General features: G+C 46.0%; 2 protein-coding genes and 1 long non-coding RNA gene across 5 annotated transcripts; 1 reads left to right on the top strand and 2 right to left on the bottom strand.

Moving 5' to 3' along the window:
• Positions 1–45,123: 45,123 nt before the first annotated feature.
• On the top strand, positions 45,124–99,509 carry CDCP1 (CUB domain containing protein 1). Of its 3 annotated transcripts, none has more exons than XR_010024881.1 (9): positions 45,124–45,236; positions 70,497–70,706; positions 75,367–75,729; positions 76,673–77,041; positions 88,448–88,669; positions 89,722–90,102; positions 91,534–91,899; positions 93,013–93,174; positions 93,769–93,842. XR_010024881.1 is itself a non-coding variant. In XM_063114334.1 (9 exons), the coding sequence occupies exons 1-9, from the start codon at positions 45,155–45,157 to the stop codon at positions 96,708–96,710; spliced, it is 2,511 nt and encodes an 836-aa protein (XP_062970404.1). In that variant the 5' UTR covers positions 45,124–45,154; the 3' UTR covers positions 96,711–99,509. The 3 variants fall into 3 exon arrangements, 2 of the variants coding, with proteins under 2 accessions (XP_062970404.1, XP_062970403.1); XM_063114334.1 differs by lacking the exon at positions 93,013–93,174 and adding an exon at positions 96,281–99,509 and having other exon boundaries at positions 93,769–93,856; XM_063114333.1 differs by lacking the exons at positions 93,013–93,174; positions 93,769–93,842 and adding an exon at positions 93,603–93,671.
• LOC134391338 (uncharacterized) lies at positions 47,737–50,760 on the bottom strand. The gene is made up of 3 exons (XR_010024938.1): positions 50,668–50,760; positions 49,117–49,341; positions 47,737–48,197 (listed from the first exon to the last, which is right to left on the bottom strand). It is a non-coding gene; the product is annotated as an uncharacterized LOC134391338 (long non-coding RNA).
• A 31,754-nt stretch (positions 99,510–131,263) lies between the features above and the next one.
• CLEC3B (C-type lectin domain family 3 member B) lies at positions 131,264–137,205 on the bottom strand. The gene is made up of 3 exons (XM_063115053.1): positions 137,022–137,205; positions 133,684–133,782; positions 131,264–131,742 (listed from the first exon to the last, which is right to left on the bottom strand). The coding sequence occupies exons 1-3, from the start codon at positions 137,128–137,130 to the stop codon at positions 131,342–131,344; spliced, it is 609 nt and encodes a 202-aa protein (XP_062971123.1). The 5' UTR covers positions 137,131–137,205; the 3' UTR covers positions 131,264–131,341.
• Positions 137,206–143,626: the final 6,421 nt, after the last annotated feature.

The raw sequence follows: 143,626 nt of genomic DNA, 5'->3' as shown, positions 1-143,626 counted from the left end.
CAAAGCAGCCTGTGGTTGGGGGCCACCATCGAGTCATAGCCTCTCTTCTTCAGGGCCTCTGTGAGGGCAGGGACTGTCCTGGCTAGATCTGACCAGGGATCAAGTGTGCCCCGATCCTTCCTTCTAGCTGCATCTTGTCCCCATATCAGTTCGTACACAGGCTGTGACTGTACACCAGCTTCCATATACACAAAACCCAACCACTCTCATCATGCCATGATCTCCCTAGATCTTGTCAAGTTTGAGGAGTGAAACAGAAAGATCATCTCATAGGGTGGGGATCCTTGCACAGCCCATTCCTCCCTTCCTTGGGAGACTCTCTCTTCAAGCTCCCCACCCTCTCCCTACTGCTTCTCATGGGAACAGCCTGTGGACCTGGCCTCCTTCTGCATGGGGCTGGGCATGACATCTTCCCAGCAAAGGCTCCTTTTTTCTCATGCTAGTGACGGGAAAGCAAGTCTGTTAATTAGACAAAACATTGTTGAGTATGCTCATTTGAGAGGGAAGAGGGGCTAGAACCACCTGGAAAGTGGAGTTTACAACTCAGGTCACTACTCCTATTACAATCCCTCATTTTGAACTGGGTCATTAACCAAGGTCCCAGGAAAACCAGGTGAGCCCCAGCAAAAGGTCAGGGATTCCCTGGGAGCTTGCTCTCCTCTTGAAGGCCCTGACGAGCTCCTTCATGCTTCCAGCTACCTCCTGCCTTGCACAATGAGGACCACCCTTAGGAGGCCCTGTGGGCACCCAGCATTAGTGATCTTCACCAGCCAGAGCTGTTATACTCGGCAGTAACCACAGATGGGGGGTTATTTCGACGGAGGCCCACTCACTGCAGTTCACTTTCTAAATAAGGACAGGAAATTGTCTGCCCTCCAGGGGTGGGGCAATGTCTGGAAGAATGCCCACAGTTTGGGGTTAGGGTCCTTTAATTCCATTGTGTTCTGAAATGGTAACTTTTGAAGAATGCTCGTGTGTCTATGACTGAGTTTCCCAAAATTCACCTGTCAGGACCTGGCCTGGCTCTTTATCCCCCGTCCAGAATGGAGTTCCAAGATCCCGACTTTCCTTTTCCTGGAAGGTAGCGGGGACTAAAGTCAGTGAGAACCACAGTACCTGGTACCTGGGGCACTCACATCTGTGTCACGCCAGACCCTTGGGACAGCTCCCTGGGAGACAGAATTCTCCCTGTGTTACTGGGAAGACGGGAAGCCTCTGAAATGGCCAGGAACTTGCCCATGATCTTCTAGCTGCTATGAACCAGAAGTCGTTCTCTCCTTTCTGCCCACTGGAACCAACTGGGCCAGAGCTGTGTTTGGTCAGCAGTACCTCTGCCACCTTTGGTTTGGGCATAAAAATTTGTTTGTAGTGTCATCACTTTTATGCCTCACATTTTGAAGCCTAGGGTTTGGGGATTTTCTCTCTCCTGTTTTTTTTTTCCAGGCAGGTGAATCCTAGCTGGGGTCCCTCCAGAAGATGGACTGAGCCTCTTAGAACTGAACCTTGGCTTTGCCAGCCCCGCTTAGAACTGGAGCTCCACTGAAAAGAAAATTGCATGTTCAAAGGGTTGGTGACAACACTGGTTTTGGTACTTCTGTAATAAAGGGCAGGAGCGTGATGCAAACAGACCTTCCTGGCTCTGAAACAGATGGGGCCCCTCCTGCCTTGCACCCAGCTGGTTACCCCATTCTGGAGGCAGCTCTGAGCTAGCAGCCCAGGGCTGGGTGCCTGAAGACACCCCCAGACTGGACTTCCCCCCCCCCACCCCCACCAGGCTGCTGTCAACATGCACAGCCATCACAGAGTCAGGGGAAGAGAAACTAATCCCCCCCACACACACACAGGAGAGAAGACAATGGGATTCACAGCCCCACTGCCCATCCCCCAGCCCCATCCATCCATTCTGCAGATGAAGTGGCTCCAGTGACCCACCCATGTCACTTAGTTGAGGTTGAAGAACAGCAGCTTGAAGACCCTGGGAAACCAGAAGGAAGCCCGATTCTTTTGGCCTCAGGCAGATGTCCTCTAAGGCAGATCCAAAACTAGGAATTTGGTGGCCTGTCTAGGGTGGCTTATATCCTGATGGCCCCAAATCCGTCCCCTAGTGCAGGGCCTGTACCTCACAGGTTCTCAGTATGTGGTTGCTGGGAGAAAACTGGAATGAAAGAGGCCTTGAATTTTTGTGGCTGGGACTCCTGTTCTCACAAGCTTCATAGTAAGCTCCACTGTCCGTCCTTTTGTTTCCAGATTCCCCAGGCCCCAGGGGCGGCCCTCCACCCTGGGAGAAACTGAGACGTGGATGAGTCAGCACATTCCTTCCCAGCCAGCTCACCCCGCCTGCCTGGGATCAGAATCAGCCCACACCCACTCCAAACACACTGGTTATACTGCCCGACGTCCACCCAGCTCTGCCTGTAAGCTCAGCTTTGACACCTGGCTTGCTGTTCTGTGGAGACCCACATCCCCTCTGTGGCTTTAACCCTCCCGTGGAAGCACAGTAACAGATTACCCTGGCCCTTGGGAAGCATCTTCAGCTCTCCAGAGTCAGGCGAGGACTGGTTTGTACTCTGCATACTTCTGAAAGGACTGGAAGCTGCTATTTCCAATAAGAAATAAAGACCCAATTCATTATTAAAGCCTGAAATGAATGAATAGTAACAATGTAATGAAATTCATGTGTGTTCGCTTGGCAGGGGAAGGAATTTCTTGTATCCGAAGTCCTGATTTAGAAAGAGTACTGCAGTGTACACAAGAATCTTTCTCTGAGCCTCCCAGTAAACAAGGGGAAAAGTGACTTCTGCTGCTGTCATTATCAAATCAACGAAAAAGCGTACCATATCGTCTCAGGGACCCAAACTCTTGGCAATTTTTTCCTAACCCAGGGAGTCTCAAAAAAAAAAAAAAGTGCAGTGGGGAGAAAGGAAAGCAAACTTACTCCTAAACTTGGTGCCTTGACTACTAAACTCTGATTAATTACCACCTGGTGTTGGAGTGAGCAGGACTGAAGCCATGTTGGGACTTAAAGCTGCCTGGGCTGCAGGGGGAGGAGGATTTTTAAAAGGACAGTTTTTTTCTCTCCACTCTTGCTTCCCATCCCCTGACTTTCTTATCTCACTCACTAAGTAGGAAAACAAGGCCGAGAAGCTAATTAGTACTTTGCAAAGCTAACAGTTCTTTCTTTGAGACTTGTAGAGTTTTGAGAGATGATCAAGGCCAAACGACTGGAAGCTGACCTTGGGCACTAGCCAAGTACACTGGCACAAATCGAAATCTTGCAGGGTCCTGAGATAACAGCGAAGATGAGAACAGAAACCAGATGGAGGCCTGGGCGAGACCTTGTACCTGACTCACAGACACGGACCCGTCGTAGCTCACATCTCCTGCTCTCCTGCTTTTCACCTTTCACATTCCATTCCCTCAATGCTTCCTTTAAAAACCCCTCAGTAAATGTAAATCTTTGAGATGGGGTAGCCTACCATCTCCTTCAGCTGAATACATCTGCTTTTCTAACACCAACCATTTGACTCCTGAGTTTTTTTTCTTTCCTTTTCAAAGGCGTGGGCAGCCGGACCTGAGTCCGGTAACAGATTTTGGTGAGCCGAGCCAGGAGTTGAGTGCCTGGGGAGGTCTAGCCCCCCACTTCGGTGGGAGAGAGACTGGGTCCGCCTGTGGTGCCAGCTGCCTGTGGTGAGTCAACCCCGAGGCTGGGCATCTAGGGATCCCTCCCAGCAGCTGCCGGACCTTGTTTATTCCAGGGAGGGCTCTTTGAATTCCAGCAACGGCATCGACCACCGATTCCCTGCCTTTTGGTTGGTGAAGAAAAGCAATGTTAGTGAGGAGCTGACGGGCTCTTTTGTGGGAGCCAATGGGCTCTTCTGAGGAGCCGATGGGCTCTTTTGTGGGAGTCGATGGACTCTAGGGTTGGGTAAGTTGCCCAGCATGCATGCTTGAAGTCCTCTATTCACACTGTTTGTTAGGAAAAGGTACCATTAGTGTGGAATATGACTTGCTGAAACCCAGACCAACCATTCATCTGGAAGAGTGCTCCGTTTGGTACGTGGCTGTTTCGGTGTGCACATCGGAAGATGTTTGCCTGCACCGTTGGTTTATGAGCGAGCTTGGTGTTTGGAGACAGCCATATGACATAGAACCCAGCATTTTGTCTGTTTGTTTGGAAGCGCTTCATCTGTGTGTTTGACTTTTCTGTGTGTGAATGTGAAAGTGAAACCAATAACATGGGTAATTTCTGCTCTTTCCGGCTCAGAGTCCTTTGGGCTGTATTCTGGAAGACTGGCCAGGTTTTAGTTATGCAACCATGGCTAAGAAAGGAATGATGCTCTATTGCAATAATGTGGCCTATGGATGTGTCAGACTCTGGAGAAAGGTCGCCACTAAATGGATCTCTTAATCATCGTACTTCGGTACAATTGGAATTGTTTTGCCAAAGACAAGGCAAATGGGATGAAAAACCTTATGTTCAGTCTTTTATGCTTTTACACAATTAGGACTCTTCGAGAGGAGGATCAGGGTCCAAATCAATGGTAAAATAAGGTGGCTCCTCCGAACTATCTGATAAGCCACCTTGTTATCCCCCTTTGCCAGACAGTGAGAATAAAAGAGGATAATGAAATGGGAAATCAATACCTGTTAGAGGCTTTGAGTCCTATGGGACCTGCAGTGGCACCTCTTCCTGAGCCACTGTCTGAGGCACCTCAACTTCAAATGGTGGCCCCAGAGCTTCCTGATGATGAGGATCAGGAATATGATCAGGGTCCTGGAATGATCTCTCCTTCTAAGACCCAGCAAGGCACCCATTTTGGCCCAGGTACATACTCGACCATAGGGAGGCAATTTCCACTCCACCAATTCCCAGTTGGTGGACTGAATGTGCACGGCCAACCTGCAGGATTTTACTGGGCATATATGCCTTTCTGTGCCTTGGACTTGTTAAATTGGAAACATTCAAATCCTCCATATAGAGATGATCCTCAGAAAATGACTTAGCTCTTTACCAGTGGTTTTTTTTTTTTTTTTTGTGACCGGTAAGGGGATCGTTAACCCTTGGCTTGGTGTCGCCCGCACCGCACTCAGCCAGTGAGCGCACCGGCAATCCCTATGTAGGACCCAAACCCGGGGCCTCAGCGCTCCCAGAGCCGCACTCTCCGGAGTGAGCCACAGGGTCGGCCCTTTACCAGTGTTTTTAATATTCACCGACCCACGTGGACAGATGTGCAGGCCTTAATAAACACTTTATTAACAGTTGATGAATGGCAACTTGTTATAGATAAGGCAAAAGATAAGGCTCACCACCTCCATCAAGAGTATCTAATGGAACCCCAGATTCTGCAGGGGTTGTGCCCTTGGCTGAGCCTAATTGGGACCCAAAAGATGATGGAACAGGAAGACATCTTTGATGAATGTGGGGGACAGGGTGCTCCACTAAACCTTTCAGACCCACTAATTCTTTCCCCACAAGAGCCCCAGGTACAATTGACAGTGGGGAACAAATCAATTGATTTTCTACTGGAGACTGGAGCCAGTCACTCAGTCTTTAACACTACATTGGCTAAAAGTGCTGGGAAGACAGTTCCCATAATAGGGATTACAGGTAGACCCCAACAAAAGACTTTTCTTTGACCTCTGGAGTGCCATCTGGGGGACATGACATTGAGTCACAGCTTTTTGTATATGCTTCAGTGTCCCATCCATTTGATGGGAAGAAATTTACTATGCAAAGTGACTTTTTCTCCTGAGAAACAATATATGCAGATATTGAGTGTTTCCCACGCAAGCCTTGCAGTTCCAGATTCTCCTTGCTGGAATCGGACCTCCAAAATGTGAACTGTTTCCACCTGAAGTCTGTGATCAAGTGAGTAAAACAGTTTGGGCTGATAGGGTCCCTGGCTGAGCCAAAAATATAACTCTTGTATCTATAGAACTGAAGACAGGAGCAGGAGTTTTTAGAAAGAAAAAAACCAAGAAGTCTTTTCCAGTGTTGCTGGACTGTGTTACCTCAGGGATTTGGAAATTCTCTGGCAATATTTGGCGAGATGCTAGCTAGAGACTTAAGACCCCTTCAGCTTGATGAAGGAATCTTATTGCAATATGTGGATGACCTGCTTGATGCTAGCCCTACCTATGACAAATGCTTAAAGAACACCATTATCACATCTGGATTCCAAATTATAGGCTAACAGTGTGACCCTTATATGAGGCATTAAAGGGGCTAGACACTGAGCCTTTAAATCGGACTAAGGAATGTCAGCAGCCATTTGAAACCGTAAAGGAAAAATTGATGATGGCTCCTGCTTTAGGCCTTCCCAAGCCTTAAAAGCCTTTCAGCCTGTATGTATATGAAAAATAAGGATTTGGACTGGGGGTTTTAATACAGTTACTTGGAACTGTGCCACAACCTGTAGTACACTTCTTTAAACAGCTAGAAGAAACTACCACGGGATTGCCACTTTATTTAAGAGCTGTAGCTGCCACCTGCGATATGTTACAAGAAACAGAAAAAATTTACTTTGCGACAACCCGTTGCAGTGCGTGTGTCCCACCAGGTGCTGCCTGTTTTAGAACAAGAGGGAGGTTGCTGGCTTACTGATGGGCAAATGAGCAAATATCAGGCGATTCTTTTGGATAACTCTAATGTAGTCTCACAGACAATCACCCACCTGAATCCAGTCATCCTGCTGCCCACCAAAGGTATAGAGGATGCCTCATTAATGCAGGACTGCCTTGAAGTTCTGGATGCAGTCTATTTCAGTGGGCTGGATCTGTTGGACCAACTATTGCCTAACCAAAACTGGGAATTGTTCACCAATGGCAGCAGCTTCATGAAACACAGACAACATCATGCTGGATATGATATGGTGACTTTAACTGAGGTAATAGAAGCCCATGTCCCTCCCAATCGGTATCTCAGCTCAGACAGCAGAGCTGATTGCACTTACATGGGCCACAAAGTACAATATAAGGGAATCCATCCTTTTGAGGACTGAAAAATAGATTTCATTCAGATGCCTAAGACAACAGGAAACTTTAAAATATATGCTTGTTATATGATGGATACCTTTTCAGAGTGGGTTGAACCCCACCCAACAAGAACAGAGAAGGATTCAGATGTTGCCAAAATTTTATTAAAGGAAGTAATACCTAGGTTTGGCCTTCCAAACACAATTGAAAATAGATCAGCCTTTGTTTCAGAAGTCACACAGAAGGTAAGCAAGGCCTTACCAATTAAATAGATACTACACTCATCATGGAAACCTCACTCAACAGGTAAGACTGAGAATATGAACCGTACTCTGAAAAGACTATAACGAAACTTTCTCGAGAGACTCATTTAACCTGGGAGGAGGGGTTGCCAATTGCCTTGCTTAGGGTCCAGATTGCACCTAGAAGTGGAATTAAATTGAGTCCTTTCAAGATTGTACATGGGAGACCCTTCCAGGACAGGTTAGGATTACTAGACCCAGGGATAGAACATGACAATCATATCAAACAGTGTGTACAACAATTACGTCAGGTACTAAGCACTCTTCGTGAGTTTGCTCTCTCCAGGTTCCCTGTTCCACCTGATGAGACTTTGCACCCTTTCCAGCTGGAAGACAAAAACCTGGAAAGAACAGGGTCCAGAACACCAGCTAAAAGGAAAACAGCACCAGCCTTTGATGTCTTACTAACAACTCATAATGCTTTAAAGCTTGCAGGAGTCAAACCATGGATATATCATTCCAGAGTAAGACTTGCTCCTGAAGAAAAAGATAATGTACCCACATCTGCCAACTAGTGGGCTTGTGAACCAGTTAAACAAAATTTGTCTGTCTGGGTTTGAGTAACTAAGTTAGTGCCTTTTGGCCATTAAAGACCTAATGACTAAAAAGAAAATAAATTTTTCTTCTGAGTTTCTCCTGGTAAGCTTGAGAAACAGAAAACTGGGATCCAGAATGGTTATAATTGGTTAAGTCTCTGACACAGAGTTCTGCAAACGTTAAAAAAAAAAAAAAAAAAAAAAAAACCTGTTAGGAAGAAAAGCAAGGTCACTTGGAGATTTTGTTTTTTCTTATACAATTCAGCCAGTCTTAAGTAAATGTAAATATTTGGGAATTTAACCCAGAACTCATATAAAACTAAAACTGAAGGGGGAAAAAGGTAAAAAGGTTTTTTTGATAATCAGACTGCTATGAAAAATGTTTTCACAATTATCTGCCTCAGTTTTCTGGTCAAATAGAATTACATTTGTCTCTGCTAGAGATTTTTAAAGTTATGAATCCAGCCTATAACAGAATGATCTTTGATTATGAAATTTTTAGGTAAATGGGGCTAGTTTAGTATTGTTGATGAAAAAGGAATCAGTATGTAGAAGAAGAGATGTGAAGAAAGCTGTGGATACGGAGATATAGTTGTGGTTAAGAAGGCTAAAAAGAAAAGAAATACTTTTATACAAAACAGCATCTTATGTAATAAATTTTTGTCCTAGAGCAAAATGACTGGTTGTTTAGAAAAGAGGAAGTATAGGACAAAAGAAAAAAATCTAAAACATGTCATCAAAATGTCTGAGTAAGTCGTAATAATGTTATGTGAAAGGTAAATTTATGGAAAAATTTTGAGCGTAATTAAGTTGATTATAATTTAAAGGGAATTAGTTAAGTCTTTCTAAAGATTGAACTTTAAGATTAAAAAGACACTCATACCGAACTGATTTTCCCCTATGTTAGAAGAAGGTTTTCTTAAAGTATAGATCATTTTCTTAATAAAATTGCAAACATTTTGATATTTCTCTAAAGGCATCTGCAATCAGATTCATGCAAAAGACTCTAACAAGTACTCTTAAACACAAGTGTCAAATAACTTTAAGATCAATGGACAGAATAAAAGTTTTCAAAACTCTAGAAAGAAATCTGATGAGTTTATAGAACTACTAATTAAGATCAAGCAAAGCAAAAATTAAGTACACAAAGTAACTGATAAAAATGTTTTCTAACTTTCATTGTTTGTTCTTTACTTAAATGTTTTGTTTTCCAGATTTAAGGAAACTTTGTCTCTAAGCTATCTATAACTTACAGCAATTTGGTAAAATGTACTTTATAAACAAAGATGGAAATATTTGCCTTTTTTTCCTCTGATTCCTCCAAAATTTGAAAACTATTTGTGAGTATCCTTCTGATTTTTATGGCAATATGGTTATTTAAATAAATATAATAAGAATTTGCTCTCTTTATATAACAGTATACAATTGGAAAGGTTGATTATAAAATAGCATGTCTCTTCTAAATTCCTGACCCCACTTTGTGTTGCCCTAATTTGGCCTAACTGCTATTTCATCTTCCCCCTGACATGGGGCATGTCTACCTGGGAATGAGTCTTCCCAGCACTGAGGCATCCTTACAAAGAAAAGTGAAACCTTTTCAATCAGAAAATTGATCTTCAATGCTTCCATGAGGAATGTTTTGATCAAAAAGGGGGAAATGATGTCTTGTCTACACAAGCAGTTCTCTAAAGTTTCATAAACTTGAAGGAGGAGGCTCATGACTTGGATGAGACATCCTGTTTCTAAACAAAGGATTCGTGTAAGTTCTTAAAATTCTTGATGTACCAATTAATGTATAGCTTGCTAACTCTGAGTAAGCCATCTGTTGTCAATCAGCTGTTAAGACAATAGATAAACAAATGCCCTTGATCCCCTGCGCCACTCCAGCTGGGTACCAAAAGCTATGTCCTCCATCATGTCAAATAGTTCCATTCCACACTAATGTGCCCTGAAAATAGCTTGAAGCAGTCAGATGAGTCGGCAGCCCATTCCATAGAAATGGAAGGAACTATTGACAGTGGGGAATTGTTGGAGTGAGCAGGACTGAAGCCATGTTGGGACCTAAAGCTGCCTGGGCTGCATCCCATCCCCTGACTTTCTTATCTCACTCACTAAGTAGGAAAACAAGGCCGAGAAGCTAATTAGTACTTTGCAAAGCTAACAGTTCTTTCTTTGAGACTTGTAGAGTTTTGAGAAATGATCAAGGCCAAACGACTGGAAGCTGACCTTGGGCACTAGCCAAGTACACTGGCACAAATCGAAATCTTGCAGGGTCCTGAGATAACAGCGAAGATGAGAACAGAAACCAGATGGAGGCCTGGGCAAGACCTTGTACCTGACTCACAGACAGACCCCTCGTAGCTCACATCTCCTGCTCTCCTACTTTTCACCTCCCACATTCCATTCCCTCAATGCTTCCTTTAAAAACCCCTCAGTAAATGTAAATCTTTGAGATGGGGTAGCCTACCATCTCCTTCAGCTGAATACACTTTTTTCTAACACCAACCATTTGACTTCTGAGATTTTTTTCTTTCCTTTTCAGAGGGGCGGGCAGCCAGACCTGAGTCCAGTAACACTGGCAGGAGTATGGAATAAACAAGGGTGTGGACATTCATGAAAAGTTTTACAAAATATGCAGAATTATTTTCCCTGTGGCAATTTCAAAATTAACTGCGGAGGCTGCAAAAATGCAAATTGCTGATTCCATCCCCAGATCTATTGAATTGGAATCTCTGGAGGGACAGACCCAAGAATCTGTATTTTCCCTTGCATTTCCCCATAAAATTCTTGGGCACCCTAAAATTGGAGAACTGATTTAGAACTTCCTTATATGGAAACTGCATTCCAAGTTGGACCCAGGGAGAGTTGCTTCCCTTTTCCTCACTACTGTAACTTTGAGCAGCAAAAGAGGGCCCCACTCCCAGGACTACGGCAGCTCTAATGAACTAGATGTTTGTATGTCAAGCCTGCTCACATTGCTCCCCACCCCCACGCCCTGCACTGTGTTAGTCCAAGTCCTCTGAGAGGTGGATGCCAAGAAGGGATTAAACATGCAAAGATTTTATTAGAGGAAGTGCAGGTGTGAGAGAAAGTAGAGAGGGAGCAGAGGAAGTCACAAATGTGAGTTGGGTCCCAAGTAGGGTCACCAGATTTAGCAAATTAACAGCCAGGCTACCCAGGTAAATGTGAATTTCAGATAAACAACAAATAATTTTTTAGCTTAAGTATGTTTCATGCAATTTTGGGACATACTTATACTAAGAATTGCATATTCTTTATCTGAAAGTCTCATTTACCAGGTGTCCTGTATTTTATATGGCAACCCATATAAACTTGAGTGAAGGAGAAAGGATGAGTGGGAGCATTCTAGACTGCTGTGCTGTGTAAGGAAGGTTTGGCAAAGCCATGAAGAGTCCTTGAGCCAAAGGAAGGGACATTTGAAGGGCCCTGTATCCTGCAGGAATGGGCTGGCTTTGGCCTCAGTATCCCGCTGCACTCAGTCTTGATGGGGCCTTAGCACAAACAAAGGGGTGGACTTAAGAGCCTGGGGTGGGCCCTTGTGGGGTGGGCCCTTGGCCAGTTGTGCTTCCTGTTGCTGGAGGTCTGCAAGACACATGCTCACACTGCCACACCCCAATCAAAGCCTAGAGTGGCAGGAGGGTCGGCAGCAGCTGCCACTGGACACCTGGATGCTAGCCCCAGTTTGACCTCCTTGAAATGAGGTGAAGAAACCCACCTCTGCCCCAGTTTTCCCAGCTGCCTGCAGATCTGCTGGAAGATAACTGAGATGATGAGGCTGAGTCCTTCTCTGTCCTCAGATCACAGGCTGTGTGTGTACTGACTCCTGGCTGGAGTCCCTCACAGGGGCTGGATCTTCTGGTCAGGAACACTCTGCCTCAGTCCTACAGAGACACCCCCAGCATTGCTTGGTGGATGTGGCCACACTGAACCCTGTCCCACAAATGTGAAATCCCCAGGGACCAAGTCCCACAGGCCTCAGAGCATCTCCCATCCATCTCTGGGAAAGTGCAGCTGAGATGCCTGGAGAAGCAGAGAGGCAATGCGGAGGGCAGAACTGGCGGAGTGACAGGCCTCGGGATGGGTAGGTGCAGCAAGAGTGGGAAAGCCACCTCTGGTGGCAGAATGACACAAATGACCTCAATCATGGGGCCTCAATCAGTCAGGCCATCGAGGGCAGCACTCCCAAGCACACCTGCAGGGTGGGGAGCAGTTTGGTAGCACTGCGGGGTTTTCAAACATGTCCATAAATTCTTTGATACTTCTCCCTTTAAACAGTGGAGCCCACTTCTCCTTTCCTAAAGAGCAGTGTGTGTAGTGACTTGCTTCTAACGAATAAAATGTGGCAGAAGTGATGGTGTGTGATGTCCAAGACTGGGACCTAAAATGCATTGTGGCTGCCTCCTTGCTTTCTCTCTTGGATTGCTTGCTTTGAGGGAAGCCAACTGCCAATTATTATATTCAAGCAGCCCTAGGAAAAGCCCAGTGGTAAGTCACTGAGGTCTCCAGTCATCAGTGGTGGGAATGGGCTTGCTTGGTATCAGATCCTACAGCCCCAGTTGAGCCTTCAGATGAACGCAGCCCTGGCTGACAGCTTGACTGCAACCTCATGAGACTGAGCCAGACCCACTGAGCTAAGCTGTTCCTGAATTCCTGATCCACTGAAATCGTGATAAAATAAATGTTTGCTGTTCTAAACCACTACATTTTAGAGTAATTTCTTATGCAGCAATAGATAACAAACATAAGCACTGCAGTTACAAATTCATGTCCCAGCTCCACTGACCAGTTCTGCGGCCTTGAGCAAGATACCTAACCTCTCTGAGCATGATACCTAACCTCTCTGAGCATCAGTTCCCTCTGGCTTCCCCCAAACAGCAGTGGGAACACTGAGTGATCCTCACATTCCAGAGAGAGTTCCACCTCAGAGTCAGCCAGCTAGGGAGCACCATCCCTAGAGGCCAGCCAGTCCTCTGGGGGAAAGAAGCTAGACCACATTTCCAAACTCCACACATCTTCTGACTTATACCCAACAAAGACTTTCAAGCTTAAAGGTCAAGGTTTTGTCAACTTTATATTCCAGCAGGGCGATGGGTCCTGGGCCCAGCTGCCTTGGGGAAGGCTCATGGAGTACCAGTGAGGAAACTCGAGTTCATGCAGATCTTCCAACCCTTTCACCAGCTCCAGGTGTCTTTCCTCAGCTTCTCCATGCTTTGCTCCTCAGGGCTGAGCCCTGAGACTCCCAGAAGATTGCCCTGCACCCCTGGGACTTTGCTCAGGCTGTTCCCCTTGCCTGCAGAGCCCCGTCCATGCTTCATGATGGAAACATTTCCTAAGCCATGTTTTACGTGGATGGCAGCATGTATAGTGCTTAACAACTTGGGGGCAGGCTCTGAAATCCTGTGTCCTGGTCCCTATTCCAGGCTTTGCTGCCAAACAAATGTGTGAATGTGAGCAAGTTGTCCAACTTCTCCTTGATGTTCTTGTCTGTGAAATGGAGCCAGAGACACCTCAGACTGCTGTTATGAGGATTAAATAAGAAAAAGTTTATATCACGCACTTAGCAGAGGGCCTGGGACATAATGAACAATGATCAATGTCTATCTATCTATCTATCTATCTATCTATCTATCTATCTATCTATCTATCTATCTATCTATCTATCTATCTATCTCAGCTCTCATTATAACATTCTATGAACCAGGCACTGTTCTGGGATCTAGAGTCTGTGGGATATAGACAGGACACTTGAGACCAGAGTAAACTCTTAATGTTTTGTTTTCAACTGACAAGGATTAACTTGCTTGTACCTCATTTAGAGTGATAGATTGTGCTTTGCAAGAAAACCTAGTAGTGTCCGGAGTTAAGAACTCAGGTTGCCTCTAGCTGAGAACTTCTTCACAGGGAATGTTGGGTTCGAATCTCAGCTCCTCCCTTTCCAGCTGAGTGACTTTGGGGCAAATCTCCAATTTACTTCCCAAGGCTGTTAGAAAGACCAAAAGGTGCTTTGGATAGGACAAAGCAAGAACCATACAAACAGGAAGTGTTAGTGACAAACAGGGACTTCCTGGAGATGAAAAAGATGCAGAGGAATGGCTTTCTAATGGTGGAATTTCAAGCACATGCAAGGCCAGAGGAAGAGCTGCATTTGGAGGTAGGGGACCTTCCCAGTGAGCTGGAAAAGCAAGTCCTGGAGGACCCAACTTTAACAGTCTCACATAAAGCTGATTCTGGGGATGGCCAAAGCTCCATCCATCCTAAAGGCAAGGAACCCTACAGAGAAACAGTGGGAAGAGTTGTTAATAAAATAAAGCTTCCATTCAGAAAAAGCTGTGTCTGGATCTATGCCAGGCACTTAATATGGTTTACAACAGCTTATTTACACTTACATCTCTGCAAAGCAGGGTCATTATACCTGTTTTATAGATGAAGAAACTGAAGCTCAGAGGCATGGTAACCTGCCCAAGGATGCACCCAGCCCATTAATGGCAGTGCCAGGATTCCACCCCACAGTCGTTAGTTCCAAAGTCCAGGCCTGTACCGAAAGTGCATTCCCCCTCCCTGGCAGAGCTCCAGGCGGCTTTTGGAGGATATTCATTTCCCCACCACAGTCTAGAGTAGCAGGAAGAATTTCACAACAATCCAGGTGTTGAGCCCTCAGGCCACTCGTGTGCCGGTTTTCCCTCTCTCCCTTGAGCTCTGCCTCAGTTGCGCAGTATGTACTGTCTCTGAAGCATCCGTGCAGAGCTGACCATCCCAGCTCATGGTCACAAAGTTTTCAGCCCACAGGAATAATGCACAATTTTTGTGAACACCCCAACATCTGGCGCAGAGTCCAGCACAAAGTAAGTGTTCGATCAATAGCTGTTGAATAAGTGAAAAATAACAACTGTCACTTGCTGCATTTTACAAATCTTCCCCTTCTGTATTGTCTTACGGGACCTTAACAACAACCTCTGAGATAACAAATGGATCCCTGGCCGAGGTCCAACTCATAGTAGATCCACCCATGGAGCAGATTGGGGGTCTTTTCCCCAGTCCGCAAATGTGTAATGTGAATGCATACACTAGGGAGCAAAATCCTCTCACTGGTTCCTTGGACTATTGGGTGGGAGCTACCATAGTAGAAAGGGTTGAATGGAAGTCCCTGAAACCACCTTCCCTTCTGCTCATATCACACCCCTGGGGAATGGTGGAGACTAGTGCCACCCTTGAACATCCTAAAAGAAGCAAGGACGGTGGCCCCTTACAAAGCCAGGCTGTGGAGGGCGACAGTGAACTACTGCAAACTTGCCAAGTAGTAAGGTCAATTGCTGTTGCCAAATATGGTATCTTTGCTAGTGTAGACTAACAAGGCCTCATGCACATGGTGTGCAGCCTTAATCTGGCAAACACCTTTTCCTTTTTTTCCAACCTTGTCAGAAAAGAGGATCAGAAACAATTCACTTTCACTTGGGATGGACAGCAGTACACATTGTATTAACTGTCCTACCTTCTGCCATGATATAGGAACCTATCTCACCTGGATATTCCTCAGAATATCCCTGGTAGCTCACTTGCTTAGAGCATGGTGCTGATAACTCCAATGTCAATGTCAAGGGTTCAGATCCCCTTACCAGCAGCCACCAAAAATAAAAAAGGAATACCCTTGGTCTGTTGCATTGAGAAAGTCACATAATTGGAACAGAATATCAAGAAGTGACAAGCCTGTCAGAGATGTCAATAAGACACGTGCTTTCCAGGGGGTGGGAGATAACTCCTGTGAGGACTCAGCACCAAGATGCAACAAATGTTTAAGAGTCTACTGGAGTGGAAATCATCTCCAAAGTAACAAACACATTATGGCTTCCTGCACCTTCCACTAAGAAGAAAGCCCAACTCCTGGAAGGCTTCTTCAGACCTGGAGGCAGCATATTCCACACTTGGGAATCTTGCTCAGAACTATGCACTGAGTGGCATGTGTGGGGCCCTGAGCAAGAAAGCGTCCAGCAGCAGATCCAGGCTGCAATGCAAGGGGCCTGGCCACTAGGGCTTACAGACCAGCAGACCTTATGGTGTTAGACCTTATGGTGGTGAGAAAAGACGTCTGGAGTGTATAAACAAGTCTTGATAGGAGAATCAAAATGTAGATGCCTAGGGTTCTGGAACAAGGCCATGCCATCTGCAGTTGAGCATTATGCACTTTTTGAAAAACAGGTCCTGGCAAGTTGCTGGGCCCTGGTAGAGATGGAATGCCTGGCCATGGAACTTAAAAGGGCCACACAGATGAAGAAATTAAGAACACACCACCCCAAAATATGCCACGCTGGCATATAGGGACTTGAAAAGCAGCTAGTGCGAGAAGATCACGCTAACCTTCATGCTGTTTCTTAAAAGCAGGAAATAAAATTCCCATGTGAAAGATGCCCTCCCTGTACTAGAAAAAATGCAAATTTTTATCATCAAGTATGGGAAGTTGAGACCGAGAGACCTGTACAGACCTTGTTAAAATAACTCTTTTCTCCTGTTGATCTGTGTGATATGAATTTAATTCTCAGGCCCAACTGAAAGACCCAAAGATGGAAGAGGTAAAAGTCTGCCTCTCCTACATAGCCAAGGCTGCCATCATGAGCTGGGTTCTGTCACACCCACAAAGGCATACGGACAGGCCCAACAGCAAGCTATCCTAAAATGGAAGTGGTACTTCCAACATCAAGTCCAGACAGGGCCAGAGGGCACAAGTAAACTGCACAAGCAGATGGCCCAAATCCCTTGTCGTCTGCTGACTGTACTACCAGGACCCATCCCTCAGCCCACATGAATGGCCACAGGAAGAAAAAAAAAAGATGGCACTTGGTTCATAGATCTTTCAACCTGGTTTCTGGGTGAGGCCAACAATTGACCACAGCCCCATTCAGGGGCAGCCCTGAAAGACAGCAGTGAAAGAAAATCCTCCCTGTGGAAAGAGAAGTGGTCCTTAATTAGAGCATACATAGGCTCACGGGCAGTAGGGAAAGTCTGGGCTGGTTTGTTAAGGGCCCAGAAGAGAAAAATTGAAAGAAGACCAAGGGACCAGGGAGGTCTGGGAAAGAGGCACATGGATGGACCTATGGGAGTGGGCATGGAGTGTGAAAACCTGTGTATGTAAAACAGCAACATCCACCACAGAGCATCCACAGGAGACGCACTAAACAACCAAGTGGTCAGAGTGACTTTGCAGCCTCTGTCTCTGACCACAACGGGCACACGAACAGAATAGTCATGGTGGCAGGGAAGCAGGGCTGTGCAGGTGCTCGACAGCACTGGCTCCCACTCTCCAAGGTCGATCTAGCTACTGCTGCCATCAAATGTCTAACGTGACAGCCACAGAGACCCACACTGGGCCTCCGAAACTGTAACACCCCTCAAAGAGCACAACCAGCCTCTTGGTGGCTAGTCGACCCCATCCACCTTAGAAGGAGCAGCAATTCACCTTGGTTGAAATCGACCCATTCTCTGGGCATGGATTCACCTTTCCTGCCCACGGACCTCAGCCATCACTTACAGAGCATGTGGTTCTCTAATACAGGATCCCATGTAGCATTGTGACACACCAAGGGCCCCATTTCACAGCACACAAGTGTCTATGGGGTCTCTGATGACACCACATATTCACTCCCCAGCAGTGGCAAGCCTGACAGAGGGACGGAATGACTCATTGAAGGTGCAGCTGAAGCATCAGTTGGAGAGGTGCCCTGAGAGGACACGTACCACCCTCCAAGAGGCACTATGGCACCCTACACGCACAGACATTGTGTGGTGCTGTGTCCCCATTAGCAGGATACATACTCTGGAAATCAAGGACTGAGAGCCTGAGTGGCCCCACTCTCCATCACTTCCAGGAACACACTTGGATAGTTTCAGTGTCCCAACCCTACAACACTTCCACCAGTGACACAGTGAGGATTCCATTAAACTCCAAGCTAGGCTGCTGTCCAGTCACTTTGGGCTCCTTGTGCCAAGAGACCAGCAGAAAAGGAAAGGAGTCACCTTCTCAACTTGGGTCATGGACCCTGGTCTTCAGGAGGAAGTAGGGCTACTGGTACACAGGAAAGAGGGGAGAGCAGACAAAAATATGTTTGGCACCCCAGTGGTCCCCTGGGGCATCTCTTGGTTCTCCTGCTCCCAATTTTGACAAGAGATAGACATGTGCATGAATCAAGAAGGTCATGGTAAACCAGGGCTCAGACGTCTCTGGGATAAAGCTCTCAGTCATCCCAACAGCCAAACCACCTGGACCAACAGAGGTGCTCGCTCAGGGTGAGGGGATGCAAGACTGGAGGTAGAGGAGGGGCTGATGAGCATCATTCCACCTGCAAGGCAAGGTGCAGGGAGAAGGGAGCTGAATTCCACCCCTCTAACCTTCCCCTGTAAAATTCCCCAGGAAAAGAGGCCCAGAAGAATCTGGAGGATCTGCTTCCAGAAGTTATCATATGAAGCTAGCAAATCTGAACAGGGTAACCTCCAGATATATCCTCCCTCCTCCGAGGACTGGAGACTCACTCTCACACCTAATAATGGCTCACATCTGGGACCCACTTGGAGACTTGCTTCCATTGCAGGGAGACCCCTCACCTCAGATAGGTCCCTTTTCCCAATGGCAGCCTGAAGTCAAGGTCTGGTCTCTGTGGGGTGAGAAGGCTCCACACCCTCATCCTCATTCAGGTCAACTCAGAAAGACTTGGGACAACCCAGAACTCTCCATGGGACGGACTGAGGCTTTTGTCATGGCTGTACCACGTTCAGCCTCTCCCTCTGGCCAACCATGCTCTCTTTACTCCCCTAGAGGTGATGATCCCAAGATCTCCCCAGCAAATCTGTGTTGGATCTGTTTCCCAGGGACTGACCTGAGACAGGGACACTTGTCCAGCTAGCCTCCACTGAAGGCTTTGGAGTATAAATTCTCCCAAGCTCAGGAGAGCAAGAAGTAGGATTTTATTTTTTCATAACTCAACACAACTTTCACTGAAGCCCCATTCTGCTGCGGTGGTAGACACTTCCCTTGGAGTGGAGTCCAAATACGGGAGCTCACACTGGGCCAAGGCCCCTCAAGAACCCTCCAGGAAAGGGAAACCCTCATACACTGTTGGTGGGACTGTAAGTTAGTGCAGCCTTTATGGAAAAAAATATGGAGGTTCCTCAAACAACTACAGATAGAACTGCCATGCGATCCAGCAATCCCGCTGCTGGGTATATACCCAAAGGAAGGGAAATCATCATGCTGGAGGGATACCTGCACTCCCATGTTTATCACAGCTCTGTTTACAATAGCCAAGAGGTGGAACTTACCTAATGTCCATCACTGGAAGACTGGGTAAGGAAAATATGGTATATATACACAATGGAATACTACTGTGCCATAAAAAGGAATGAAATTCTGCCATTTGCAGCAACATGGATGAACTTAGAGAAAATGATGTCACCTGAAATAAGCCAGGTACAGAAAGAGAAAAACTGCATGTCCTCACTCATAAGTGGGAGCTAAAAAGATAAACAAATAAAAAAGAAAGAAAGATACAATAATCACGGTGATTTGTTGCACTTTTAAAAGGAGAGAACAGAACCGAAGCCACCAGAGATGGGTTAAGAAGAGAGGGAGGGGAGGTTAGCAAGAAATTGGTAAAGGGCCACAAAAATTGATAATATTGTATAATGATAAATACACTAATTATCCTGATTTGAGCATCACATATTGCACACAGGTATCGATATTCAATGCTGTACCCCACAGATATGTACAATCATGTTTCAGTAATAAATAAGTAAATTGTGACCATAAAAAGAAAAGAACCCTCCAGAACCTCCATCCTTGATACACCCACCCACCCTCAGTCCTAGTTTCTTTCTCCAAAAGAAACTCCACACTTCTCAAGGCCTTCTTTCCCCAACGCCTTTTTCTTTTTCTCGCCCCCAAATGTTTCCAGTCAAAAGTTGGTGGTGGTGGAGGAGGAGTGGGGGGATTGCCACTGTGGCCCATGGGATTAGTTTGCATTACAATTTTTTAAGTTAGTTATCAACATTTCCAAATTAAGAAATTCCACATAGAAATCCATATTTTTCCACTTCTTTGGGGAGATCAAACTATCTTTCCTTCAATTCCCTCTGGTGGCAACCAGTTGTTGCAGGAAGGAGCTGCCCCTCTTGCTAGGTGGGTGGGCAGTGGTCATTCCTGTGGCTTGGCTGCTTCGCTTAGTGGCTTTACCTGCCTGGTGCTGCAGGCTTTTGCTTTGCTGCCCTGAGCTCCCTTAAAGGCTCAGGATTGTGGCTTTGGGAACACATGTTTGCTGGTCACTTCTCTGCTGAGGCAGTGGTGGGACAGGGGGTGGCAGTGGTAAGAGAGAAATGCCAAGAAAGAAACTCCTTGTGCTGTGTGGTGAAGACTGGGTAGCAGTTGGAAAGCAGAGAGGAGAGGAGAGGGCATCCCAGGCAGGGAAAACCACCTGAGCAAAGGCCTGGAGGTAGGACTGGGCCATCCCTGCTGGAGACAGTGAGGGGACCTGTCTGATTAAACTGTGGGATGGACACTGTGGAGCAGTGGGAGAAAGGCTGCATAGGGAAATGGGGGCAGAATACAGACAGCAACCTCAACCCACCCACAGCCCCAGCTTGTGGGCAGCTGGAGGCATAAAATAAACTACTTTTCCAAGTGTTTCATGTTTCTGAATGATATTGATGGAAAGGAGGTGGGTTCACACCAAACTATCCTCTGCACCCAGATCTGCACTTGTCCTAAAGGCAATTCAACTCAACTATCAATTTTGCCTAATGTTTTGTTCAAGGCTCTGTTGGCACAGGAGGGGTACAACAGAGGTCAGCAGTGGTGGTTGAAAATGTGTCTGCAAGGTCTTTGACACAACTGCCATCAAATGGTGGAGTCTAATTCCCATCCCTTAAATATGGGTTGCCTTTAGTGACTCGATTCTAACCAATAGAATACAGTGGAATGACAATGTGTGACTTCTGAGGCTAGGTCATAAAAGGGAGTAAGCTTCCTCCTGCCCGGCATCCACTCTTTCTCTCTCTCTCTCTCTCTCTACTCTCCCTTGGAACCCGGCCGCCATGCTGTGAGGGGCCCCAGGCTGTAGAGGGAGGAACACTTGTGGGTGTTCCAGCCAACAGTCCCAGCTATGGTCCCAGCTGACAGCCAGCACCAACCACCAGCCGTGTGGGTGAGCGAGCCTTCAGATGATTCCTGCCCCAGCTACTCCACAGAGGTGAGCAAAATAAGGTGGTGGTTGTGTTAGCCCCTAAGTTTTGGAATGTTTGTCATGCAGCAATAGGTAACTGGAGCATAAATGCACAGACCCAGTCCTTGGAGGACAGACTGTAACCCAAGTCTTGACAACATGTAGCCAAACACAGTATCTGGGACATCCTAAGTTATCCTTAGCTGTCCCATATTTATTGTTGTCTTCAGATGGAACAAAATCAGTTCTGAACTGTGGCACTCAGCTGTAGACACACAGATAAATGGATGTGCTGTCCAGACAGAGGAAATGGAGGAAGGTCTCACGAGGTGAAGGCATTTTGGCCCTTCTCTAGAGGCGAGGAAGAGAATTTCAAGGGTAAAGGGCAGCACAAATCACAGATACTGTGGGCTAGAAGGGGCCTCAGGGCTCTGTGGCCAATCCCAGCATCCTTGGTGGCTGACTGACCCCAGAACTCAGGTCTCCTGGGTCCCATTATGGGGTGTGACCCCTCTTCTGGCTGCCTGGAGGCTGATCTATATCCACAGCTCTTCTCTCCCTGACCTGCACCATATGAAGGATTTGACATTTGTCCACTGGAATTGGTCTGTTGACTGTTGAGTGATTTCCTCTGAACTGTGTATTTTGTATTCCTTATCTCTCCATTCCCAACCTCAACCCCAGGAAGGCCTAGCAATTTCTTTTTACATCCTCACTGCTTAATCCACACTGAAGTTAATTACTCTGACTTCATCAGTCCCTCTCTGATTAACCCCACTCTCTTGGTCTGCTGCCAGCATCAGGGCTGGTGCTCCACCAGCCTTCCCTGTCTGACTGTGGTCTAGGAGCAGGTGATTTAGAAACAACTTCCCAGATGCACAATTACTTTCTAGGCTCGTAACAAAAATTTTTTTTAAATTTTACCATTACACAATGTAAACATTTTTTGTTGCCCTTCCCCCTCCCCCTTTCCAGCTCTGGTGGCCTCAGTTCTGTCCTCTCCTTTTGAAAGTTCAATGAACTAATGTATTGGTGTATCTTTCTTTCTTTCTTTTTTTTTTTTCAGCTCCCACTTATGAGTGAGGACATGCAGTATTTCTCTTTCTGTGCCTGGTTTATTTCACTTAACATCATTTTCTCTAAGTTCATCCATGTTGCTGTGAATGGCAGAATTTCATTCCTTTTTATGGCAGAATATTATTCCATTGTGTATATATACCACACTTTCCTTATCCAGTCATCCATCAATGAACATTCAGGTTGCTTCTAACTCCTGGCTATTGTAAATAGAGCTGTGATAAATGTGGGAGTGCAGGTATCCCTTCAACATGATGATTTCCATTCCTTTGGGTATTTAACCAGCAGTGGGATGGCTGGATCATATGACAGTTCTGTCTGTAGTTGTTTGAGGAACCTCCATACTGTTTTCCATAAAGCCTGCACTAATTTACAGTCCCACCAACACTGAAGGAGGTTTTCCCTTTCTCCACATCCTCATCAGCATTTGTTATTCTCTGTCTTTTTGATACTGGCCAGTCTAACTGGCATGAGATGGTATCTCAATGTGGTTTTGATTTGCATTTCCCTGATGCTGAGTGATGCTGAGCATTTTTTCATGTGTCTGTTGGCCATTTGTATATCTCCCTTTGAGAAATTCCTAATCAGCTCCTTTTTCCAATTTTTAACCAGGTTACTATTTTTTTTTTTAACTCAAATTGTTTGAGTTCCTTGTATATTTTGGATATCAATCCCTTGTCAGATGCATAGTTTGCCAATATTTTCTGCTATTCTGTAGGTTGTCTTTTTGCTCTGTTAAGTGTTTCTTTTGCTGTGCAGAAGCTTTTTAGTTTGATATAATCCCATTTGTTTATTTTTCCCTTTGTTGCCTGTGCTTTTGGGGTCTTGTTCATAAAGTCTTTGTCCAGGTCTATTTTCTGAAGTGTTTCATCTATGTTTTCTTTCAGTAGTTTTATAGTTTTCAATCCATTTTGAGTTAAGTTTGGCATATGGTGAGAGGTACAGGTCTAGTTTAATTCATCTGCATATGGATGTCCAGTTTTCCCAGCACCACTTACTGAAGAGCAAGTCCTTTCGCCAATGTATGCTCCTATTGCCCTTGTCAAATATCAGTTGGCTGTAAGTATGTGGGTTGATTTCTGGGATCTTTGTTCTGTTCCATTGATCTGAGTTTTCTGTTTTGATGCTAGTACCATGCTGTTTTGTTTGCTATAGCTTTGTAATATAATTTAAAGTCAGGTAATGTTATACCTCGAGCTTCATTTTTTTGCTCAGGATTGTTTTGGCTATTCAGGGCCTTTTGTTGTTCCATATGCATGTTAGGATTGTTTTTTCTATTTCTGTGAAGAATGTCATTGGTATTTTGATGGGGATTGCATTGAATCTGTAGATCACTTTGGATAGTATGGACATTTTCACAATGTTAATTCTTCTAATCCAAGAGCATGGAATGTCTTTCCATCTTTTTGAGTCCTCTTTAATTTCTTTCAGCAGTGGTTTTTAATTCTCATTGTAGAGATCTTTTATCTCCTTGATTAAACTGATTCCTAAGTATTTTATTTTATTTGATGGCTATTGTAAATGCACTTGCTTTCTTGATTTCTTTTTCTGCTAGTTCATTTTTGGAGTATTAAAAAGCTACTGGTTCTTGTGTGCTGATTTTGTATCCTGAAAATTCACTGAAATCATTTATCATCTGTAAGAGCTTTTTGGTAGAGTCTTTAGGTTTTTCTATATATATAGGATTGTGTCATCTGCAAACAGAGACAGTTTGACTTTGTCTTTTCCAATCTGGATGCCCTTTATTCTTTTTCTTGTCTGATTGCTCTCACAAGTATTTCTAATGCTATGTTAAATAGGAGTGGTGAGAATGGGCATCCTTGTCTTGCTCCTGTTCAGGATGATATTGGTGGTGGGTTTGTCATATATGGCTTTTATTGTATTGAGATACTTTTCTTCTATACTTAATTTGCTGATAGTCTTTATCATGATGGGATGTTGAATTTTGTCAAATGCTTTTTCTGCATCTATTGAGATAATCATATAGTTTTTGTCCTTGATCTTGTTGATGTGGTGTGTCACATTTATTGATTTGCATATGTTGAACCATCCTTGCATCTCTGGGATGAACCCCACTTGACCATGTTGTATAATTTTTTTGTTGTTGTATTCTGATTGCTAATATTTTGTTGAGGATTTTTGCATCTATGATCATCAGAGATATCAGACTGTGGTTTTCTTTTTTTGTTCTATCTTTGTCTGGTTTTGGTATCAGGGTGATGCTGGCTTTCTGCCAGGCAGTGGGGGCTTTATGTTCTTAAAATTGTAAATGCAAGAAAGGCACATTACAGAAAATGTTAGAAATTTGAAAAAAAATTACTCAGAACCCCACCACCCCACTGTGCTATTCTATTCATCCTTTTGAGTTTTTTTTCCAAAACCAACAGCCTTTTTAAAAACCTGTTATAGTCATACTTTAACTGTGAATGCTGAGTTTTGCACTTAATGTTACAGTGCATGCTTTTTGTTTTTTTTCCCCCTCAATGAATAAATAGGGGCATTGAATATCTGAACCACAATTCGTTTAATCATTACTATACTGTTTGGCCTGTAAGTGGTTTCCAGTTTTTCACTGCAGTAAACATCTTCCTGCCTAGAGCTTTTTCTGAAAGCAGAATTACTTCCTCAGGACAGATTCATAAGAAAAATGACTGAATTGGAAGTTGTAGGTATATTAATAGCTCCGGATATACATTCCTTGTCAAATCATCACAGTCAATTTTTTATTTTGAATTGTGATAATTGTAGTTGATGCTGTTGTTATGGAAGTATTAGATAATCAGTGCAGAAAATTTGGAAAAGGTGAAAGAACTGAATAAAAATCATTTTACCCATCTAAAGATAATCATTATCAGTAATATGTTGGTGTATTCCTTTCCAGTCTTTTTTTTATTTCTTATTTTTTATTTTATTTTATTTTATTTTTTTGTTGCTGGTTGGTATGGGGATCGAAGCCCTTGACCTTGGTGTTATCAGAACCACACTCTAACCAAGTGAGCTAACCAGCCAGCCCAACTCTATTTTTTTTTTTAAATGTAAATTTCAGATTTTTGGTTTGTTTCAGTGCATGTGTGAATTAACATAATTATGATAATACTCTAAATAAATTAGAGATCATAATTTTCCTGGAAAAAAACAGCTAAACATTTTCAACTTTATTGCAAACTCTTCATAAATATCAAGTTTAAGAAATGCATAATTTCCCATCAAGTGGATGTATCCTCTTTCACTTGCCCATTATCTTGTTTGGGGATAAACTGATCCCAAATTTTTTATTTTAAAACATTTGCTATGAATAAATTTGCAAGTTATGTCTTAAAAAGCAATTTGTAAGTTGGGTAAATAGAAAAATTATGAAAACTCATAATAGAAGTGTTGACTAATTGGTCTTGATTGTGGAAAAGACTATTTAAAAACTCTTTCCCTAGACTCATGGATGGAATTTAAATAACCAAACATATTTCTGTGTTGTTTCATTTTGTGACAGTCAAAGTAAACCCAGTGAAAGAATACTGGCAGGGACACCTGGTTCTCTGATGGCTTTGCCCTTGGGCAGTTCACACAGCCTCTCAGGGACTTAGTAAAAGGAGCAGTCAGTTAGACTCACTGGTGCTGGCCCTGGGGCTGCAGGACTCTGGCTGTTTCACATGCCCACATGGTTGTAAACACAGCCTTCATCAAACCCTCCTCAGTCACCACACCGGAGCTGCCACCTGCTTCCTGCCTGATCCTGCCTCACACAGCAGCCTGAGGCACCATTTCCACAGTCTGCGCATGCATTAGAGCAGGAAAGGTGTTTAATGCACCAGCCGTTAAAAATCAGTGAAGCTGCTTCCTAGGCACAGACATGGAAAGATAAAGATATTACTCTGGAAAACAAAACAAACAAACAAACAAATCTCTGGGGCAAACAAGGTGATAGTATGCTATCATTTGTATAAAAATAAGATAGAGAGCCAGATATGAAAAAAAAAAAAAAATGAAGAGCTCAGGACTGGGAAGGCAGCAAAGGGCTATGTAATCACCATTGGCAATCAGAGTAGACACGTACTGTTCCTCAGAAAATTACTTTGTTTTACCCATGGGTGAGAGTTTTGTTCACTGCAAAGCTCAGCTGGTAAATAACATAGGCTTGGGTGGAAGAGATGAAGCCAGTCTCCCCAAACACTTCCTCAGTCCCCAGGCTGGCCTGAGGCTGAGACGTCCACCTCCTGCCCCTGCCCCTGCCCCTGCCCAGCCATCAACAGGCTACAGAGGCAGACACCCTCAGAACCTGCAACAACAAAGAGAGGACAGAGAGAGAGAAAGAAGAGACAAGGGGCAGGGACAGAGTAGGAACAGAGGGAGAAAAGGAGAGACATTTTGGCCACCTTTTGAACCACCAGAAAGATCTTGGGAGGTTTTGATAATGCTTCATTTAGGATGAGCTTCTGATGGTTATATTTCCAAAGGCAGCCTGCCTCTTGGGATGTCTATTTGCCTTTAGTAACTGGGAAAGGCGAGGGCTGCTGCAGCCTCCAGGCATCCCATTGCTGGGGACTGGTCCTGCCTGAGATGGGTCCTGAGACCCCAGGTTGGCCCAGCCTCTAGTCTTGGCTTGTCCTTCCAGTTCTGTCACGAGTGACCACGGCTGGACACCATCCAGCCTCAGGGAGTGCCTCGGCACAGGAGCCCCTGTTAGCTCACCCACTGAAATGGGCCGCTCCAGCTCCTTGGCAAGGCTTTGGAGCAGAGCCACCCTGGGAAGGAAGATAAGAGGCAGCAGAGTCCATAATTTCCAGATGTCTCTTTCTTATCTGTCAGGATTAATCTTCAGTGACAGAGCCAGTCACCTGGACAGACCATGTGGAGAAAATGAATACGAAGCAGATGTGCTGAATAGTAAGGAGAGGAGGAGAAAACTGAGGCTCACACATGGAGTGGGCAGCAAGCCCTGCCCGAGAGCGGCTCATACCGCAGGAGGAGGAGGGGGCCCTGATGTGCTATAGAAAATTTCTCATCACCTGCCTCCTGCCACCACTAGGACTGAGTTAGCCAGTGTCTGCAAGCCTTCTGTGTTCCTGAAAAATGACTCAGGACACAGGAAACAGAGTTGTCTTTATAATAATAGCTAATGCTCTAGAGCACTCACTAAGTGCCGGGCACTGTGCTGTGTGTTTTACATGTAATATCCTATTTGATCCTCATAACAACCTTATTTATCTCCAGTGCATAGGTGAGAAAACTGAGGCACAGGGGGGTTAAAGATCACACAAGAGGCTAGAATTGAAGCCAGGTAGGCTTTGAGTGTGTACCCTTAGGACAGTAACACATCTCATTACTTGTAAAGCTGATTCGAGGACTTGGCTTAGATCTGTGGCCGACAGGGCTTGTTATATATACATCACTTTCAAATGAGACTGGCCTGGCCATTCACTCATGGCCCTGTCAGAGAGGGAGGGAGGGAGCCCTAGAGCACATGTCACAGAGGAGCAGAGGACACCTGCACTCCAAAGAGAGGAAGAAGGCACAAAGATCTGAGCAGAGCACACTGTGGCACCCAAAGTGGGCGGAGGACCAGGGTGTTACCCAGCACCGTGGGGTCTCCCCTTGCTGGCATATTGGAGTCACCCAAGGAACTTTCTAAATACTTCCAGTCCCAGTCTCCACAACTATCTCCCCTCCCCTAATTGAATCAGATTCTCTGGGAATGAGACCCAGACATCCATATTTTTGGATCACCAGGTGATTCCAGTGGGCAGCCAAGGTTGAGAACCATTTTCTGGCAGGAATTTCTTGATGAGATTTTAAGTCCAAGGAAAAGGTTGTTCCTCTTTTACTTTTTTTTGGTGGAGGGGGGAAGGTGGGGAGGAGCTGTGAGCTAACCACCCAGCTATCCTCTTTTACATTAATTTTGGGATGTGGGAGTAGGGTTAATTACAGCCATAAGGCCGTGTCAATCTGTTACACTTCAGTGTGAATTAGTTCTGGTCTTAATTCCCTCTGTGATGGCTGAGACCCAGGCACTGAAGGAATGGGAGTGTTTACGGCAGAGAAAGGAGGGGTGTGTGTCGCCTGCAAGGGCTAACCTGCAGAGAGGGCCAGCTGCAGTGGGTGGACCAGGGGACCACGGGTGGGAGGCCCCAGAGAGAGAATGTGGAGTTGAGCAAACATCACATGCTTCCCGGTCTGCTCCGGAGTTGGCCCTGACTGGCTGTCTTGTTACTGAGTCTCCTCAGTTCAGAGTCAGACAGTCTTAGAATACACACAGTGCAGTCTCAGGGGACAGTCACCCAGCATCTGTTGCAGACTTTTCACAGCCTCAGGGGCTGCGCTCTCCACTCCTGATTTCCTTTCTTGACAGACACCTCTTCCTTGACCTAAGTTAAAAGCCCTCTTTCCGTGACATCTAAACCATGCCCAGAGCTCTGCTCTGTAGAGATGCAGACAAGAATTCTGGTCCCGCCTCAAGAGAACGGCCCTTCAGACTCTGAGAGCAGCCCCTACTTCCCTCAGAACTTGCTCGCACTCGGCCCAGAGCGCCTGGGGCTGTTGGTTTAATTTTTCAAGTAATGAAATGTATCTAAAGGATCTGAGGCTAGTTCCAAGGAAACTGCCAAGAAATAGAAGTGCAAGAACAAGAGTGTTTGGAAGAAAAAATTCAAATTCTCCTTCCATCTCCAAGGTGGGACGAGGGAGACGGGTGAACTGCCTCAGTGGCGGGCTTATTTTCTTCTTGGAGTGTTTATCTCATTGGTCTCCTGGAGTGTGATGGGCGAGGCCATTATGGAAATGATCAAACCAACTCATGTTTGCTTAGAAGACGGGGAGGGTCTCCAGGCCAGGGGAGGTTGCACGACTCCTGTGGTGCTCCGAGTGCTTGCTCTGTCACGCTCTTCTGGGAAGTCAGTGACCCACAGTGAGTGAGCATGAGTCCTGGCATCAGGGAAGCCTGGCTCTGAAAGCCAGTTTTGCTGACGACTTGCTGTGTGACTTGGGATGAGTTACTTTGTATCTTTGAGTTTCAGCTTCCTTATCTGTAATGCTCATATCATTGTCTGTTTTGCAGCATATTAGTGAGGACTTGAGAGAATAAGCATAGGGTACGGACAGAACTCAGGGTTGGTACACACACACCATCGCAGGTACCATAATTCAGAGAGAAACCCAAAAAGGGTAATGAGAGGCTGGAACGGGTCATTTGGGGAGTCCTAGAAAGAAAAACTAAAGCAGTCCATAAGGTGATAAAAATGTTCTGGTATTTGACAGTGGTCATTGATACACAACCTTGTAAAAATACTAAAAACCATTGAGTTGTACACTTTAAAAGAATGAACCTTATGGTGTGTGAATTCTATCTCAAAAGAGCTGTTAGTTTTATTTTTTAAATAGCCAATGACGCACATATTTTTAATGGATTGGAGTGAATTTGGAAAGGTCTGATAAGTATGAATGAATAGAAGACTTGTGTCAAATCTTTAAAAATTGTTGTACCATAGACATGTTCAGTTTGTTTAAGTTGACTCTGCAAATCTGGCCATCTTTAACATTCACTCATTACAGTTGTCCATACTTATCTGTGGGGATTGGTTCTAGGACCCCCAAATCCAAAATCCACAGATGCTCAAGTCCCTTACATAAAATAACATAGTGCTTACATATAACGTACCCACCTCCTCCCATATACTTTGAATCATCTGTAGATTACTTATAATACCTAATACAATGTAAATGCCGTGTAAATAGTTGTTATACTATATTTTTTTATTCGTACTCTTTTTTATTGTTATATTGCTTTTTTTTTTTTTTCCCAAATATTTTCGATGTGTGGTTGGCTTGAATCCATGGTTGGTTGAATCGACTGATACAGAGCCTGGGGATTCAGAGACTGACAGTACATAAAGGTATGTTAGGGTCATTGTATAAAGCTGAGAAGGCTGGGACAGCATGATTTGTGAATCTGAGCTTCTTGCATAAATGAAGAATATCTGAAACTGGAAAAGAAGGCCGTATGAGTAGGGAGAGGAGAAGTTTGGGGAGCTCGCAGCTGAGATCCTTTATACAGTGCTCACTTATCACTGGTTCTGAAGAATATCCACAAGATGTACCACAAATACTGTATTTCCTCAATCTGAAATACCTTTGGTATATCTTAAACCACTATTGCAGGTCCCTTAAGAAAGAAAAAAAACACTGTTTTCTTATCTAATCAGCTGTAAGGTGCAACCGAATTTGGGGAATATTAAAATGTGAGGGAAAAAATATTCCTCTGAATCAATGAAATATGGAAAAAGGCTTCAAGGTGAATATGCTTGGGAAATCTTTCGACAGGCCTCCTCACCACAGGGCTTTTCAGAGCTTTTCATATGCACCATGAGCCTCCGAGAAGGGGTGAGGGACGAGCCGTTTGCCGTGTGCATTGGTCCACAGACCCCTTTCTATCAGAGCATCCAGAAAACGAACGTTCTCTAGAGTCTCCCTGGAAGAAGCTGCTTTAAGGGAGGGAGAAGCATACGGGAGACTGACCGAAAGCCTGGGCGTATTTAAATCTGAAGAGAAAACCACCAAACACACGTGGGAAGAAAGAGCTCAGAAAGCAGACTTCGGGAGGGAACTGAGGTGAGGGCAAGAGCAGAAGAGATGGAAAGAAACACGGGACGTTGACTCTTCAACAGAAACGCAAGCTTCACCCAAGGACAGGGAGCACAACTCCCCAGTCCCTAAACTGGACTGGACATAGTGACCTCCTTCCAAGGAGCAGAGCATGAAACATGTGGGGGGAAGGAGGAAATCCTGATAAACGCCGTCTCAGCCAGGTGATCGAGATTAACAACAGCAGTAAGTCGTGTCGATAGTTTGTACCCTTGATAAGATGTGATGAAAATGTCTTTTTACCTCTGCCATCTTCCTCCCTGAATCCCATAACCCCAGTCTAACCGTGAGACAAAACATCGGACCAAGTCCATTTGAGGGGCTTCCTCCAATCTACTCCTCAAAACTGTCATGATCATCAAAAACAAGGAAAGACTGAGAAACCGACACAGCTAAGAGGAGCTTAAGGAGACATGATGACTAAACGCAATGTGGTATCCCGGATGGGATCCTGGAAAATAAAATGGACACTTTGAAACTAAGGTGAAAAACTAAGGCAGTCAGGGCTGGCCGGTTAGTTGGTCAGAGCACAGCCCGATAACACGAAGGTTATACGTGACCCGCACAGGCCAGCCGCCAAAAGAAAAAAGAAAAGAAAAAGAAAAGGAAGGCGATCCGAAGACAGACTTTAGGTAATAATAACATGTTAATGTTGGTTTATTAGTTGTAACAAATGTGCCATACTAACGTAAGATGGAATGTTAGAGGAAACCATGGTGGGGCCTGGGGGGCTCTATGAGAATTCTCTGCACTATCTGCTCAATTTTTCTGTAAATCTAAAACTGTTCTAAAAAATAAAGTCTATTAATAAAAAGGAAGGGAGGAAGGAAGGAAAGAATCCAAAGAGACAATTATTTGCCCTGCGGGGAAAAGAAGAACTGATAGTACAGCTTGAATATAACTGAAAATCACCCGTTTTGATGCAGACCTTCTGTGGTTTGGGTAAATCAAGTCCCTGTAGAAAACTAAACCAGAGGGTTGTAATTAACATGACATGTTTTTGTTATTGTTTTTGTTTGGTTGGGGTTTTTTGCAGCTGGCCTATACGGGGATCTGAACCCTTGACCTGAGTGTTACAATACTGCACTCTAACCAACTGAGCTAACCAGCCAGCTGTCATGATCACGTTTTTTGATCCCAAAATCCATTCAGGTGGCCTGAAAATGGGAATGTTTTAAATCAGGACTCCTGCAGAAAACCTAAGATGGATGATTAGATGTATTTATTACTTAAGTGGAAAAAAACCCCGAAAGGCCACTGACATAGCAGTAGAAGATTTCAACTTGGCTAAGAACAGCTACAAAAATGTGATAAGAATGAGAAAAATCAAACAAACATTTTAAGGAAAGGGGATTGGTTTGCGTTTTCAAATATTTATTCTAACTAGGCTTTGTTTCTGGTAAATGCTTAATAAATATATATTGATTGACTATTGATTTCATTCTGACAACAAATATTTTTGAAATACTGTATAAGCACTGAGCTAAGTTCTGTGGGGAGGTCGCCCAGATAAACAAAATGGGATTCTTGCCAGCCATGTAACCAGAAACTGTATTTCATCGATTCTAAGATGCACATTTTAAAAACTTTTAGTATCTCTGAAATTGGGGTGCATCTTACAGTCAGGCAGTTCTGACACAGTCATGCCTGTGAATTTTCACACTTGGTGGTAACTGTTCATATTGGCATGACCTTCAACTTAATTATGTGTATGGTTGGTTCTACATAGATGAAGCTTAATTACCATTTAAAATACTAAAATATTACCAAAAAGATTATAATATTGAGGCAGAATAGGGCTACAATCGATAGAATCGGACTAAACTGACTCCATTTTCCCTGCAGAGGACACTTTTATTTTTCCACTCCTCAGTCATGAGACTCCCAGGGCACATGATTACCCCATGTCACATCCTGATAAAATAAATTGAGATAAGAGGGGAACAGATATTCACTGAGTTGCAAAACCCCTCCGCAAGGTTTGTTACAACATAACTGTTAGATTTGATTAAAATTTATTATCATTATCTACCCATTCTTTCTTTTCCTGTAATTGTAAAAATTAAATTACAGTTTAAGCTTAAGACCCCTTTAGGAGTTCCCACACGTGCACAAAGCTTCAAGGTGACCACTACAGTGACCCTCCTGGGGTAATGATAATGAACACCACCACCAACTTGGACCTACTGAGCAGGCACAAGGACCAAAGCCCTGACTGTGCGTGCCCCATGGAGAACAGAAGGGACAACCTCCAGACACGCAGAATGATCATGCTGCCCTGCACCCCTTAACGCTTTGCCCTATGAAGGACCTTAAGCAGCTCCCTTTGGGGGGCTAATTTCTCTGTAGCGACCCCCCCCCCTTATGCATAGGTCTATCTTCTCTTTTAATAAAGCATTGCTTGCTGGGTGCATTGTTCATTTCTATGACTTTGGGACCCAAGAGCCTAATTCAGTAACGATATGATTCAGTATGGAAACAAAAAGTTGGTGGGAGTGCAGAAAGGCATGGAAATGGGGCTGTGGGGCATACAGTTAACAGCAGTGTAGCAAATATTTGTCAACAGAGGAGTAGGTACAATACTCTATTTTCTTGCAAAGCTACAACCAAGTGCTTACAAGGCTTAGGGAAGAATGCTGAAGAAATAGAATCAGAATAAGCTGTTTTGTCACTGAGAAGCGTACAAAAGGAGAGCAGACCACACACCAAGCAACTCAGGGGAGGGCAGAGGAAACTGCTGAACCTGCTGGGAGAGATGAAGGAAAGTCAAAGTTGTGCCACAGAAGCTGGTGTGACCCATGCCCTGCTGCATGGCTGCCGTCAACACATCAAACATCCCGAGTCAGGGGCTTCCTGCCAACCTTGCCTTGACTCCTAGCAGATGTGATTCAATTGGGAAAAAAGTAAAATTATGAGTTTAGTCAAAAAAGAAAATGTTAACTCAACCTTGGTATTCTTCAGCTTGTCTCAAAATTATACTGACCGTGTAAAAAAGCATTGTGTCATAGATTAATTCACAGAGTTTTTTCTTTCTTAATTGTGCATAAAATAATAGTGTTTCTTGCCATGGTGGTATCTCTGATTTGCTGAAATATACTATGTGTAGTGAAGGTGGAAAATGAACTGTCTTCACTTAGGAAAGCAGTTTGATAAGGTAAGTCCTGAGGGAACCTAAAGGTGTTATTAAAACGAAAGCAACATATTGAGCATGAACCGCTGCTGACTTCACAAAAAAGAGATACCAGGTGCCTCCTGACTGAAGTCCACAACGCCACCCGTGAAGTGGTCCTGCCAAGAAAATCAAACAGGAATGGGGTCAGGCCTCTAGATCCACATACCAGTTTATAGGAAATGCAGAGGGCAGGGAACATGTAAATGACATCAGGCTACAGGGAACAGCAGAAGACAAATGACCAGGTTTCCTCAACAAATAAATTTCAAAGAAAAAGAGGGAAAAGATTCCTCCCTATATAGATTTTATTTTATAGATTAAAATAGATTTGCAGATATATCATGAACTTAGTGATTTACATCCAAAGAATAAAGTATGGAAAGGCGAAAAATAATAACTTTACCATGGAGAAACCTGGCAGACATCACCTTACCAAGTGACAGAGGTGGGCATCAGTAGTGTGGTCGTGAGAATACCATGTACTCCTGATACACTTGGAGAGAAGGGCACACCACCTCTGTGGAATTCTTCCTGAAGATTCTTAACCCTGTCTGATCATGAGAAAAATAGTACACAATCCCACATTGAGGGAAAATTCTAAAAAATACCTGACCAGTACTCCTCAAAATTGTCAAGATCATGAAAAACAAGGAAAGACTGAGAAACTGTCACAGATGGGAAGAGCAAAGGAGACGGGACAACTAAATGCAGCGTGTTATTTTGGATGGGAATCTTGGAACAGAAAAAGGACATTAGTAGAAAAAGTGGTGAAACCCAGATAGAGTCTGAAGTTGGTTAATAGGAAAGTGCTGATGTTATCTTCTCAGTTCTGACAAATGTAAACATGGTATATAAGATGTTAATATTATAAATACCCAGGTAAAGAGTACATGGGAATTCTCTCTACTATCTTTGCAATTTTTCTGTAAATATAAAAGTATTCCAAAATTAACTATTTTAAAAAAGACATACCAATTGTGATATTGGGTCCTGATTCAAACAATGAAAATATTTTTAAAGTGATATTGATGAGACAATTGAAAATTTGAACACTGACTAGATATTTTATCTTATTAAGGAATCTTCATTCATTTGTAGGTGTGATGATAGCATTTAGGTTATGCATTTTTAAAAGAGTACATATGGGGTTCCTCAAAAAATTAAACAAGGAATTACCACATGATCCAGCAATTCCACTCTGAGTATATACACAAAAGAAATGAAAACAGGATCTCAGAAAGATATTTGCACATCCATGTTCACAGCAGCATTGTTCACAATAACCAAAAGATAGAAACAATCCAAAGGTCCATCGACAGATGAATGGATAAATAAATTGTGGTGTGTGTATACACACACACACACGCACATGTACAATGGAATATTATTACTCAGCCTTGAAAAGGAAGGAAATTCTGACACATGCTACAACGTGGATGAACTTTGAAGACATGATGCTGAGTGAAATAAGCCAATCACAGAAAGGCAAATACTGTGTGATTCCACTTACTTGAGGTACTTAGAGTAGTCAAAGTCGGAGACAGAAAGTAGAGTGGTGGCTCCCAGGGGTTGGGAGGATGCAGGAGTGTGGATTCATTCATAGGTACAGAGTTTTAGTTTGGGAAGATGAAGTGCTAGAGATGGAAGGTGGTGGTTACACCAGCAACGTGTATGTGCATAATGTCACTGAACCGTACACTTAAAAATGGTTAAAATGGCGAATTTTATGTTATACATATTCTATCACAATTAAAAATAAAAGAGTTCCGGTCTTTAAGAGATACATACTGAAATGTATTACGGATGAAATCTCTGAGACTTGTTCCAGAATAAACCAGGAGGTGGGAAAAGTGGAGGGGGGTGAGGATAAGCCAGGATCAGCCATGAGCTGGCAACTTTTGAAGCTGGATGATGGGTACACGGGAGTTCAAATCCTATTTTCTCTATTTTTGTGTATGTTTAAAGTTTTATGTAAGAAAAAAAAAATCACAATGACAAAGGAGATGAGTCGAGTCTCAGTTTCCCTGCTGTCCCTGACTCAAGTAGCTCATGTGCTGGCCGGGCTGGGAAGACAAACATGCCCATCACCATGCCACAAGTGCCATGGCAGGTGAAGGAGGGACAGAGTCCACGTGTACATGTGAGAGAGCAGAGAAGTCTTCCCAGAGAAGCGCATTTGAGCTGCACAAGGATAGGGATTGGATTCTTTGCCCATGGAGTAAATGTGGGCTGGGAGGACACTCCAGGCAAAGGCGGTGACCACTGGCTTTGGCATTGCTTGGTTAACCCTGCCTTTGCCCATCCCAGCTACCCTCAATTTATCTGATGGGACTGATTAGCTCTCCCAGCTTCTGAACCAGTCTTGGCCAAGGAGGCAGGAAGTTTCAATCTTTTTCCATCCCCTTCCTCACTCTAAGCCATCTTCCTGTCTCCAGCCTCCACACTGGTGTGACCAAGAGGAGGGTCTTTGGCCATTCTGGGGAGAAAAGTTTCAGCGGAGTGTTGGGGGTGGAAGCCAAGCAGCAAAGGGCTGAGTGGCAGAGGGGGGTGGCAGGGTGGGAAGAGGAGGGAGGGACACAATGATGCTGGCCAGCCCAATGCCCTGGCAGAGTCAGGACCAAGAGTTTTTAGGAAGGAAAGCTCATGGACTACTGGCTTTTTCTCTGAAGGTCACCTGCTATATGATCTGACTGTGTCACTTACCCTCTCTGGGCCTGCATCCATTGGGAAGGTGACAAGCAGATTAGCTCCAAGGCTTCCAGCTCAACAGTTATATGACTTGATTCTCCCTCAAGGGGGAAGAAAAATCCCTGAAAGCACTATAAAAGCTGTTTTTCCTCCCAAACTCCAAGGAAAAACATAGAAAAGAAAGAAGGAAGGCTGGCAGGTGGGGGCCTGACGTGGGTATGGGTCATATCCGAGGGTGGTGCGGTCTCCAGGGAGGGGCAGGGTAAGGCTTTCTCTCCCCTGTGGGCAGGTGACATACAGACAGCCAGTCGCACAACCTTAAGAAGGGAGTAGAGACAGCTCTTTCTCCAGCTCTACTTTTCCTCTCTTTTTGCCCCCTAGCATTTTACCTTGACCTCTCAGATTGTGCAATTTGGGGAGGTGATGGAGCGTGGATCACAGACTTCAGGTCACTGTAGGGTGACCTCAGAAGGTGCTTGGCCGCCTACTGCTGAGTTCCTGAGTCATGCAGAACAGAGTCCGCGGCGGCATGACTAGCTGCTCCCGAGGATTTTCTCTATTTGTCTTACTCATCCTAAGACTGAAATTCTACCATGTGGTTACCCCTTGGGCAAATTACTTGGCAAAGTAAGTCATTTCCAAGAAACATCTACCTCACCCCGACCATGGCAAACTCCTCTGTTTCAGGGCTCACAGAGAAGCCTCTGCCCAAACTGTAACTGGGCAGTTTTCTCTCTCGAACAGTACTTGGCATTTGCAGTGACACTAAGAGCTATTTGTGCATTGGAAGAATCTCAAATTTGTTAACTTGTTTAATTATCTGGAAAGCAGTGTCTCAGAGAAGCTGCCAGATTCAGACAGATGTTCCTTCTACCCTCTGTTCAAACCAGATAAAGTCCTGGCCCACCAGACTCTGGCCAGTCCCACAAGGCCAGAGTCACTGCCAGACACCTGGCATGGGCCACAATGGCTTCATTCCAGAAGCCAGGAGCCCTACCTCTTTTTAAAATGAATTGTATGTTCATCTTTTCAGGGTCACAAGTTTCAAAGGGCTCCCCAGGCTCAGCAGGCCTGGTTAGCAGGGCAATCCATGGGTTCTCAGCTAGATGAATTCATTCATTCCCCGCTCTTTGTTGAGCACTAATTATGTACCAAGCACCGTTTTCAGCACTGAGAACCTCAAGACAAGTAAAACAGAGACAACTTTCAGACTTGGGGAGTTGACACTCTCAGGTTTAAATGAGATCTTGAAGAAGTTCATTTCTTTCTAGAGTTCTCCCCTCCTTCTCCATGGCTTCCATCCCACCAAACCAATACCTACCCCTTTCATGCCAACCCCCAGGGCAAAGACAATTTTGGCTAACTTGACTGTGCATGCACTACGTGCCAAGCATGTGCCAGATGTGTTATGTATATTATCTCATTAATCTTCACAACCTATGAAGGATACTCTCTCACAGCCCCAGTTCCTGGATGAGGAAACTCAGGCATATATAGGTGAGAGGAGTTGCACAAGCCTGCAAGCTGCAGAGCCTGTATTTGAGTCCAGAACGACTAACTGCAGAATGCACCTTCACAGTCACTGAGCCATTTCATCTTGCCTGTTTAGTTCAAGTTCCTTTTTGCACTAAACCACTTGGGTCTGTTCTCCCTCACATATTCCACAACACCAGAAACATCTCCTATGTTTGCGTTGGGATGAGGTTCAGTTACAAGTGATTGGAGGCTTAAACTAGAGAAATTTATTCCTCTCAGTAAAAAATCCAGTGGGTATCCAGGCTGGCAGGTCACTCCATGGCTCAGGCTCCTTCTCTGCAGTTGCTCCGTGGTGTGTGGCTCAGCTGCATCTGCAGAGCACAGATATGCTGGGCAGGGGGAGTGTGCGTGTCTCAGCCAAACACCACGGTTATTTGAGGATCTCATGACTAAAAGCAATGACTCCATTTGATTTTACTCCACCTGTCTGTTCCCTTGGATGGCTACAGAATTTGGGGTCCTCACCCTAATGGGTGGCCATACATTTTACAGCTTGACTCTATCTGGATTCTGGGCTCTCCAAGCCTGGTGCATATCACCCTGGGAGTTCCTTGCCTCTCCCTGTGCTTCCTGTGTCCAGAGGCAAATATACCACAAAGCAAAGAAAACTCAGACATCACTGTGACGGCCCCGTCTGAGGGCATGTGCTTCCCTGGTCATATGTCTTTGTAAAATTTGTAAAGGTACATACTTTAACTGCAAAAGATATTCTCTCCCCATCTCCTCTCCATCATATGTCCCTTTATGCAACATAAGCATTGAATGACTGTGGGCATTTGGGGATCTGGGTAAAGGGATGTTGAATTGGAGATACATTTATTTGAGGTTTGATGGGATGTATTTACATAATTCACAGTCATGGTTATATATAGTTGTCATTGCTTGTCCCCACATTGTATAATGGCTTCCAGGAATACTTCCACCCACTACACTGACTCACAGGGAGCCAGGCCAGAGGTGATACCACATTATGAACCTGCCCTACAGTGTCCAACACCACAAGTGTGTGGATAGTGGAAGAGGAGGAATAAAGTTTGGAATGTATAGAGCCAAAAGTAGCTAGTCTCTGGAAGATTCTGCCTATTATCAAAACTATAGGATCTTAAGCAGAACATTTATTTCTCTTCACGCCTTATCAAAAACGAAGGGTTTTTTTTTCCTGTTAGAAATAAATTGATAATGCAGTATATACAATTATAAATGCACCGTACTATTTTAATTTTTATACTTAATAGGAATCACACAAATAGAATTTGTAGGAATTCCTGTATTTGTAGGGCAAAAAACTGGTTCCATGTACAGTGAGTATTTCTGGGTGTGAATTCATGTTTCATGCATTCCAACAAATCAGACTGCATCTTAACTTATTTGAAGCATCTTGCAGTGACCTGAAGAAATGAATGATACAGAACGGTGCCAGAAAGTTAACAGTAAAGATATTATGTTATTTTTCTGGATTTTGTGACACTCGTGATATTTTTCAATTTTTCAAGTTTATAATTTGATGCAATTTCTTTCCTCTATTTGCTTGTTTTGTTTTTGGCAGCTGGCTGGTACAGGGAATTTCTTTCCTCTTTCTAGACAATTACTTTTCTGATTTTCTGTTTGTAACTTTGTATTCTTTTTGTTAAGGGGATTAAGTTCAGCCCCACAAACCTGTATCCCCTCTCCCTGGGTTGCATGCATTTTTTTTTTTTCAATGAAACATATCTTCCAGTATTTTCCTGAGAAAAAGTGTGCGGGATATTTTTGTTTTTTGTTTTGGGGGGCTTTTGTGGTTTTTTATTTTTAAGATCTTGGAGGTAGGAAAAAGTGCCTTTTTTCTACTTATCGATTAATTGGTAGTTTGGCAGGACATAGAATTCTAAATTAGAAGTTATTTTCTTTCAGAACTTTGAAGGCATTGCTTCATTGTCTTCCAGCTTCCAGTGCTGCTCTTGAGAAATCCAAAACCATTTTGATTTTTATTCTTTTGTGTGAGACCCATTTCTTGCCTCTGGAAGGCATAAAATCTTCTCCTTGTTCACAGGTTTTTGAAATTTTACCACAATGCACCTTGATGTGAACCTGTATTATCCATTGTGCAGAACACTCCATGAGTCTTTAAATCTGGATTTTGTTTGTCCTACCATTGTATCTTAGAAGTAGGTGATTTATATTGATTTCACAGATGGGACTTTGAATTTTGAACTTTTGAGTTCCAACAGCTCAAGAGTTTGGGGATGAAATGAATGTATTTGCATGTGAAAAGACATGAGTCTGGGGAGACCAGGGGCAGAATGTAGTGGATTGAATTATGTCCCCCAAAACTCATGGGAACTTGAATTGTGTCTCCCAAGTTTTATGTATTAGAAACTTAGCCCCCACTGTGACTGTTAAGAGGGTAGGAAATCCTATTATGGTAATTGAAAGGTGGACCCTTGAAGAGGTGATTGCAGTAGTGAATGGATTAAAAATGGTGGTCAGGGGTGTGGTTCTGGGGGCTTTAAAAGAAGATGAGAGTCTGTGTTGCTTTCTCTACCTGCTCTCTCTGCTTCCACCATCTTGCAATGTGAGACCTCTGGGTCACTGTTGCCACCACCAGATGGACTTTGGACTTCCCAGCCTCAGAAACTGTAAGCAACAAATTTCATTTTTCTTTATAAATCACCCAGTTCCAAGTATTTTGTTACAAGCAACGGAAATAAACTAATACAGAAAATTGATACCAGAAGTGTCTTTAAATCTGGAAATTCATGTCATTGAAGCCCAGAAAATTTCTTGAGGTTTTTTTGGTTGGTTTGTTTTTGTGGCTGGCCAGTATACGGATCTGAACCCTTGACCTTGGTGTTACAAGGCTGAGCTCTAACCAACTGAGCCAACCAGCCAGCCCATGAATTAAATCATTAATAATGTCTTCTCATCTCTTTCTAGAAAACCCACTATTCAGATATTAGATCTCCTAAATTGGACCCCCAGTTTTCTTAACTTTTCTCTCCTATTTTTTTTCTTTTTTAATTGAAAAAATAATCAATTAAACATATTTGTGGGATATGGAGTTGAATATCAATACGTGTGTACAATGTGTGTCTCTCTCTTTTTTATCTCTTTGCTTTTTGCTTCACTTTCTGTGAGCTCTTCCAATCCTTCTATTTATTTTTATACCTACTATAATTTTTTTTTAAATTACCAAGAATGCTTTTGTGCTTCCCCAAATATTCTTTTTTTCATAACATCCTGTTCCTGCTTTATAGATAGAATGTCATCTGCTACCTCTCTAAGCAAGTTAGTGATTGTTTTGTTTTGCTTTCTTTTGTTTTCTTCTCCTTGTCCAGTGTCTTTCTTCCAGGTTGCTTTTTTCTGTTTGGTTAGTTGGTTGGCTTTGACTCCACTATTTTAGAAGCTTTCCTCAGATGTCTTGAAATCCTGACTGGTCATACCTAGAGTGAGAGATTGAGATGAGTTGGAGCCTCATGGTAGGGAGCTGGTTTGGTTAGCATGTTGATGGGGATATCATGGGGTTAGCATGTCAGTGTCCTAGCTTCAGGTCTTTCCTCTTGGGCTGGTCAGATTCCCTGGAAGACTCTTTCCATCTCCAGTATGGAGGATAAAGCCCTGCTCTCACACCGTGGAAGGCCAGTTCAGCAGTCAGAATGCATATGTTCCCTTTATCTACCTATTTTCAGAATGTTTCCTGGGCCTTCAGCTATGCCTGTCACCCCTTAGCCCAGATCCCTGGGTTTTAACCTCTATAGAAAACAACACTTCAGACTTCTGCTGGGACAAAGGAGGGGCAGTTGCCCAGCCAGGAGGAATGGAGGACAGAGTCTAGGATCTAACTGGAGCACTTCTCAGACAGCTTTCTCCCATCTTCCTTGTTTTAGCTCCTCCTTCACCCTCCAGTTCCTGAATACCTTGTGCTGCTATTTCCTGAGTGGCTTTTTTGTTTGTTTGGTTGGTTGGTTGGTTGGTTGGTTTTTTTTTTTTAGGATTCCATGGTGTAAATCGTGTTATTTCTCAATTTTCCCCAGTACTGGCTTAGGGTTCTGCCATCTCCCGGCTCCTAAGGCAGTTAGCTCTTGTCCCTGTGCCATCTAGCTTCCAAGATGATTTTGATGTTGTCTTCTCTCTGTTCTCCCCACTTTTGTGAACTTACACATTTTTTTTTTTTTTAATCCTTGTGTCATAGCCTTTGTAGGGTTTCAGAAAAGGTCAAAACTAGATGGGACAGTTTGTTTTAAAACTCACCTTTCAGTCTTTTTCTCTGACAACAGATCATAGCTGCCTGGATTTCTTTCCAGTTCAGAAATAAGAAATATCCATTCAGCCATGTCTGCAAAGACAAAACATGTCCATACCTGGACAATGCTTTGCTCACACTCACTGTGGGGACCATGACTTTACCTCGGGACAACTTGAGCTCAACCACATGGGTGGGTTGTTATGCAGAGGATGGTGAAACGCCTCCCTGCTTTCCTTACTTCTTCTGGGCTGCCGTCTACCAGGACCATCAGTGATCCCCCACATCTAGGAATTATTGACCCTCATGCCATTTTCAGAGAGTCGGTGTCAACTGTTCCAGGGAGGCCAGTTAAGCAAACTTTGGAGAAACGAGATTGTAATGACGTAGCTTGTTCCTTAGGCTGAAATTTGTGAAGCAATATTTCTGGTATTTTGCATTCAGCACCTTGCCATTCTGTTATTATTGCTGTCATTACTATAGGTGGGAAACACTGGTGTTACGAATGCTAGAAAAAGATGGTAGGGTACATATGCCAGCTTAGAATTAGGGGAAAAGACAAATCTACTTTCACCTTCCTGGCCAGCATAAACATTTTTAAAGGGTGTTTAGATTTTTGTCAATATTTCTTTCTCTTGATGAATTTTCCCTTAATTCGGTGGGGAGAACCGAAAGCCTCCCTACTTTTCTCATCACCTTCCTTCCTTCTAGGCCTCAGCTTTCCCATCTATCTGCCTGGGAGGGAGGGAAGTGGACTAGAAGGTAAAGTCTAAGGTACCTCCTACTACACAGTCCTACCCTCTCAGGGACGGGGGTGCACTGGGTCATGCCCCAACCTTCACATCTCTGCCTCCTGACGGACTGTGGGCTGCCAGAGGGCAGAGTTTGCTTTATTCTCATCACTGAAGACAGAGAAGGGAGGCTCCTGTCTACCGAAATTAAGGCTGTCTAGGCCGAAATAATTTTGTAAAGTTAACTGGGAGCCACATGTGAGGATCAACCCGGGAAACACCAGAGAAGTGCTCTGAAGTTGATTACAAACAGCGAAGGTTTCATAGACAGAAAAAGCTGAAGAAAGCAGAAACAAAGAACAAAAAGCAAATTGGTTATTCCAAAGTTACTTTCCTTGTAAGGTGGGGACTGAGAGACAGAACAATAGAAAAATAACTGATTATTTAACATCAGGTTACTTCAGGCAATCCTTTTTATGTAAGGATTAAAGCAGAGGGAACTTAATCATCGTAGCTATTGAAGATTTAAAGCGGCCTGTTTGGAAACTGGACTGTTATCTCTCTCCTGATTTCTGGGAAGGTCACACCACAACCTAAGCGATGTGGAATTTAGCAGGGGCGCCTGTCTTTTGATTTTTAGTCAGGTCTTTTGGGGCCTAGTGCAGGAACTTAGTCCAAAACAATGGCCTTTTATTTAACACTCCTGAGATGATTTCTCACTCCTATTCACAATCAGGGTCAGGGCAGCAGGGAGAGGCTCAGTTCCCCCTGGGGCTAGACTGTAGACTGATGCTTTTGCGTGTACTTTGGGTCCCATCCTAGGCCTCCCAGATTGTTCTGGGTGACTCTGGCCCAGCCTCTGGCTATCCAGGGGCACAGGTAACCCCAAGGGGTCATGGGGTAATTCTGGCAGAACCTTGGTCTGTCAGCTAAGAGCTCCTGAACCTCCCCCTGTGGCCCTGTAATCCTGGACTTGGTGTGTGGCCTGCAGGGTGGAAGGAGAGCCCAAAGGACCTCTGAAGCCAGAGGCAGGTGGCACTCCTGCAGCTGGGAGGTGGGAATGCAGCCCAGTGCCACTGATTTTACAGCCTGCTGTTTGACTTGAATGCCTCAAGCCCACGCTGCACACGCTATTGCACTCAAGACTCACAAAGGGGCACTTGCTACTCCATTTACAACTCAGTGAAGGGTCACACTGCTCCATTTACAACTTAGTGAAGGGTCACATATTAGTCCATTCACAACTCAACAAAGGCACACATACCACTCCTCTTACAGCTCAACCAAGGGGCCCTTGTGGACCTGTTTAGGTTTCTTCTTTTGGCCTTGTCCAGCCTCATGGATTCATTTACTTGCTCGTTCTTTCTTCAAAAATTTAACAAAGCTGGGCAGGTTGTGGAACTCGGCAAGTCTTTTTCGTCTGTAACTTGGAAGGGCTGCTGTGGCCACTGGAAATACAGCAGGTGACGTGAGTGGAGCAAGCTGCGGGCTCACAGTCCCGCCAAGAGAGTAGCCGTAGCCCGGCTCTGAAGTCCGGTGAGCCTCCAGCCCAAGTCAGGCAGCAGAGCAGAGAGCAGAGGAAGCCAGGGTTTGGGTGACACACAAATATGATTTCCCTCCAAAACGGGGCGCACAATGGCCTTCTTCGACTCCTGGACAGCGAAAGCAAGGCAGACTGGCTTCCCCTAAGGGCGGCCTTCGAGCCCTTGGACAAACAGACCTGATCATTCCCAGCCCTTGGAGAACTCAGTCCGGGAAGGTGGGGACAAGTCCATCCCAACGCCGCGGTGGGCGGTGGAGGGGACCCAGCAACCCGGCCCAGGAGCGCGCACCCGGGCGGAGAGGCGGTCGCTGAGGCAGGAAGGGGAGGAGGAGAGAGGAGGGACTGGCCGGGGCCGCTCGCGCGGAGCTGCGCAGGGCGGAGCCCGGGCCGGTGCGCCCGCGCAGGTGAGCGAGCCAGGGCGGAGCGCAGCGCAGCGCGGCCGGTGCCAGGCTCGGGCGCCCGCGGCCGCCGCTCCGAGCCACGGCCCAAAGTCGCTTTCCCAGCCGAGGCGACCCGCAGCCATGGCCGGCCTGGACTTCGGGGTCACTATCGCACTGCTGTGGGTCCTGCTGCTGGGGGCGGCGCGCTTACCGCATGGGGCAGGTACGTGCAGTGCGCCCGACGCGGGCGGCGAGTGGCGGCGGTGGCCCGTCAGCCGGCGCCAGGCGACGAGGGGCCGGAGGGACTCTGGGCGCGGAGGGCGCCGCGCGGGGGGCCAGGCGGGGACGGCGCAGCCGGGATGCCGGGACGGCTCGGGGTCCCCGGGAGCTCCCGGCTCCTGCGGGTCCGGCGCGGTGGCCTTGCCCTCCTGGGTTCGCGCGACCTCGCCCTGGACGCGGGCCGCGGCAGGTGGGCGTGTCCCTGCGTGGGGATCGTCGCTGTCCGGGAGGACGAGGCCGGAGCTGGCCCAGAAAGGAAGAAGTAGGGCACGCAAGTCGAGCCCAGAGGACGTGCGGGAGGTGGCGCGCCGCGCCTGGGGGCTTTGCCGGTGTTTGGGGGGACACCCGGCCAGGCCATGGGATGAGAGCTTTCCTCTCCAGGCCCACCCTCTACCTCCTCCCTGGTCCAGAAAGAAGGTGCAAGAAAACGGTGGTTCGCCCTGCGGATTTCCCACCAGATCACCTCTTTCCCCGGCCGCACCCTCCCTTCCGCTTCTCCTGAAGTTCAGGGGCATTAACTGGAAAACGTGAGCGCCAGGTGGGAAAAAGCCGCGGGGCATCTGCGCCCCGGAGGCCGGACAGTCCCCGCCGCTCCCGCCTCTGTGCAGTGGACTGTGACTGCGAGGGTTGCTCGGGGGATGGGTGTGAACTTCGAGTTGTTCCTGTTGCGGGGAAGGACCGTCTTGTCCCAGCGACTTGTACCAACAGGGAGGTGCCCTGCGGGCCCTGGAAGTATTAGAACGTAGTAAATAACCTGGTTTTTTCCTGTAACAACTTGATAAGAGGCCTTTCCTTTCCCGAGACTAGCTTTGGTGTGTTTTAAACAGAATTATTCAGGAAGGCTTTGGGGTCTTTAAAACACTTTGCTGCACTCAAGGGGCGTTTGTGTGTGGCAGGTAGGTAAATTGGGGTAAATTAAATTAAGGAATAAAACTAAGTAGTTGAGGTTGGTCTTGGGCGTCCCGGTGACTGCCATCAATACAAATAACACCACGGGAAAGCCTCCTGGTTCCTGTCTTCATCAGCTGGCATGTTGCTGCACAGTAGACAGAATTTTAAGACCTCACTTAAAACGTTGTTTGCATATTTACTGTAATTTCTTAGGCCTGAATTTTCAAGATTCTTTTGAAGAAAAAAGTCAGTTTGAGAATGAAAAATGATTTAGGGAGTGAAAATGTGTATAAATACGTGTGTGAGAGAAATGGGTGCCCACACTCTTCGAGGAGTACTGAAACTCTGGGAATTAAGATGTTTCCAGTTGAGAACTCCTCCAGTAAGAATATGGTGCAATCGAGGTATACTAATGACAAGAATGACTGCCTGCCTTGAACTGCCTTTTGTTACGTCTCTTTTCTCCCTGTGACCTGGGGAGGCTGTCATTTTGGTCTCCAGTAGCTCCAATGGAGTCTCTTCCTTCCAGAAGTTCTTCACTGGCTGAGTCTTGTCTCACAGTTCAATGTATAAATACCAGGAAGCCTAGAAACTCTCCCTTTCACTTTCTTATTCCTCCTTATGGTCTCAGGAACTGTCCCTGTGAGGCCACATAGTTGGGCTGAACTGAGGGCTTTTGTGGCTGGGGCAATTGCTGAGTGCACCTGCTTTGCCTGGAGTCTTGGGGTGGCTCTAATTGCTGGAGGCCTTTGAGAAGGTTTTGAAGTCTTTCCTGAAAAGATGAAGAAAGCCAGAACCCTGGCACAGTGGTTTGTTTAATAAATCCCCATACTCTCTTAACAAAGACTCAGCAGAACGAAAATGAACTTGGTTTCACTGCACAGCTGAAGACTGAAGGAAAGTTTGCGTCTTGGTGTGGTGTATTTGTGTGACTTTGTATTCCCACCCGCTCTCCCATTTTCAGGAGTGAAAATTTTCACTGGTTAAGTTGGAATCACAGCCTTGTTAAAACTGCACTTTGGTTGCTTTCCAAAAACCGCTCAGACACCAGAGTCTGGGTCGGTCACCCCATTCTTGCCGCCATTGATTCTTGCCTGAAATGTGAGCAGACGGATCACGTGATGTGTTCGCTGCCCCTGGGTGAGTGTGTGCTCGTCATTCTTCAGATTCACATGAGGAGCTGCCGGCTGTTGTCTGGAACTTGTAACTGGCCGGACTGACGAGCCCCCACCCAGCCCCTACACCCACAGATTTGCATGACTTGGAGGCTGCTCTGTCAGTCAGTCATAGAGGTGCACCGGTACCTACCATCAGCCTCGAGGTTCACCTCTCATGGTGCCATTTCAACTGTGTGGCTGTACCCAACCCCACACATGCTGTTCTGGGGATTCTCCCTGGCTGTCAATGTGGTGGAAGGAAGTTAAAAACAATAGTTAAAATGTTTTAAATAGCATATAGTTAGTGTAGAAATATTGGCGATAAATATGACCAAAACGGAAAAAAATCATCTATGAGCAAACCACCTTGTTTATTTTGGTGCAATCTTATCGTGTGTGTGCACGTGCACATGTGTGTGCAAACCAAAAAATGGGATCATTGTATGGCTTTAACCAGTCTCCTATTGTTAGACTGCTTGTATCAATTTTCATAGGTTTATTCAGTGAAGAGGCACTAAAAAGTATGTAGCACACACAATATAATGACATGAAACAATGTTATCATCATGTTGCCGAGATTATAAAATAGTATAAATTGGATTATCCCATTTTGATACCTCTGATAATGTGTTCTGTGGCCATGTCATTCTGCACATTCTTGATTATTCTGTCCAGTTAAAACTCTGGAAGTTAAGTGGCTGGGACAAAGAGTCGAGAGAAATGCAGGGCTGCGGATGCATGTTTCCACGTTGCCTGCGGAGAGTCTGTCCCATTGTCCTGATGTGCTTCCAGCTGTCAGTGGGTGAGGGCCCGTTCCTCACACTCTCCTGCTGTCGTCATTGTCGTTTCACCAGTATCTGTGGATGAAATGTTCTCTTTCCCTCTAGTTCAGCAAACAGGGCCTGAACAGCATTGGTGGATACTCAGGAGTCTTAGAAGCAGCTCCCTAGCTGGGTGATACTAATAGCCTAACAGCACTTTTTTGCCGAAAGAAACACAAGCCTCAACTGCGTTTTTGCCTAGCAGTGCTGACCTGGGTTTGGATGACAGGGGGTGGGAAAGGGGTGGGGGTCTGGGGTAGAGGGAGTGGAGTTTGCTGGTCAGAAGAACCCCTGATTGAGGTCAGGGTGGGTGGGGCAGTGGGGGATGACAAAACCGCTGATATGGGGACCTGTGGCTAAGGCACTCTGCCTCAATGATTAAGAAAAGTTGATACCCTTTAATTACCATTCTAAATTATAAAAATTATCCCACAATCAAATTATATTAAACCACTTCCCATAACCTTGTAATTAGCCCATCAACTTCTCCCAGGCAGCTGGCAACATTCTAGACAACCAAGCAAGGGGAGCTAAGTTCCTGCCCTCAGCTTTGGTTTGTATCTGGTCCATCAGTTTTTAAAATTACGAACTACTGCTGCTACTTATAATAGCTGTTGACCATTTGCTGTGTCAGCCACTCTTCTGAGTATTTTACATGTAAGCACCTCCTGCTTAATATCAGTAATCCATTACTGAAGACCAGACGTTCTGCATGAAAACACTAACCAGCACCCAACATCTGTCTCATTGTTTCATGTGGCAAAAATTATAACAACCCATTGCACAGCAATGCAAAACCCCCAGCAGTTTCTGAAAGCATAATGAAACACAGGAAGATACCATATATAAATAACAACCAGTCCTTTTAAGTGTTAATGCTTGAGACATCAGTTGAGGACTGCCGAACCGTTTACAGGATTGTTCACAAACAGTTGCTTTGTGTGCATTAACTTACCACACCTCCCTTTGTTGATACTTGGGGTGTCTCCACTTGATCCTGACATTCTTGATCCTATTGTATTTGGAAGGTTAAGTTGAGACTTGCCGAACATCGTTTTGTTTGAAATGTTTGTTGTGTTCAGAGATGTAAATATGCATGTTTCCAAAACAGACATTGGCCCAAAATAACTTTGATGGTTGAAATATAAGTTCTACAATTAAAAAATGAAGCTGTTTTCTCCTGAGAAAATAGAAGTCAAGGAGGTATTCGTGAGTCATGTCATTTAGCTCTCCATCCGCAAGCAAGTGCTTCTCCCAGCCTCCCTTTAGTAGGCACAGAGAGGGTAATGACTTGCCCAGGGCTACCCTGCTGGTGTCTGACTCCAGAACCCAGCTCCCAACAGCAAGGTCCCATGCCCGCTGCACAGTGGGACTCCAGAAGGCAACGTTTGCTAGTCATCTGAGACATACTGTCTGCACTCCAGAAATTGTTTTCTTTCATCTTAAAAAAAATCAACCAACACTTACTGAGTTCTGTGTTCATATTTGTTCTAAGAATGTGTATGTGTTTTAAATTTTCAAACAATTAAAAACTGTGTTTAGAAAGAGAATCCAATGTACAAGATAAGTATTCCAATAGTACAAAAAAGTGCGTGTGAAAAAGTATGTCCCCTTCTACCACTATCCCCAGGGCTCCTCCCAGAGGCAGCCATGGTTTCCTGTGCATTGCTCCAGAGCTCTTTATGCATGTGCAAGTTTATAAGTTTAAGTGACTCCCTTTGTACACAAATGGGAGCATACTACAGTATATAGTATAGGCTGTCCCATATGCATCTTGTTTTTTTACTTGGCAATCCATTTTGGTGTTTATTCCATAACAGAATGTATAGAACTGCTGTGTGCTTTTTCACAGCTGCATAAGATTCTTTTGTCATGAGAATACCATGTTATATTTAACCAGCCCCTTATTGATGGGTTGTTTCCAGTCTTTTGTTACTATAATCAAAGCCTCAGTGACCATCTTTACAGTTTACTTTGTTGTGTACACGGACAAGCTTACCTATAGGCGAACTTCCTGGAGGAGGAGTTACTGGGTCAAAGGCTTTGCACAGAAAGCCTCAAAGAACAGATGGAGGAAAGTGAGTAACAAAGAGGTGAAGCAACTTGCCCAAGGTCACACCTACCAAGTGGTGGTGCTCTGTGAATCTGGGCACTCGTTCCAGAGTGTAAGCTGTTCATCACCTCACACTACCATTTATTACGTCCTTTATTCTTTCCAGCTGAAACCAATCACAAACTTTAGGTGAGAGAAATGTTTTGAATTCCCTTCAAATATTTACTTTTGGTTAAGTGATCAGGATGCCGTGAAGACTGTGCATCTAGACTGAAGACAGGCCTGGGCACTGGGGGCTTCTCGTGTTTACCCTGGTGATTGATTAGTTCTTACTGACTTTTTACATTGATGAGTCTCATAGTTAAAGGTGTAACATATCTTAAGCTGCTGTAACACAAACTCAAATGTGTACAATGGCTCACAATAAACAACAGGTGTTTATTTCTTACTCACATAAGATCCAAAATGAGGGATCTGCTCCGAGCAGTGATTGGGGACCCGGCTCCTTGCACTTCCTGGCTGTGCCGTCTTCAGCATGGGGCCTTGTTTGTCTGCATCTCGCTGATAGAAGAAAGAAGAGCGAAGGAATCTCACGTGGGAGGTTTTATGGGCCAGGAATAGAAGTTGCTCGTATCACTTCTGCTGCTCTTCCCAGGCCAGAACTCAGTGCCATGGCCCCGCCCAACTGGAAGGGAGACTGGGCTGTGTAGTGCAGTTGTGAGCCCAGGAGGAAGCTGGCAATATTCAGTTCACAAGGCAGCAGGAGGAGTGGTGAGAGCACCAGAGCTGAGTCAGGACACCTGGTTCTAAACTCAGGTCCCATCAACAGTTAGCTTTATGACTCGGGAAAATTTGCCTCATCTCTCTGGGACTCAGTGCACCAATCTTTAAGGGCTTGGGCCACGCAGAGGAACCTCCAGCCTTAATGTTGTATCAGCTGATTTAAATGAAAGCCAATTTGTGGCCTTCCTGGGGACTTCCGATCTGGTGGACCAGCTTTGACGGTTTCATATCCAACCACCATGAGTTAAATGGCTAGAACTGTGTTTGGCACGTAGTCGGCACTTAATACACATCTGTGAGATAAACAAATGGATAATCCAGGTCAAGCCTCAGAGCAAGTCTTTCTAGGAGATAGAACGAGCTTGTAAAAGTTAGGTGACTTTGTCAGGTCACACTGTTAGAAGGTGGCAAGGGCAGGAAGTTCTAAAGCCTGGGTCTTCTGGCTCCAAATCTGATGCAAATCAGAAGAGGAAGAGGAGGGAACACAGTCCCAGCGGCTGCATGTGTGGACTCAAATACTGGAAAAACTAGAAAGTAGAAAAATGAAAATGTGGATTTTCAGATGGGACCACAGCTTGCTGTGTCCCTGCAGAGGGTGGGAGAGACCACCCAGTGGTCCTCGTTCTCTGCCTCACACCAGGGCCTGGCATCTTCACAGTGAAGAACATGCCCATAGTCTTTGTTGTTCCTTTGAACGTGTGTCCAGGAGGGAGTGGATGGGGGTGGGTGGGTTTGCAGGAATGCAGTCCTACTCCTGGACGCCTTCAAGGGGAATAGCCACAAAATAATGGAGAACTGCTTGTGATACAGTGAAAGAAACCGTGTGTATGTACTTTGTGACTCTAGTTATGCGAGTTTGCTATCTTTCTGTCTATATCTCATGTGAGCTTAGGAAAAAAGACTGGAAGGAAGTAGCTAAACCAAAAGTATCTGGCCTTGTGATGTGGCTCAGCAGTGTCCCCATGTGTGAAGGACAGTTTACTGGTAGCAGTAACAATAACGACAAGAACTTTGTATTAACCTGCACGTTTCCCCTCATTTTAACCACATCACTCCACAGTGACCCAACTCAGTTGGTTTGGTTTTCTTTACATAGGAGTGTTTAATTTGTGATAGAATATGGTAGAAAATCAGAACTCACCTTTAGACATTCACTTAAACTTTTATGAAATTAAAAGTTCTTTCTTCAGTTATTATACTTAAAAATCATCTGCACTTTTCAATTCTGTCCTGAGTGGAGCCCAAGCCAAGGGAGCCACTGGAAGTCTTGTCCGACTGTGTCGCGGATGGGCTGTCCTCCTGCTAACAGCTGTCAGTTCTGCTAGAGAGAAACGCAGCTCACTAATATGACTGCAAGGCCAGTAAATGCTTCACCTCAGGGTGTGAACATTCTTAAAAAATTTAGGAATGTCTTGAAAAGATAATTAAAATTGTTCCAAGAGCACAGATGGTATAATTTTAAGTTTGAAATGAAGTGCAAACACTCCTACCCTCAATGACAGAAGATCAAAGTGTTCTGTGTGAAATGTGCCATTTCTGCAAAAATGTACAAGGTGACAATCTGCTGCCTTTGCCTGGGATGATAAAGACAGTCTCCAGAAATAAGAGTTTCAGCAACTTTCTGAGCCTAAAGATTACATGGAGTTGAAGTCAGGCTGTCATCTTTGTTTTGGGATCTGCCCACTTGCTTGGCCATCTGCCATGTCACAAAGCCCTTGGAGCCATAAGAAAGCTTCTGCAGTTCTTGACAACTGGTCCAGCTGGGAGCTAAGCTAGGATGGTGTACATCCTGGCATGTACATATTTGTCCAAACAGATGCCTTATCTTCCGTTACTGACCTGGAGGCAGGAACAGCAGGCTATTTCAAACAAGGATGTTTTGCTAAAACAACATTGAGCCCAAGAACAACTTACAGACGTGGTGAGCAGCTCCTGAGTCATTACCAAGGATGCAAAGGCAATTAGATGGAGCCTCTGAGTTTGAAGGGCTCAGGCTATCTCCTGGACCCAGACAGAGACACTCGACTCCTGTGCAGAGTGGCCGCCAGCCGCAGAGGAGAAGTGCAGGCCAAGAGCGGGGAGTTGATGCCGCTGCTCCTGCCAGAAGTCATGCCCTGCCAGAGGCCCCAGGAGGGGTCAGGCTGTGGGATGAGACTTCCTCACCATCCTCACCATCCACTGCCCTGCTGACAAGTCTCGCTGGTGCTGGGTCTGGGGCATCTCTGAGATACACACTCCCAGCCCCTCCCAGGCACTGGTTGCTCCCTGCTCACGGCTGCATTTGCCATTTCCTCAGATTCATATTCCGAAGGCCTCAGGTTCCAGCCCGGAAACTGGCAGAGGGAGAGGGCAGAGAAATAGAAGGACAGGAGTCAAAGGTCTCACTGGGCTCCCCGTTGCCTTTCTAGCTTTCTGGAAACATCACTCAGACAAGCTTTGGAGCTGGGAAAAGCTTAATTCAATCCTGGCTCCACCACTTACTAACTAGGTGATTTGGGCAGGTTACTTAACCTCCCTAAGACTCAGTGTCCTTAGTTACGAAGTAGGGACAGCAGCATCTTGAGGGTGGCTGGAGGTCCCCATCAAATGATGTATGTAAATCACTTAGCGCAGTGTCAGCCATAGAACAAATTCCTCAATTAATGAAAATTGTCATGGTTTTGATTATTTGATTTGGGCCAAAGAAGGGCATTTAGATTTTTAATAGGCAGACAATCTGGACCAAAAAGCCAGGCTATGATAGTATGTGTAACCAGATACCTGTCAGGAGACACTGAGGTTGTTTTCAGGCTTTTGCTACCTACACACTGCTTTGGTTACTATCCCAGTGTGGTTGACTTTGGGCACATATGAGGATATCTGTGGGGGCAATTCCTAGAATTGGAGCTGTTCGATTAAAAGGTGCAAGAAATTGTTCTCGATGACACTAAAACAAGTTTTAAAAAATTGTTTGCAAGTGAGTGCCTACGCACACATGAATTTCCTGTTAGCCAAGGGACTGACCAGACTGGTTTTATACAACTTAAATGTTATGACCAGTACACATGAGACATGAACAAGAAGGCCCGACTGGGCTTCTGAGAATCGTAGCTATCCTTGTGACCAGGTGTCATAAACCAAGACTGGGCTGGAGTGATCTAACCAGAGTTAGATCTCCTGTGTAATGGAGCCTGGAAGGGCCCTGGCCTTTAATCCCTGCTGAGAGATGGAGAATTACTCTGGAACTGGCCAGGAAGTTGCTGATGGTCTGATCAGGCACTTCAGCCTTGGGCTAAATCTGCCAAGGGCAAGTTCTTATCTTGTCGGAGCATAGAAGACATTTTTCAAATTATAAACCGTGCTTGGGTCATCTTGCAGAAGCCCAGCACAACCAAATGTAGCTGAACCCTCAAATAAATATCTTCCAGTCTCTCTGGCCTCTGCCTCTGCAGGGAATACATCCCAAGTTCCAGCCAGGAGCCTGGGATGCTGGGAAAGGTGTGTCCCACTGACACCTTCATACTCTAGGTAAACATCTTCTCCTATTTGCCCCAGTAGCTAGAGACTGTAAACAACCCAAATGTCCATCATTAGAAGCTGTTTAGATAAATTATGTTTCATCCAAACAATGGAATGCCAGACAGCCATTTAAAAGAATGAGGTATCTCTCTGTAAATTGATGTGGGGTAACCCCCAAGATATGTTGTGGAAAGTATACAACATTCGGAATGGTGAGTAGGGCATGCAACATTTTAGCAAAATAAAAGCAGGGGTGGTACATAGATACACACTTTCATATTCATAGATTACTGCTGGAAGAACACACAAAAAACTGGTAACAGTGGTTGCCTCTCGTAAGAGAACCAGATTCAAGGGTAAAAGAAAGACTTTTTACATACAGTTCAAGCATTTTATTTTTTGTGCTTCATCTATTATTTATCTAAATGTAAAAAATATTTTCAGCTCTATTGAGGTATAACATACACACTATAAAATTCGCCCCTGTCAATTGTACAATTCAATGGGTCCCGTCAAGTGCATGATATAACATTTTCATCACCCCACAAAGTTCCTCCAGATACCTTTGCAATCAGTCCCTGCCCTGCGGTCCCTGGCAACCACTGATTTGGCTTCTGCTATGGTTTGAATGTGTCCCCTAAAGGTTCAGGTATTAGAAATGTAACCCCACCGTGACAGTGTTAAGAGGCTGTGAAATCCTATTATGGTAATTGAAAGGTAAGCCTTAAAAAGGGGATTAGATTATGAGGACCGTATCCTCTGAATGGATTCATGGAGTCATGGGCATGGTTCTGATGGCTTTAAAGGGAGAGCAAGTGAGGAGGTTAGGTCTCCTGCTCAGCCCATTCACCACGTGACACCCTGCATTGCTACAGAGAGTTCCACACAGAAGAAGGCCCTCACCAGATGTGTTCCCTGGACTGTGGACTTACCAGCCTACAAATTGTAAGAAATAAATTTCATTTCTTTATAAATTACCCAATTCCAGGTATTCTATTGTAAGCAATGGAAACAAACTAATACACCTTCTATCACTATAGCTTTGCCTTTAAAATATTTTTAAAGTAAAAATAATTCAAAGCCAGTTATGAGTATAGCAATCAATAGTTTTGCTGCATTAAAACAAAATTTTCAAGGATAGACCTTGTCTTCAAAAAAAGTCTAAAATTGCTTCCTGCAAGAATTTGGGTGTGTAGAAGGGCCAGAGTAGAAGCATCAAGTCACTAGGAATGAAGGAACTGATACCCAAAGCTGCCTTCTCCACTTGTAGCATCAGTGCTTAAAGAGCAACTTGCTGCATTTTGTTTTGTTTTGTTTTGTTTTTTGTCTTTCCCCATCCACTTTTAGGACCTACCTCTGAGCAGGCCTAGAGAATTTGATTTTTGTCTAGAATGTCTTGGAAAGATCTATCCTAGTCCTCAGTCACCGAGGGAACAAATTCCATTCCTCCACAAATGTTGGAAGCCTCCTGTGTGTCTAGCTCTGTATGCCCGTCCCTTGCCCTCCCAGGGCTCCCCATCTAGAAGGGATTCAAACACCTAAACCAGGGGCTGCAAACTGGTGGCCCAGCAGCCTTGGTCTCGTTCTGTTCGATGTGTTTTGAAAAAGTTGACTTAACAAAGTATGTGATAGAGCATGCACCCTCTGATTCAGAGGGTCACCTTTTATATTTGAGCTTGCGATACTGCCTGGTGTGATAAGTACAGCAAAAGATATATGTATAAGAACTTCAATATAGCTTCTGTAGGCAGGAAAAGGGGAGGAGAAGATGTTCTCCTGGTGTCTGAGGTCTGTTGGACATCATTAACAAAACCCTGAGATAGGCCCTGGAGCGGAAATATGGCTTTGTTAGTAATTACCAATAATCCAACAGTGTTGTTTTAATATTTAAAAAGGCATCTCCCACCATGTCTGAAATGACAACTTGCTAAGTGACCCATTGTGTGGAAAGATGTAATTCAGAGTTAATTCTTCAATGTTTGGTTTACAACTGGAGACCAGCTATAAGAGCAAAGCAGAATGAAGTTGAATGAGGATTAAATGCTTCATTACTCTGAACTCTCTAGATGAACTCCTATGCTCCTCTCCCTTCCTTGCCAACAGCTCTTAGCAGCGGGACCAACTTCTACTGGAAGGAGGAAATATAGTTCATAAAGAGGAAGGTTCTCTGACCCACAATCTCTCTCCCTTTCAGGAATAACTATCTGATTTTTTTTCTCCCACCCACCAACACAATGTCCTTTGGAGCCAGGCATTTGAAACCCCCATCTCAGCATTCTTGGTCCCTCAGCTTAGTTTTTCACTCCCGTAAATTTTTGTCACAATTATCTTAAGATCACTGGCTAGTCCCAACACTGGCCAACAATGGAAATGACTATCCTTGTTTCCTTGTTGGTATAACTTCATCCGTGATGACCAAACGCCTTGTGGACTTAACACCTTCCATGTCAATACCTTCTGTAACAGCCATCCCTGTGGATACATCTTTCATAGCAACTATCCTTATTGATACAGTGTTTTTGTTTGTTTATTTATTTATTTGTTTGTTTGTTTATTGGTGGCTGGCTGGCATGGGGATCCAAATCCTTGACCTTGGTGCTACAGTGTGGTGCTCTAACCAACTGAGCTAACTGGCCAGCCCTTGACATGGCGTTTTCTATAATGGCCTTCCTTATTGGTATAACACCTACCATAGTAACCAAATTCTGATACAACATGTTTCATAGCGGCCATCCTCACTGACATAAAACCTCCTGGAGGCTGCCCTGGGCCCTCTGGGTGAGGAAGTAGTATGCCTGTCTGGTCCTGTATTAGTCCATTTCTGTTGCTTATAACAGAATACCTGGAACTGGGTAAGTTGTAAGAAAAAATGTATTGCTTACAGTTTCAGAGGCTGGGAAGTCCAAAGTCCAGGGAACACATCTGGTGAGGGTCTTCTTTGGTGGTGGCTTTACAGCAACATGGAGGTCTCACATGGCAGAAAATGACAGGGCAGAGAGAGAGATAGTTCCTCACATGCTCTCCTTTTAAAGTCCTCAGAACCAAGCCCATGAACTAGAGCATGGTCCTTACAATCTAATCACCTCTTCAAGGCCCCACCTTTCACTTACCATAATAGGATTTACCACCCTCAACAGTTACAGTGGGGATTAAGCTTCAGTGACTTTGGGAGGGCATCCAATCCCCTGCAGGCCCCAAAGATCTGGAATATGCCGCTTTCCTTTGCTTGACCTGTTACCCTGGGCTGCCTGGTTCACCTGAGGAATCGCTTTATTGATCTGGCACATGGTCATTTGTGAGGTTCTCATTCAAAAACTTATTCCCTATCTCAAGTTGTGTGAGTTTTCCTCCCCACCCCCACCCCATTTTAAGATTGCTGGACACAACAACCATAAAAAAGGTGCCAATCCCTAGTTTCTAAAATGGGAGGTTTAAACTGAAGGATGTATCCAAGTTGGCTGTCCTGGCTCCTGAGATGGTGAGATACCCACACTCCCCAGTCAGTCCCCCTAAATGATCAAGAGGTTGGGCCGTTGTAGTTAAGAAACAGGTAGACCAGCTTCACCCCCTCTCAGCTGACACTCGGTGGAGGCTGACATCCCAAGTGGCCCCTGCCTCCCGTGCCCTGGCTGCAGTGGGCTGTGCTGCAGTCTGTCCCTCCAGTTACAGCAATGAAGGAGCAGGGAGGGGGCAAGTCAGCTGGTGGTCATCCTTCAGCAGTGTTAACAGCAGTGTGTAGACTGCTGCCCCAGCACTGGAAATAAAGGCAGTGCCGGAGATGGCAGAATGTCAGAGATAGGGTGAGTAGGTGCCATTGCTGGTTGCCCAGGACTTGTCATTAATGAGAAAGGGTTAAGGGTGTTCTGAGAGGCAAGATTACGTGCCAAGGGAGGGCGCCACGCTAGGTAGAGTCTTGGATGGCTGGCCTCCTTCTTACCTACAGAACATTCTCTGTGGTCACAGGAGCCTCCACACTAGGGTAAAGTGTAGGGTGGATATTCAGAGTGGGTGTTCGGGAAAGAAAACACCCTCACCTCTCTCTGCACTGCTGTATTGAATGGTACAAACTGAAACAAGCTGAGTCTCTTGGACCACTACCCCTTTCTAGCTGGGATCCAGGTTAAGCACTTGGGCCCAGGCTCCCCGGCAACCTGTGACCTTGCAAGTGTATGTCTTAGAGTAGCAGAAGGTCCATGGACTTTGGAGTCAGGATGGGTTTGAAGCTCAGCTGTGTGCCTTCACAGCTGCAAATTTAAACAATTTAGCTAAAGGAAGTGTATAGAAATGGCCTGGCATGTGGCAGATGCTGAGCAGATGGGGCTGCTACATTATTGCCATCATCCCTAGACACCCCCTCCTGCCAGCCTTCAGCCTTGGCCAGCCCCACACAGCTTCCTCTTTTGGACTCTGGATTTTAAGGCCTGTCTCCCCACTATTCTGTTCGCTCCCCAATTTCTGTTTTCTTCTGGGACCCTCCTCTTGCCTAGCCCACAGGTCCAGGTGAGACGGCCAGCCGTGAGCTCTCCTGCCACAGCTTCACCTTCTCTCTGACCTACCCATCACCCTCCTCTCTGTCACCTTTCAGTACCTGGACACTGAAGTTTTCCAGTTAATACAATGTTTCACTGCGAAACTTCCATAAAGGCTGTCCCCATTTCCATAACACCTTCCATAATGGTAACTCAGCTCAGAAAGGCAGGCTCAGCATCCCAAACAATACCTTATACTTATCCAAACTCCTTTCCTTGAGCAGCTCAGCAGGGCCTACAAAAACCATCCCATCTTTCCCTGCCTTCTACCACATCTAGTTATGAGTTCTGTATTTTTTTTCAATTTCAGTAACATTGCCACAACTTTGGTGGCTTAAAACAACACCCAGTTATTAGCTCACAGTTCTGTAGGCCAGAAGTGCAGATACGTACGGCGTGGGTAGGTTCTCTGCTCAGGGTCTCACAGGGCTAAATTCAGGATGTTGGCCAGGCTGCGTTCTCATCTGGAGTGTGTGGTCCTCTCCTAAGTGCAATGGTTGTAGCAGAATGGAGTCCTGTGGCTGTAGGTCTGAGGTCCTCATTTCCTTGCTGGCTGGAAACCCAAGGCTGCTGTCAGCTCTTAGGGGCTGCTTGCATTCCTTGCCATGGGGACCCTCCATCTTCAAAACCGGATGCAGAGAATCCCCCTCATGTTGAATCCCTTTCACAAGTTGACCCTTTCTCCAGGAAAATATCCCTTAATTAAAGTCAACCTGCCATACAACCTAACTTAATCAGGCAAGTGATTTCCTACCACATTCAGAGTCCCTTCCACTCTCAAGGGGAAGAGATTCTACAAGGGCATGGGCCATTGGAGGTCATCTTGGAATCTGCCCACCCCAGTGTGCAATGGCCCAGGGCTTTGCCCTTCCGGAAAGATGGTAATGATAGCAGCCATCACTAGCTGAGGCCTGCCACGTGCTTTCTCTGTGCTTTGCACATATGGTTTCATTCCAGTTCTTGCGAAAGCCCTGCACAGTTGACGTGTTTAGCCAAACTCTTCAGATGAGAAACCCCTGCAGTTCAGAGAGGCAAGGTGGCTTGTCCAAAGTGTCCCACGCTTGGCCAGGGACTGGAGTGACTAGTGCACGAAGCAGGCCATGTTCCTCACATGGGGGTGAGGGACGGGGCCCCAGAAGAGGTTTCTGTCCAAATAGAACCTCCTCTCCTGCACCCTCCCCCGTCCTTCCCGGGTGGGTTTTCAAAGCTGCGGGCTGAGCCAATGGTGGACACTTGGTGATGAAGCATTTCCCTGCCACCGCCCACCCGCACCTCTAGCACCATCCAATGAGGGCGGGTGAACAGTAAGGGAGGAATAGGCTTACGTTCAGACAAGTTAGAGAGTTTTCTACTATATTTCTGCTAATCGCCAGAGAATGCAGTCCTGTCAGAACACGTCCCCAGCCTGTCCCCGCCGACTCTTGTTCTGTGTGTAGCCCGAGAGGCGGAAAGCAGGGCTGTGGGTGCCTCACAGGCCATGCGGCACTGTGACCGCCTTTTGCTCACCTGAGAAGTGCTCCTTCTTGCCTCTCACAGCCCCTTGCCATCTTTTCAGTTACTGACATTATTTTGCTTAAAGAAGCGTTGCTCTCCTTCCTCTTAAAGGGATTATTTTATATATGTATACACACACACACACACACACACACACACACACACACACAATTTTGAGTGTATGTAGTTTTGCTCAATTTTTGGTTGTTATTCAAATTAATGACTAGCAATTAATTCTCACCTACGTTGAGCTAAATGAAATAAGCCAGACATAAAAGGACGAATACTGTATGGTTCCACTGACGTGAGTAGTGAAATTCATAGACACAGAAAGTAGAATGGTAGTTGCTGGGGCTGTGGGGAGACATGGGAGTTTTGTTTTGTTTTGGTTTTGGTCAGCTGGCTGGTAAGGGGGTCCGAACCCTTGACCTTGATGTTATCAGCAGCACGCTCTAAGCAAGTGAGCTAACCAGCCAGCCCAGGGAGTTATTATTTAATAAGAACACAGAGTTTCAGTTTGAGAGGATGAAAAAGTTCTGGAGACAGGTGATGGCGAGGGTTGCAGGTGATGGCGAGGGTTGCACAACGGTGTGAACGTGCTTAATACTATTGAAAGAAACACTTAAAAATGGTTAAAGTGATAAAAGGTATGTTGTACACATTTTACCACAGTAAAAAAGTAGGGAAAAAATATTTACAGGGCTTATTTGTGGGTGTTCTTTTCCCATTTCTTTTTTATTAATTTGGTTGGTTTTTTATCACAATAAAAAATCTTTTTAAAAAAAGTTAAGCACACCTTATGATTCTTTTTTTTAAATTTATTGAAACATAATTGATTGTACAGCATTGAGTATCAATACCTGTGTGTGCCCAAAATCAGGATAATTAGTATATTCAACATTATACGATGTTATCATTTTTCGTGGCCCTTTACCAATTTCTTGCTAACCCTCCTTCCCCTTCCCCCTTTCCCACCACTGGTGTCCTCAGTTCTGTTTTCTCCTTTTGAAAGTTCAATGAGTTATTGTAATTGTTGTTTCTTTCTTTCTTTCTTTATTAATTTTCTTTCTTTCTTTCATTCTTGTTTTGTTTTGTTTTTTAGCTCCCACTTTGAGTGGGGACATGGGGTATTTCTCTTTCTGTGCCCGCCTTATTTCACTTAACATGATTTTCTTTAAATTCATCATGTTGCTGCAAATGGCAGAATTTCATCCTTTTTTTTATAGCACAGTAGTATTCCATTGTGTATATATACCACATTTTCCTTATCCAGTCATCCAGTGATGGACATTTAGGTTGGTTCCAGCTCTTGGCTATGGTACATAGAGCTGCAGTAAACATGGAAGTGCAGGTATGCCTTCAACATGATGATTTCCATTCCTTTGGGTATATACCCAGCAGCAGCAGGATTGCTAGATCATGTGGCAGTTCTATCTGTAGTTGTTTGAGGAACCTTTCACCTTAGATTCTGAAGCTTGCTTTGTAGATGTACAAGTATATCAAATTCTATGGCTGTACTCTACCCCTGGCAAAAAGGAAGCTTTGACACACTCGAGGGTCCTCCTTCATGAGGCCTGGAGACAGCACCCTGAGCCTCCCCACCCCAGCGTAACTCACACACTTAAGGTTCAGATCATGGAGAAGGACCATGTGATCAGAAGCCAACAGTCTTTTCTCCTCCATCTTCAACTCTGAAGCAACTCTTCAATTCATTGTAGCAAGAACTGTGAAGCTCACAAGAATCTAGTATCTTGAGGGCAGAGACTTCGAATCATTTGTGGATGAGACCCCATGCTTCAGGTCAAGGGACGCAGAAGGGGTTTGGCACATGCCCTGAGGGACAGAGGCAGAATTGAGCTTCTCAATCATCAGAGAAAGTTCAAATAGCAATGGTTTTTCTGAGTTTTAAAATTTTTTTTATTGAGACATCAATAAAGTACACAAATCTTAAGTGTACAGCTTGATAAATTTTATATACATATATGTGTGTGTGTGTGTATGTGTCTTGTGATCATTAAGATCAAGATTTGAAACATCCCAGCACCACAGAAGTTTTCTCTTGGCTTTTCCTAGTCAATACCTGCCCCTCAGAGATTCACTATTCTGACTTACACAAGCATAGATTGCTTTTGTCTTCTTGTCTTTGATATAAATGGAATCATACAACTTCTTGTTTAACTCCTTGCTGACTTTTTATCAGAAGAACTTGAACACCTAATCTCTAATTCTAATACATGGGAATAAAGTACTTTAGGGCAGAAACACTAAAGAAACTGGAAATTCAGTACCTTCTAAACATTCAGCAGGTGGGGAAGGGGAACCGTGGGCTTATCGTCTGGGTATGTCCCTGAGTGTGCACACAGGTGGGTTTTTATCTACTCCTTTGATTCTTCCCTGTCTGTCCTTATGATCATCTCAGTGACTTTCATGGTCGTTGTGAGTCAAACTTCAAGGTCTGAGAAAATGAATCTTAATGTTTTATAAAATGTTAACATGATTAAAGTAGCCTTGTGGCATTTTAGCATACCATCGTGAATTATTTACAGTTGTCATGAACTGAATTATATTTGTTGTTTAATTCTGCAATTCCCGTGTTCAGAATCTGTCATTATGCAGCTTTCTTAATTCTGTGGTCCTGTATGAATCATTTCTCCACCTCATGCAGTTTGATTCAATATGGAGTTAAATGTTAAAGTCTGTGTCTTGGACTGGCAAGGAGCCTTAAAACAGCCACAATCCCTGACCACTTTACATGTAGATGAGTCTGCTTGCGGCAGACGTTGGCCCAGATACGGCCCACTGCCAGCTGTGGGTCTCCAGCATACATCTCTAATACATCTCTGTTCATACAAGGGAAAAGTACAACAGAAGGGTTTTGCAAACCCATCACCACTTTAGAAAAATGATTCAAAGCACAAGCGTTTGGAGGAGGGTTCAGTTGCTTTGGAATATAACTTGCATCATTGCATATAACTTTCTTTCCTAAGGAGTTTGGGAATTAAGAGTAGACAATAACTGGATGTACACAACAACCCCATTTTGATAAACTGTTCCAACAAGTTGGATCGACTAGCAGTGCACGTGGGTTCTTTTAAACATTGCTATTAGAACTTTATTTTACTGTCCTTTATAATCATTCCAAGAGCTATGGAAATAGTAAACTATTTTAAAGGGAACTGTAGGTCTCTTTCACCGAGGATGGGGGGAACTTGATGTCCCTTGAGCCCTGAGGTCTCTGGATGTGACTCTGGAAGTTGGTTCCCAGCCTGATCACCTTTGTATGGTGGCACCAGACCTAGATGGCAGCTTGTGGCTAAATTATCTTGAGTGACATGGCCAGAGTCAGCCTTCATCATTGTTTTCACCCCACATTGTCTTGGGCTCCCCACTTCCACTGCGTGTGCTCTCTGCCTGCTCCCCGGGCCTTCTCCCCTGCCTTGACCTCCCAGTGCAGTCCTATGTCCCAACTCCACCCTGGTGGGAGGTTCCACTTGATCACCCCCCACCCCCAGGCCCTTTATTTATAACCGTGGTCTATGTCCAGTCCTTCCTGGGGTGTTAACTGATCATTGCAGTGTTTAGTGTATAGTGTTTAAAATGTGTCCCTTCCCTTTGGAGAGCCTGTGAGGCTGTCACGGTGGAATGGCGAGCAAGTGCTTCTAGCCACCTGTGGCACAGCATCTTCAGTTGGGAGGTGCTTCTGCTATTGGGGGCTGGGGAATGGAATGGTCACCTGCCCTGCCATCTACTCCTTCCTCCAGACCTTGAACAGGAGCCAGAGGCATCCCTCGGCTTGGCCTGACTGCCACAAATTGCCCCACATTCATTCTGGGAATGCCTGATAGGCAGCCCTCATTCCACATCCAATGAACGAGTGGCTTCACAGCTCGGATACCCAGAAGGACATGTGGGGGGCTCTACTCCAGGAAAAAGCATCTCCTGCCAAGCCAAACCAGAAGTGTGGTTGAAATTCACTCAAACTTGGGTTTGATTTTGCACATGAGTCTCGCTGACAGTGACCTGGAGAGTGAGCCTGGCGAGCCAGGGTTTCTGTAGGAGGCCCTTCTGCCGAGACCTGGCACTAGCCTTTCATTCCCAGCACTTTGCTCTAAACTCAACCACAATAACCTCCCCTGCCCACCCCCCACCCCACGCCATGTCGGCAGACCTTACAAAGCTGTGGTGCCTTCAGCAGCTGAATCGTGCCAATTTCCCTTTCTCAGATCCTTACAACTGGGCACTGTCCAAAAAAATACACAAAAGAATAACACCCCCCAAACATTTCAAATTCTAGGGAACTTTATGTCTTAAGTTTAAATTCAAACTACCTGTTTAAATTATTTTGAAGTGAAGAAAGATCTGCATTAATGCAGTGTGCTGGTTGGATCATTTTAAACAAGCACCTTTCCCTTTCGACATCCAGGAGATCCCCTGGAGAGCCAGCAGCTTGGAAATATTTTATTTCCTCTTGATTGATTTAGTTGATGAGAACAAACCATTCTCATCAAATAGTTCCTGGTTGTGTGTGGGATTCCTGGGGTGCAGCTAGCTCTGCAGAATTGCCGTTTATCATGCCCCAGGCTCTGGTGTCAGACTGCAGGGGCACAAAACCTGGCCCCTCCTCTTACCAATCATCTATACCTGGGCAAGTTACTTAACCTGTCTGAGCCTCAATTTCTTCATCTGTAAAATGGGGATCAATACTAGAGCCTACTCTATGGGGTGGTTGTGGGATTTATAAATACTTATGAAACGTGAGCATGGAGGCTGGCACATACCAAGTGTTCATTGTTATTATTTAGGCAGGCCTGGTATCTGATTTCAAAGAGTTCCCATCTAATTAGGGAGACTAATTAGTCCCTGAACCAGCAACTTGTGTTCTAGTTCTTTCTTATGTGAATATGGAAATTAACTATTTCCAGGTAGGCAGATATGTGGTCCTCCTGTCATTGGTGAGGCTTACATCTCAGTTTACCAGTCTGTAATGAACCTGGCCAAGTTAATGACAGATGGCTTTAGGGCATCTAAACCAGTTGTTCCTCCACTGCCTTCAGGCTTCACTGTCCTCAGGCCCACTGGATCAGTACTACTCCAGGTTTCGTGACATGACAGTCTGGCACCTCTTCCCCACATCAGGCCCTGTTAAAATGGGTTATGCTGGTGGTGACTCCAGCCCCTTGGTATCAGCCAACAACTCCATTCACTTATTAAGAATGGCAGTAGTTCCTCCCTTCTGCTGGGTGACTTGACCAGCCTGGCAGCTTCCACCAAGGCAGCTCAGTGTGGTACCCTGGGGGAGGGGGGTAGGGCAGATGTGCTAAGGTTGAACCAGAAAGTCCCAGCTGCCTCCTGAGCTCAGCAAACTTGGGGAAGTGAGGTCACTTTCCTGAATCTCAGCAGGGTGCTGGAGTCACATGAGTCAACACGTATAGCAGGGCCTAAATAGCCAGTGAGCAGGGCCAGGGTGAGGCAGGCTTGGCATGCAAGCCTTAAGGAGGTACTCACATTTGCACAGCCCTGAAAGTAAGTGCCTCCTTACATTTGTGCCCTAGAAGCCTTGCTTGCCTTTCCAGCCAGAACTCCAGGCTTTAGACTCAGAGCCAAGCTGATGCTAGAGTTTTCTGCTTAACACCCGTCACTGGTGCCCCATCGCTAGTACTTGTAGATTGTAATATGCTACCATTAATAATACCAACAATAATGACAGCTATTATTGATTGATTACCTGGCACCACTCTAAGCACTTTATAGGTATTTAACTCATTTAGGGCTTACAGGAATTCCATTATTACCCCGTTTGATGAGAAAAGTAAAACACAGAGAAGCTAAGTAATTTGCCCAAGGAGACACAGCTGGTGAGTGGTAGACACAAGAATAGACCCTAGGCAGTCTGATTCTAGAATCTGCACTCTTAACCACTGCACAAAGCTGCTGAGATGTGCTGGTTCCACTGAGTGAAGCCCAAACGCCAGGGCCAACAACCAAGCCCTTGCTCCTTCTCCGTCCTCCTCTGCCCACCCAAACCGAACTCCTTGGAGTGACTCCCACGAAGCTGTGATCTTCACACCTCTGTGTCTTGGCATCTGCTGCACCTCCCACCTGTCCTTCTTGACACCCATCTCACCTCCCCGGCAGACAAACTCCTATTCAGTTTTCAAGACCCATCTCAAGTCATGCCTCCTCTGTGAAACTGTCCTTGACCACTCCCAGATGGTTGATAGCTGACCCTCAGTGTCTTCAGAGTACCTTGAACTTCCTTGGTGCCCTCAAGCTGCTGACTATCTGGTGGGGTCTGGAGGGCAGACAGGCAAACGTGCATTCAACTTACATGAGTTCAACAGCTGCTCCCCTTCAGGGAATAAAGGTGGGGAGAAATAATTTAAATGGTGTGAGGGTCCCCTCAGGGTGGATGTAAGGTGGAGGGTGAATCGCTGTCACTTCTGCTGGAGTCACTTCCTGGGGTTCTCATGGTGTGAGCACCCACATTCTAATAAAATGTCTTTTGCAAACCTGGCCCCTAAAAGCAAATCACTACTTTATTTGGTGCTCAACCCGAGAAGCAGGGATCTGTTCCATGGATACGGGAAACACCAGCTGGTGGATTTGAGAGGGGGGTGTTGGTCTGCAATGTGACATCTTCCTAAGAGAGGACAGGGCTATTTTGGCCATCAGTGGCTTTCCCCTTATGAGCTTGCTTTCACTTCTGACTCCCATGCAAGCCGTGACTGATCAGCCACTCTGACTCACGACTATACTTCTTGGTTTCCGCGTCTGTCTCCCTTGGCATCCTGCGTGCTCCTCCAGGGCTCTGAGCGTATTAATATGTATCTCCTCATATCCAGGCTGATTCCAGTCCCTGGCTGGGAGCTGCTCAGTTCATCTTCATTAGACAGAGATAGTGAATGAGAGATGGGTCCCTCAGGAAATTGAGGCAACTGGTCATCACCCATCTAAAAATTTTTAAATCATATTTGTCAGTCTTTTAAGCTGTATTTGACAAATCTGGAAGAAAACGACTTCCTTGGTGTTTATCAGGTGGAATCCCCTTCCTTGCATTTGTTTCCCTTGCTATGATTGAGAACTGCAGAGAATATGATGGCAGGGAGAAGAAGTAACAGGGACGTTTGTATAATATCCTGTGAGATAGTGATTAATGCAGGGTGAATAATGAACGGTGATTAAAACAATTGGAAATTCCCACCTCAGAAGGTACTGGTGAGGCAGAAACTAGCAAAGGCGTCCTAATAAGGAGAGGCCGGGAGCCAGGAGAGCTGAGGAAGGGAGCTGTGACTCAGGAGCCCTAGCCTGGTTCCTGGTAAGCTTTCCTGAAGGCTCCAAGCCTGGGGGCCCATGCACTGCTGCAGTGGAAGTCGGCTTGGATTTCTCTGAGCCTGTAAGACCTCGAAATCACACCAGTGTCTGGAGCACTGTCTGCATTTCTCTGAAACTGGGTAATAGGTCTTCCAAAATATTAGACCAATGAAATACCAAATTCCTGGGGAGACCAGAAAAGCAATGTTGAAGAAGAAAACACCATCCGTTTTCTTTAAATCACAGTACATTCATCAAGTGCTCAGATGTGCCAGGCCCAACAGGGGTTGGGGGTGGGGTGGGGGATGGCTGCGATTTTGTCCCACAGTGTCGGTGTTTCCAGTTTCAAGGTGTGATTAATGGTGTGAGTGGGGAAGAGGGAAACATGCAAGCAAAATGTCGTTCTCAAACTCCAAGCATTTGTGATTTAATGAGCTTACAATCTCTGTTGCTTTTATCAAAATGAAATAAGGACCTGTGGAGTGATGGAGTTGGGGGGTGGGAGGGAAGGGAGTCCATATTTTAAGTACGTACGTGGTCAAACTATTATCTTCTCACTCCTGCTCTCCCTCTCTCCAGCTGACTTATTTATCTTTTAGGATGAGGGGGGCAGTTAAAAATGGAAGTCATGTAAATGACATGTCCTTGGCTGTGACCCTAGGAAACAGCCTACAGTATAAATCATCTCCTGATGCAAAGGTGTGTGAGATGAGCTTTGCTGAGCATGTGTCTTTAGCTTAATGTTGCCTCCAGACTCTGAGCTGGAAGCCAGGTGGGGATTACACAAGCCCTTCTGGTCTGGGTCACCAAAGGATAGATACAAACTGAGGCTGGGCAGTAGTACACGCTGGGTTGGTCATCTCAAAGTTAGAGCAAAGAGACATGGTAAGAGTTAAAAGTTCACCAGGAGTGAGTCATTTAACCTTTACAAGGTTTCATCTTCCTTGTTTGCAAAATGAGTTTGCATGAAAATTTGGGTTATCTAGACATAAAAAATATAAACAACAGACGTATCAGTATTTCATAAAGGAAGGATTGGTATATTCAATAATTAGAGTTGGGACAGTTGGCTCTCCATATGGAAAAAATAAATAAAAGTGGATCCCTACCTCCTACTATAGACCAAGAAAAGTATTTCCAATAGAGTCCCAGGCCCCATGTTAGGCCTCCTGGGGCTTGGAACTTTATCATTTTTAAAAGTTCTCCACTGACCATTTGGAAACTCCTAATCTAAACTGGAAAGAACTCAGATGTCACTCAGCAGGTGCATGGATAGATAAATCGTGCTCTGTTGAGACAAGGTAATACTAGTCAGCAATAGAGAGGAAGAAACTACTGATCCATGCAACAATACAAATAGATCTCACAATCACACTGAGCAGAAGAAGCCTGTACAGAAGAGAATTTACTGTGGGATTCCATTAATATGAAAGTCTAGATTAGGCAAAACTAACAGACAGTTTTCTGGGACCAGGAGTGGAAGCTGACTGTGAAGGGGCATCAGGGAACTACTGAAGGTGATGAAAATGTTTTTATGTCTTGATCGTGGTGGTGGGCACTTTTTAATGTGTATAAATTCTACCTCAACAAAGTTGACTTTAAAAATATGTATTTTAAAAAGGAGGGGGGAAAGCATTGCTGGGAAGCAAAGAAAAGCTCTTGGTTAGATTGCTAATCACTTGCTAACTGCTTATCAAGCACCATAGCAGGTCCTGACCAGCTCTTTGTGCCAGAACATGGTGCAACAGAGGCACCAACTCTGGCCACGTGAGTCTATGAGTCCTTGGGTTCCCTCAGCAGGACCCACCTACAGACAACTGTCCTATCATCCGCTGCTCCCAGCCCGACAGCTGCCTGGAGACTCACAACCAGAACCCACATTAGGGCCCAGGCAGAGGCACTGGCTGCAGAGGAGAAAAGTGACTCTCCCTTTTTGGCCTGAAAGCACTTAAAAATCAATAAAGCAAAACAAAGAGGAAGAAGATTGGGCTATTTGTGAACCACGGCCCCACCCTGGCATGTGTGTGCACCTCTGTTTAATAACCAGCCCCCGTCTTGCTTGCTTGGTGATGTTTGCTCAGACGTTCTTGCTGAACTCCAATCTGAAGTAGTAGCAGTGTTTTGCTCTAACTTTCCAAGTTCGTTGACACAATATGCTTACATCTTATTTCTGCAAACATTTCCCTAGCCCCCACCACTGTATGAGTGCATGTGCAGTGCGTATAAAGTGTCCAGGGCAGGAGACAGCAGCTCTTTGCAGATAAACGTGACTCTAGTTGGATGGTTTCTGTGTGTGGACTTTGTTCTATAGTCATGTTGAGAAAAGGTGTGGCGGTTTCCCTGCTGGTTATTTAGTACTGCACAGATGGGGCATCTGAAAACATACTGTTCAAGCCATCTAGGATGTGGTATAGTGTTTTTAATTTTTAGAAAAATTAATAAGCCAAACAAGGGACTCGTGTTAGTGCCCAGCCACCAACGTCCTGGTTCTTTCCCATGGGGAAGGTCAGCACTGTCATTTGGCATCCCTCCCCTTCTCAGACCAGGGGGGAAGGAACAAAGGTTTCAGAGAGGGTGTCCTCCCTTAACCAGCTGAGGGGGGACCACAGCAGGCTTTCAGACCTAAATCATCCTGCTGACTTCATTTTTCTTTCTTCCTTCCTGCAGAAGCTGCTGAGATTGCTCTGCCCCAAGGATGCGGCATTATAGTTCTCATAAAGCTGGGGACACCAACTTTGCCAGTGAAACCCTGTTACATTGTCATTTCTAAAAGACATGTAACCATGTTGTCCATCAAACCTGGAGAAAGAGTAGTCTTTACCTTTAGCTGTGAGAGTCCAGAGAATCACTTTGTCATAGAGATCCAGAAGAATATTGGTGAGTATGCACTTGTGAACTGTTCGACCATGTCTCTAAATGTCTGTGCACCTCCCTGCCTCTCTTTCCCATGCTAAGCCAGTCTCTAATGCTAGAGAGAGAAGATCTAAGCTGAAACTTTGCACTCTTAATTTAGCTCTTATGTGGCCAGTTATAGTTCTATGTGAGTTAATTTGTTTAATCTTCAGAACAAACCAGTGATAAACTCACAGAGAGGAGCTTGCCCAGGAGAGGAACCCCGGCACTGTGGCTCTAGAGTCTTCGTGCTTAGCCACCATGCCACAGGGTCTCTTCACAGAGAACCACAGCGGCCCGGGAGCTCTGGATCTTCAGGTCTGTGATGCTCTGTTTCACGTGCTGTGTGGATGATGTGGGGCAAAAGTCAAGGGCACTGGAAGACAAGAGAATCGGAAGGTTAAAGAGATAAAAGTGGGCCCATGGATCACAATGGGGGAAAACAAAAACCAGCAGCTTTGGAGAGTAATAGAACCGAGTTTGGCTTCAAGCTCCAGGGCTGTTGTTCATGTGACCTGATCATGTGACCTCATGTGAGTTATTTAACTGCTTTGTGACTTAGTTTTCTACTCTGTAAAGTAAGGGTCATTGTACCAAACAATAGGTTGTTATGAGGATGAAATAAAATAATGGATTGAAAATGTATGCCAAATAAGAATTCAATACACTATAGACATTTGGTATTATTATTATTCATAATTTGAGCTTGGGATAGGAGATTGACATAGAAAATAATAATAATCAGGCAGAAAAAATTACCTTTATAATTTTCCAATCATTTTAAGGTGAGAATGCCAAATAGGAATTAATAGATATTTTAATAACAATGAGAACATTATTTGTGATCTAATCAAAGCCACGCTTTAGGAGAAAGGAATTCATAAGTAAAAGGAAAAATAAAGGTATTAAAAAGAAGTTTTAAAAACTACATTTGATGATGAAAGCCAAGACCCCTGGTTCTCTGCAAAAACTAATTAAATAGACAAATCTCTGACTACTCCCATGGGAAAAAAGAAAGAGAATATACAGCATTAAGAGTATAAAAATTGATTTAGCAATATATACAGAGACTAATTCTAAAATTGTAAGAGTGTGTACAACATTATGATAGTAAATATGAAATTCTGAATGAAATGGATGATATTTTAAGGAAAACGTAATGGCCTAGATCAACTCATAGAAAGGTAAAAAACCTGAATAAATAAATAACCAAGGAGGAGATGGGAAAAAGACAGAGAGAACAGAGTTTGGGTTAGAGATGGTTTTGTAGATGAGTTCAATAAAACTTCAAGAAGCAGATCATTTCTATGATATTTAAACCATTCTAGAGGAGCATTGGCACACTTCCTCTGTCCAAGTTCAGACAGTAAGTCTGTCCAAGTTCAGATAGTAAGTCTCTTAGACCTGTGGGCCAGTTGGTCTCTGTTCCACCTACTCAGCTAGCTCTGCTGTTAACAGAGTGAAATCAGCCATAGACAATACGTAAACAAATGGGCAAATCAGTTAATGTAATGCTTTGCCTTATTAGGTTAGAGAGAAAAAAACTACATATGATCATCTTAATAAATGATTTTAAATGTTTTTAATAAAATACTCATAGTAAATCAGAAATAGAGGGATGTTTTAATTCAGCAAAGTATATCTATCAAGAACTGGTAGCAAATACCATATTTAACAGTCAGACATAGAAGCGTTACCAGTAAAACAGGGTATGACATAAGGATTCCCATGATGCATACAATTGATCACAAGCTTTTAGGATTTCTAATGAAATATTGAGGGATAATCTTAATAAGTACATAAAGTATATATGAAGCAAAATAAAAAATTTTGCTGAAAGACAAAAGAGAAGACAAATAAATGAAGAGATATACCATGTTCCTTGATTTTAAAAAATTAGTATTTTTAAAGTGTCAATTCACCCCTAAGTTAATTTATCAGATTAAGCCAATTACAATTAAAATCTCAATGAAGATTTACAAAGCTAAAGATAATATTGGTATACTTAAGAATCCAATGGAACAGTATGTTGCTACTAAAAGAATAAAATAAGTCTGTGTATTTGACATAGAAAGATGTCCAAGATAGTTTTGTTCCCTTATAAACAATGTATCTTATAGTAGTACAACAGTTTGTATAGTTTGATCCTATTTATTAAATACACACATAGGTGCACGTGCACACACACATATGTGCATACAAATATGTACACATAATCATACAGAGCCCACAGTCTGGAGGGATGAACACCAAAATGCCAACCTTATCTGCAGAGGGTAGGGGAGGGGAACAAGTGACATTCATTTTCATTTTTCTGTTCTTCTGTACTTTCCTTTATTTTTCACAAGCATGCGTTACTTTTATAATCAGTTAAACCAATAGAGTGACTTTCATCTGAAAAAGGAAAGAGCTAACAAATGACATATATCACAAGTCAAGCATTTGAAAGCATCAGTCTCTCAATCCCAGGATGCTCACGTGGTTTACTGTATAGTAAAATTGCATGCTCACAATTTTTGAAAATATCCATTTTTAAAATAATAAGTCTAGACACTGGAATCAAGTCCCGTGGTCTGCCTGCCCCTCATTTTTTTTCCTGAATAAGCATTCTGAAATTTTCACATGAAGTTTGACATTTCTGTTCTCATCCCTTCTTGAATAGTTCCATGCAAGTCAATGAAAGTAGACATCTGCTGGGAAAAACGAGTTGTGAATCACTTAAGAAATGATGCTTCTCCATCCTCTGGATAGGAATCATTTTAGTTATTTAAATTCTTGCACTGGACAGGGTGGGAGAGAAGATTTGGAGGCATGCCAATCATTTTGACTACTCTTACCTGTGTGTCCATCCTAAAAACGAATGATCTTAACAACAAATGAAAAATTGTTTTCACAACCTGATTCTCCCAGTGTCACATGGCTGGTGGAAGAGCTGAGGCTGAGACTGGGGCTTCTTGACTTCAGGTTCTTGGTGTGAAATTAAATGAGAAACCCTTGGATGGCCCAGGCATGTGTGTTTTTAAAATGTCCTCCAGGTGAATCTAAGGTGGAACTAGGGCTGAGAACCACTGCCTTATACGGTCAAGTGGTCCCACAAGAGTATAGAACCCAGCAGGAGCCCATCCATGTTGCCCTGGACTCCTTGGAGGTATGGGTGGAAAGCTACTCAAGGCCAGCTTTTGAAGGAAAGAGGTGGCTTGATAAAAACAGTGCAGTTTCCTTGAGCTTCTAAAATAGGTACTATCTTCACCGACATGCACAGTCTAATTTTAGCTGCATTAGTCACCATGTTATCTAATCCTGTTTTGTTGATCAGGCAGTGCAGTGCATTGGCAAGAACACGGGTTGACCAAACACAACCTGGGCTTATGTCCTGGAATTGCTATGTACTCTCAGTGCTGGTGGGAGTCACCTGGACTCCAGCGCTGGTTTGCAAAAATGAGAGGTTTGTCATGGGCGACCTCAGAAGCCCTAGACAGCTCTGAAATTCTCCCATCATTCCACATCAAGTTGACAGTACTTTCAAATACCCCCACAGAGCAGTAGTAAAGATTTGCAGATTGTTGTCACAGAGGCCAGAGGCCATCACACCTTTCAGATCCCACGTGCTCAAGACAACAAAAACCTTAATGTTATGTTGCCTGCTTTCTATTATTTCTTCCATGTGCTTTCCTCTTATTTCCTCCTTGATAGTAACATTTCTTGCTTTGTTTTAAAAGGTTTAGGAAACAAAGTACATTAAAGGATGCTATTAGTTGGTAGCCTTAAAAAAACAAAAGTCAACTGCAGTAGTAATAAAATACCATTATTAATGCCACGAGGCAGGAAGATAACCATGCTCTCGGGTTCCGCATCCAGGGGCATTTTACACTCAGAGGGTACTCAGTATGTTGATGGGAAAACCAGTTTTAAAAGGTGGATCTTGGCACTGTGCCCTAAAAATTGTGAAACTGTGATTCTCTCAGAATAATGGAAATAAGATGTCCCAAAGCACAGACTCCATTGCCGATGGCCTCCCTCTGGCTTCCAGGAAGGCCTGGTCCGAGGCCCACAAACTAGACTCTAGGAACTTTATCTGGAAAACACAGTAGTGAGGTAGTGTCTTGGGTCTGATGCCCTGTAGCAGAGCCTGCAACAGGGAATTTTGTCCTAGTCAGTTAACAAGAGAGTGCCCTCAGAAGAAACCTGGAGAAGAGAGGAAAGCAGGATAGGGCAGGGAGAAGCTCAGCACTGGCGTGGTCGTGGCTGCAGTTGAGCCTCTGCCTGATCCCACAGGAGCTCTGGAGTAAGAATGGCGTCCCCTGGCCATGCCACTTGAAGCAAGGAGGTCAGGCTTTTTTGCTCCTGCATTGGGCAGTTATTGGCTATCGGCTGCCACTCCCCTTGGGATGGGAGTGATGGGCAGGAAAACCTTTCAGGCTTTTCTGGTCCAAGGCGGCCCCCCTCCAGCTGAGGCGCTTCCCCAGAGGAGGGTGCATCTGTGAGCCATTGGCCACCAAGACTCACAGCAGCTGGGGGAAGGGCACACCCATCTGGCGAAGGCCACCTGGGCAGAGCCCCAGAGATCTACTACAGGGGTCTGAGGAGGAGCAGTGTGTGGCCTTGTGGCGTCTGGGATCAGAATTGCTTTTGTGCTGTGTTTCAGACTGCATGGCAGGCCCGTGTCCTTTTGGGGAGGTTCAGCTTCAGCCCTCGACGTCGGTGTTGCCCGCCCTGAACAGAACTTTCATCTGGGATGTCAAAACTCGTAAGAGCATCGGTCTAGAGCTGCAGTTCTCCATTCCTCGCCTGAGGCAGATCGGGCCGGGCGAGAGCTGCCCAGATGGAGTCACTCACTCCATCAGCGGTCGCATCGATGCCACCGTGGTCAGGATCGGCACCTTCTGCAGCAATGGCACTGTGTCCCGGATCAAGGTGCAAGAGGGAGTGAAAATGGCCTTACACCTACCATGGTTCCACTCCAGAAACGTCTCTGGCTTCAGCATTGCAAACCACTCATCTATAAAACGTGAGCATGTCCCTCCCCTCCCCAATGTTGGATTAGGTTGAAACAGTCAAAATCATCATTGTTCTAGGTCAGAAATGGTCAAGTGTCAGCAATTCTATGATTCAACCTAACTAACTTAAAGGAGGATCCCACTCTTCTGTAAGTGATGTGGGTCAGTCATTCCTACTGATCCACAGTAGTGAAGTGAACCCCTCCTTCTCTATTAAACAAACAGGGCGTAGCTGTCTTCTCTTTGTTCTTTGTGCATGTGACATTTGTTTTTAACAAATGACATGGAATTGGTTCTACAGACCCCCCTTGATGGCTCGGTTTCTGACTTCTTTGCCCTGTCTTCTTCTTTCACATTTTTTTCTGACTGTATCCGTGGTGTGACGGTGCTGGATCACACTGGCTCATGAGAGCTGATTGTTAAATGTCCAGGGATTTTTGGAGCTGTTATTAAAAATAAAATTAAATAAACTTTTAATTAAGTAAATTACTTAGAAACAAATGTAATAAATACTCAAAATTCATCACTTCCTAATTATTTTACTACATTTCACTCTTACCTATGCTCTTGAGGTTACTTATGTCTATTGTATCTACATGGTGGAAATACAATATCTGTGTGCTGCTGCCCAACTCCACATTCAGTCACTATGTGTTGGTAGCTTGAAATCAGCCATGGTGGGAGTATTCACACCAAGGAAGTGGGCAGACACTACACATTAGGGCTTTTTTTCCCCATGAGGTCATTTATTAAACATTCACTCACACACCACTGCTGTATCTTCATTTCCAATCTCTGCCTTGACTGTAAACGTACCATGTTCATGAACCCACTGCTCAAGACATGAGAACTGCAAACGTATTTTCTCTAACACACCTACCCCTCAGCCACAGACAACCAGGACAGGCTCTAACCACCTCCTATTCCTTCTGGTTTGGGCTCCACTCCCAATAGGACTGTGCATCATCGAATCTGTGTTTGAGGGTGAGGGCTCTGCAACCCTCATGTCTGCCAACTACCCAGAAGGCTTCCCTGAGGATGAGCTCATGACCTGGCAGTTTGTCGTCCCTGCACACCTGCGTGCGAGCGTCTCCTTCCTCAACTTCAATGTCTCCAACTGCGAGAAGAAGGAGGAGCAGGTTGAGTACTACATCCCAGGCTCCACCACCAACCCCGAGGTGTTCAGGCTGGAGGATAAGCAGCCCGGGAACATGGCTGGGAACTTCAACCTCTCCCTGCAGGGCTGTGACCAAGATGCCCAAAATCCAGGAATTCTCCGGCTGCAGTTTCAAGTTTTGGTTCAACATCCACAAAATGAAAGCAGTAAGTGAGCCCCACTTTCCTTTCCCCACATCCTCCAGCACCTTCTTTCTTTCCTGGATAGTCTGTTTGGGGTGAGGTTCCCTTCTGTTTCTCATCTGTGGCTTCTAGAACCCTTGGACTCTGGACCCTGTTTGAGTTTCAGGAAGCAGGTGGCTGTGCAGTAAGACAGGCTCGTTGGTGGACGCTTGACACGCAGCTCCATTTCAGCACCATAACAAACACACGTGATCTTACATTCACGGTGATAAGTTGTTCTCAATGAAGGCATGGGAAGGTCACCTTTCAGATCTCACGTCTTGACCTTGCAATATGAGTCAGGATGTCACCAGCACCATCAGCAGTGATGCTAACTAACACTGTTTTCAGCTGAGCACTCCCTGCCATGGGCAACTCTGCATGCCAAGCCCTGCTCTAAACCTGCCACTTACGCAATCTCAGTTAATCCTTATTATAAACCTGTGGGGAGGCAGGAATTATCTTCCTTTACTGATGAGAAACCGGAAGATTCAGAGAGGTTATAGAACTAGACTAACTAACATCACACAGCTTGTCAGGAGTAGAGCAAGCTCAGAACCGAGAGCTTTTGCTCTGGACTCTACTGAACCCCAGGCAGGTTGATGAGAATTAGGTTGGGCATCATTCCACAAATGTAACTGCGATGCCGTGAACCTAGAGGAAAGGAGTCAGGGCCAGAACTAAGACGAGGCGAAGTGGCAGGGTGCAAAATTTAAGGAGGCACCACTCTCAGGGTCATATAAGTACAAGCTTAGCCCCTGAGAATGAGCACCTCCTTAAAGTTTGCCCCTGGGTGCCTGGTTCGCCTCACCCTAGTCCTGGCCCTGAAGGGAGAACTGTGGACTTTGAGATAAAAGGTACAAAGTAAGTCCAGAGTGTCAGTTCCTGGGGCTCATTTATGAATTGAGGTATATGAAGGACTTGTGACAGGTGGTCTTGAACCAGATGTTTCTGATGTGTGCTGAGGATGGGCCCTGTCCAGAGGGGCTGATTCTCATTCTTGTTTTTAATATTATTTACTTCTGGGAAGAAGGCAGAGCCAGGCAGAAAAATTAACTGGGACTGTGGAATGGTGTGTTGTTTATTTTTGTAGGGCTGATAAAACCTGAAAGGTGACAGTATGGGATCCAGTCAAGAGACTGCCCAACTGGTGCTGCCCTGGGAATGCCCTCTCCGTGCCAACTTTAGATAGATAAATAGATAGATAATAGAGAGATATGTGTGTGTGTGTATTTACACACATGCATATATTTGTGTGTCCATTGAGACATTTTGATGATTTGACTGTCACAGTTGTATAAGCAGAATGCTGCGGGGCTGGCCGGTTAGCCCACTTGGTTAGAGCGTAGCCTTGTAACACCAAGGTCACAGGTTCAGATCCCCATACCAGCCAGGTGCCACCAAAAAAAAAAAAAATGTTAAAAACACCTGTAAAAGGATTTAGGAGTGAAGTGGGTTTGGGTTTTAGAGGACAGAGGGGTTTGTTTATCATCTCAATCATGATGAAGTGCTGCCAAAAACCTCTGATTAATTCTGTTTCTTGTAATATCAGCTGTGTTGTTTCCAAAACTAATAACTTGTTAAACATGCTATAACCACCATCAAGAAGAATATGGATTTAGTTCTGAGCTAAAGAGTGATTAACTGCAATTTAGAGGTGTTTAGCAGTGTCAGGCCTATTAAGTAAAATGTGGTTTGCACTTTTTCTAGAAGAGTGAGTGGACGTGGCTGGCAGAAATATCTTTAGGGATAAAATTAGGTTGAGTTGGACTCTCTGAGAACTGATTTCTGAGCAGGTCCGTCTTGATCCTTTGAACCCCAATGTGAACCCTAAATTTCAAGGGCTAGCCCAAGGAAGCCAGCAATGTGCACCCACACATTTGTCTGATCTGTTCTTAACAATAAATTTTTGTGAGCAGCTTGTTTTACAGACAGCATAGCCCAGTGCTTAAGGGCACCGGCCCTGGGGTTGTCCTGCATGGATTTGAATCCTGGTTTCTCTACCTACTGTGTGACCACAGACAAGTCCCTTAGTCTCTGTGTGACTCAGTTCCTCATCTATAAAATGGAGATGATGGGACTGCCCTCACAGGGGTGTCATGAGGACACTATGAGGTTACATAGTGCCTGGCAAGTAGTAAGTGCTCTTTAAATTGTTATCCTGCAGGGTCAAGGAAGGGACACAGGGTTGAAAAAGGTACAGCACTTGTCCCCAGAGATTAGACTGTGGCTCAGAAGCCATATGACTTGTAGGATGCAGTGAGTCACCCCTGAAGGCATTTCAGTGGCATGTGGGTGGGTTTAGTGGCAGGAGGGCAGACCGGGGGCTGGGAGGATACCAAGAGGAGACTCCTGGCAGAGTCTGGCCTTTCTCATTGCCACAGAAGGGTCTCTATGTGCTGTTTCTGCTTTCTTAGCATTGGAGGGGAGAAAGAAGCAGCTGAGGGGAGAGGGGCTTCAAGGTGACTGAGTCCTTTGGGCTGGAGCCTTTGCCCTTGCTTCTCCCAAGTGCGCTGGAGGAAAACCTCCTGGGACTGATCCCCCACTGAGCCCTCCAATGCTGCACCTCCTGAGCCCAGGCCAGGGCCTCTTGCCCTAATCTGACCTTCCTTTGTCCCAAGCAGCAGGAAACAACTGCCCAGACCAAAGCCACTACCCCAAGAGCGTCCATGTGGGTGGTCTGCATTCCTCACACACCGTGTTGTATTTATCCACCTGCATGTCTATGTCCCACTAAACTCCTAGCAGTCTACATCAGTTTCTGGCACATTTCAGGCCCGCCCTAAATCCTTCTTGCACCAATCTCAGGAGGCAGCAAGTTGTCCGGTGTGGCTTGAGAGCCAACACCCCATCCAAATGCACAGCCCGCCTGAAGGGGCAAAGCAGAGAGGACGAAGCGGGCCCCCAGGGGAGTGGAGGCTTGGAAAGTCAGGCAAAGGGAAGAGCATCAGAAACAAGGGCAGAGGCAGAGCCGGAGACCTTCTCAAGCCAAAGAGGGTAGCTGTCGCAGGAATCAGAGAAAGCCAGAGCCTTGGCAAGGGTGGAGGGGGCTATCGGAGGTATCCAGCCGCCCAGCCCCTTGTCATCCATAGCAGGACCTGATCCCAGTAGGCCCAGGCTGCAAAAATCGATTTCTGAATGTGGGCAGTAGGCAAATGTTACCTTGAACCTAATTGCCCCCCAAAAAACCCCCAAAAAACCTACCATCAACCCACTCTCTACTTTTTGAAAAATATCAAGTAGGTTCAAACTAGATGCAGTGGACTCCTGCATGAAATATCTTCCCATGCCTTGACCACAAACATCCTGTGTTTTAGGATGAGTCATGTATGAGCTGCCCAGGACCTGAGGAAGAACTAACGTGGCCAGCTATGGGCATACATGGCTTATGCTGCCCAAAACGTGCGGCCAACAGATGTCCGAGAGCTCGGTCCATGTTCCTCTCCACCAAACAGATCTTGGTTTTAAGTGCTCCACAATACATTCCCTTCTGTCCTTTTTTGAAACTGAGATATTACCATATCATACCTCGTATTAATACCACTCGTACTGTGCACTCTGTTTCTCTCTTTGTAATATAATTTCTGAAAGTTTCAAGTGGCCCTGATGATAACGATCTTATGAGTTAATAGTATTCCACTTCTGCATATCATTCTCTTTAGCCAGAGCCTACCAGCCTCCTACTAGCCTACTGCTTTATACATCCTTCTCACTCTTTTGGAAAATACAGACAGACATATAGACAGATAGATAGACAAACAGATAGATAAATAGACACACATATAGATTTTTTTTGGAACTCTTGCGAGTTAAGTTGCAGATGTTACATTACTAAATACTTTGGTGTATATTTCCTGAAAACAAGGACATTCTCTGATGTAACCAGTATAATTAGTAAGACGAGAAAATGAACATTGCAATGATATTGTTGTCCAACCTACAGATTTTATTCAGATATCACCAACTGTCCCAATACAGTATTCCCCCCAATCTGTGATTTTGCTTTCCACAGTTTTAGTTACCTGTGCTCCAAAAATACTAAATGGAAAATTCCAGAAATAAACAATTTGTAAATGTTAAATTGCGTGCCGTTCTGAGTATCATAATGAAATCTTGTGCTGTCCTGCGTGGGACGTGAATCATCCGTCTGTCCAGGGTCTCCATGCTGCATATGCTCTCACTCGTCAGATCCATTGTCACAGTATCACAGTGTTTGTTTTCAAGGAACCTTTATTTTACTTAATAATAGCCCCAAAGTGCAAGAGTGATGCTGGCATCTTATTATAATTGTCCTATTTTATTATTAGTTTTTGTTGGTAATCTCTTACTGTACCTAATTTATAAATTAATCTTTATCATAGGTATATACATATAAGATAAAACATGGTATCTTTAGAGCTCAGTACTATCGGTGGTTTCTAGTATCTATTGGGGATCTTGTCACATATCCCCCACAGATAAGGGGGGACTACTGTGCATTTACTTGCTCTGAAAATACTACACAGACTAGTATCTTCAGAACACGTGGGTTTCTGGATTATGATGATTCAGACAGGGTAGATGAGTGTGAGATGCCAGCATGTTACATGGCTGCTTCCATTCACCTCTCTGGGTAGGTGCTGGTTGTAGAAGTATCACGTCGCTTCTGTTTTGGCTTTCATAATCTCCAGAAGCCATCTGGAGCCCTTAACTAATTGTTGGTTTTGTTTCTGGTTTTTGTTGGGTCACTCAAACTCTGTGAGTCTTAAATTTGCCTGCTGGAGTTGACACGTATTGTGGCCTTTGACTTATTCCCTGAAAGCCCAATTTCACTTTAAAGTAGGAAATCTATCTATAGATACCACAAAAATGATTAGGAGCCTTTATGAAACTTCAGGCAATAGCCTAATCCTTTCAAAGCTCCCCAGTGTGGCTTTTAAAACAGTGTCAATAAACTTCAGCCAACTCACAATGGATACGTAAGGTGAACCAGAAATAAACCTTTGTTATTTTAACTTCAGATTTGGAGATCATTTGTTACTGCAGCGTAATTTAGCCTAAGTGGACAGACACAGTCCTGAGGATTAACAACCTGACATAACCATTGACTCTCCACCATGTGCCAGATGTGCAAGTTATGGGCATCCATGAAGTTCACGATCTGGTGGGAAAGACAGACGAGTAATAGGAAAGTGATGACTTCCCCTTAAAGATAGCTTTGCTCCCTTGTTAAACCCTATTATAATGTGGTTCTTTAGAACATTTTTTAAAGCATTTTTCAACTTTTAAAAGTTTTCTTTTTTTTTTTTTTTTTGTTATTTTAAAAGCATAAAACTCAAGGAGAAAGGGAAATGGAAAGGAAACAATATCATAGCATTTCATAAAGTGGAAAGTAGGGTGGTAATGATTCAGCAAACCAAAAAGTGCAGAATTCTAACCTAACAGTGAAAAAACCCAAGAAAAAACCTGGTTTATCCTGCAAAGACTCAAGAATCAGTATCACGTCTCTTCTAGAACTGGGGGCAAAGGTGGGGCTAGGAATGGGAGAAGCCGCTAGAGCCCTAGACCCTCTCCTTACTACCAAGCAGCCAGGCACCTGCTCTTCCCCCAGCCAACAGGAGGTAGATGTTTCTTCTCCAAGGGAGTCAGTCCCTGAACCAAAGATCCCAGTTGCATTGAAGGTGGAGATACTAAGCTGAACACAAGGGAATTGAGTGAAGGTTGAGGTACTGACTACTGAGGCTTCATCCTTCTTTTGCTGGTAGCCATGTGTACGTTTCTTCCATTTGGTAGATGGTGGGTTCTTCTGTGGGGAATCCAACCAACCCAAGAGAACAGACCCAAAGATACCAATGTTATGGGTTCCTCCAGGATTCAGCCTGGAGGAACCTATAATATCACCCTACAGAGAAGCCCAGTCAATAAGCAGAGATATTCCAAATAGCTTTTAGTGCTTTGCTTCCAATAAGAGCAGTATACAGACATCCCGATATCTGAAGAAGGCTAATGAGAAAAACAAAGACTAAAACAAATGAGCAGAAGAAAAGCAACCTGGAGGAAACAGAAACTGCGGTGGAAGGAAAAACTAAAACAAAATCAACTATCATTAAGACCCTCAAGTAAACAAGAAAAGATGATGCATCCACGTAAAAAGAACAAGTTGTCATTTTTAAAAGGAGCTTTCAGAGTACCAAAAGGAACTCTTAGAGATTAAAAATATGATATTAGAAATGCAAAACTCAAAAATGCTGAAGGTGAAGATGGGGAAATCTCCCAGAAAATAGAGTGTGGGGGTGGGGTGGGGAGCTAGAGAGGAAAGATATGATAAGAAAATTTGAGGATCAGTCAAGGAAGCCCTGTATCCAAATAAAAGGAGTTCCAGAAAGAGAGAAAAGAAACAGCAGAGGGGAGGAAATCATCATGATATTTCAGGAGCATCTGCCAGGACTGATGGACATGAGCTGCTGATTGAGAGGGACCTCTAAGCACAATGGATATCGGTAGGACAGTAGATGCATAGGGGAACCAGAACTCGACATTTGTTTTTCTAACTGTTCAGATTTAGGGATCATTTGCTACTGCAGCGTAATTTAGCCTAGGCCAACAGACATACTCCCTCTCAAGGACACATTGAGGATTAATGGCACCAGGGACACAAAGATCCTTCAAGCATCCGAAGTGGAGAGAAAAAAGTTTTATACAGAGAAATAAGAAACCAAATGGAAATAAACAGATTATTTGCAACACTGGATATTATAAAACAATGGAGAAAGACCTTCAAAATTCTGAAGGAATATTATTGCCAACCTAGAATTCTATACCAAGCCAAATTATTAATTAAGTTTGAGGGTAGGATAAAGACATTTTTAGACTTACAGGGTCTCAAAAAATTGGCTTCCACACATGCTTTCCCAAGAAGCTCCTGAAGGCTGTAATCCACCTAAAAAGAAAGTAAAAATCAATAAAGTAAAGAGAAAGATGGATATCCAGGAAGCCGAGGAGCTAATCCAAGAGACTGGTGGAGGGAATCTTGGGCTGACAGTGAAGGAGATCCAGGACCACACCTGGGTGCCAGATGTCAACAGCAGCCCCTTCAGATCAGAGCAGTTGAGAAGGCTCTCAAGAGATTTCTTCAGAAAGATAAAGTTGTTCTCAAATGGATGGAGAGGAGATTTATACAAGTGGGAGAGAGTTTGGATGTCAAATTACTAATAAGTATGTGGAAACTAAGGAAATGATAAAAATGATAATAATTAACTCTGGGGAACATGAAATCTTATGCAGGAAAGGAAAAGTAATTATAGCACGCAATACAGTATGACTGTATAAACACTGTGTTAATATCGTGTTTACATAGTCATGATAACACAACATAGAATAGTGATCTAACTGAAAATGTAATGGTTAACTACTGAGAAGACTGGGGAATTAGAACAGGAAGTGTGTGTGGTATGGGTGTTTGCTGGGCACGTGTGCTGTACGGTGTGGGAAAGGGTGTGGGATGAAGAAGGGGAAATCCACATTTCCTTGTGGGAAGCCAACAGATAATGCCCAAGACAGAAAGATCGAAGAACAGCAGTAGCACTTGTTATTGAGTGACACGGGGGTAATCGTAAAAGGAACCTGCGAAAAGAGTTGGAAGTTGTTCTGGGGAGTGGTGGATAGGTGGGGAGGGCGTTTTGTTTTCATAATAAACCTTGTAAAACTATTTGATTCTTTAAACCAGTGGCTGTCAATGAGGAGCAATTTTGCCCCCCAGGGGACATTTGACAATGTCTGGAGATATTTTTGGTTATCATGATGGGAAGGGGTTGCTATCTAGTAGGCAGAGGCCAAGAATGCTGCTATATACCCTACGATGCACAGGACAGCCCCCACAACAAATGGTTGCCAAAATGTCAACAGTGCCAAGGTTGACGATCCCTGCTTTAAAACATGTGCATGCATGGCTTTGATAACATACAAGAGGAAAGAGCAGGGTGGGGGACTACTGCAGTGTGTGACTGGGGCTCCACAATGGTAAGCAAGGCATGCAGAGGCAGAAGGACTCCTAACACGTGTGGAGGTAGGGAAAGCTGTCCTAGAGGTAACGGTGATGATGAGTTTTAAAGGACAGTAAGAAATGTGGGATGTGGGGCTAGGAGATTAAAAAAGCTAGCCATTTTCTAAATCAAATCATATTTAAATCAGCAACTTTAGAATATATACTCCAGCTGTAGACATGGCATCACTATGGAAGTTATGGTGAAATTTACATGGAAATAGAGAATAAGAACTAAAGAAAGGAGTTAATAGTTTTGGGGGAGTTTTTTATTAAATCAAAATTGATTATACATATTTTGGGGGTTCAACACTGAGATATGTTGATCAAATCAGTATTACTAGCATATATATTATTACAAATTATAATTATTCTTTATGCCCCTTGTCCAGTCCTGCCCCATCCCCCTTTCTCTTCCCCTCCCCACTCTAATCACCCTAGATTTCTTCTCTCCCTCTGAAAGAATAATGGTTACTCTGTTGATTTGCTTCCCAAATGATCTGTCCAATGCTGAGAAGTGTGATCAGGTCCCCCAATACTATCATAGAGCAGATGTCTCTTCCGTCACTATGAAATGGGGTCTGTCGAGACAGACATCCTCCTCCTTTCTTTATCTCTGCTGGTGACTCTCCTTGTGTCAGCTCACTCTAGTGGCTGGTAGACCCTCTCCGTGGTTGTTGTGGTGTCTAGCCACCTTCACAGCAGCCATGGTTATCATGGTAGCTTTGGTGGGCCACCCACATGGAGGAGATGTTTTTGGCCTGCTCCATGGTGCTGGCAGTCTGCCTGGTTGTGGAGAGTGTCAGATCCCCGGTTCCATGCCCCAGGTCCCTGAGTGGGTCCCGAGGTGCTGGCACAGTGTGCTTGGTTGTGGGAGGGAGGTTTAGTCCCCTTCCCCATGCCTCAGGCCCCTGGGCAGGCCCTGATGCGCTATCCCGGCATGCCTCATTGTGGGAGGGTGGGTCCAGTCCCAACTCCTTATCCTGGGTCCCTGGGCAGGCCCCAAGGCACTGGCGTGGGGAGCCTGGTTGTGGGAGGGGGTTCTGGTCCCCTTCTCCATGCCTTAGGTCCCTGGGTGGGCCCAAAGGTGCTGGCATGGTGTACCTGGTTGTGGGACGGGGGTCCAGTCCCTGGCTGCTAGCCCTGGGTCCCCAGGCGAGCCCCTAGGCATTGGTGATATGCCTGTATGTGGGAGTGGGGTCCAGTCCTTGGCTCCAATCCTCAGGTTCCTGGGTGGGGCCCCAAGGTGCTGGTAGTGTGAGTGGTTGTGGGCAGTGGTCCTGCCCCTGGCTCCATGCCTCATGTCCCCTGGTGGGACCCAAGGCATTCATGGTGTGCCTGGGCTGGAACTAAGTTTTTGTTCTTTGCTTACTTCTAACACCGGGAACTTGCTGTTGGAACCAGTACTTGAGCTGTGTGGGAAAAAGTGCTTTGCTGCTGTTTCCCTAGGGAAGGCTTTTTGTGCAGCTCAGTGTTCAATGGTTGACCTTATAGGCACTTCCGGCTCTCCAGATACTCGGTGCACTTGGGTTGTGTACAAACTCTGATCTGGGCCTGAGTTTTTTCATTGAACTGCACCCCATGCAATTCTGCATTCCTGACCAGTCTCCTCTGAGTGGTCCTGTGCTGACTGGGGGGTGGATCCGCTGTCCTTGCTGTGTCCCAGTGATCCCCTGGTGGGCCCATCTCCCCCACCGCCCATGCTCCAAACACTTCCCATGGGACGGGCCATGCTCCAGTCCCTTGCGATGACTCACCTGCCTCTGAGTGGCTCCCCTTTTTCAGCTGTTCTGGCTCCTCACTCCTATGTGGGTCCACGGGAACCCTATTAGTGGTCTTGCTGTCCTGGGGGCCACCAAGACCCTCTTCTCCCCTGCTGCCTCCAAGTAACTCCATCTGAAGGGCACAGCTGCGGCTTCTGCTGGCTCCTGCTCCATGTGCTCCAGCATTAAAGCGGCCGCGGCCCGAAACACTGAGAGCAGTTTTTTCTTTCTCTCATGTGGTTTCTCCCCCTTCACGAACTCCGTAGGTCTCTCCTCCTCTTCCCCTGAGCTCCAGCGGCCCCAGCTTGGCTGATGTTACATTTTTATAGTTGTAAATTTGTTGATTTGTGGGAGAGAGTGACGCTGTGGTCCGTCTATTCCGCCATCTTGACCGGAAGTCTCAGGAGTTAATAGTTATAACAACCATAAGACATTTCCCTAACAATGCTTCTAATTTGACACTGAGCTCCCTGGCAGCCAGTTCAAAAGGAGCAATTCCATTAATTATATGGTACTCGTTACCAAGAAGAAGGAAGCTTAGCCCTCTTGGGAATCAGAGCTTTCCCAGCTGAAGTTGAACTTATTTGCTGGAGCTGCAGGGAGGGAGGCAAAGTGATCTGATGGGTGGCATTGTCCACCCCCTTGGATTGCAAACACAGCACCGCCTTGCACAGGTACCTTCCTATTTTCCTGATTTTTTTATAAAAGCAGAATGAATGTAATTAAAAAGCAACTGCGTAAACAGTGCTCTTCAGGGGTTCTGGTGTATCCCCTTCTGGGGATAACATTCTTTTTAACTGCTGCATGATATTTCATTACTGAATGTCCTGCGGTTTATTTAACTATCCCGGTATTAGGTGGTTTCTAGTTTTCTACAGTCACAGTGCTGGAGTGAAACATGGGCACACATCACGCTGCATGGGTCCCAGGGGATGAGGTTTCACTTTTATGCTAATTCCCAAGTTCGTGTGACAGGCTGTTCCAGGCTCCTGCCAGCCATGTGGGAGAGTGCCTGTTTCCCCACAGCTCTCAGTATGCCCCCCATTTGATCAGGGGAAACAGTAACACCTTGTTTTAATTTGCTTTTCTCTGATCACAGGTAACATTAAGAACTTTTTATATTTTGAATATTTGGACATTTATTTCTCCTTTTCTGTGAACTACACAATCATTCTTTTTTTTCCTTTTTCTTTTCTTTTTGACACTAAAAAGATGTTAGTGATTTAACGGTGAAACTAAATCTACTCAGTCATTCTATATTGCAAACATTTTCTCCCAGTGTGTCCTTATTCTTTAACGTTATTTATGGCACCTACTGTCAGATATTTTAATCTTTTTTTTTTTTTTTTTTTTGCTTTTATAATTTGTGTTTACTCCACATTTATAATGATATTCTCTTTGTTTTTATTAAGGTGAGGCCCATTTTTCTTTTTAACCTTCTTTTAAAGTTATTGTAATGTTGCCTTAATAATGTGTTTATCCAACATTCCCCAGCCATGACACCGGATGCCAATTTCTTCCACAGGAGAGGTTTTCTACTAATTTTTGCCCTTTCACGTGGTTGCTGCTGACCCATGCTTCATGCCAGTTTTCTATGTGTGGTTTCAGATAAAACGTACGTGGTTGACTTGAGTAATGAGCGAGCCATGTCCCTCACCATCGAGCCTCGGCCAGTCAAACAGAGCCGCAAGTTTGTCCCCGGCTGCTTCGTGTGTCTAGAGTCTCGGACCTGCAGTACCAACCTCACCCTGACTCCTGGCTCCAAACACAAGATCACCTTCCTTTGTGATGACCTGACACGCCTGTGGATGAACGTGGAGAAGACCATAAGTATGCCCCTTAGTGCATTCGTTCTGGGCTCTGGGCGGCTCTCCCCTCGCTGCCCGACTTCTTGGTGGGGTTCAGTGGGTAGGTTGTAAATCGAATGATCAGAAATGCCCCCCACAGTGCAGATGAGCAAGGGTGACCAGGAGGCAAATGGAGCGCAGTGTTGGCGCTCCCCCTTTGGGACCAGCCTCCGTTGGAACGTGCATCCTCAAGTGTGTCGCCCTTCCCCGTGCCCATGTCTGTGCCTCTCCGCCCAGCCCTCCGCCTTAACCTTGTGAGATCCACCCCTCCTCCACTTAGCCCTCCCCAGCCAAACGCCCCCCGTCCCCCCTGCCCCCATCACTGCCCACTTTCCTGCTCCCACACACAGAGACCCAGAGCCTTGAGGTCAAGAACTTTGACTTGCTCCATTTTTTACTCATTTAACCCCTGGCAGTGCTGGACATGTGCTAGTCCCCTAAGGAAGTCTGATGAATGGAGGACAGCCAAACCGATAGTCATCTCCCCGCTGGGCCACTGAGATCTCTGATGTGGGTGCTCTCAGAGTCTCTACAGCGTAGGGGCTGAGGCCATGAGAGGTAAAGGAGCCTGCCCGAGGCCACCCCGTGAGGAAGTGGCAGCTTGGAGTCCAAACGGAGATCTCCCCAGTGCCACTCACAGCTCTCACCACTGCACAGAGCTGCCTCCCGCAGACGGGGACCCTGGGCAGCGTGCCTGGGTGGAGGGAAAACCTGTGCCCTGCCCACTTGACTCTTAGCGCCTAAGACACAGACACACAGAGGAAAGAACGTGAGCAGAAAAGAAGAGAGCATTTCATCTGAAGTACTCCCTGGGAGTTTGTCTGCCAGTTTAGCAGATGGTAAAAATATGAGAGAGTGGGACAGAAAGCTAGAAAGGGGCAGGAAGGAGCCAGAAGTGGAGGGCAGGATGGGAAGGGGAGGCTAAAGGGAAAAGCAGGGCAGCTCACAGATGTCCACTCTGGCTGGCAAGACAACCGGGGAGGGTGCGCTTCTGGTCTCCTCTGCACGTGGGTACCACGAGCCCCTCTCTTCCAGGCTGCATGGACCACCGGTACTGCCACAGGAAGTCCTACCCACTCTGGGTGCCCAGCAATATCCTCCAGCTGCCTGTGCAGCTGCATGACTTCTCCTGGAAGCTGCTGGTGCCCAAGGACAGGCTCAGCCTGGCGCTGGTGCCGGCCCAGAAGCTGCAGCAGCATACACACGAGAGGGGCTGCAGCACCAGCTTCAGCTACCTGGTGGCCAGCGCTGTCCCCGGCCAGGACCTGTACTTCGGCTCCTTCTGCCCTGGAGGCTCTATAGAGCAGATCCAGGTGAAGCAGAACATCTCGGTGACCTTTCGCACCTTTACCCCCACCTTTCAAAAAGAGATCTCCCAGCAGGGCCTGAATGTGTCCTATATACCATACTTCAAAGGTAAGGGGACCGTCTCTCTCTCTCCCCACCCCCATGCCCCCTTCACCTTTCTTGTTTCAGTGTTCATTTGATTTTGGTTCTGTGATCATCTTAATTAAGTTATCAATTTGGAGAGAAGGTATAACTCAGTGCACTGGTCTTTCTCCCAAGAAATTTGAGCAATGGTGAGTCCTAATCCTGACTTTACTATTAATCTAGCATGGAAAATTCCAGAGGTTAGAAACAAGAAAAATGTTTCTGACAGTGGGAGGTGATGGTTGGTAGGCAGCAGAACATATAATCAGGCTTGAGCCTTTTTTGGAAGCAGGTAGGGTATAAATAAGAAATAACCAAATATTCTCCAGTCCTGGATTTTTAAGGCAGTAACATAAAAATCCTTATGTGGACATTTTTATGGTTCTGCTTTTACAATTTGGAATGCAGTTTGGAGAGCACAGAGGGAGGAACGTTGGGAGAGAGATAAATCTCTGGAGCCAGAGGTTGTGTCTCTAGCATAGTGGCGTGGATCCTTCTGGAAGGCTAGTGTGTGGTGTTCTGTGCTCTGAGGCAGTAAATGACGTCTAAATGGTTCACAGCAGTGAACCCTACCTGGCTGATTTTAAAAATCACAGTCGCCATTACAAGGTGCTCAAAGAACAGTCATATTAAGTTAGAGTCCTTTTAAAATTAACCAAAGACCTTTGCTTGATGTTTACTTCATACTTTTGTTCTCAGAGGCATGAGGGCAGGGAGGGGAATCTTTGGCCATAAAATTAAGGTCAGTACAGGCTGCCTGACATCTCCAAGTTTACCAGAGAAATTTCTACAGAGTCTTTGAAAATAAGACACATTCTCATCAGTGTGGAATGTGAGGGTTTTATCTCACCTGAAGGTAAGGAATGGATTAGTTGGCATATTGGAAGCTCTTTCAGCTTTGCAATTCTAGAATTCTTCCCCCAAACTGAAGTTTTTTTATATCTGTAGTACATACCAGTCCCACTGTGGAGCGAGGTAGGAGATGACTGTTAAGCTATGTTGAGAGCATTTCTAAAAACAAGCTGAGATAACCACTGGTTTGGCTTTTTGTTTGCTTGTTGTTTTGTTTTGTTTTTTTCAAAAGACCTGAGCACCTAATCTTGAGACTAATCCTGCACTGACCAATACAATAGCCACTAGCCACATGTGGCTATTTAAATTTAAGTTAATATTAAATGAATTAAAAATACAGTTTCTCAGTCACACTGGACATGTTTCAAGTGCTCAGCAGACACATGTGGTAATGGCTACTCCATTGGACATAGTGCAGACATAGAACATTTCCATCATTGCAGAAAGTTCTGTTGGACAGCGCTGGTCTAGACAGTTCAGCCCTGTCTCCTCCACCACTCCTTTTTCTCTCCATTTTGACTGAGTGAAGCAACATGTGTCTGCATCCCCTCCCCTTTCCTGCAGAGGAAGGCATTTTCACAGTGACCCCAGACACAAAAAGCAAAGTCTACCTGAGGACCCCTAACTGGGACCGTGGCCTGCCATCCCTCACCTCAGTGTCCTGGAACATTAGCGTACCCAGCGACCAGGTGGCCTGCCTGACCTTTGTCAAGGAGCGGACCGGCGTGGTTTGCCAGACGGGGAGAGCATTCATGATCATCCAGGAGCAGCGTGCTCGGGCCGAGGAGATCTTCACCCTGGAGGAGGACGTGCTCCCCAAGCCAAGCTTCCACCAACACAGCTTCTGGGTCAACATCTCTAACTGCAGTCCTGTCAGTGGCAAGCAGCTGGACCTGCTCTTCTGGGTGACACTTGCCCCAAGGACTATGGGTAAGGGCCTTCAAGTTCTTTGGGAGATGGCGGTGGAAAGAAAATTGGCAGCTGAAGGGTAAGGAGCAAGCCTAGGAGACAAGTCATAAAACACAATAGAGTCCAAACTGTCCATGTATCAGTCAGCTATTGTACCAATAATGCTGCGTAACAAACCACCCCAGAACATAGTGGCTTAAAAACAGCCATCTATTATTGCTCACACATTGGCTGGGCAATTTTGGTCCAAGCTAGGCTTATCAGGGCTCACTTTCTCATGCACCTGTGGGCAGCTGCAGGTTGGCTAGAGGACTTTGCTAATTGTGGCTGGGCACTATCACACATCTGGGGCCCAGCCAAGATCATCCAAGGCAACTGAGTTTATATGGCTCTCCTCTGTGTGGTCTCTTATCCTCTAGCCTGGGCCTGTCCTCATGGCAGAGGCAGAGAGATCCACCAAAGACCAAGGAAGCATGCAGGGTCTCCTGATAATTAGGTTAGGAGCTCACACACCATCCCTTCTATCGCATTCTTCTGGCCAACCTAAATTTTTTAGTCAATCTACCACTATTCTTTACCATTAATCTCTCTCTGACATTGGGAAGTCTGTTTACTCCTATGATCTTCCTGATCTGTAGAGTAGATGATAATGACCACCTCATAAAAATATCAAGGCACCCAGCATCAGGACCTAAAATGTGGGACCTGGAAAGTATGGAAGAGGTTCATGGTGCTGGTATTTTGTATTTAGTCCCGGTGAAACACGAATCCATTCATTGTCCTCTGTGGCAGGCCTTGGAATTGGGAGGATGAGTTTGCCTTTATTCCTCAAAGTTGCAAGACCCACTGAACATTTCAAGCAAAGGCATGCATGTGTGGTGCGGCCGTTTGTGGTGGGGACGTAGACCCTTTATTTGGTGATGGCCACAGAGCCTCACGAGTGTGGGAACCAGAAGGGACCATGAAGGCTGCTTCTTCCGGCCCCTTCCCTTTTTGGTGGTCAGAGTGATTGTCCAGCCAAGGCCACACAACCAGTTAGCAGGAAGAGAATTGGTGGGAACAAAAAGCCACAAGTGGAAACCCCTCCCACACTTCCAGCCTGATTTATTTTCTTTTTCCTTTGCACAACTGTAGGAAAAGGACAGCACAAATGAAACAATCTTCTCCTTACCTCCTTCACTTCTGACTTTTGGCTCCCTACTTCTACACTCCTCTGCTCTTACCTTCTCCAACATGGCTGTGGTGACTGGGGGAACACTCTGGTATAGACCAGGAGTAGCCTTTGGAGTAGATCTGGTAGGTCCCCCAGTTTGTTTCAGTTACCTGTTGCTGCATACAAACTGTACCCAAATGTAGTGGCTTAGACAATAACCATTTTGTTTGCTCACATTTTGTGGTTCAGGAATTTGGAGAGGGCACAACAGGGTGGCTCACCTGTGTTCCAGGATATCTGAAGCCCCAGACAGATGCCTGGAACAGTAGAGGATGGCCAGGATGGTTCCACTGGACAAGTGTCTGGGACCTTGGTCCTCACTTTTGGCTGGGCTGGGGGTTTTGCCCATGGAGTCTCCACGTGGCTAGCTTGGGCTTCCTCACGGCATGGTGGTCTCAGCAGAGTCAGACTTCGTACATAGTAGCTGGCTTCCCCTCAGAGAGACAGTGCAGGCTGACAGTCCTCTTAAAGGTTAGGCCTAGAACTGTCACAGCCACCTTCTCTTGCCCAGCCCAGATCCAAGAGGAAGAGAAATAGACTTCATGATGTGAGGAGCAGAATGTGCATGTGAACAGAAGGGAAGGAGTAGATGGTGGCCGTCCCTGGAGACTACTCAAGTTCATCGTTGGGCTAACCCCACCTGTCTCCTCTCTGTCTCCTTGTGTCTCTGCTCACAGACCTGACAGTCATCATCATCGCAGTGGTGGCAGGTGGAGCCTTACTGCTGTTTGGCCTGGGACTCATCATTTGCTTTGTGAAAAAGAAGTAGGTGGAAACTCTCACACTGTCTTTGGCTGATTTGATGCCTCCTCAGATCTCACAGGCCAGATGTATTGTTAGTTATTGACTTTGTTTTCTCACTTTCCATTTTTCCCCTAAGCATCAATGTTAAATAATATTGCCAGATGTGAGTTATACTTTCAGGGAAAAAAAGACCCATACCTGGGGTCGGGGGGAACGCAAAACCACCTGTTGTGACATTTTTGCCTGCAGTCCATTGTGCACTGGCCTCAGCAAAGGCCCCAGTGGGTCATTTACTGTTTGCTCATCAGATTGATCATCACAGGGGTCTCAGCAAGAAAACACTCATGTAGTCCCCACCAGATCAGGCCTCTAAACCCACTCCCTCCATCACCTTGAGGAAAACTAACACATACTGCCAGGCCTGTTTTCCCGCAGTTTCTTAAACAGTCTGCTTTTATTAGACCCCAACCCAGCTCAAGCCAGCCCTCTGGGGGAGAGGAAAGACAACCCAGTTAAGTGCCTCAGTCTCACCTGCCACCCCTCAGGATGACAGCTTCTGTTTTATGAAAGGAAGATATTGATCTCTTTAGACAGAATCCATGCTTTCACCAGATTTTATAAATTCTGCTCATATTTCTGATGAAAGCCATGGAGAAGGGAGAAACCTGTTTTCCTTAGCGTGGTTTGACCTTCCAGAAAGCCAGCCGAAAGTAATTTTTTTTAATGAACAGTGGCCCTGAGCAAGCAACTGAAATTCCCAATCTGTAGGGAACTGTCCAATAATGTCTCTGCTGGTCAGGAAAGACGGGCTCGCAGCGGGTCCAGGTAGAGGCCTTTTCTCCACGACATGTGGTTGTACATATATCGCAGGAAGGAAAAGGACTTCTTTTACTCAAACATCATTACCGTTTCTCTCTGGAAATGTTCCCATCTGGGGTGCACAGAATGTCACCCCAGTTGGGCGAGTGTGGCGTTAAGGCTGGGCGCCAGCTTCCTCAGCAGGAGGAAACTGGTGAGAGGACAGGTCCAGCCCTAGCCTCCATGCTCCCTTCTTGGCCTGAGATTTGGGCCTGAGAATCACCAGCCTTGCTGTGGTCCTTGCTTGTGTGAGGCCACCTTGCTTGTGTGGTGGCAGGTTTGCATAAGGCCTTTCCTTCCCAAATTGGTGTAGGAGGCCAGAGGGATTCTGCAGTGAGAACGACGGGAAACATTGCCACCAAGCATGCTTACTAAGCAGGAATTTCCTGAGGGTCTCCTGAGCACAATGACCCACGTGTGCGATGGGGGGAAGGGGGGACAGAAGAGGCAGGCAAATAAACAGGCAATGTCAGGACAGCCTGAGAAGAGCTCTGGGGGACAAGCAGACATGGTGGGGGACACAGGAGGACTTCCATAGGAGCCACAGGAACCCCCCATCCTGGCCAGATACTTGGTGTTACAGGCTAATGGTACTAGATTTATTTTTATCTCAGAAAAGTACAAGGAGCCCATCCACAATTAGTGAACTGCCAGCCTGTGCATTTTATGGTCCATTATGCTAATTGAGCCAACATCCTGCATTTGAATCACTGGTCAGCTAAAAAGCCAGTGTTCCTGCTGTTTGGTTCGTGGAGATGGAGGGCAAAGCTTTTTTTTCTGTGGCAGGGAGTGCTAATGCCCTTCTACGTCCAAGTACCAAAGAACATGATGGACCAAACGTTAATGGTGCTGCTGACGAACTCTGGTACCGCAGCCTGGGGTTTTGTCTCCTTTTTAGCTCTTTTCTCTGTTGGAGGTTACTCTGCTAATGCTGAGTTCTACTCTCTCCAACTCAAGCTGAAAACTAACCTTCCTTCCTGAGTCTCAAACTTCAAAAAGTTCATGGAAGGATTCGTTTTATTTTTTAATTCCATTTTTCCACGATTTCTTTTGAAGTACCCATGTATTAGCATTGGTACCATGGTACCCATGAAGTACCATGCTTAGAATCTAGAGGGAGAGCTTTTACCTATGCAAAATGGGATGAAACATTAGCTACAGGAAAGTACTGAGAGTCCTGGAAGGCTGGCCTGGGTGTTGCTGAGCTTGGTGTGGATTAGAAGGGCTGGGGCACCACTGTTCCTAGCAGGAAGAATGGGAAGGGATTGTCAGATGTCTCTATCATTGGATACTGCATTATCTGTCAAAAACAAATTTGAGCACAGATAGGATTAAAGGTGCCCTCTCTAAGCCACTGCCTACCACCTTGAAAGTTTCCACCTTGAAAACTTGAGACAAAAGCTGGTCCCTTCTACATGTTCACTGAGGATGGTAGTTTCCATTTCAAATGCTAAGCAATTTGAGAGACTTGGGGGAGGCACATGGGCAGAACCCTGAAGAGTCTAAGCTCTGGTAGGGCTGTGTCAATGGCGCACTGCTAAGATTGTTTTCTTTCTGACTTCTGTCTTGTTCTCTTTTACCAAATAGGAAAAAGAAGATTAACAAGGGCCCTGCCGTGGGTATCTACAATGGCAACATCAATACGCAGTTGCCAAAGCAGCTAAAAAAGTTTCAAAAGGGACGAAAGGATAATGACTCCCATGTGTACGCAGTCATCGATGACACCATGGTGTACGGGCATCTACTACAGGGTTCTAATGGTTCCTTCCTCCAGCCTGAGGTGGACACCTACCGGCCCTTCCAGGGCCCCATGGGGGACTGCCCTCCCTCCCCACCCCACATATGTTCCAGGGCGCCGACTGCAAAGCTGACCACAGATGAGTCACCCCCTTGCTTCCCTCCTGAATCTGAGAACGAACCATACACATTCTCCCACCCCAGCAATGGGGATGTGCCCAGTGGGAACACAGACATTCCCCTGCTGGATACCCAGGAGCCAGTGGAGCCAGCAGAATAACTTGCACCCATCCCAAAGACTTTGCTGAGGTGCATAAGTCAGGGCACTAAGATACCCTTTAGTGTTCCTCCCAGAAATCCTAAAGAAGAGGAATTATATGGAAGGAACAGCAGAATGTTTTCCTGGATACCACCAACTTCAGATTTCTCAGAGGACTCATTCCAATGATGAGACGTTGAAAATGATGAGTTCTGACCTGGATACAGTCTTTGCAGTTCATGTCCTTCTAAACCCAGGTTGTTTTGTAAATCAGCTGCAACAAGAGGAGAGAGGCGTGAGTCACCCAGCACAGGGTTGCAGTGAGCCCTGGATTCGGAGTGATAAACAGAAGCTTACTCTCTTTGGAGCAACGATTCTGATTCCTAGGAGAACACCTGAGGTCCCTGCTCTCATTGGGGTCCCTGGATGAAAATGACAGTGTGCCTTTTTACTATTATTATTTATTTGGTGTATTTAAGAGGTGAGATGTGTAATCACACAGCTCTTTTCACCTGACTTAGTAACAACTCATGCTAAATGGTTTGGATGGCTGGATTTTGACTTCTGCTGACCACTAGATAAACTGGGAGGTGGGAATAACTTGCAATCTGTACAGCCAGAAAAGGGTGTGTGTGTTTGAGCAACGTTGACACAGATCTGCTTTGATAAGAGACTTCCTGGCTCTCTCAGTCTGCATGTGGTTATCCCACTGCAGAAATTCGAGTCTCATTGTCCATTAGTCCTAGAAATAAGAGAAATTTCTTCAAGTTACTATGTGTGGCTCTCCCACCTGCAGCAATTCTTTGACATTCAGACAGAAATTTATAGAATATATTCATCTTCTAAAAAAGTTTAAGTACTCATATATACCAGAGAGTGGCCACCTGTATTAGTTTCCTATTGCTGCTGTAACACATTACTTGGTGGCTTAAAAACAACACAGATTTGTTACCTTACAGTTCTGGAGATCAGAATTCCAAAGTGGGTTTCACAGAGCTAGACTCAAGATGTCAGCAGAGTTGTGCTCCTTCTGAAGGCTCTAGGGAGAATCGCTTCCTTGCCTTTTCCAGCTTCTAGAGGCTGCCCACTTTCCTCGACTCCCATGGCTGTTCAGGTCTTTCTCACAGGGCATCAATATGACACTGACTCTCCTGATTCTCTCTCTCTCTTATAAAGCCCACCCAGAAAGTGCAGGATAATCTCCCCATTTCAAGACCCTTAACTTAATCACATTGGAAAAGTCCCTATTACCATGTAAGGCACCATACCCACAGGTTGGGATTAGGACATGGACACCTTTGGGGTAACATTATTCTGCCTACCACACCTTCCTGCTACTGACTCCCACGGGACCAGTAAAATGACCCAGCCCACAGAGGTGTTTTGTTTCGCTTGCAGAGTCTTTTTAAAGAATTAGTTACTAACATCTAAAATTACAAAAATTTTACATAAAAGTCTAAATCAGAAGATCTGGCCATGATGGGGCTCACATTCTCACCTAGCAACAACTGGCTGGAGCTGAGCAGCAGCTCTGCCTTAGATGGGGCATCTAGGTCACCAGTTCACCACAGTCCCCACCACTCCCTGTCGCCTCCCACAGTGAGGCTGTTTGTTGCTATTGACCAATGTCCCTGCACAGCTGCCTTTCTTGTAATGGAAAGGAAAGATTGGGACGCAGATCTCTTATCAAGAGAGAAGATAGTATACTAATTACCAGCCCGGCTCCAGTGGGTGTTTGCCTCTGTGACCCCAATCTAATCTGGGAGGAGAGGGATTGATTGTTATAGCTTGTCAGCACAGTCCAAAGTTCAATATTACTACGGCAAAAACCTCCTTTGAAAAATAAATGCACTTCATTGTGTTCGGTGAATTCACCTTGGATCCGCAGCACCTCTGCTTGTTCACGTGGCCTCAATGAAAAGGTTTAGTCTCCTAAACGGTGTGTACCCCAAGGTCTCTTGAACGCATTCCAGAAGGGAGAGGATTTTTTTTTTTTTTTTTTTTTTTTATGCCCTCGGTGCTGCCAGTGGCACCTTCCCTTTCTGAAAGGCTGGCTCCTGCCCGGTTGCCCTTGGCTCTTGACCCGAGGTGCTGACGAACCCCCTCCGTGAAGGGCCGGCAGAGGGCCATGGCCTCCCGCCCTCGGCTGAAGGAAGCTTGCCTGCAGTGTGCATGCTGAGCCTGGCCCTCCGTTCTCTACCTTCCCAGCCCCCTGCTTTTCCGGTTCCTCTCAGTACGCCAAGCTCCCGACGGGGTGGCAGGCCATCTTTGGGCTAGCAGGCTGCCGCATGTGTCACCGGCACTAGCAAGGGCCCCGTGAGGCCATTTTCTTTTAACTGAGGGCTCCGAACTCTGGGCCAAGTTGCTGGCTTCCTGAGACCTCAGATGGATTTAGTGTTTTCTGAAGCTGTGCCTCAGTGAAGGGGCCCAGCCTGAGTAACCCTGGTGCTTTTCTTTTAAGCCCAGGCCCTACTTAGGTGAAACATTTCGGGATCCCTGGCAACCGGGCAAATGCCATTTGTTGACGCCTACTGTGTGCAGCACAGTGCCCTTCCACCCCAGGCATGCCGATGCCCAGCTACCTTCGCTAGTGCCACCTGCTGTGCCTGCGTGGAGGGCCACTCACGAATGCCACGGCCCTGCCACAGAGGGGAAGGGTCTCAAGGAAGAGTCAGGAGAGACGAGCGTAGGCCCATCGGACAAAGCCTTGGTAAAGGTTAGAGGACTGGTTTGTGTGAATCTGCAGAGCTTAGCTGGAAATTATTTATTCATTGTAGATACTTTTTAGGTAGCATTTGTTCTTTTCCTATACTTTTTTAAATAAACAGATATACAAAAAAATGAGTATCAAGTTGTTTAAATGCTTCAGCTACTTGGGCCCTGGTTCAGTAGAGGCCCCAGTGTCCCAGTTGTTTATGTGACAGGCTCAGTTTGGGCTCAACAGCGGCTGTCTTCTGCATGTGTTCATGGTACAGGAGCCGGGCTTTGGGCAGCAAGCTGTTTCTTCTCCATTTGATGCCACACAGCGTGTGAAGCAGACAGTTTTGTCCTGAAATAAAAATGAGTCTTGGAATCTATCTACCACTCATTTTCAGGTCACACTGTGCAAGCAGAAGGATGGAAGCTACTCAGTGGGTAACTCAGAGGCCAGAGCTTGTTCTGTTCGGTTCTTGTTGAGCTCTTCTCTGTGACCACTCTCAATACCTGGCCCCATAGAGGCCTGGAACCACCTAGCCATTGACTACAGTTGAGCTGTAAGCCCTGTGCCAAAGCTAAAGTAAAGGGAGGGGGTGGGAGAGGGAGGCTCTGGGTAGCCCCCCAGCATCCACCGTGCACTTGGAGAGGAGACCCAAGGGTATCCTGCTGAATGCACCAAGGAGACAAAATCCACCCCATCATTTAGTGAACAATTCAATCTGTCACTTGATCAGTACTGAGCAGGGACTGCTTGTCTCTGCACCATGTGGCCTCAGCTGGGCAGCACAATTAGAATCCTCTTTCAAGAGGCTCTATTTACACAACTGGCAAGTTAATGCTGGCTGTTGTCTGGTAGCTTTGATTCCTCATCACTTGTACCTCTCTACAAGGCTTTTTGGACTTCTTCACAACACGATGGCTGGGTTCCAAGAATTAGGAAGTCAGCACTGCCTGTCTCTCGAGGCCTGGGCCTGGACGCTGGCAGGGCATCCCTTTCATTCTATTCTATGGGACAGAGCCTGCCCAGGTTTAAGGGGAGAAAGTCAGGAACCCCCACATCTCAGTGACAGAGGTGTCAAAGAATTCCTGCCACCTGTAATATGCTACAGTGGGGCTGGGGAGATCATAGTCAAGGGTCCATGCCTTTGGTCAGCACTGACTACCTTGACCACCATGTCCTTGATCACCATGGGCACATCTGGGCTGCATCCCACCTCTGACTGCCCCTTCTGGTTCCTGTTCTCAGGCCTCGAGATCCAGTCTTTGGTCTTCTTCCTTTTCTCTCTGCACGCTGCCCCATGGGGTTACAACCGTGTCCTCCATTCTATGGTGATGACGCCTAGCTGGCACCTGCTTTCATTTTCAGCAGCCTGGTGGATTTATCAGCTCATATATCCCAGTGATACCCCAAACCTGATGACTCCATAGGTAAATTCATTATCTCCTTAACTCTACCCTAATCTTCTTGCCCTTTGGCATAAGCCCATCTCCAAACTCTGCCCCTACTGGCCATGTGGCCTTGAATTGTGTTCGTCTTCTCAAATGGCTACACAAGATTAAATCTTCTAAGGTCACTTCCAGCTCTAGAATGCTTTGGTTCCTTCTGCTGCCCAGGCCCAGAATATTGGACCTGACTTTGGTTCATCTCATCGCACACCCTGCTTGTTCCACATGCTGCCCCCATCCAGCCTCCCCTCCTTTCCACCACTCTTTTTCATCATGTGACTCCCTCGCTCTGAAATCTGTGCCTCCAGATCTGGTTGGCCCTCAGAACAAAATCCTTGGTCTCCTGCCAGAGGTATGGCACCATCAGGTTACCAACTGGTCCTCCTTACCTCCCAGACCTCTCCCTCCCCTTGACCTGTGACGTCAGAGCTCTATTCCAACAGGGCTCAAAATCCTCAGGGTGTGTCATGGGCACACCTTTGCTCATGTTGCTGTTTCTGGAAACTCACAGCAAAAGCAGTCCTCCCTCCTGCCCTATCAATGAAAATCCTACCACAGAGCCCACTTCCTCCAGGAAGCCCTCCAGCCCCACCAAGCTCAATCCCAATAGTCTTTTTGATTCATAATTCTGCATTTAGCTACATTCACTTCATTATTTAACAAGTTGGAACTTGCAAGTCTTTTGCCTGACAAGCTTGTACTTTTCTCAGAGACAGGGGCCCATGTCTTGTACTTGGTTCATCTGCCTCACATTACCCAGCACAGTGAGTGCCCTAGAAATAACGTTTGTGACATTTAATTGTCAGAATAGAGACACTTTGTGCTTCAGCAGTGACTTTAGGCAGGTGTTATACTTAAGGACTCCAGATGAGAGAAGGAATAAGATGTCAGACAAATACTCTGTTAAGAGTTTTGCAAACCTGTCTCATGGCACCCTCTGATGACCCTAGCAGCAAAATTTCTCTTCAGGTTGCTGGTGAGAAAAGGAGTCCCAGCAGGATGGAGTCACCTGCCTAAGGTCACAACCAGCAAGAGGCAGGGCAGTGACCATGTAGCTTCCCACAGTGCTCCACTGCTTCCTAAACCCAGAGATGGGGTCTTCCTGGGAGTCTGGACTCTGGTGAACCCCCCAGGATGCCTAGAGGGCCCATGTCTCCTCTGTCTTCTTTTCTTCCTCCAAGAGGCCACAAATGGGGGAAAGGAGCCTCAGGGACAAGATATCTAGCCCTAGGCCAGGGCACAGGGCATTCCTGCCCCCACCTATGAGCCCTCTCTGGACTTCATGTTGGTAGGTCCCCCCCAAGTCAGGGATGCTCGGGCACTGGTGTTAGAGCCACTGAGCAAAGCACCGATAGCCCCCCAGGCCACTGCCAAACCTGTCTCCTCTACCCTCAGCCCTGCCTTCAGCCCATACCTCTCATGGATTCTGGCTCCCATGGGAAGAGGGGACTCACAGCTTACACCTGTGTGGCTTCCGGGATCATGTCACAACAGTGTCACATCAAGGCCCCCTCAGCCATCACTTCAGGGGCATGCAAACATTTCCCAAGCCCAGGCTCACTGTTCTCTGTTTGGGGGTTCACAGGGCTGCTTCTTGGCTTTAAAGATGCTTATGAGGAAGCGAGAAGGCGTGCAATCTAGTATCAGCCTGGAGATTCTCCCCCTGCCTCTGGCCTCCTAAGAACCTTTCAATGCTCCCATGAATGAGAGGGCCGAACCAGCACGGTCTCTTCCCACCCTTTGATGAAGGTAATTGCAGAAAGCTGGACTGCGGTCATTTGAGACCTTGACAACAAACAAGTCTAGAAAAATATTTGGCTGTAAGGAAAGGGGAAGAAAGAGGGAAGACCCAAAACCGATGTAAAGAAAGAGCTCCCGCCCCAGCCTTGCACCCCAGGCCAGCAGCCACTGGGCAGCGAGCACACACGTGTGTCTTTGCTTAGCCCACGTGGCCACTACTGTTTCAACAGTGGCCACCCAGCCCGACTTCTGCTCAGAAGGGCCCACACTTAGTTTAATGCTCTGCTGCTGTCAGTTTGAGATTCTTCAAAATGTTTGCACAAGAGGCCCACATTTTTATTTCGCACCGGGCTCCCACAAACTACGCAGCTGGCCCTGGTCAGGGCTGGTACCATCCACTTTTCAGAGGAAGCAGCAAGTAGTCTGAGAGGTTAAATAACTTTCCTGGGGCCCCACAGCTAAGTGACAACCATGACTTGAGTCCTAGCATGTCTTAAACTCCATCAACCTTTCTCCAGGATTCTGGTCCCTGCTTCCAACCCAGACTTTCCTTCACTGGGTACCCAATTTTTCAAACTCTATCAAAGTACCCTCTGTTCCACACATTTATTAACTGGTTAAAACACATAATTATTAGGCTGATCCTCTAAAAAGACAACATTTAGTACCTCCGTGAAATACCATGTGGCTTCCCCTGGGCATACTCCCTAAAATGTCAAGCCTTCCCCCAAACTCCACACTTTATATCCACCTTTCTTGCTTTATTTTTACTCCTTTGTACTTATCACCATAGGAAGAACTATATATTTTATTTATTTATCTTGCTTATTGTTAGTCTCCAACAAAATTGTAAGCTTCATGAGGCATCCCTAGCTCCTAGAATAGTACCTGGCACTTGGGCAGGTCCAGGTTTATGTAACAAAACCAGTAGTGGCCTAAATAAGAGAGAGACTATTTTTGCACATATGTGACATTCAGAAGTGGGACCTGGGCCCCTGTCTTTCTCCTTCATCATCCTGGTTGTGGCTTCAAGATTGTCTCATGGCCTCATTATGGCTGCCAGAGCTCCATCTGCCTTACACACACACACACACACACACACACACACACACACTCCAGGCAGGAAGAAGAGAGGTGGGTCAAAAGAACACCTACCTCTCAACTGAAGGTGTCCCCATTAAAAAATTGGGGGGCTGGTTGGTTAGCTGAGTTGGTTGGAATGTGGTGCTGATAAAACCAAGGTCCAGGGTTCAATCCCTGTACCAGCCAAAAAAAACAAAAACAAAACTTTCTTGGGAGCCTCACTCAACATCTTTGGATTAAATTTCATCTCTGTCTTCAAGGACGCCTGGAAAATTGGCTGGGCACATGGTAACTCTGGCAATGTAGAGATCTACTACAAGGGAGGAACGAGAAAATGGATACTGGCTCAGCAACTTGGCTTTGTTTCTTATGTATTTGTGTGTTTGTTTATATTTTCATCTGATTGTAAATCCCTCAAAAATGTGCAGCATTTGTTTCCAGCATAATGCAGCAATCACATTTGGTTAGATGTCTTGATTCTCTTCATTCGAACATGTTTGCATCCAGCTAATTTCTTTTCTCAGTTGCCTGCTTTATCAATTAGGAGCCTCCAAAGAGGTCTGGCCCCATCCCCTCACTTTCCTAAGGTGATTAGATACCACACTAAAAGTCACTGTGTGTTTTCAATAGTTTTGTCTTGTTTTTGCATACTAGTGAAATGTGTCCATTAAAGAATATTGTGTCATTTAGCATTTAAAATTTTTTTCCAAATATGAAAATGAGCATGATTTTGGCAGGCTTCAAATGAGTTTTTGGCCATTGTATAATACAAGTACAGCCCATTATAACACCATAAAGAGATCTTGAGTCTAGCTGTAAACATGGTGATGTTTCATTCCATTTTGTTTTGTTATATTTTGGGCATCACCTGACCCTAAAGTACAATTTGTCACTGAAAGTCTATGGGTGCCACAAAGAGCCATGGTCACGAATGAGGCACAGGTGAGCTCATTTGGACAGTGAATGAGCTAATTGGAACTGTTCGTCCACATGAGAGCTCTCATCAGGTCACTGAGTTCATCTTTATTTTCCCCTATATTGTGCAGGGCCTGAGTCTATTGAGACTCAAGGCCTCTTAAAGCCTCACTTGAGTGCAATGTTTGTCCTTCTGGACTCAGTGGAAAAGAACAGATTCTAGATGGTTTCTGTCCTACATCAGCAGCTGTCCCACCCTATGGCCCGGAGTCTCTCAGCGTGGTTTCTCAAATTTGTGTCCAAATTACCTAGGTTTCTGATATGCAATGCAAATTCCTGGGCCCCATACAGAACTACAGAGTCAAGATCTCTGGACTGGAGTCCAGACATTCTCAACCAGCTCCCCCTCTTTGGACATCTGGTCAAGCAAGACCTTTCTTCAGAAAGGAGATGGATGTGCCTGGGTGGGGCCCACCCAGGATCTCCTTCCACGCACTGTGAGTGGAGCTTCTAGTGCAAGGCCTGAAGCACATAAAGGCTACTTGGACATAAATCCAGGGTCACCTGGTGCTCCTGCAGAGGCTCAAGGTCACCCACCAAAACTGCAATGCTGAATTAGGGATCGCTCCTCAGACAGCAGAGGATCAGTTTCATATTCAACCTATAAGTTCTTCTGGCTTGGCCTAAAACAAAGCCCTGGGAAGCAGATAATGGCCATAAGTTCAGACCTGGAACTAACACAGCCAAACTGCTAGGGCTGCTCTACACTGCTCAGACCAGCTCTGTGCAGGTGACTGGAAACCTGACTGCTCCCTGGGTGCAGGGGGTGCTGGAGGAGGGGACCTTTCCCCAGTTTTTTTTCCATTTCCCAATACACACTAAAGCAGAGAGAAGAATAAGGTGAACATTACTACATCCATCACCCAGCTTCAACAGTTATCAGCATTTAGACTTTCTTGTTTCATTTGAGATTCTTTTAACCAAAATTAGATGCCTGGAATCTCAGAGGTGGGAGGGCATTAGAGCACCTGTAGTTGGTGACCTCTACCTGCCCCCACCCCAACTCCTAACCGCAGAGCTTAGCAGCCACAGCACCTCTGGGACCTCAGGACGATGCAGAGAACACAAGAACGATGGGCTTTCAGAATCTTGGGAAAGTTCACCCACCTGGTGATGTCAGCCAGCATCGTGGATTCAAACTTTGCTACTTTCATCCCAGTCAACAGAATGTCCTGTGTCAGAAGGACAAAGGTTAAACCGTCATTCACAGTGCATGACCTGCCTGGTTTCCCCACTTCTCATCACCATAACAACCAACAGAAGGTGTCCAGTTGTCTAGAGAAATGGGAAGACCACACAGCAAATGTTGCCATGCTCCTATCATGAAGCCTTGGGTTCCAAGGGGTCTTATAGGGCAATCACATCTTCTTCTTTTGAGTTCTTAATCTTATGACGTATAAAACCCACCCAGGAGCACAGAGAAATCTCCAGCCAGGTTCAGGTGCCCCTGACAGCTTGCAAACAAAGACATTACTCGGAGCCATCATGCAAAAGAGAAAGGGAATAGCAAAATCACATGAACCTTACGTAAATCTTCAATAGAGGGAAGGGAAGGTATCCTAGCTCCAACTTTTGGGATTGTGTAAATGTTACAAATTGGAGAGAAAGTAACCTATGGCTTTATTGCTCTATAGAATATTAACCAGACTTGTGTCCAACTTAAAAAACTTTATTTTGGTGCATCTTTTGCAGTTCTTCAGATGTTCTTACAACCAGCTTACCATCTTACTGGTTCCCTCATTAATTAATGAATCAAATGAGATCTGTGGCTCACGTTCATTCTATTTAATATGAGTCATGTTTTTAACATTTTTACTTATACTTTGACATAAGCACTGTCCGCTGAGCCTGCTGTCACAGTAATGAGTGAGCCTTGTCCTCAGCCTGCCACTCACTTAAGACCCCATGTCCCACAAGAGGATGTGTCATTGGCCGAGTCTAGCTCACAGGGTCCACCCCTGGTTGTACCAGGCTGGGGAGAGGGAGAATCCATTCCCTTTAGCATCCATTTTCTGGCAGGCACCAGGTAAATGCCCCTAAATAAGCCCGAACGCCATTGGGAAATGGGGGTGGATATTAAGCAACCCAAATGACCAATGTCAGTACTTCCTCTATAGGCTGCTGCAACCTAGTGCCCTACTCCAGTTTACAGATGAGGTTGCGGAGGCACCTTCCTAGCCCACCTGTGCCACAGTCACCAGCATTCTACTCCTTGAGAAGCCTCAGAGAACCAGCTTGGGAGGGGTTGATCTTTGAGGGAATCACTGCTGCTGGGTGGCTTGGCCCCTCGTTGAAGAACATCCCAGGAGCAAACCCACAGAGGAAACTGTAGGCCACTCACCCACCACTGTGTCAAAGAGATTGTGGGGGGTCCATGACATTTGTGCACCTGGGTATGTATATTAAACCCAGCCTGCCCTTGTTTTTAGGAAATATTTGTCTCCAGACTTAAGAAGACCTCAGAACTGCTACGAAGTACCAGCTGTGTGACCAGACGAGCGATCTAACATTTCTGGGCTGAGATTTCCTCAACTGTAAAATGTGAATGCTGGTACCTACCTGACCAGGTGACTGTGAAGGCAGGGAGAAAATACTGTGTATGTGACACTGTCTGAATTTAGTAGCCACTCTCAGTTAAATCTGCACTAAAGAGGAAATACATCCCCAACGGTTTGCTTTGTTCAGCTCGGTCTCTTCATCTTCAGCAGGCTGATTGTCTTTTCCTGTGAGTTGACAGCTTTCTCACTAATTGTGTCAAATGTGAAGATTTTGTTCTGCTCATCCTCTCCAAACTCATTTAGCTGTCAGCTCCAGCAAGCTGGCGTATGATCCTACAGCACGCATGCAGCCCTAGCTGTTCCCGGGAGAAACAGCATCACAGTGTGAGCCGTGTGGGCTCAAGAGCCAGGCAACGGGAAAGAGCAGGGTCTCACTTTGCGATAAGATGTCTGGCTGCCCATGTCTGAGGTAGCCCTGGCATTTGGGCCCACCTGACCAGGGCAGCCAGATCAGAGATGACTCGGGCTGACTGTTTAGGTCAGTTGGTCAGAGCGTGGTGTTATAACACCAAGGTCAAGGGTTCAGATCCCTATAAGGGCCAACCACAAAAAATGAAAGAGAGATGACTCAGGATGGAGCTGGGCCCAAATGGAGGGAGACATGGCATCTGAGGACAGGGAAGAGGTGCACATTCCCAGTATGGTACTTGAAGTAACCATAGCACATTTTCAGTGTTTTTTTTTTCCCTGTTCTCCACCCCCGCAGAGACACCTTCCTCAGTGATAAGGAGCTGGACCGACTAAGCCACTGCTTTAAAGATCATCAGATCATCAGAAACTCATCACTTCTTCACTGTAGAGTCAAGTCAGAGTGAAGTCAGTACCTCTAAATAGCCTCTAAGCACTTGGAAAGCTTAAAAAGGAAGTTTGAGAAAAAATCTTGTTAAATAGAAACTGCGAACAGTGTTTGCCTTTGTTGGGATGTAGGAAGTTATTACCCAAAATATGGTTCTTTGACATGCTGGGATAAAGCAACAGCCTCAAGGTCTCCCTGACCTCTTCCCATCCCCCCACCCATCTCTCACTCCTCTGCCACTCTCCAAAGCACAGGACAAAGCTATTCCCTTATCTGCTTAAAGTCTGGACCTGCCAAAGAAGAAGACAATTACCTCTGGTCCTTTCTGTGAGTTTTCACTAATTACATCACAGGAAGAAAGACTGAATGACGTCTATCAACACACCTGGACAAATTGATGTCACGTACCATTGTCGTCTATTTTGATCCCATTCAGCATTTTGAAGAGAATCATTTACTAGTCACTGTCTGCTCTGCAGGCCCAACAGACTTTATCCCAGGCCAGTGTATATTCTTCAGGTACATCAAGTCCCCCGAAGAATCACTTACTACTACACCCCCATTTTCCCTTTCCCTATGAAGATGGGTATATAAGCTCTGAACCCCGTGTGGAATTGGGAAATTACTCTCTGGGATTCCCCCATGCATTCCCCCTCCCAGCACATTAAAATAATAAAATTTGTTACGCCTTTTATTCATATTAATCTGTTTATTAGTTGATTTTCCAGAGAACCTTCATGGGGTTGGAGGGCACTTCTTCCGTGGGTCCCTGCACCTTCATGGGAGGAAGGAAGGAAACTTTTCACTGTACTCCCTTTTGTAACTGAAAGAAAGTGAGCCGAGATGCCGGGTTACCGTTCAAGCTTTATTAAAGAAAGAAACCTGCAGGGCTGCGCTCAGAGTGACACAGGGCCCAGGGGACAGCACCAGGTGTGGGGGTGGTAGAGCTCCTATTGGTATGTTGGCGCCAAGGGCTGGCTGATACCATCAAGGAGGGTCATTATGCTAATGTGGATCTGGGTGGAGAGCTGCGTCCTTGCAGAAGCAGAAGGGGTTTCTGTTTAAGTCAGGAGGCTTCTCCTAAAGGGAAGTGGGGGAGGGGAGGAGGTGGGCAGTGCCATTTTGTGCTTGGGCTTGTCTAAAGTGGCGCTGGTATGTTGCAGATCTCTTAGTAACTATTGAATTTGAACCTGAGAAAGTATCTCTAATTTTAAAATAAAATGAAAATAAATAATTCCTTTTAAAACTTGTTAAAACTCAATTTCTGTGGTTATTAAATGTTCCCCAGAAGTGCCAGCCTCTGCTGAGCTCATTGTCTTCTCTGAGCCTCCCCGTCTTACAGTGGTGTGACCAGTTTGGCTAGATTTTACCTCCCTCTGGTCTAAGAGCTCTGGAACACACCGGAAGGTGTGGCAGCAGAAACGCTGCTCAAACCCTTCTGGAAGCCTCTTCCACACCACCTCTGTGACTCTGCAACTCTCTTCCTCCTCCCAATAGGCAGGTGTTGATACCCCCAGGCCAAACGTCCTTGGGGACAACAACCAGCCCTGGGAGAGTAGGCGCTGGGCCGCCTCCACCTGAAAAGACGCGTCCTTTTCATGGCTTCTTCACGTGCCCAGGACGTTCACATCTGACCTCTCAAGCACCCCAGCTGGAGGGGTTAGAACCCACTCTTACTTTCAGCCTAGGGACTGGGGTTGTGAGGGGCAGGCTGCTTCTTGGAGTTCAAGGAGAAAAGTCCAGCATGTGGGAGGGGCTACTTGGAAAATTGTTTCCTGGTTGCTATGTAATTTGAGGGGAAAGGAATATTTCCAGCCAAAATCCAAGTCCGTGGCTCTGTGGGAGCAAGTAAAAGAGCCACTCTGCCACAGGCTTGATTCACTCTGCACTTTAGAGCCTGCGCTGGTGCACTGGACCCCAGGTGCACTGGATCCCAGGATCCCAGTAGGGGCCAATTCCGTTCTCGATCCCTTTCTTTTCACAAGACACTAATTGCTTGGCTAGCGGCCACCCAAAGCATTGCTTGGGCTTGTTTACAAGCTGAACAATGAATGGCAGGATCATTTGACATTCCTGGGTTGAGTCTCTTTCCCCACTTCCACCTCAGGGACTGCTCCCCGACCCCACATCCCCTATCAACGCTACCATCCCCCACTCACCCCACCCGGGTCCTGCAGCCAACAGGAAGCCAGCCTGCAGGCTTAGTCTCATAGGTTTTTGATCTCGAGAAGACCAGTAGTGAAACAGTAAGGCTAGGCCTGTGAACCAAACTGACTCCATTTTCCCTGCAGAGGACACTTTGTTACTTTTCCACTCCTCAGTCATGAGACCCCCCGCAGGGCAAATGATTACCCTATGGGCTGCCCTAATAAAATAAACTGAGAGAGAGGAAACATATTTACTGAGTTGCAAAACCCCTCCCAAAGGCTTGTTTACAGTAATTGTAAAAGTTACAGATTAACCTTAGGACCCCTTTAGGAATTCCTGCATGCACACAAAGCATCAAGGTGACTGCTACAGTGACCCTCCTGGGGTGACAATGATGAACACCACTGCCATCTTGGACCTACTGAGCATGCATCCATGACTCAACCAGGAAGAACAGAATAGACCACCTCCAGTGATGCTGGCCTGTACCCCTTAACTCCTTTCCCTATAAAAGACCCTGAATACCTCCCCTCGGGGGGCTAGCTTTACTCTCGCTACCCCCCTTATGCATAAGTCTATCTCCTTTTTTTTTTGGCCATCCCTATATAGGATCTGAATCCGCAGCCTCGGCACAACTAGCACCGCACTCTCCCGAGTGAGCCACAGGGCTGGCCCATCTATCTCCTCTTTTAATAAAGTGTTGTTTGCTTTACTGCTGGTGTAAGATCCGTGCACCATGCACAAACCCCACATGCTGGGATAGCTCACCTCACAAAGACCATGAGACAGAGTCCAATGCAATCAAGCAAGAGGAGTTTATTTCCAGCATGCTGGGGTCACTCAGCATTCAAGACATAATCGACCCCGAATTTACAATACAAGCAGCTTTTATACAGTTTTTCTGAACAGATCTTGTGACAGGATGAGGTGTTGGTTATCTGTGGCGCCTTTAGGTTTACAGGTGGGCTTTAGCAGGCTGGCACCCCGATAGTGCATTTCTCAATTGTTTATCTTCCCCGGGGCCTGGCCAGGTGGCCTTTAGATAAGGAACCAGTCATTTCCTGGAACTGGGTGGGGGCTATTAATGTTTAGTGTGTTTGGGCCTGACCCTTGTATGGCCCCTTAGAAGCTGCTTTGCTTAAGCATTTGTTACAAGACTGCGTACATTAAGGTTATATTTTTCTACAATTCTACTACAATTTTCTATGCCCCCCCACACTGGGTACATCACTCGATTCTTTGACTTTGGAATCCAAGAGCATAACTTAGTCACTGGTGAAAATTGGAAAGCTCTGGGCATCAGAGAAGACTCTAGCTACAAGAGGCAATTGGCCATTGGAACTATTTTGCTCCCATGTCTCTGCTGCTGGTAAATCTCTCCTGGAGTTCCCGGCCTAAATTCTCACAAGGCAATGCTTTATTCTCTTTTACTTTCCTTTTTTCCCCCTTTTCTTCCTCTTTAAAGTGACTTCTGGACAACTACAGCTTAAACTCCTCTCAACCTGTGAGAAGCATGCTCCTTCTGGCTGGCAGCAGCTTGCCCTGATGGGTAACTGGCAGAGGTGGGAAGGCCAGTCCTGCACCATGAAGATCTTGCTTGAGCAGGTTCCCCCTGACAGGGGATGCATGAGAGTGGTGGGGATTCATTCCCATACCATGCAGTTCAGAAGACATAAAATTCTCTTTACCTTTCTCTGATTTTCTGAGCCCTCTTCTGCTGTTTGGTTGGATTGTATCCACTACTGTGTAGGTGCACCCTGGAGGGCTCCCAGCTATGATTTGTTTCTCTGATTTAAATCTAGTCAGTAATTTTCTTCTTTGTGCTGACAAAAGTGGGGAGAACTGCTTTTATCAATTACTGTGTCAGTGGGAAAGCTTGGCCTCGCCGATTGGGACTAGGATAAACTGGACCCCACTGCTCCTCTTTTCTCTTTGTTTGCTTGGTTAGATATTTAGTTGAGTGCCAGTAATCTGAATAAAACTTCCAATCCTTGCACCAACTTTTGGAATTTCAGGTCATTTGTTTAGTGTGAAAGGGCACGCTGAGCCTGGTCTGTCAGTAACAGTAGCATGATCACTAATTATACCTTCTCTTTTGATTTACAAAGCACGTTCACAAATATTACTCCATTATTTCCCACATCCAGCACTGTGCCTGGCACATAACAACTCAATAAATTCTGAACTGAATCAGTCCTGAGAACCATCCAGTGAGTTAAGTGCAGCAGGACTAATTATCTTCTGGCTTTCTTTCTTTCTTTCTTTCTTTCTTTCTTTTTTTTTTTTTTGGTACATTATGAGGAAATCTGAAGAATGTGTGTTTGCCTAAGGCCACATAGCAAGACAGTGGCAGGATGATGGGCGAGTCCACCTCCTGCTGTCCAGTCTTGGCCCCTTCTGCTACACGGCATGTCACACCAAGGCGTATTTATAAAATGTGGCTGCTGATCTCCTGACTCAGCGTTTCAGTGCTTCTGCTGGCATAGGCCCTTCGGAGCTTTAGGGCAGGTGTTTTCCAAGGCCTTTGGCATAGGTGTTACTGTGGCTTAGGACCCGGCCTGTTTCCTTTCTTTACCTTAAATATCTTTCTATAAGTAAAGTTGCTAATGGTCAAAAAGTGCAATGTAAACTTGCCAAAGGAAAATGAGTCAGTCTTTTTACTCTGAGAGCACCAACTTCTGGGAAAGCCAAGCATTCCTAAGTAATGGTCCTTTCCATTCCAGAGAGACACCAAAAAGGGAGCTGTAAATTAACTTATCCATTGGTATACTAGTTTGGCAGATTGTACTGAGACAACACTGACTCCTCCCCAGGTTATTGAGACATCCGGGGATACAGAAAAATTTTGTGGTAGGAAAGACCATCAGCTGCGACAGCTCAACAGGCCATAAAAGAGGTACCTGTCTCTTTGGTCCAAGTAGATTTAGTTTTTGTGTTGCAGGAATATGGTCAATTGTGTTAAGAAAAATTATCCAAACCTTGGAAGTTAGGCAAAATGATGACTGAATGTCCTCTCAGAGTCTCCCAGAGCACAAACAGACTCGCCTGAGGGCCATTTAATGCTCTATGGAAATGAAACTTTTGGTTGACTTCCTAATGATTGGGACCTAGACTCTAAGAGTATATGTGCATTTGTAGACAATTGACAAGTCGCTGTGATAGTTAATTTTATGTGTTAACTTGGCTTGGCCATAGAGTACCCAGATATTTGATTAAACGTTATTCTACGTTATTCTAGATGTGTCTGTGAGGGTGTTTCTGAAAGAAAGTGAGCCAAGATGCTGGGTACTGATCAAGCTTTTTTTTTTTTTTTTTTTTTTTTTTTCTTTGTCATTTTTTCGTGACCGGCACTCAGCCAGTGAGTGCACCGGTCATTCCTATATAGGATCCAAACCCGCAGCGGGAGCGTCGCCGCGCTCCCAGCGCAGCACTCTACCGAGTGCGCCACAGGCTCGGCCCGTGATCAAGCTTTATTAAAGGAAAAGAATCTACCAGGCTGTGCTCAAAGTGGAGGGCAACCTGGGGCTGCCCTCAAGATGGAGGACAGCACCAGATGCAGGGGTGAGAGAGCTTATGTAGGGTGCCAAGGGCTGGCTGATACAATCAAGGAGGGGCATTATGCTAAGGCAGAAGCTATGTGACCAGGGTGGAGAATTATGCCCTCGCAGCAGCAAAAGGGTTTCTGTTTTGCAGAAGTCATGAGGCTTCTTGTAAAGGGGAGGGGGGAGGGGGTTGGTGCTGGAGTGGAAGACAAGGCTGGTGGCTATTTTGTGCTTATTGTGTGCACAATGGTGCCAGTCATGTCCAAGATCCATCACTTTCTGGATGACATTGACATTGACATTTGAATCTGTAGATTGAGTAAAGCAGATGGCCCTCCCCAATGTGGGTGGGCCTCATCCAATCCATTGAAGACTTGAATAGAATAAAAGGCTAAGAAAGAACTGTCTCTCTGTGCCTGCCTGTCTTTGAGCTGGGACATCTGCCTTCTGCCTTCACACTCAGACTCAGACTGGAACTTAAACCATTGGCTCTCCTGGGTCTGGATTTCTCAGCCTCCATAATCTTGTGAGCCAGTCCATTATGATCTATCTCTCTATATATACATACATGTATGTTTTAAATATAATTTAATTTTTAAAATATACGTGAGGGTACTTCCAAACCTTCATGGGAAAATGGAATTAAAAGATAATATGAATCTTTCCGTGAACTTTTTGAAGACTCCTTGTATGTATTTTTTCAAAGTATCCATTTAAATGCAAATATTTGCTTATAAATGCAAATTCTTTGGGCAACCAAGTGGAGGTAAAAGTCTTTCCTTATGAGGGAGAACAGAATTTGCTACCCCAAATATGCCTCTCTGGCATAAGGACTCTCTGCCTTCCCTCTATCTGTTTGAAAGCAGGATATAGACTTTACAAAAACAAAACTTATCCCCCCTACTCCCTTGTACCAGGGAGAACACAGGTTACCTACTGAAGACAACTTTAGATGCCAGGAGATGGCACCAGAGGAATCTACATTAACAAGCTCTACTAGCTAGCTTTTATCTGCCATTTATCTGCTTTCCCACAGTTGCCATCGCTAGAAACTAAAAGTTGTTTTCATTTGTATTGTCACTTCTCTAAAAACTTACTGTTTTTTTGGGGGGGAGTGGGGGAGACAGCTGACCAGTACAGGGATCAGAACCCTTGACCTTGCTGATAGAATGCTATACTCTAACCAACTGAGATAACTGACCACCTGTTCTTTTTTGAGGATACTGTATAAGCTGGAATTCAAAGCCACCTGTTTGAGAACTACTCATTCCCTGGGTATCTCCCAAGTGTATATGAAATGTACATGTTAATAAATTTCTGTTTGTTTTTCTTTTGTTAATCTGACTTTTGTTACAGGAATCCATCCTAATTAACAACTCATGACTGTTGAGAAAAAAATTATTTTTCCTCCCCAACACTTACATAATCACCTTTAAGAACAACAAGTTAAGATAAATTCCCAATTTGCTATTGTCCTTCATTTCACCTGTCAAAAAAGCAAAGAACTTTGAAAAATTAGAATTAGAAGAACTGTTAAAGGCTATCTAGTGACAAGCCCATCCATTTTACGGATGAGGAAACTGAGGCCCAGTTGAAGGAAGTATAACCGGGAAATGTGCTCTTCAGAGGTGATCCTTTCCCATCCAAGGTCAGATCTCCAGAAATCTTCCTCACTTCCTCTTGAAAGGCAACCCAGTGACATTCCTGTGAATAACAATCTCCTTGAAAATACTGGCAACACTTCCAATGATAAAGATAAAAATGCCTTATACTTTGAAAAAAAAAAAAAAGTCTAGTGTCAACGCACTCCAGTATATCCAGAATGAAGTTATGTTTTCAATTATGTTTTCCTTAAATAATATGGATAACAAGGTCCTTTTGAGATAATAAAGCCTTTGTCTTTGGTGTTTCAAAAAAAAAATCAATCTAATTTATTTTCTCCAGGCCAGGGGCATCGATTTTTAAGATGAAAATTTACACTTGCTATGGTTGCTGCCAGCACAGACTCCTTGCAGAAAAACATCGAGATGTTTCTATTGTCTTTAGATCCTCCCCAAGGGTTAAGCAATAACTGAAAATGGTATCACATCTGCTTTGGTCTGTGTGACAAATTACAGCACAAATAGCACTAAGCTGTGTAGTATTTATTTGGCTGGGTGTCCAATTTAATTCAGTTATTTCAATTCCCTCTTAATGAATGCCCACTATGTGCAAGTCACTGTGTTATGCATTGCTAGAGAAGAAGGAATTGCCATGGTAAATGCTGTGAAGGAGAGTTCAAACACACAGTGGGGGAGATTACAAACCTTAGATAGCAGCATTCACTCATTCCTTCAGGAAGCAGGGCTAGGTGCTAGGTGCCAATGTCTGCATTCCACCAGATGCTTTCTCAAGCTGTTAAAACACCCCTAAAGTAGAAGAGGAATGAATGTGGGGCTATAATAAAATGCGGTGAGGTTTCTTTGCTAATTTTTATTCAATTTTCCCAACTCTGAGCTTTTGTTTCTAGCTCTGCTTCCAAGGCAACAGACCACATTGTAAGTTACTTGTATTAGCAAACAAACCACATTAATCTGTAAACTAATTAAAACATATTTCCTAGCGATATTCTTTAATAACTTTCATTTTGGGTACTTAAAAGAAAATCATTCACTCTATCACAGCCCCTCAGGAATGCTGATGGCCAGAGCAGCTCAAAGGTTATAGATTTTGCATCTGCAAGAGACAGGTTCACTTTAACACTAACCTTGAGCCCAAACCTCTGAGTAGAGAACACCTGTTCCTTTAGGAACAGCAATCAAACATTTTCTCACCTGAAGGGGAGAGGAAACCCATATGCAGGCCACCAGGTAATAAAGAGAACCAAACAGGTGCAGTTGGGGAGGTGGCACTCTTTCTTGATGCATCTCGTCATAGCCACGGTTTGTGGTGGACAGAGGCCAGCACTTCTATGATGTTTTAGTCCCATCTGAAGTTTCTGAAATGACATTTTCCAGGTCCCCCTCCCCAAGTTTTTGAGGGCCGAAAGAGTCAGCTGGCTTATACGGGGATCTGAACCCTTGACCTTGGTGTTGTAACACCACACTCTAACCATGTGAGCTAACTGGCCAGCCCTTGAGAAGAGGGTTTTGAGGATAACAGCTGTGCTCAGGAAGAGCTTCTGCAGAACAAACACTGTCCCTTGTCCTGACCACTCTCAATAGCCACCCTGTGATGCTAAGTGATGAGATGAGGAAAGAAGAAAGGGATCCACAAGCTTTGTCTCCTTAGCTGGTAAGTTCTTCCCAAAAATTCTCATGAAAGGGCTCTTCCCAAAAGAGGACCGTTAGATAAAGGACTGCTGATGCTCAGGGGACATCTCTTCCCAGACATCTCCAAGAGTCTCTAAAAAATCCTCACCCAAAGATTCTGGGTGACCTCAGCCCCCAATTTCTCCCAGATCTGGTTTCTAGTTTATAAGGTAAAGCCCTCGTCCTAGGGCTGTCGGGTAAAAGAAGCCAGACTCACCCTGCCCTTCCGTCTACCTCATTTCCCAGGGGAGAATGAGATCTGTCTTGGGGCATATTTTTTATTTTATTTTTTTTTTAATTTTATTTTGTCGTTGGGGCATATTTTTAAACCAACTGTCCCTTCTCTCCATCATGCCTGCGACTTCCAAGCCATGATCTTAAACTATGTTTAAAATGGACCAGGGAGAGGACGACCAGGGCAAAAGATGCCGAGGCCGGACAGGCCTTCAGGGTGAGAAAGACCCTTAAGAAGGAAGGGCCCGGAGCAGGGGGAGGTCACGGGTGGGTGGGAGAGGAGAGTCTGTGGATCTTGAGGGGAGGTTGGCACTGTGTGAGTCTCTGGTCACCTGCACACAGCCCGAGGGTGGAGAGGGTAGAGTGGCGCAGAGGGGGAATCTAGCCGTGCCTTGTCCCCTCCCCGGGAAAGGTGACCACTCAGCAGGGGAACTTGAGGCCATCACCAGGACATGGAAGCCTGTCAACAACCAGGTTTGAGGCCACCAGCGTGTGTGTGAGAAACGGCCATGACCCCAACTGAGGATGAAAGGGATGGAGAGTGAGCCCGTTCATCCATGAAGACTGTGCTCAGGGCTTGCCAAGTGAGTTTCTGGTTGACATTTTCACCGAAGAGGGTGAAAAGGTTTGCTCTGTTTACTCCACATCATGGCTTTGCTCCACTTTTTCTTTTGGAGCATACATTTTCCCAATGGGGACCCTACAGTCCTCCCACAGTTACAGCACACAGCTAAAAATGTCAGCAGCATGACAAGATAGCACTGTGTAAAGGCCCTATGGCTAGGCGCATTGCTGGACAGACGCAGCCCCTGTGCCTCTCAGGTTGACTTGGCCCAGGTGAGAAGTACAGAAGACCTTCCAGGCACCTTCTGTTTCCTCCTCCTCGAGTTTACAGTTCCTTTAGGTCTAGTCCTTCCTCGAAGCATTATTAGTTTTCCTAACTGGTACTCTCCATTTCCAGCTGTTGGTTAAAAGTTGAGATGTTAACTTTGGTCTCCTAAGCTTCTGGAAGGTGACCCTAGTTATTGTTTTTCCTCCTGAAAGTCCTGTGTATTCCTGATCTGGTGACTGCTCAGAGGACCCGAGGTGGAGTCCTGGGAAGAGTATCAAAATGGCTGCTGTGAGGCTGGGACCCGGTGTCCCCTATGGAGTCTTAGCCTTATGAGCATCCCTCTGACACAAAGGAAGGTCACGGGAACTCTTGGCCATTCTGTAACTCCCTCCGGAGCCCACTCTCAGAGATGGCCTTCTGGACCCCATTCCCAGGGATGAATGACACTCTTCTGTCCTTCCTGATCTCTCCCTCAACACTCATCTGTCCAATCTTGCCACTGTCCCCAGCATTTTTCTGCTGTAGCTCCCAGTGCCTTCCCAAATCTCTTCTCCCTTGGAGAGATAGCGGTAAACTGAGGCACCCCACAAGGGCAGGGAATTCCCAGTTGGGATGAACATGGTCTCCCTTTTGGTCTCCCCTTTTCTTATTTCCAGCTTTGTTTTCCTCTGATCTTCTTAGCTCACTCTCTCCCTGAAATGACGGGGTTTTCACTCTCTCGGCTCATCTCCCCCTCATGCTGTGGGTACTTTGGTTCTCCCTCAGCCTGCCAGTTTCTCCCACCCACACAGCAAGTCCTTTTTGTATGCCGGACATTGTACACAGCTTGCTCTCGGTCTTGACTGGTTCAGAACTTATTTTATAGGCCTGAGAAGGTTAAGTGCATTTCCAAGGCCACACAGTGTTCAAGGCCACACACAGCAACTAGAGTTAGAGTCGGGACTCTAATCAGGAGGTTCATCCGCACCTCAGCTGTGTGTGTCCTGAAGTCTTTTTCCTCTTCATTGGCTTGTAGACTTTAATTTCCTGTCTTTTTCTATCCTTGGATGAATCCAGCATCTCAAAGATGGATTTAGGAGCTGAAGCCATAGAACAGGCCAGCACCTGACCACCTGCTGTCTATGCCCTTTGGCCAAAGACCACCAGGGACAAAGTTGGATTTCTGGATTTGGTGCAGTGAGGGGGATTGTATACCACGGGGAGCCATGGGCATCTCAGTAAGAAAGTGTTCAAAGGGACTTATGATCGAACCTGGGCTTCTGTTAAGTCATTTGAGGAAAATCTCAAGGAAGCAGGCATTTGCTCTGGATTGGATGCTGTCAGGAAGCAGAAGCAATACCATGAGATACGAACAATTTTTATATAGAAGGTGGGACCGGCACAGCAGAGCTAAAGCTGCGATCGGTAGAGAAACAGCAAGCAGCCACTTGTATTAGCTGGGGGTGGGAGTTTGGTGATTTTTGTGGTTTGCTCAGAGACCTCATTTTGTCTGTTCTCAGACATGATTACAGAATGGCCTTGTGTTTGTCAGACCTTGTCTGATGCTGGCGATCTGTGAGATTGGCGTGTTCAACAGGAGAACACTGCAACCTCGCCGTGAACACCTGGCCAGCCAGAGCCAGCTGTCGGGGACACCTTTCTCTTTCTCACCACAAAGGCAAAGCCTTGAACCTTAAGTTCCAGCCTGCTCTGTATTCCAGTCTCATCTTCTCATGTTGGGATGGTGATCATCACATTTGAAGAGGAAGAAGAGGAGTAATGGGTAAGAAAAGGAGGGGATCTGTCAGGGGGTAGGGGTGAAATCATAGCTTAGGGGATTTATACCTCTGTCACCTGAATGGATCCATTCCTCTGTCTGGATAGAATGGGATCCAAAGCCATGTGAATTAAGATAACATTGGTGTGCAGGTGTCTTCAGCATCATTAGAGGAAGTTCCAGGTAGAGAGGTGGGAAAGGCAGTTGCTTAGTACAGATAATCCTCACTTAGAAATGCATTCCATTCTTAGGAGGACACATGTGAGGGAAACATAGGTAGGGTAATTGTATATGCCAATTTGCTGGTACATCCTTGATTTTAAATGATATCATTATTCCATTATTTTGGATAAAGTTTTATTTTATTTTAGTGAAGGGAATTCATTACTTGTCAGGTCCTCTGAGAAGCAGACAAGATGGGGTTAGAAGTGCAAGAAATGCGTTGGGGGAAACACCCGTGAAGAATCCAGGTTCAAGGGGCAGGAGTAGGCAGGGAGAGCTCTTTACAATACAGGTCCCACTCCTGTGTAAGGGAGAGGGCAAGAAGGAGTGGGTAGGAAGGACCTCAGACTGCAGCGCAGGTCTCAGAAAATCTTGGCCAGACAAGCTAAAATTCCCCATGAGAGGAGTCACCCTCACTGGGCGGAAATGGGTCAGCACTACCGCCCTATTGCCCACAGGCAGCCAGGGAAATCTGGTCTAGCCGTCCCGGGGTGGCAGCTGAGGCCGTCAGTCAATAGCGCAGGATCTGTTAAAGCCAGCCAAGTGGTGCCCTCCAGGCCATATTTTTCTTCAGTTGCCGATTTCATCTTTTTTTTTGAGTCATTGAAGCAGTTCAAGTCCTCCCAGAAGCAAAGGCCAAGACAGAATTAGACAAGCAACAGATTTATTGAGGGAAATGCCTGTGAAGGATAAAGGGGGAAGAGGGCAGGAAAAAACTCTATACAAATGTGATTTAAACTGTATATTGTTGGTGAATAAATAAATTCATAAAAGAATATATTTTTAAAAAAGCCTTTGTGTGTATCGTGAACTTTGGTTTGGGAAACATGGTTTTCATATTAGGTGACAGAATTGGAATTTGAAGCATGAAACAAATAAGGCCTGCTTCAACTATTATTTTTTTGCATGGCACCTTTCTGTGAGGTGCTTCAAAGGTACCCTCTACTTTAGTGGTTCTCAACTGGGAGTGATTTTGGCCCCCAGCGGACATTTGACTCCATTATATATGCCAATTTTCTGGTACATCCCTGATTTTAAATGATATAATTATTCCATTAGTCTGCAGACCTTTTTTGTCTGTCACAGCTGGAGCAGGGTACTGATGGCATCTAGAGGGTAGAGGTCAGGGATGCTGCTAAACATCCCACAATGCACAGGACAGCCCCCGCAATAAAGAATTAGCCCACCCAAAATGTAAGAGGTTGTGAAACTGCCCTGCTGGTTCTCTTGCAAAAAAGCCAACAGTATTGGTGACTTAACTGGGTACTGAGGACAATTCTAGACTCAGCCTGTGGGGCAACCTCCAGGACTGGAGCTCTCATATGGAGAGGATCATCACTGAAACAGCTCCAGAGGACAGAGCTACACACAGCCATCTCCTATCAGTACACTGTTCACAGAAACCAAGCATTCTGCAGAATAGCAAGTTCTTCCCTATTTAAATGACTTTTTAATTCTATGAATGCCTCAAACCGCCAATAGATTTCCAAAGATGTAATTAAAAACACACACAAAAATCCCTTATGTAAGTTACAGAAAATATCATATCAGAAAGTAAAATACTTTAAAACTTGATCCCAAGCAATACACTTTATATGCAGAGCATCTGATAGAGATGTACCCGCTCTTGTCCTGTCATTCCATCAATTGTAATTGGAATATAATGTGCAACTTTCCCAGCCCATCTTGCACAAAAATCTACTGGGTCTGGAGGACTGTCAATAGAAATTTTTCTTTAAATTACTGTGTGAAAAATATTGAAAGATATGTTCTATGAGGTTTGAATATTAAAAATCCAGAGGTGTTCTACCTGGAAAATGTTAATTGGAGATATTTGAAGCATATGCTTATACTTTAAAACCCCAAAACACTTTTTTGGGGACCAGAAAAAATATTTGGTTGGCTTTTCCCCTTCCCATTGACCTCTAACGCTTTGTATTTTGTGTCCCAGTCACTACGATAAACAGCTGCAAGGAAACTCTGGTGCACAGTGGATGTTAGAAGGAGCCCTACATCGAGAGGATGGAAACCTAGACTCCATCTCTGTTCACTCTGTCTTTACTAACAGTAATCAGAGATGCAGATGGCTTTGTCCTCCACTGCAGGATATGGACATAAACATGACTTGTATTTAAGCCTCATTGGGTTCCACCCTGTTCTGTGCCCTGGGAATCTGACCAGACTGCATTACCTGTGATAACTAAAAACAAAAACTCTGTCCTGACCAGGTCAGCTAAATTGTAGTGCCTTGAAAAAATCTGGGATGAGTCAGTAGTCATGTCCCATGTCCTGGAAACGTCTCTCTTTGCACAGCAGTGTGGGATTGTAAAAATGATCATGCAGGCTGAAACCATGCAAAACAATCCTAAAAATCAGTAGCGGGAATTACTATGGTTCTGTAACTTTTCAAAATGTTTATCAAAACATTAAAACTTTCCTACTGTCAGTAAGAGAAAAAGTAGTAAAAATTAACCTTAAATACCCAAATTTAAAACATTAGAAACATTGACAATTAAAGTGTTTTCCTTGTAAAAATCTTACCAAGAGGAGTTTGAACAGTGCTTGTCTCCTCCGCCCATCATAGGTAACTTTTGATAAAGAATGAGCATCTTTTCTGTGTGTTGGTAAATTGTCTTATTCCTTTCTGAAGTTTGGATCAGCTTTCACATTTTATCCTTTTTGATTTCAATGTCACAAAGTATCTCCAAAGTTCCTTTAAAGTGGTTTTTTGCTGGCCTCATTTCCTCTGGAACTTCTCATCCCTTTCATCACACTTCTTTTCCCATTTATGTAGAGAAGCTCACTGTCACCAAGCTCCTCTGGCTGTATATCCAGAGAGAATGGCAGCAGCACCCCCAGCCCCACAGTCCATGGCTATTTCCTCTCAACTCCATTTGTATTCTATTTGCATCTCACTTCCAGTGTTGTCACTTTTCATTTCTTTGCTGGATTTTCTTCTTTACTGACTAGTTTCCTCTTTCAGTTATCCATTTTTGTAAAATGTCACAGGAGTTTATCACTGGGAGACAAGGAGGCAACACAACTACACACTTTGCTGTCTGTGGATGAACTGAATAACAAGTGCACAGTGACCAGTTGCCAACCGACTTTGAAAGAAGTGATGTGATAAGTCACTGATCATTCTGCCCATCTGATAGTGATACGTGGACTGAAGACCTGGCAGTGAAATTATGCTTTGGTAATTGCATAAAGCTTTACACAATTGCTCACAGTTACTATAACAATGTAACTGAAATGTGAACCAATCTTGTTAGGGGATTGGTGTTGTTTAACTAAAACTGTGATCACTGAAATTTAAGCATATCAGAACAGTGCAAAACAGAACTGCCTGTCGACCCCCCATTACCGTCTTTTGTACTGAAGCGGATTCTGTTTCATTCTGGGACCATGACTGATAAAGGGCACAACTAACTTTCCAGGGAAGTGGGAAAAAAACAAAAACAAACAAAAAAAAAAACCTTCCTAGAATTCACCTGAGTTCTGCCACAGATATGCTCTGTGGCTTTTGACTCAGGGCCAGCAATCAGTGATTCTACCATCCAGGAACAGGCAGATAAGAAGGCATGGGGGTAGGGGCCAGGGGGGCCACAGGCTCTTCACAAAGAAGGCTAGCCTATTGAGAGGACCAATCCAAAGCAAAGACTGAGACAGCCATGATTAGGATCTAGGAATTTGTTGAACAGGAACTAGGGCTTGACCCAACTGCCTAGTTGAAAACAATCTCCTACTGAAAATCTCATGGCAGCAAGCTTTTGGGAACCAGATGAATAAGTCATCATTTCTTTTTCAGGATTTTTTAATTCTCCTGCCTCCTAGCTTCCAGTTCCTCCAACATTCAGGCTTTAGATCTGCAACTGCTCCATGGCACAAACTTCTAGTTGCCCCTTCTTCCTTAAAGAAGTTTAACTTTATTTGGGGTGTCTAAGTGCCTACCTAAAAGTTTGCGCTTCTCAGCCTTCCTCGCAGCTGGGTGCTAGAAAAAGTTCTGGCGTCTGAGATAGACATAAGGAAAAGAGAAGTCTCCTTAAAGGAAACTGACTGGACCCTTCTTGCCCATTCACCCTTCCCTCTTACTTGATGGCTGAAATGTAGATAATAATGGCTAAAGCTCCAGTAGCCATCAGGGACCATGAGGTGACCTCAAAGATGGAAACCCCACACTAGGATGGTAGAGCAGGAACATAAATGGAACTTGATTTCCCCATGACCATGGATTTGCCAAACCAGCACTGGACTACCTGCTCTCTTGTTTAAGGCCCTGTTATTTGGATTTCTCATTATGACCAAATCTAATTTTAACTGATAAACTTGACTACTTCCTACTGAACTAACTGACCACATGAAGTCCTTCAAGTCCAACCTTTACTTTCTGTCAAAAGCAATATAAAACAATAACCAATCTGATTGTCACCAATCCTGGTCTGTGTCAAGAATTTACAGACACAGACAATGGGAGGAGATATTCTAGGGCTGACAGGCTTCTTCTAAAATCCTAACCTAGTAGGCAGCTGGCTTTGCCTAAGCCAGTGATTCTCAATCTCTACCTCTTGAAATCACTTGGAGAGCTTTAAACACTACCAATGCCTGGCCTAACTCACCAGAGATTCTGATTTCATTGGTCTAGAGTGCAGCCTTAGCACTGATTTGTTTTTTTGGTTTTGGGGGTTTTTTAAGAGTACTGTACTTCAAGTGATTCTAATGTCTGGCCTGGGCTGAGAATCACTGACCTAACTTTCAGTCTGGCTTGGTCCATGTTGCTCAAAGTCAAAGGCATTGCCAAACCATCTTCCCAAGAGAATTGTCTTTCTTGTACAAGTATAAGAAGAAACTAGGTCACAGCTGAGCTCACTGTTTTCTTCCTACCCAGGTAAAGTCACGACTTTTTACTGTGTTTTATGCAGGGTAGTTTTGTTTCCAAACCTTTTTCATACAGTAGCACTGTCTCATGATCTTCATAATTGTGTGCCAAGCAGTGAGCTAGAAGCTTGACATGGACTTAGTCTACAGCAGCAATGTGAGAGAGGCAATGAGCCCACTCTACAGATGGGGGAACAGCCTCAGAGACAGTAATCCTAGGCCTGGGCCACCACAGTCTGCAATGGATGGTCTGCTCCTCATCCCAGTGCATACCCTCTCATCACCCCAGAAAGGAGAACTGGCCTTGAAGCAGAGCAGGTGGTAGCTTAACAGATATGGACTCCAGGCCCTTCCCTGCTGCCTTCACTGATGGCCTTGAAGAGAGTAACTCACAGGTGACTTGAAGAGACTATGATAACCAAGATAAGCCAGCCAAGGCTAACTTGAGAGGCTAAGATATTTGTCTTCAGTCTCTGTGTCTGTGAGCTTGGCTCCGGTGCCCCATTCTCCCATTTCAAATTGTGCAGATGAAGAAACCACAGTTCAGAGATTGCAACTCTCCCAGGGCCACAGGACTAGCAAGTGGCAGATAAAATCCAAATTTAAGGTTTCTTCCCGACCCATTGTTATCACCATTGAATAAATGCAACCCAGTTTAAGATTTTCTTGGTTAAGAAAACCCTAGAGGTTAGAAAAGACCCTAGTTTCCCAGCTTGCCTTTGACCTAGCTGTTTGGCTTGTCTGTCTTTATTCAAAAAACCCTTTCCTACCGTGTTGCCCAATTCTTTTCTCAGCAGTGTGAAACAGGAGAGCTACTCTCAGGGCCAAAACCAGCCCCATCCCTTCATCCTTGAGCTCCTTAAAATGCCAAGTGTCCAGCTGGGGACCAGCCCCCCCCCCACCCCACCCACAACCAGGCACACCGCCAGTGCCTCGGGCCCCCCCCAGGGGGGCTAGGGGCATCTAGCTGGGGACCAGACCCCCCAGCCACATCCAGGCACACTACCAGCGCCAAAAAGCATGCCAAAAACATCACCTCCATGTGGGTGGCTCACCACAGCCACCACAGTAACCACAGCAGCCGCAAAAGTGGCTAGACATCACAACGACCACACAGATGGTCTGCCAGCTACTGGAGCGCATTGACACAAGGAGAGTCACCAGCAGAGACCAAAGAAAAGAAGAGGATGTCTCTCTCCACAAAGCCCATTCCAGAGTGACGGAAGCATCTGCTCTATGATAATATTGGGGGACCTGAACACACATCTCAGCACTGGACAGATCATCTAGACAACAAATCAACAGAGTAACCATTACTCTTTCAGAAGGAGAGAAGAAATTTAGAGCAATTAGAGGGGTGAGGGGGGAAGGAGGGGGGATAGGGAGAGATTGGACAAGGGGCATAAAGAATAAGTACAATTTGTAACAATGTACATACTAGTAATATTGATTTGATCAACATATGTCAACACTGAACCCCCAAAATATGTATAACCAATTATGATTCAATAAAAAATAATAAAAAAAATTTTTAAATGCCAAGTATCCTTTCCAGTTGGTGAATGTCTCAAGAGCAGGCTCCAGAGTACTGGGCACAGAGTAGGCGCTCAGTACTTACTAGTTAGCAGTTTGGGGAAATGGTTTGCATGAAGCTTGTTTCTACTAAGAAAGTGAAACTCTTGGGCTCGTTCTCTAGCATGCTATATGACCTTGGCTGGTCATTAGCCTCCCTCTGCCTCAGTTTCTTCATCTGAAGATTATGTTGATCTTTGAGCTATTTCCCGTACCCCCACCCCACCAGCCCCTACCCCACTCCAGGCCATGTTCTCACATTGCATGAAACAACAGTGTATTCTAGTGGAGAAAAGGGTTAGTTGTTTTGCAGGCTGTGCCATGATTTTCAGCTTGAAAGAAAGATTCATAAACCATGCTCATAAATGAGTCACCCATGAAAAGCAAGTAAGGTAGAACCTGACATTAGGCCTCAGGACATTGTGGGGGCTGAGGAGGCAGTTTACAGGATCTGTACCACCAATCACAAATATACACCAACAGGCATCACTATTACCTCTTTTTTACAAATCTTTCACAATCACATCCTGAAACAGCTGAAAACATTCTTCGAGATTCAGGAAGGACTTAATGTATATAGCAGATGGTCTGTGGGCTTTAGAATGCAACAGACTTGTGCTGGAATTCCAGCCTCATCACTGAATGCTCTCAGAAAAATTATCATTATTCCTCATTTTCCTCAATTATGATATAGGCTTAGTAATACAGTCATGCACCACATAACTACATTTTGGTCAAAGATAGACTGCAAATACAACAGTGGTCCCATAAGATCATAAGGGCTGTACCATATAGCCTAGGTGTGTTGTAGGCTGTACCATTTGGGTCTGTGTAAGTGAACTCTATCATGTTTGCACAACCACAAAATTGTCTAACGTTGCACTTCTCAGGACATATCCCCATCGTTAAGTGATGCACAACTACACCTACCTCTTGGAGTTATCAATATTGAGACAATTTCTGGGTGGTTGTCCAGCTCATAGTAAGTGGCTTCTGGGTCAGCAGAAACATTGTTTGTTTTCTCTGTTTTTATTTATATCTCCATTTTGTCTTTGCAAAGCCAAAATCAAAGGAAGAATTATCACGTGGAGTTTTAAGGCATCAGGGACGCACCGATGGAGCAATGTGTTTAGATGAAGCAAAGATGTGTTTGTCTGTGTGTGGACAGGCAGATCACTTCCCATGGCCAACTCCAACCAAGGCTTGAATCAGCTTTTCTCTGCCATACAACTAGTGGTTATGCATTAAAGAGTATGGTTTAGGGTGGATGGGAGAGATGTGGGAGAAGGTGAGGAAACAGAGAGAATGTTATTTGCATGGTTCAAGCTGGAAACTTGAGCCAAGTATCAATGGAACTGGAGAAGAGGGGACAGATCAGAGAGTTTCTTGGGAGGTAAAATCACAGAGTCATGGTAATTTTTTGGATCTCAAGTATGACAGACTCTGAGGTATCTTCGATGCCCCACAGGTTTGGGGATTGGAGGACCAGATGAATTCAGGAAGAGAAGCGGATTTGGGTGGAAGACGCTGAGTTTCCTTTTGAACATGTTGACTTAGGTTCCCAAGGACTTCTAGGTGGCCGTGTCCATCAGGCCCCTGAATTTGTACACATTTGGGAGTTCAGAGAGAGAGCACAATGCCTATGATCACTGCAGATGATGAGATGGCCAATGCAGGGATAGCCTTGTGTGAGCAGAGGAAACAGCCACCAAACAGCTTTCTCAACTGGAGAAGATTCTACAAAGACATTCCTGAGGACACTCAGGAGTCTGAGGGATCATCTTGTCTCAACCTCACTTTGCAGATGAAGAAACTGGGAGCCAAAATGTCTCACAGGTCTTCTCCAGGGTCCCACAGCCAGTGCCCCCAGGACCAGCTCTTGGTCTCGCAGGGCACCCCCTCTCTACAATGGGAAGCTCCATCTGTACTTCCCCCTTCCAGCTCTCCCTCCCCTTGGCTGCGATGGGCTAGGGTGAAAGGCTGAAGGAACAGCTAAATGGGAAAGGAGGAACAGGAACAGGAGCAGCAGGGGTGATGGGACGAGGAGAAGAGAGCAAAGCTCCACCAGGCCTGAGCACGTGCTCCAGGAGTGAGGACCAAGAGCTGACAGAAAGATTGCGCGCAGAACGGCTTCCTCCTGCTCTGCCGTTCTCACAAATGCCAAGAGCAGCGTTGTTCCCAGTGAAAGGTGTTAAGCCAGTGCTCTTCAAACTTATTTTGCTAGCATTCCCCCTGACACAATCGCTGTTAGTACCCAACTGATCAAAACATCACAGGTATAGTTCATATTTTTATAAATATGATTAAACATGATTCTTTTAGTCAAATGAATGGGTATTTTTAATTCGTTCATGTCTCCTAGAATGAAGCAGGATTCAGCATCAATATTATTTCTATTTTTCACTTTTAGAGTTGCCAATGTTGAGAAGGCTTGTTCAGATGAATAAGTTGGTGGGACTGAAAGGAGTTTTGTTATAGTGGCGTCACTTAATACTTGAACTTCTAAGGTTCAGGTCCAAAGTGTTTTATCAATTAGAAATTATTTTGTATGGTCTATTAGCTGATGACTTAACTAGGTTCTTTTCTAAGATTATTGAAGGCAAAGAATTGGAAACCATGAAATTTGCAAAAGGCTTTTTTACCCAGTCTTTTACCTGTTCAACACCTATGCCAGTATTTCACATTGTCCCTTTGTCTGTTGTCCCCATGCTTTTCACACTCCAGGGCAACACACGATGATGAGGATGGGTAGAAGAGTCAGCCTTTCTTTTGTAAAGAGAGAAAAGGATGATTGTAAAAGAGAAGTGAGGAAAGGAGGCCTCCACCCTAGGCCTGTGCCCAGGCAGCTCAATTCTAGTAGAGAGTAATACAGACGTTGAAGATCTAGAAACTGAGCCCCTTAAAACTCCTGCTGTCTGTACAACTCCTGGAAAATTCTCCAAAGTTTGTACCTCTGAAGCAGGGCAGACGCTAGTGAAATGAGTGAAGCACTCACCTGGGGTACAAAATTTAAGGGGACACCAAAAAAAATCAGTGAGCAAGATAAATAATATTTGAATGCAATATTTTTAAAAAATTAAAATCAATGCCAAAAAAAATCCATGGTGAACAAAATGTCAAAATTTAAAATAAGGACAAGATCAGAGGACAGGTGTTCCCAGTTAGAAGTGCGCAGTTCTGTGTCCCAATGTAAGAGCACTAGAGGCTGATGAAATGTGGGCAGCAGTTCTCTGGCCCAGACTGCCACCTGCTGCTGGAAGCAGGCAATGCTAACTGACAGCCAAGGGGTGTCATAGTGGCTGCCTCTCCACCAGGACCCACACTCCCGCACAGAGGTATGGGTGCCCTCTTGTGGGCAGCCGCCCACTTTGGGAACTTTGGACCCTCCCTGGCCACCTCTATCCTGATAGAAAGCTGGGGGGTGGGGTGGGGGAAGGTGGGAGAGTAAAAGGAGCCCAGGACTCAGAATTATAAGGTGTAGTTTACAAGCTTTGAGTCTCAGCTTTGCCTCTCGCTAGCTGGACCATTTTAACATACTGCATCCTTCTTCTGAGTCTGTTTTTGCACTTGTACCAATGGATCTCATCACCTCCTCCCATAATTGCTGAATTTCACAAGATGCTTTCTGTGACAGTGATGAATGGACTGCCTGGCACAGAGTATGTGTACAGTTCACTGCAAGCTCCTTCCCAACCCGTCCCATTCCCACTGATCAAATCAAACTATCATCAATTTATTACTGAAGGCAAGACACTAGAAGACGGCCAGGGAGAGAAAGGTGCTGCAGAAGTCCAGACAGTGGAGGGATGGCCATGGCTGATGGATAAGGGAGACTCCCCCCACAGATGTCACTAGAGCTGGGCCTACAGTTAGTTGGGCCAGGTCATCCAGAGTCCCCAGGTCTGGGGATCTCTGGGCTACTTCTCCGCTGTTTCATTTCAGGAAAGTTCTAGCCACACTGCAGTAGCAGTGGAAAGGCCAAGGCCTCTGGAATCAGCCCTGGGTTAAATTCTGGCCTTCTACTTATTTACTAGCTTCACGACCAAGGGAAGTCACTGAACTTCCCTGAGTTTCAACTCCCTTTTCTGAAAAATGACAATAATAACACATCTGGTCCTGGGTGGATGAGATTGAACAAGACAATACTTAAAGTTCCTGAAATATACTGGCTCAAAAAGTGGCAGCTGTTATTGCTAACATGGAGCGAGCGGGTGCCCTGACCAGCTTTCTGTGAGGAGGAAGGAAGGGGGCACGCTGGTCAGGCAGTGTTGGCGATTGCTGTCTGGCTCCTGGACCAGCTCCCAGGATGTGTGGAGGAAGGAGGGGGTGCAAATCCCTTCTGCGGGCAGCCTCTGTTCCTCACTCCCTGCCTCCCCTACAGCAAGACTCCGCGTGTCAGTGCGTCCCAGAAATCAACGGCAACAGGTGGGGTCGGGGTGGGGGGTGGGGCATTCCCCTGTTGCCTGGAAATAGGGGGTGGGGGGCGGCGTAGCAATGCTGGATTCCAGCAAATAGGAGTGTATTCTAGGTAAAGAAGCCCGGAAATCTGAATAAGGGTGTAACTTAAAGATATTATATCTGTTAATTTCATGACTTTGATAAGTGTGCTGTGCTTGTGTCAGAAAATATCCCTGTTTTCAGGTAACACACACTTAAGTATTTAGGGGTAAAGGGGCACCATGTCTGCAATTTACCGTCAAAAAATAATAAGGGAAAGGAGACAGCAGCCTGGGCGCCGCTCGGCTCCGCTTGACCCCTCCCCTGCCCCGCACCTCGGCTGCTCCAGCGACTCTCCGCCAGGCTGCACCAACTTTATTTGCAAAAGGAGGCTCCAGGCTCCCGGAGGGGATCCGGGGCTGCAAGGTCTCCGCCCTCCCGCCCGGCTACACGATGGCGAACTGGCAGATGTAGGGCAGCTGGTCGCGGCAGCTCTTGTCGAACCACTTGCCGTTGGCCGCGCCGGCCAGGGCGGCGCAGTTCTCGGCCTTGCCGCCGTCGGGCTGCAGGGTGATCTCCGTCTCCCAGTTCTTGTAGGCGACGCGGCCGCCGGTCATGTCCACCCAGGAGCCCTCGGCCGCCATGTCGTTGAGGCCCAGCCAGATCTCGGCCTCGCCGCCCACGCTCTGGCGCAGGTACTCGTACAGGGCGTCGTTCTCCGAGCCCGTCTGTGGCGTGCCCAGGGTGCCCCCGCGCGAGATGCAGTCCTCGCTGGCCTCGTGGAAGGTCTTCGCCTGGGTGAAAGCCAGAAAGCATTTCATGTGCACCTTGGTGCCCTTCAGGCAGACTGGGAGGGGAGAGAAATGACTGTCACTGAAGGTGCAGCGCTCCTGAGCCAAAGAGCCAACTGCCCAGGGCAGGCCCATCATCCTCCAACCCATCCCTGTCCATCCCATGTGTCCTGGACAGCCCCTAGACCAGGCCAGAGGAGTCCTGACAGTGCCCCCTTTGAGGATCCTTCTGTGGGGACACTGTGATGCAGAGCCCAGATCCCCATTCAGGAGGTCTCAGTGCTCCTGCCTCTGGAAGCCACCTAGCCCAAAGTCACACCCCTTTCTAATGTGAATATTTCCCAGGGTGGCCACCTTCAGTGCCTGAGGGCTGTGGGAGTGTAAAGGCCAGGTCATCTCTGCCCAGGGCAGGATCATTGTGAAGGGTCCTTACCCCTTTGGGGCTCCAGCGGGGTCACAGAGGCTGGCCTTGGGCCTGCACTGTAGCTGAGCTCTCCCTCTGCCTAGTTCCGCTTCCTTCCCCACCCTCCACACTGTGGACACATGGGCTCTTCCTCACCAATTAACTCCACCTCAGCCCTGCTTCACAGAGCCTGGCCAGAGCCACCTGCTCTCATCCTTGACCACACCCCTCCCTAAGATCAAGGGCTTGTAAGGTCAGGGGACTTGCCCACCTAGAGCCTGGGGGTGGGGGGGAGGGAGGCTACACTACATTCCACACCCCAACATTTGCTGGGTCAGCAGCAAGAGGACAAATGGAGGCACACACCCCATCTATCTAGATATTTAAGTTAGAAATCAAGCTAAAAAACAAGCTGCTAAGCAAAACATATTCTGTCCTCCTAACTTAACCAAATATGTGCCTTCATTACAATCTTTGAGGACAGAAGGATGACCAGTGTGAATGCCGAAAGAAAGGATCTGAGTGGGAGGGAGCATGTGAAAACTGCCCAGCAAGATGAATCTTGGAGGCTTCTGAGGAGGCAGGAGGGGAGGGGAGGGCCCAGGAAGTGGGTAGGCCGTGATCAAAAGGCAGCAGGTGAGAGGGTGGCTGTGGACCAGGGAGGTGTGTAGATTTGCAGGAGAGTCAAGGTGAGTCCCAGCTGATTACCACGAGGCAGCGTAGCAGAGCTAAGTGGGGTTCTGTTCCTTTTGGCTGTCTAGCAACAGGCCACTGCGTGGGTTTGCTGTGAATGAATTCATGTGCATCAGGCACTAAGAACAGCGCCAGGCACGTGGTAAGCCCATGAGTAAATGTTAACTACTGCTTATCTGTGTTCTCCGTGGAGTGGAGGGCAAGGTCATGTAGTGGTAGCTGAGTCTGAGGTGTATGGAAAGTAGAGAGGATGTGACAGGAACATGGTGGAGGGAGGGGCAATAGGTTTCCAGGTAGGCTGCCCAGACAGTGCCGGGCAGGTGGCAGCGACCTTACTGTGCATGCAGGCTCCTCAGCCTGAAGATTTTGTCCATCCTTGCTCAACTGGGTAGTGCAGAGCCAGAAAGTCCTGACCCCAGCGCCAAAGGAGCCAGGCTGCTTCCATTCAAATCCTGCTCTGCTACTAGGCAGCTGCGTGAGTGTGGGCCACTACAGGACCCCTCTATGCCTCAGTTGCTCCATCTTTAAAATGGGCATGATAAATCCTGCCTCAGCAGGGTTATGATGATTAAGAGAGACAGTGTCAGTAAAGCTGCTGACACACAGCGTGTGAAGCTTCCTAGGGCGTGGAAGCCAGCTGACCAGAGGGTCTCCTGGGAGCTCCGTTAGAGTGGGCCCCTACCTCTGCCCCATGGAGTGCTGTGCACACCTGAGTGGGCTTTGCACACTCGTGTGAGGGGTTCCCCTGAAAGGAAGCAGGCTTGGGACAGGGCTCCCTGAACCTGGTGCCCTGGCCTATGGGTCCTGGTGCTAGCTGGGGACTCAAGGCTCATTGCTGGCTGCTGGCCTGCGCCCTTCTCTTTGGGACACTCTGCCTACAGAGGCCACCACTGGTGCTCACCTGTCTGCAGGGCCTGCTGCTCCTTCAGCAGGGCCACCTCCTGGGCCAGGCTGTCCAGCTGGCTCTTGAGCTCTTCAAACATCTTTGGGCTCACGACATCTAGGATGAAGTCAGGAGGAAATGGAGAAAATCACACACACGTGAGGAAGGCAGGAGGGACGGGGGCAGCAGAGCTGGCCTGAAACCCAGGCTCTTATGGCTCCAAAGCCTTACTCTTCCCACCTCACGACAGCACACAGATTCCTAAGAGAGCCATCTTGTTGGGAACCAGTTATGCAGGACGTGGCAGAGGCAGATGGGGAAACATTTCTCTGTGAAAGTTAAGTGTTCTGTGGGTGGATCTCAGTCTTTCTGAAACCCCAGGGGCTTCAGGAAAGGCTGCCCTCAGCTTGGGGTAGGGTGGGGAAACACTTCTGTGGTCCATTTGGCTGTGCCTATGTAAAGTGACGTTCATGAGGAATGAGGTCAGAGCTTTGTCTACCCATAAGATGCCTTTGCAGGGTAATCACAGGCAAGACACATACTTCCATATACAGAAATCAGTGATGTAACTTATCAAACATGAAGAAAATAACGCCCAGATGAGCAAGGCAAAAAAGAGAAGGTTTACGATTGGCAAACTAGCCTGGGGTTACGTGTGCCTTGCACTGGGCCTCTGCTTCAGCTGATTCACAGCAGCGCTGTACACAGTCACATGATGCACCAGCATAGGGCACCATGTGACGTTGTACAGGTTGGGTACTGCACAAGGGCATTCAGCTGAGGGGACAAGTGAAGTCCCATGGGCAGCCCATGGCTAGGCTGGGTCAGACCAGAAAAAGGGATGCTTTTCTATAATTTGTCAGTTCAGAGGGAGTACCTTTTATAATTTGCACTGAGGTGCCCACATGTACAAAGGGTCCTCCAGGGACTGGCCCAGAAGCAAAGTGCTCATAGCCATCGTGCTCAATCCACGGAAGGTTAGGGAGGAGGGGATGTCTCCACAGCCCTGGGCTTAGAGTCAGGAGGGCCTTGTGCTGCCCTGCTGTCTCTGAGCTGCAGATTCCTGATGCATGTTACTGGAATAAACACCCCCACCTGTCCCTGTTCTAAGTGTCTATGGCAATGTTTAGAGGCATTTGAGGCCACCCTGCCCACTTGCGCTTGGGCCATATGGCCTCTGGAGTTCCAGCCTCCTGAGCCCTCCCTGCGTGCCCCACCTCTGGCTGACCCCATCAGCCAGCTCAGAACACAGCCCACACCAGGAGCAGATGAGCTCCCACAAGTGCTCTGGGCTCCCCACTTCTCATCCCACCCTAGGGGCCAGGATGGGGGCTTAGCATAAGTTCTCTTTCCCTCCCTTCTCCAGTCCTGCCAATGTGTCCTCCACCTCTTGGCCCAGGCACCAAGTGCTTTCCTCGGGCATGGCTTTCCCTCCTCTGGACTCCCTCCCCACTTCTGTGCACCAGCCCTACCACTAGATTGTTCCTGTGATTCTCGATCCTGGCTCCTCCTAGGATCACTGGGAACTTGTGGAAAAAGCAGATGCTGGGGCCTACTCCAGACTCCTAAACCAGCATCTCCAGAGGTGGGCCCAGGCACCTGGACTTTAATGTATCCTCTAGATGATGCTGGTGCCTAAGTGAGAATCACCATGGTCGTATCTTAAGAACAGGTACTGTGTTTCTCTGCTATTATGTCCAGTACATACATTGTCCCTACTAGAAAGAGCTCTGTGTTTGTTGTGGAGGTGGGTGGAAGGAAGGAAAACCAAGCTGAATCAGAACACTGAAGTGGGTTCAGCAAGGGGCAGGGCCTGGCCAGATGTTCTGGTGCTCTGCTGGCTGTTCCGCGGATTTCCAGAGCCCTGACCCTCCAAGGGGCCTCTCCATGGAGACCCCTGAGAGAGCCAGGGTTTGAGTGTGACAGCTGGAGAGGACCAAGGCATCTTCTGCTCTGACCTTCTCCTTTTTTTTACGTGATTGAATACATGATTTACATGATTAAATAAATAAATACTAAATCTTTGGCAAACTTGAGAAACTAGCAACTATTTTCCACATTCAAAAATTCTATTATGTGTCTTTGGAGATTTGTCCTTTACAAAGGATGTCCTGTGGTGGCAGTTTTGACTAATGCTCATAGACATAACCATGCATGGTATCAAGTCTTCTCTTTTTAATGAACATTTTGTAGAAGGTAATATATGCATCTAATTTAAAAAATCAAAACAGTTAAAGTCCCCTTCCCAATAGCAACTGTTCCCAGCAGCCCAGTTTTTCTTCCCAGAGATAAACACTGTTATTAACTCTTGTGGATCCTTCCAGAAAAAGTCTATGCATATACAAGTAAATATGTGTTTTCATATAAATGACAGCAGAGCGTCCATCCTGTTTTGAACTTTTCTTTGTCTCTTTGTAAACTGAATCTTGGACATCATTTTCTCTTGGTGCCCCATTCTTTGCCACAGCCTGTGCGTCTCCAGGGTCCTGGTGTTCCTTTATGTACTTGACTAGTTCCTGGCCAGTGGGCAACTCTCCATTTATAGAGGAGCCTCAGAGAGGCCTGAGGGCGGCCTCCACACCCACTTTCTTTCCTTTTCTGTGCTCTTGGCCCCGGCTGCCTATTCCTCTGACTAAATCCCCACCCTTGTCCCCTCAGACTCTCTCTCCTAGCCTCTGAGCCCTGTGGGCGCGACAGCCCAGTTCATTGCCATGGCATTTCACTGATGTTGTCTCAACACAGCCTGGGGTGACCTCACTGCAGGCAGGGCAGCCCTTAGACACCCCCAGCCCCAGAGCTGATCGAGGAGAAGAAAGCTGCTTCGGGTGTATTTATTTGAGTTCGAAATGGCATTGAGAATTCACTTGCTCCTGTTTTTTTTTTCTTCCTGTGCATAGAGCGTTTCCTGTGCCAGGCATTGGGCTAGGTGCCTTCACATATTTTTATCATTAAATCTTCACAACAAGCCTTTGAGCAAATACCACTATCCCCATTTTGCAGTTGAGAAAACTGAGGTTCAGAGATTATAAAGCACAGTGCAGCGATCCCTAGTGACAGTCAAGCATCTCCAGACTGCCAAGCCAAAGATTTGGTTTTCTTAAAATATTGGGGGGAAGGGGAATGTGTCAGTTTAGGAATCTGGAAGGTTCTTTCCGACTCTAAGAGACAGGGATTCTTACGGTTCTGACAGCCAAGCCTGATGTGAGAGAACTCCCCCAGGCCCCAGAGGATACTCTGCTAAGGTTCCCTAGACAACTCATCAAGGAGGAAAATGAAGGGAAGAGGCAAGAGGACATGCAAAGGAGAGGGTGACCTGCTCCCTGGAAGATGGGGAGGGGCCCTGTCCCCCTCCTTACCTTTCTTGACATTTGCAGCCTTCTTGACCTTGGGGGTTGGTGGCTCAGCGGTGACCTGGGTCAGGAGGGAGAAGAGGCAGAGGAGCAGGTAGGCCCCCCAAAGCTCCATGCTGCTGTGCGGGCGGGGGCTGCTGCTGCTGCCGTCTACAGTGGGCCTGGGTGGGAAAGCAGTGGTAGTCACAGCTGGAGCTGCACGTCTTAAGGCAGCAGCCACAAGGACCTCTGTCCAGGAAACCCAGCCAGACTTGGCTGCAGGCGTGCCAAAACACACACATGCACGCACAAGCCTGCAAAAGGAGGAAGGCCTGGAAGCCACAGAGCCCTGCTGCCTGGAGAACACACACCCAGCATCAAGGCCCTGCCTTCTTTTTTTTTCATATTTATTTATTTATTTACTTACTTACTTACTTATTTATTATTTTTTAAAAAATCTTTATTGAATCAAAATTGGTTATACATATTTTGGGGGTTCAACATTGAGATATGTTGATCAAATCAATACTACTAGCATATATATTGTTAGAAATCATAATTATTCTTTGTGCCCCTTGTCCAATCCCTCCCCATTCCCCTTTCCTTCCCCCCAACCCCCAATCACCCTAGATTTCTTCTCTCCCTTTGTAAGAATAATGGTTACTCTGTTGATTTGCTGCCCAAATGATCTGTCCAATGCTGAGGGCCCCGAGGTGCTGGCAAGGTATGCCTGGTTGTGGGAGGGGGGTCCAGTCCCCTTCTCCATGGCCCTGGTCCCCAGGTGGGCCCCAAGATGCTGGCGCAGTGTGTCTGGTTGTGGGAGGGGGGATCTGGCCCCCTTCTCCATGCCCTGGGTTCCCAGGCAGGCCCCAAGTCACTGTCATGGTGTGCCTGGTTGTGGGAAGGGGGTCCAATCCATTTCTCCATGCCCCGGGACCCCAGCTGGGCCCAAAGGCACTGGCATGGTGTGCCTGGCTGTGGTTGTGGGTCCGATCCTCTTCTCCATGCCCCAGGCCCCCAGGCAGGCACTGAGGCACTGGTGCAGTGTGTCTGGTTGTGGGAGGGGGGGCCCAGTCCCCTTCTCCATACCCCGGGTCCACGGTTGGGCCCCAAGGTGCTGGCAAGATGTGCCTGGTTGTGGGAGGGGGGTCTGGTACCCTTCTCCATGCCCTGGGTCCCTGGTGGGCCCCAATGCGCTGTCACAGTGTGCCTGGTTGTAGGAGTGGGGTCCAGTCCCCTTCTCCAGGCCTTGGGTCCCCAGACAGGCCCCAAGGAGCTGGCATGGTGTGCCTGGTTGTGTGTGGGGGGTCCAGTCCCCTTCTCCATACCCCAGGTCCCTGGGTGGGCTCCAAGGCGCTGGCATGGTGAGCCTGGTTGGGGGGGTGGTCCAGTCCCCTTCTCCATGCCCTGGGTCCCTGGGTGGTCCCCAAGGCACTGGCGCTGTGTGCCTACTTGTGGGAAGGGGTTCCGATCCCCTTCTCCATTCCCTGGGTCCCCAGCAAGCCATGGGGCACTGGTGCAATGAGCCTGGTTGTGGGAGTTGGGGGACTGGTCCCGTTCTCCATGCCCTGGGTCCCCAAGTTGGCCCCAAGGCACTGGCGCAGGGTGCCTGGTTGTGGGAGGGGGATCCGGTCCCTTTCTCCATGCCTCGGGTGGGGCCCTGAGGGGCTGACGCGGTGTGCCTGGTTATGAGAAGGGGGTCTGGTTCCTGGCTGCTAGCCCAGGGACCCCGGGTCGGCCCCGAGGCATTGGTGGTGTGCCTGAATGTGGGAGTGGGGTCCAGTCCCCAGATCCAATCCTCGGGTTCCTGGGCAGGGCCCCAAAGTGCTGGTGGTGTGAGTGGTTTTGGGTGGGGGTCCTGTTCCTGGCTCCATGCTTCATGTCCCCTGGTGGGCCCCAAGGCATTGGGGGTGTGCCTGAGCCAGAACTAATTTTTTGTCCTTTGCTTACTTCTAACACGGGGGAACTTACTGTGGGAACCAGTACTTGAGCTGTGTAGTTGAACTAAATTGCTGCTTTGCTGATCTTTCTCCCTAGGGAAGGCTTTTTGTGCAGCTCAGGATTCAGTGGTTGACCTTATAGGCACTTACGGCTCTCCAGATACTCAGTGCACCTGGGTTGTGGAGAAACTCTGATCTGGGCCTGAGATTTTTTCATCAAACTGCACCCCATGCAATTCTGCATTCCGGACCAGTCTCCTCCAAGTGGTCCTGTGCTGATTGGGGGGCGGATCGGCTGTCCTTGCTGTGTCCCAGTATTCTCCTGGTGGACCTGTCTCCCCCACCGCCCATGCTCCAAACACTTCCCACGGGACAGACCCTGTGCCAGTCCCTTGGGTTGACTCATCGGCCTCTGAATGGCTCCCTTTTTCCGGCTGTTCTGGCTCCTTGCTCCTATGTGGGTCCACGGGAACCCTGTTAGTGGTCTTGCTGTCCTGGGGGCCACCAAAGTCCTCTTCTCCCTTTCAGCCTCCAAGTAACTGCATCTAAGGGGCAAAGCCACAGCTTTTGCCAGCTCCTGCTCCATGTGCTCCAGCATTAAAGTGGCCGCAGTCCAAAATGCTGAGAGCAGTTTTTTCTTTCTCTCATCGTGGTTTCTCCTGCCTTCATGAGTTCCATAGGTCTCTCCTCCTCTTCCCCTGAGCTCCAGCAGCCCCAGCTTGGATGATGTTACATTTTTATAGTTGTAAATTCGCTGATTTGTGGGAGAAAGTGAAACTGGGAACCATCTATTCTGCCATCTTGACTGGAACAAGGCCCTGCCTTCTTAAAAGGAGTCACTATTTTCTAGGATTCTAAGAAATACATTAAAGTTGTCATAGCTCACATCTGTCAAGCAGCGATGCTGGGAAGGGGCTGGGTTGTGCCTTTCACTGTCATTAGCTCTCAGAGGCCTCACATCAACAACATGAGGAAAGTTTAGATGTTTCCCTGTTTTACCGTTGAGGAAACTGAGATCAATGAGGTTAAGGGATTTGTCCAAGCTACCCAGCTGTTAAGGGATAGCAGTGCCCCTTTACAGAATGATCTGGCACTGGCTGCCTGATTGATTTAAAATACTTGTTATGATTATTTTGTGGTTCTGTCTCTATGTACTCGATGCATTTTTGGTTAAAAAATATAAGGGAATTCCTCCCTTTGCCTTTCCTTTCTCAACAGTCCTGTCCTGAAGCCACAAAGTGGGGCACAGCAAAGGTGGTGACCATGGTGGGGAGGGGGAAGCCATGGTGCCCCAGAGTGTGTCAGAGAGGGAGCAGGGAGAGTGTCCCCTCCAGGGGTGAGCTGGTGGGGGCAGAGCCCAGTAGGGGGAAGGGAGGCATCGCCGGGAAAGTGAAGACCCTGCATGGAGTGCTGGAGTCCAAGCAAGGAGAGATGGGGATCCATGTGGGAGACAGGGTGGTGGCAGAGATGGGAGACTGGTTATGTACAAGGACACTGATCAAATAAATGAATCTATTAAGGCAATGGGAGCCAGCCTTCCCATTATCAGAGAAGGAAGTTAGGTATGCAGAGACAGCAAAAAACTAGAATGAATCCTATGGTGTAGGATTAAAATTGGAGTGACCAGTGTGCCCTTGTGGACTAGAACACATAAAGGTAAATCCACAAATGTAGATGGAAATGTGCCTGCAGCTGTTCCCCAGCTGTCGCTGGGAGGACCTGGGAGCAGCCAGCCCTCCAGGGCCTGGAACACATCCAGTACCTCAGAGCTGGCTTCTAAGTTGACTTCTATGACTTTCCATCCACAGAACCAGGGCACCTAGGAGAAATGGCTGATGCCAGCCCCAGGGCAGGAGAAGCAGAAAATGAGCCCAGAACACGTTGTTTTGCCAGAAAACATGGAAGTGCTTAAAGAATGATATGAACACATCAGTAGGACACAGAGCCAGCTTGAAGGAGAGTCCAGTGGCCAAAATCAGGGACAATCTGAGCACCAAAATAGTAACAGAAGAAAATAGGAAACACAAGTAGACACAGGTATAAATAAATAAGGGAATACATTGAAAGTCTGATGTTCCTCAATGGGATATTTACATAGTCTCAAAGTAACTGTCCACAAAATACTGTTCATTACAAAGAGAAAAAGAGTAAGTTCACAGTGGAGAAGGCTGGCAGACGTCACCTTAATCAAGTGACCAAAGGAAACAAAAAAAACAACGGTACAAATGAAAAGTTTGCAGCACCCGAGGGGCTGCAAGTGAGAATGCAGATCACTCCATGACATTCCTGCCAGAGACACATCAGACAATCTCAAACTGAGGGGCATTCTACAGAATGGCTGCCAGTAATTTACAGGACTGTCCAGCGCCTGGCGGGAAAACTGTTCCAGACCGAAGGAGGCCCAAGACGCAGGACAGCCAGATGCAATGTGTGGTTCTGTTCTCAAGGATGCCACTGGGACAACTGAGAGACAGGATGGGGTCTGAGAGCACACAGCAGTGATGTACCCTGTTACTGTCCCGATTTTGGCAGGAGGAGACTATCCTCATCTGCAGGAAACACACACTGAAGTGTTAGGCAGTGACTCGGCACCAGATGGACAACTTACAAATGGTTCCGGGGAAATGTTCTTTGTACTATAGTTACAAAAGTTCTGCAAGTTTAAGATTTTTCAAAGAGAAAATAAATACAGTGCTATGTAATTCAGGACTTCCCTGCCTCCAGAGACCCGCCTTGTCCCATCTGACTTAGGGAGGGGTCTGCCTGGCTCAGCCGGCCCAGTGCACCATGGTCATGCCAAGGATGGGAGGCAGCACTTGCACGGCCCTTCATCAACACTGGCTCCCTTCTCACAGTCTCAGAGTGGGAGGTTTTTACATTCGCAGCTGGACCTTTGGGAGACGATTTGGGGCCTGGAGATGACATAACCTAACAAGGAGTCTTGCTTCCTAGAACTCTGGGTGGGTGGCAGATGGCAAAGGAAATTAATATTCCTTTTTTTTTTTTTTTTTTTTAACTCCTTTGCTTTCCCAGTTTTCTCACTTTGGCCCAAGTCTGGTACGGCCACTGAGGGGTAGGAAATGGAAGGAGTACACTTTCCAAATACGAGACAGGTAGAGGCCCCACGTTTTCCAGGCCTAATTGCGGAGGCCCTCAGGACTGTGCTGGGGTCTCACAGGGCACCTAACACAGCCAGGGCAGGCGGTGAAGGAAGGCAGACCAGGAAGGCAGCCCCACACTGAGGAAGGGATGCAGAGGGTTTGGCCAGGTAAGGAGAGGAAGAAAAGCATGTGGACACTGCTCTAGGCAGGGAACACATGAGCAAAGGCTTGGAGCAGAGTGAAAGTACTAGAAAGTTCTGGATCCTGAGGGGGTGGAGAAGACATAAAGCCGTAGATGCAGATGGGGCCCTCGAGCCACGTGAAAAGACTTCAGGCATGAGCCTGGAGGTAATGGGAGGCCAGTGGAGAATCCAGCTGGGGAGCTGAGTGGGGATGTCCTGGGGGCCCAGAGAGTTACAGAGGGACATTAAACACCTGTCCAACATTAGCCCCCAAGCAGGGTGCGACCACACCTTTACTGGGGGGAGTGTGGCTCTTTCCTACCTAAGTGGGCAAGTGAACTCTTCACATGCTAGGAAGGAGGCTGGCTTAGGGGTTTACACTGAGCAGTAAGCAAAGTCTGGTCTTTTCACCCCTCAGTTTTTGTGATGTGTAAATGTGTGTGCGTGTGTGTGTGTGCATGTGTGTGTGCACGTGTGTGCATGTGTGCTACACAGAGCTCCTCTACGAGCACCCAAGAGTCCACCTGTGCTGTTAAAATGACTTCTGTAGAATCAGGACAGGGCAGATGTGTCTTTTGGCTTGGAGCCTCCTCAGGTTTAGGCTTGTCTTATCTCCTAAGAAGGAGATACATCAGGAGATACACAGCTCAGCAATACACCAACGGTTCTGAAAGAAGACAAGCTCCTCACACAACTTTAAACTTGTACCCATCACCAGCAGCTGAAGTGTCCTCAGAACGATGTTTTAAAAATAGGTCCTGTCTTGTGAATAGCACATTGCCCTGTGTCATATTTGTGTGTATTAAAAGTGCTATTTCATTAAATGTAAATGTTTAAAATATATCACTATTTTTTGCAACCCCGTTTTGGCATTTCGTCATTATTTAATTGCCTCAAAAAATGCAAGCGGCCCACTGTCAACTTGAGTTAAAAAGCAGGTTTGAAAAGGTCATCTAGTCGGGCCGGCCTGTGGCTCACTCGGGAGAGTGCGGTGCTGATAACACCAAGGCCCCGGGTTCGGATCCCATATACGGATGGCCGGTTCACTCACTGGCTGAGCATGGTGCTGACAACACCAAGTCAAGGGTTAAGATCCCCTTACCGGTCATCTTTAAAAAAAAAAAAGGTCATCTAGTCTAACTGCTTTTGAATTCACCACATGCCAAAATCCTATCAAGATGCAATTTTAACATATTACCCCTTTCCATTGACCCTGTCAGACGTCTGCATACGCTTGCTTAAACCCTCCCAGGGACGGGCAGCTCATTACGTGCAAAGTAACTGGTTCCATCGTTACATACTTGGCTTGTTATAAAGTTTTCCCTACGGTGAGGCAAGTCAGCCTACAAAATATCACCCAGTGGTCCCTGGTGCTGGCCTCTGCAGCAGTCACGTGAGAGGCTAGTAAC

The sequence above is a fragment of the Cynocephalus volans genome, chromosome 11 (genome assembly GCF_027409185.1).
Source record: "Cynocephalus volans isolate mCynVol1 chromosome 11, mCynVol1.pri, whole genome shotgun sequence".
NCBI lineage: Eukaryota > Metazoa > Chordata > Mammalia > Dermoptera > Cynocephalidae > Cynocephalus > Cynocephalus volans.
Note: the sequence above shows the minus strand (reverse complement) of the source record. Positions and strands in the feature narration are given on the sequence as shown.

Coding starts and splice junctions, on each gene's coding strand:
- CLEC3B (XM_063115053.1), bottom strand. CDS start 137,130: ATGGAGCTTTGGGGGGCCTACCTGCTCCTCTGCCTCTTCTCCCTCCTG. Junction 133,783..137,021: donor GGCTGCAAATGTCAAGAAAG/GTAAGGAGGGGG, acceptor ACTTCATCCTAG/ATGTCGTGAGCCCAAAGATG. Junction 131,743..133,683: donor GCAGCAGGCCCTGCAGACAG/GTGAGCACCAGT, acceptor CTCCCCTCCCAG/TCTGCCTGAAGGGCACCAAG.
- CDCP1 (XM_063114334.1), top strand. CDS start 45,155: ATGGCCGGCCTGGACTTCGGGGTCACTATCGCACTGCTGTGGGTCCTG. Junction 88,670..89,721: donor GAACGTGGAGAAGACCATAA/GTATGCCCCTTA, acceptor CCTCTCTTCCAG/GCTGCATGGACCACCGGTAC. Junction 93,857..96,280: donor ATTTGCTTTGTGAAAAAGAA/GTAGGTGGAAAC, acceptor TTTACCAAATAG/GAAAAAGAAGATTAACAAGG.